The 110,970-nt window shown below is 37.9% G+C and overlaps 4 protein-coding genes and 1 long non-coding RNA gene across 8 annotated transcripts; 2 read left to right on the top strand and 3 right to left on the bottom strand.

The window, feature by feature from the left end:
• Nucleotides 1–9,938: 9,938 nt before the first annotated feature.
• On the top strand, nucleotides 9,939–27,478 carry RNF8 (ring finger protein 8). 2 transcript variants are annotated; one of them, XM_070949929.1, is made up of 8 exons: nucleotides 9,939–10,061; nucleotides 14,146–14,274; nucleotides 17,614–18,348; nucleotides 19,657–19,719; nucleotides 21,706–21,795; nucleotides 22,106–22,213; nucleotides 25,166–25,370; nucleotides 27,270–27,478. In XM_070949929.1, the coding sequence occupies exons 1-8, from the start codon at nucleotides 9,939–9,941 to the stop codon at nucleotides 27,476–27,478; spliced, it is 1,662 nt and encodes a 553-aa protein (XP_070806030.1). The 2 variants fall into 2 exon arrangements, with proteins under 2 accessions (XP_070806030.1, XP_070806038.1); XM_070949937.1 differs by having other exon boundaries at nucleotides 25,166–25,377; nucleotides 27,270–27,406.
• Nucleotides 19,066–32,947, bottom strand: LOC139321275 (uncharacterized). Its single transcript, XR_011600764.1, has 3 exons — nucleotides 32,866–32,947; nucleotides 27,358–27,528; nucleotides 19,066–19,357 (listed from the first exon to the last, which is right to left on the bottom strand). It is a non-coding gene; the product is annotated as an uncharacterized lncRNA (long non-coding RNA).
• Nucleotides 32,948–33,081: 134 nt separating this feature from the next.
• Nucleotides 33,082–77,873, top strand: CMTR1 (cap methyltransferase 1). Of its 3 annotated transcripts, none has more exons than XM_070932459.1 (24): nucleotides 33,082–33,255; nucleotides 35,637–35,774; nucleotides 38,096–38,250; nucleotides 41,295–41,453; nucleotides 41,776–41,868; nucleotides 44,570–44,641; nucleotides 55,399–55,493; nucleotides 55,575–55,647; nucleotides 55,851–56,049; nucleotides 56,328–56,446; nucleotides 57,817–57,913; nucleotides 58,690–58,822; nucleotides 59,456–59,635; nucleotides 61,493–61,549; nucleotides 62,440–62,497; nucleotides 63,935–64,003; nucleotides 64,568–64,699; nucleotides 65,218–65,340; nucleotides 66,646–66,737; nucleotides 67,080–67,148; nucleotides 67,913–67,960; nucleotides 69,020–69,132; nucleotides 69,807–69,915; nucleotides 75,361–77,873. In XM_070932459.1, the coding sequence occupies exons 2-24, from the start codon at nucleotides 35,642–35,644 to the stop codon at nucleotides 75,494–75,496; spliced, it is 2,514 nt and encodes an 837-aa protein (XP_070788560.1). In that variant the 5' UTR covers nucleotides 33,082–33,255; nucleotides 35,637–35,641; the 3' UTR covers nucleotides 75,497–77,873. The 3 variants fall into 3 exon arrangements, with proteins under 3 accessions (XP_070788560.1, XP_070788559.1, XP_070788561.1); XM_070932458.1 differs by having other exon boundaries at nucleotides 33,082–33,309; XM_070932460.1 differs by lacking the exons at nucleotides 33,082–33,255; nucleotides 35,637–35,774; nucleotides 38,096–38,250; ... (1 more) ...; nucleotides 41,776–41,868; nucleotides 44,570–44,641 and adding an exon at nucleotides 50,627–51,007.
• LOC139308700 (uncharacterized) lies at nucleotides 48,716–50,209 on the bottom strand. The gene is made up of 2 exons (XM_070932461.1): nucleotides 49,706–50,209; nucleotides 48,716–49,607 (listed from the first exon to the last, which is right to left on the bottom strand). Exons 1-2 carry the CDS (start codon nucleotides 49,888–49,890, stop codon nucleotides 49,025–49,027), a joined length of 768 nt encoding a protein of 255 aa, XP_070788562.1. The 5' UTR covers nucleotides 49,891–50,209; the 3' UTR covers nucleotides 48,716–49,024.
• A 1,168-nt stretch (nucleotides 77,874–79,041) lies between the features above and the next one.
• CCDC167 (coiled-coil domain containing 167) lies at nucleotides 79,042–102,513 on the bottom strand. Its single transcript, XM_070932462.1, has 4 exons — nucleotides 102,323–102,513; nucleotides 89,177–89,271; nucleotides 86,270–86,322; nucleotides 79,042–80,066 (listed from the first exon to the last, which is right to left on the bottom strand). Exons 1-4 carry the CDS (start codon nucleotides 102,392–102,394, stop codon nucleotides 79,963–79,965), a joined length of 324 nt encoding a protein of 107 aa, XP_070788563.1. The 5' UTR covers nucleotides 102,395–102,513; the 3' UTR covers nucleotides 79,042–79,962.
• Nucleotides 102,514–110,970: the final 8,457 nt, after the last annotated feature.

The raw sequence follows: 110,970 nt of genomic DNA, 5'->3' as shown, positions 1-110,970 counted from the left end.
CGAATTAACATAATTGTGAAGGAACCGCTGGGCTAAGCTGGCTCAAGTAGCACTTCCTGTTCAGAAGATATATTATTCAACAAAGTTTATACAGACGATAGGGTAAAGAAGTAAAGATTCACAAATGATTTAAAAGCTGGACCAGAAAATTTATTTTAGTGTATGCTCCAGCCCTTTTCCATTCTGATTTTTATTCTCTTTAGTTTTAGAAGGAATTTTCAAAAATGTGTTATAATCAAAAAGCCAGGCAGCGCCCGCAGGACTCGAACTGCTAGAAACTAGCAGTTAGTTGAATAACAATTACTCGGATTGCGAAGGAACCGCTAGGCTAAAGCTGGCTCAAGTACTACTTCCTGTTCAGAAGATATAAGAGACGACTCAACAAGATTGTAAACTTAATAAAGAGGTAGAGAGTCACAAATGACATAAAAGAAGGACCGGAAATTTTATTTTCAAAGTGTGTGTTTCAGTCCTTTCCCATTCTGATTTTTAAATTCTTTCTGGTTTTAGGAGGGCATTTTCAAAAATGTGTTGTTATAATAAAAAAAAAAAACCAGACAGCACCCTCAGGACTCAAACTACTAGGAACTAGTAGTTGAATGACAATTACTCAGATTGTGAAGGAACCGCTAGGCTAAACTGGCTCGATTGTTGATTCCTATTCAGAAAATATAACAGATGATTTAATAAGGATTGTAAACTAATAAAGATGTAGAGATTCATGAATGATGTAAAAGCTGGACTGGAAATTTTATTTTTAGAGTGTATGTTGCAGCCCTTTTCCATTCTGATATTTATTCTTTTTCTGGTTTTAGGAGATATTTTCAAAAATGTATTACAATAAAAAGCCAGACAGCACCCGCAGGATTTGATCTGCTAAGAATTAGCAATAGATAAAAAATTACCCACATTGCAAAGAAACCTCTAGGCTAAGCTGACTCAGGTGACAATTTCAAAAGATATAAGAGATACTTAGCAAGTATTGTACAGACTATAGGATAAATATTTTCAGATGCTGTAAAATCTTGATTGGAATATTTTTTTAAAGTATATTTTTTCGTTGGTTTTAGGTTTCAGGGGATATTTTCAAAATTATATTTTGATTAAGATGAGACCAAAAAGCCAGACAGCGCCCATGGGACTCGAACTACTAAGATAGCAGTTGAACAACAATCAGTAGGCTGTGAAGGAACCACTAGGCTAAGCTGGCTCAAGTGGTAATTCCTGTTCAGGAGATATAAGAGACAACTAAACAAGATTGTGAAAGCAATGGAATACAGATTCTCAGATGATGTAAGAGACTGAGTGGAAATTTTATTTTTTTAGAATGTACAATCCAGTCTTTTTCTATGTTTTTTCCCTCCATCTTCAGTTTCAGGAGATACTTTCAAAAATATTTTCTAATCAAATTGAGCTGATGAAAAATATATGTTGAAAGTTTCTTTCCACATATAAATAACAAGAAAAAAGGCAAGAAAACAGTCGGTCCACTAAAGAGGGAGGATGGCAAGGAAGCAACAGGCACTAGAGAGAAAGCACAGCTGCTTAATTAATTCTTTGCATCAGTCTTCACGCAAAAAAACCCTATAACCCAACCGACCAAAAAAATAACTGTAAAAGACAGACTAGAAATGAAAATTAAAATAAGCAAGAGAATAGTAAGAGAATACAAAGCTGATCTTGATTAATATAAATCACTGGGACCTGATGAATTACTTCCCAGAGTTCTGAAGGAGCTGGCAGATGTTATCTCAGAATAGAATAGAATAGAATAGAATAGAATAGAATAGAATAGAATAGAATAGAATAGAATAGAATAGAATAGAATAGAATAGAATAGAATAGAATAGAATAGAATAGAATAGAACAGAACAGAATAGAATAGAATAGAATTCTTTATTGGCCAAGTGTGATTGGACACACAAGGAATTTGTCGTGGTGCATACCCCAAGTTTGTTAAATTGCTGGCTTGCCCTGCCCCTCCGCACCACTATTTATTGCCAATAAATAGTGGTGGGCGAGCCAGCAATTTAACAAATGCTTCGGTGTTTTTTTGTAATTTTACTGGCCCGCAGAGCTTCAGCATAGGCTAATTAGCCCTTGATTAGATCGGCTCCCAACTCTCAGCTGATTTGCACTCAGCTGTTTTGCTCAGGACTCTGCTGCTTGCTGGAGCAGATTTTTTTCCCCCTAGCTATGCTGAAAAACGAAACAGAAAGTAAAGCAGGCTGTTGGCTTTGCTGTTGTTGCAACAGTGGAAAATTAGGCAGGCAGATTTCATTTCTTTTTCCTCACCAAAAAAGGTAGGTGCAAACAATGGGAAATTTAGGGAAAAAGAGGAGAGTTCAAGATTTTAAAACACAAAAGAAAAAAAGCTCTATTTAACTAGGGAATTGTAATAATTGAGATACTATTAATTGTATATTGTGTTGAAAGCAGAAATGGTTAAGTTGTGGTTTGGAGGAATATATGGGGGAAATTATTTGGTTTATTATTATTGGTAAATATAATTGATTTGTAAGAAATTGGATTGCGTGGAAATAATTGGAATATTCATGTTCATATTAATATACAAAAAAGGTAGTTATATAACTAAATGATTTATATTAAAATGTTGAATTTATATTATACAACTGTAATATTACATAATTAATCAATGTGAGGATGGATATAAAAATAGATGACAATGGGAAGGGGTATAATATAGAATAGAAGGGAAAAATTGAATTTGATTAAGATTAGAGATGAGGATGAAGGGTAATATTGGTTTTTTACAAAAATAGATGAGGAATAAATATGGCAAAAAGGAAATATAGAAATTGTAAATTGAATTGAAATGACTAAACACTGTTTAAATTTGTGAACCGGCCAAATACTCTGTTCAAAGAAAATACATTGTATGTTTGTATGTGTGTTTCGAATTATTATGTATTCATATTTGTTCTCTTTTATTCTTTAAAGTTTAACAATTCATTCTTTATCTTAATATCTTTATATTTGTTTGGGGTTGGCTTTCTTCCATCTTTTTTATTGTACAGCAATCTTTCTCCTCAAACCTACCACCTCTCTCTTTTCTTCCCTTCTTACTTTCTCTTCCTCACCCTCTTCTTCTCCTCCCTACTTCCCCTTCCTTTCTCCTTCTCCTCCTCTCTTCCTTCTCTCTTACCCTCACTCCTACTCTAATTTCCCTTCCCTTCCTTCATCCCTCTCTATTGCTGTATCCTTTTATGCATATGGACTACTCAGAGGGCTGAAAAAGTTATTTCTGACTGGTCCTCGCACTTTTTACCAGTCCTCGAACTTACGACTGTCCTCACATTTTACGTTTTTGCCCTATCTTGTCACCATGGTGAAGAGAAGCAGTTGTGAAATGAGTGACACGGTTGTTAAGAATGCTACAATGGGCATAAATGATGACCAGTCATAAGTGCGAAGACCGGTCAAAAGTGCGAGGACCTGTCAGAAATCACTTTTTTCAGCTCTCTGGGTAGTCCTTTTGTGCACATGGACTACTCAGAGGGCTGAAAAATTTATTTTTGACTGGTCCTCGCACTTTTGACCAGATCTCAAATTTACGACTATCCTCACATTTTACGTATTTTGCCCTATCTTATCACCATGGTGAAAAGAAGCAGTTGTGAAATGAGTGACACGGGCATAAATGTGAGGATGATTATAAGTGTGAGGACCAGTCAAAAGTGCGAGGACCTGTCAGAAATGACTTTTTTCAGCCCTCTGAGTAGTCCCTATACACATAGCCATGGCCACCCGGTCACATGACCAGCTAGCCATGCCCACCCAGTCACATGACCTCCAAGCCATGCCCACAAAATAAGCCACGCCCACAGAACCGGTAGTAAAATTTAGAACCCACCCCTGGTTGGGGGTCACCACAACATGAGGAACTGTATTAAAGGGTCGCGGCATTAGGAAGGCTGAGAACCACTGCACTAGGCTAAACTGGCTCGATTGTTGATTCCTGTTCAGAAAATATAACAGATGACTTAACAAGGATTGTAAACTAATAAAGATGTAGAGATTCACGAATGATGTAAAAGCTGGACTGGAAATTTTATTTTTAGAGTGTACGTTGCAGCCCTTTTCCATTCTGATTTTTATTCTCTTTAGTTTTAGAAGGAATTTTCAAAAATGTGTTATAATCAAAAAGCCAGGCAGCGCCCGCAGGACTTGAACTGCTAGGAACTAGCAGTTGAATAACAATTACTCAGTTTGCGAAGGAACCACTAGGCTAAAGCTGGCTCAAGTACTACTTCCTGTTCAGAAGATATAAGAGGCGACTCAACAAGATTGTAAACTTAATAAAGAGGTAGAGAGTCACAAATGACGTAAAAGAAGGACCAGAAATTTTATTTTCAAAGCATGTGTTCCAGTCCTTTTCCATTCTGATTTTTAAATTCTTTCTGGTTTTAGGAGGCATTTTCAAAAATGTGTTGTAATAAAAAAAAACAGACAGCACCCTCAGGACTCAAACTACTAGGAACTAGCAGTTGAATGACAATTAGTCAGATTGCGAAGGAACCGCTAGGCTAAACTGGCTCGATTGTTGATTCCTATTCAGAAAATATAACAGATGATTTAATAAGGATTGTAAACTAATAAAGATGTAGAGATTCATGAATGATGTAAAAGCTGGACTGGAAATTTTATTTTTAGAGTGTATGTTGCAGCCCTTTTCCATTCTGATATTTATTCTTTTTCTGGTTTTAGAAGATATTTTCAAAAATGTATTACAATAAAAAGCCAGACAGCACCCGCAGGATTTGATCTGCTAAGAATTAGCAATAGATAAAAAATTACTCACATTGCAAAGAAACCTCTAGGCTAAGCTGACTCAGGTGACAATTTCAAAAGATATAAGAGATACTTAGCAAGTATTGTACAGACTATAGGATAAATATTTTCAGATGCTGTAAAATCTTGATTGGAATATTTTTTTAAAGTATATTTTTTCGCTGGTTTTAGGTTTCAGGGGATATTTTCAAAAATATATTTTGATTAAGATGAGACCAAAAAGCCAGACAGCACCCATGGGACTCAAACTACCAAGATAGCAGTTGAACAACAATCAGTAGGCTGTGAAGGAACCACTAGGCTAAGCTGGCTCAAGTGGTAATTCCTGTTCAGGAGATATAAGAGACAACTAAACAAGATTGTGAAAGCAATGGAATACAGATTCTCAGATGATGTAAGAGACTGAGTGGAAATTTTATTTTTTTTAGAATGTACATTCCAGTCTTTTTCTATGCTTTTTCCCTCCATCTTCAGTTTCAGGAGGTATTTTCAAAAATATTTTCTAATCAAATTGAGCTGATGAAAAATATATGTTGAAAGTTTCTTTCCACATATAAATAACAAGAAAAAAGGCAAGAAAACAGTCGGTCCACTAAAGAGGGAAGATGGCAAGGAAGCAACAGGCACTAGAGAGAAAGCACAGCTGCTTAATTAATTCTTTGCACCAGTCTTCACGCAAAAAAACCCTATAACCCAACCGACCAAAAAAATAACTGTAAAAGACAGACTAGAAATGAAAATTAAAATAAGCAAGAGAATAGTAAGAGAATACAAAACTAATCTTGATTAATATAAATCACTGGGACCTGATGGATTACTTCCCAGAGTTCTGAAGGAGCTGGCAGATGTTATCTCAGAATAGAATAGAATAGAATAGAATAGAATAGAATAGAATAGAATAGAATAGAATAGAATAGAATAGAATAGAATTCTTTATTGGCCAAGTGTGATTGGACACACAAGGAATTTGTCTTGGTGCATACACTCTCGGTGTATATAAAAGAAATGATACATTCGTCAAGAATCATAAGGTACAACACTTAATGATAGTCATAGGGAAACAGTCAATATAAATCTTAAGGATACCAGCAAAAAGGTTACAGTCATAAGTGGGACGAGATGGGTGATGGGAACGATGAGAAGATTAATAGTAGTGCAGACTTAGCAACTAATTTGACAGTGTTGAAGGAATTATTTGTTTAGCAGAGTTATAGCATTCTGTTCTTGTGTCTAGTTTTTCTGGTGTGCAGTATTCTATAGCGTCATTTTGAGAGTAGGAGTTGAAACAGTTTATGTCCAGGATGCGAGAGGTCTGTAAATATTTTCACAGCTCTCTTTTTGACTCGTGCAGTATACAGGTCCTCAATGGAAGGCAGGTTGGTAATAATTGTTTTTTCTGCAGTTCTAATTATTCTCTAAAGCTTTTGTCTGTCTTGTTGGGTTGCAGAACTAAACCAGACAGTTATAGAGGTGCAGATGACAGACTCAATAATTCCTCTGTAGAATTGTATCAGCAGCTCCTTGGGCAGTTTGAGCTTTCTGAGTTGGCGCAGAAAGAGCATTCTTTGTTGTGCTTTTTTGATGACGTTTTTGATGTTGGGTGGTCGTGAGATATGGTAGAACCTAGAAATTTGAAGGTCTCTACTGTTGATACTGTGTTGTCTAGTATTGTAAGAGGTGGTAGTATGGGAGGGTTTCTCCTAAAGTCCACCACCATTTCTAAAGTTTTGAGTGTGTTCAGTTCCAGATTGTTCTGGTCACACTACGAGGTTAGTTGTTCAACCTCCCGTCTGCATGCAGATTCATCATTGTCTCGAATGAGACCGATCACTGTTGTGTCATCTGTGAACTTAAGTAATTTAACAGATGGATCATTTGAGATGCAATCATTGGTATAGAGAGAGAAGTGGAGAGAGCACACAGCCTTGTGGGGCCTCTGTGCTAACTGTACAGGTAACTGATGTGATTCTGCTTAGCTTCACCTGCTGCTTCCCGTCTGTTAGGAAGCTTATGATCCATTTACAAGTGTGTTCAGGTACCGCTAGCTGGTTTAGCTTAGTTAGAAGAATGTCTGGAATGATGATGTTGAATGCTGAACTGAAGTCTACAAAGAGGACCCTTGCGTAGGTCTTTGGAGATTCAAGATGTTGTAGGATATAATGCAGAGCCATATTAACAGCATCATCTGTTCATCTATTTGCTCGGTATGCAAATTACAGGGGGTCTAACAGCAGATCCGTGATGGTTTTCAAGTGAGACTGCACAAGCCTTTCAAAGGTTTTCATAACTACAGATGTTAGAGCAACTGGTCTGTTGTCATTCAGTTCCTTGATGGTGGGCTTCTTCGGCACTGGGATGATAGTAGAGCATTTGAAGCAAGAAGGAACATAGCACATCTCTAGTGATTTATTGAAGATACGGGTGAAGATGGGGGCCAATTGGTCAGCACAGACTTTTAAGCAAGAAGGAGTTATCTTGTCTGGGCCTGGAGCTTTTCCTGGCTTTTGTCTATGAAATAGGCCATGCACTTCCTTTTCTGTGATCACTAGGGTTTGTGAACCCAATGAGATGGGGTCAGTTGTAGGAGGTTTGGCTGTTGTTGGTGTGTATGAGATGGGGGTTGTGGAGATAGGTGGCTGTAGTTTCCTTTCAAACCTGCAGTAAAACACGTTCAGGTCATCTGCCAGTTGTTGATTTCCTTCAGCCTGGGAAGGTGGTTTGCCATAACCAGTGATATTTTTAAGAGTTTTCCACGTTAGCTGGTTCATTTGTTGAGAACTGATTCTTTAGCTTTTCAGAGTAGCTTCTTTTTGCCATTGTACCATATCTTTAAAAAATCCTGAGCACCAGGGAACTACCAGAAAATTGGAAAAGAGCTGATATGGTTCTCATCTTTAAAAAAGGAGAAAAAACAGACCTAGGAAACTACAGATCAATCAACCCAGCAAAGCTGGCTGAGAAACTCTGGGAGTTGAAGTCCACAAGTCTTAAAGTTGCCACGTTTGGAGACCCCTGAATCAGCCTAACATCTATACTTGGGAAGATGCTGGAAAAAATAATAAAAAAACCCCAGATCTGTTAACATCTAGAAACAAAGTTATAACTAGTCGGCAGCACAGTTTGTTAAAAACAGATCATGCCAAACCAATCTTATTTCATTTTTTGATAAAGCCACTAAATTACTGTGCATGCCAAGACAGCTAGTTTTTTCCCTCATGCAATCAGTTTGCTGAATATCTAATTGTCACAGTACTGTCTTATGTCCATAGATATTTACCCATGTAGTACTGCTGTATTACTATTATCCTTGTCATTTTTCTACTACCTTCTCCTCTTGTATCTTATGATTATATTACCTTGCTATTTGTATGTATACTGAGAGCTCATGCACCGGAGGCAAATTTTTTTTGTGTTCAATCACACTTGACCAATAAAGTATTCTATTTTGCTCTGTTCTATTCCAGTGGTTCTCAACCTTTTCTTTACCATGAGCCCCCTTTAAATACCTTTTGTAACCATGGTCCATGGCCACGGACCCCAAGACTTAACTCAAGATTTAAATTATAACATTTCTTCAAGCCTTTGTGGACCCCCTGTGATGACATCATGGCCCCCCAGAGGCCTGCGGATCACAGATTGAGAACCACTCCACTCCACCCTATTCCTATTCTGTGGTGACGCAGTGGTTAGAATGCAGTATTGCAGGCTAATTCTGCTGACTACCAGCACTTCAGCAGTTTGAGTCAAGGTTGACTCAGCCATCCATCCTTCCATGGTTGGTAAAATGAGGATTGTTGGGGACAATATGCTAACTCGATAAACCAGAGTTCTTCAACCTTTCCAGCTTTGCGGACAAGTGTATGCACATGCAGCTCAATTTGATGTAGCATGAACACACCCATTGTCTTTTACACAAATAAGTGGTTCTTTTAAAATTACCAGCTGCTAGTTACAGTATGGTAGGTGTGCAAAGAATTTGAGAATCCCGATCAGAGTCAGGGTGTCCCTTCATGGAAAGGAGTTGGTGTAAGGAATCTGCTCCTGAAAGGTAGCTTCAAATGTGGTACAGAAATCATACATTTTTATAGAAGCAGTGGATCTTTAATGAAAGTGTGGTATTTGAGTGTGTTCCTGTCATGTGATGTTTATTCTGGTGAATGTGGGATTCCTCTGAGAAATCAGGTTTAATTAACTCTTTGTGTTTACAGACCTTCTTTGGTGTGTGTATTAAGTCTGGGTAACTTATTTGGCGGTTCAAGGAAGTTTGAGTAAAATAATTTCTCCTGTTTGCTATAAAACTTTCCATATAGGCATAGTATTTCAAAATAAGGAAGAGAAATCTATTTCAAAAATATTGCTTTTATGCAGACATGTTTAACTGATATCAAACATTCAACTTCGTGACTTTGCTATCTAAAATAAAGAAAGCCCCAAACGAAAAAAAAACAACCTAATCTGTTGAGTGCTTTTGAAATTTAATGAGCACAAGGTGCTTAGTCGGTTAAAATTAATTTAAACTATTAAGTGAACTTCATCTTATAATGAAATTGTAAAATAAATTACTGAGGGAATTTGGGTATGCTTGGAACAGGGTGGTCTGGATTAAATAAACTTCTTTTCACACCCGCTGAATTCCGAATCTGTTTTCATACGTGCCTGGAGGACAAAGAGATTTCTTTCAGACATTGCCCTAATTCTACTTGTTAACTTCAGCAGAAAAGCAAATAAAAGTCAATAATTCTTAAATCCCCTCAAGGTGATAAAAGTAAAAAAGCTTGCGATCGTTTGCAAAGCGCTATTGCGCCCAAAGACCAGCAGTTGTGGCAAAATTGCCCCCTTGCCATTGAGCGCTGCGTAAAATCGCAGCGCCCAATCAGCCCTGCAAGGGTCAATTGGGTTTGTGATACGGCTGACGAATCAGCTAAACGCAACAACTGCGCCCGCGGCTCCCTCCGGCTATCGATTAGTCGGGCCTGCTAACTTTTGACGCTTTGGGTACCATCTTTGTGGGGGGCGGCTGAAGGCGGCGAGACGTTGATCTCTTTGCCCGACGTTAGGAGGAGCAGGGTCCGTTCGGCTCAAATCGAGCGATTGCTTCTGCCTGTAAGTGGCGCGGGCCATGAAAGATGGCGGAGTGTTTTGGCGGCGACGACCGGATTTCTCGTCCCTCAGGATGGCTGGGGCAAGCTTGGTGCCTCAGGCGAGTTGGCATGAATGAAGAGTGGCTGCTGCTGGAGGATGGGAGCGAGGTGAGAGGGCCAAAGGCCTTTTCTCTCGACCAGGGCTTGAGGGTCGAGGGAGGGACGGCGAAAAGAGGGAGACAGAGCCCCTCCCGCGCCCCCTGGCGGCTGCTTAGGAATTACATTCGTGGGGTGCCTCTGTGCTCCCAGGAACCTGCCAGCCTTTTTTTTTTTTTTTTAAATTATTATTTAAGTGGTCCGCGTTGAGGATCACTGCGTGGAAACCCATCTTGCTGCGTTAAGGGAATGGCATTCTGGAACTGCTAGCCAGGATCTTGGGGTGGTGGTGGGTGGTGGGGGAAGAACCCCTGTGCCAGAGTAACCTGTTTTTTTAAGACAGTGGCTACTTCGGTGCAAGAGTATTGAAGGGATGCTGCAAATAAGTGGCTTTGAAACTTGGCAACTTTAAGATGAGTGGACTTCAACTTCCAGAATATCCCAAGCCAGCATGCGTGGGAGTTGAAGTTCACAACTTGAAGTTATCAAGTTTCAAAAAAAACAACGCCTCCTCGACTTCAGCAAACCTTTGGTAAAGTCTTTGATAAATTACAGTGACCACGGGCTCTTCATTATGAAGGACAGCTCTCTTTTTATTTCGGAGAGCTGTCCTTTTACATTTATTTAATTAATTCCCTTCTTGGTCTTGATCTTGGATTTTCTCTTCTAAAGCAAAGTGTGAAGCATAAAACATTACTTTTTTTTTTTTATCCTCATGGAACAGCTTTCAGATTTGCCACCTCCCCACCCCACCCCCTTTTTTTTTAGGTTTGCCCTTTTAGTTTTTGCAAGAAAATATGTCCCATGACTCATAATGTATCCTTGTGGGCGGGATGATAGAAATGGGGGCTGGATGGTACTGCTGTCCGATGGATTTACATCCCAAGGGTCTTCGCAAATGGTTCTGCCTCATCTCTGAGGGGAAATAGTGCTGCCCTGTATCTTTATAAATGACCTAGAACTGTGATGGCAAACCTATGGCATATGAGCCATTGCCCCTGCTCAGTTGTGTCACGCATGCGTGCACACCTCCCGCTGCCCAACTGGTCTTCAGGTCTCGGGTGCATGCAGGGGGCATGCGCGCATGCACAGGGCACATGCGGGGATGCGTGTGCATGCTCGGTGGTGCATGCAGGGAGATGCACGCATATGTGCAGGGGCCATGCACGCATGCACGGTGGGTGGGGTGCATGTGCAGGGCCACATGTACATTGCATTTGGGGGGTTCAGACACGTGTGTGCTTTGGGCACTCAGTCTGGAAAAGGTTAGCCATCACTGACCGAAAAGATGGGATGGTGTGGTTGTTTATTGCATGCATATTACACAAAGATAGGAAGATTTGATAATACAGGTAGTTCACAACTTACACAATTCATTTAGTGACTGTTCAAAGTTACAACGGCATGGAAAAAGTGACTTATGACCATTTTTCACCCTTGATGACCATTGCAGCATCCCCATGATCACATGATCAAAATTTGGATGCTTGGCAACTGGAATGTATCTATGATGGTTGTAGTGTTCTGGGATCATGTGATCACTTTCTGCACCTTCTGATGAGCAAAGTCAATGGGGAAGCTGCCAGGTTCATTTAATAACTCTGGGAAGAAAGGTTGTAAAATGGAGCAAAGCTCAATAACTATCTTGCTTAGCAATGGAAATTTTGAGCTCAGTTGTGGTCATAATTTGAGGACTACCTGTATCTTCCAGGACAAAATCAGAATTTGAAATAGAATAGAATAGAATAGAATTCTTTATTGGCCAAGTGTGATTGGACACACAAGGAATTTGTCTTGGTGCATACGCTCTCGGAGTACATAAAAGAAATGATACATTCGTCAAGAATCATAAGGTACAACACTTAATGATAGTCATAGGGAAACAGTCAATATAAATCTTAAGGATACCATCAACAAGGTTACAATCATACAGTCATAAATGGGAGGAGATGGGTGATAGGAACGACGAGAAGATTAATAGTAATGCAGACTTAGTAACTAGTTTGACAGTGTTGAGGGAATTATTTGTTTAGCAGAGTGACGGTGTTTGGGAAAAAAATGTTCTTGTGTCTAGTTGTTCTGGTGTGCAGTGCTCTATAGTGTTGTTTTGAGGGTAGAGTTGAAACAGTTTATGTCCAGGATGCGAGGAGTCTGTAAATATTTTCACAGCCCTCTTTTTGACTGGTGCAGTATACAAGTCCTCAATGGAAGGCAGGTTGGTAGTATGATACTGATGATACGGAAAGGTTTCATATTTAGCATATGGTAAGATAAATGCATAAGTATAGGAATATGGGATCCTAATCTGATCTTTCTTCTAGTGATATACCCATCATCAATGGAACTGAGTCCATCCACGTTACCCGTGATCACCATCATCTCTTTCCTTCCACCTTTCCCAGCATTAGAATCTTCTCCAGGAAGTTAGGCTTTCATATTTATGAGAGACTTTAAGCACAAACACAAACAAAGCTCACTTGAACATAGCCAGCTTTCTAAGCCCTGTTTCTTGATCAGAGATTCATGGATTTTCTTTTTTTAAATATCAGGATCCATGACTTGAAAAAAAAAAAAGGAAAACCTTGCTGAATTTGTATCCGTATATGTGGCTAACTATTTATTGTAAAGGGGCTCAGTGGTTAAGACGCTGAGCTTGTCGATCAAAAGGTCGGCAGTTCAGCGGTTTGAATCCTTAGTACTGCATAATGGGGTGAGCTCCCATTACTTGTCCCAGCTTCTGCCAATCTAGCAGTTTGAAAGCACGTAAAAAATGCAAGTAGAAAAATAGGGACTACCTTTGGTGGGAAGGTAACAATGTTCTGTGTGCCTTTGGTGTTTAGTCATGCCGGCCACATGACCATGGCATGGTCTTCAGGCAGCACTGGCTCTTGGCTTTGAAACGATGAGTACCTTAGACCTTAGAGTCGGGAACAACTAGCACATATCTGCAAGGGGAACTTTTACCTTTTTATTTATTGTAAAACACCTCTCTCTCTAAATACACAGATGTTGCTTCATGTATGGACAGCAAGTATTACTTTTCAAGTTATGTTAATAAATAGTGCAGTACTTTTTGGCTGCTTCAGGTATGAGAACTACAGGAAATTTATATGGTAGTGTAAATTGGATGAGCAATACATACACCTTGTGGGATACCTCAACTCCATTTTTCATAACCCAAAGAATTCCCGTATCAATAAATTATGCATGTTTTATTAATTACTTATTTATTAAATTTATTTGCTGCCCATGTTTCAAACAACTCTGGTCCGCTTACAGCTTAATAAACATTAAAAATATAAAATATAAAATGACAGAATAGATGAAATAAAATCATTAACGCAAGACGGAAAAGGAAGGAGCTGGATATACGGGGGGGGGGGGGGGGGAGGGAGGTTGGATTAACTTTTAATTAGTCAACTGCCTCCAATGTAAACTTCCCATTGGGACCCCAGACAGAATCAGATTGTATGGCTCTTATGAAAATTAGGAGGGTGGGAGCCAATCTTACCTCAGGGGATAAGATATTCCAAAGGGCAGGAGCCACAGCGAGAAGTGTATATAAATAAGTATATAAATAAGTATATAAATAATACCTGTTTTGGTGTTCCATTTAGCTAAATTAAGGTTTCTTTTTGATGTATGTACATAATTATCTTTTAAAGTTCTAAACTATCGTGTTTCCCTGAAAATAAGACCCTGTCATATATTTTTTTGAGCCCTGAAATAAGCACTTGGCCTTATTGCCATGCGTTCAAAAGCCTGGTTGGGTTTATTATCAGAGGATGTCTTATTTTGGGGGAAACAGGGTATGATTATAATTAAAGTAAAAATGATTTGTAAAAGTGAGATTTTTAAAAAAAATTGTTTTGGTAAATATATTTGTTGCTCGGCAAAAGGACTGAAATATTGGATTCTGCTCACTTTGGTGATATAATCGCATTACTAACCATGACCCCTGTAACCTGTGAAGGGTGATGTATTTTTAAATGAAGTGAAAATGTCCCATATCTTTCAAAAAGAAAAGTCCCCTTCTGGCTTATAATAATTCATTAGATTAAAAGTTAAAAAACACTTTGTCTATTTCTTTGTTTAGGTAACTATAGGTCGAGGAGGTGGTGTCACTTATCAGCTGACATCAAAATCCTGTCCACTGATGATCTCTCGGAATCACTGCATTTTCAAGCAAAATGCCAATGGCCAGTGGACCGTGATGGATAACAAGGTAAATTAATCAGAAGAAGTGAAAGATGCAGAATGTGGAAACCAGTTTGAAAAAATGACCTGGAAAGGCCTAAGTTTTAATGATAGAAATATATCTTTATTTTGTAGGTGATTTTTGAAAATTAAGCAGTTTTTGGAACCTAGCCTGCTATAATAAAAAAAAAAAATCAACAGATTCAGGAACTTTGTTTGTGAAAATGTCATCCAGAATGCAAGATTATTATGTTTTACAGTATACTTTAAATTTATCAACTGGATTGGGGATTGGCAAGATGATAAGGACATTTTAAATTTCATCAACGTTAACTAGTATGGTCAATGATAACAGACTGTGGCAACTGCAGTCTGTTAACTTCTGAAGGACTGTTCATAGCTCACTTCTTAGCTGAAGAATTGATGAAGATATTTAATGGACAATAACTAAAGGTTGATGTTAATGGGAGGCCCCTTATCACTTAATTTCTTTCCTTGGTTGGATCATACTCCCAACTGACACATGATTAATTTCATGTTCAGGAGACCCCTATTGTCTTAAAGATTTTTGGGAACAATGCAGAGGAATTGGGAAGGTCTAATGCACAAGAGATCATTCCTACCTTATGTCATGTATTATCTAGTGTAATTCTTTAAATAATCCTGAGTAAATCAGCAGTTTTTCCCACCTCAGAGCTTGGGCATTCTGGTATGGATACTTTCCCCTTTCCCCCCACACTAAAAGCAGAGATAGAAAGACAAGATGTTGGTTCCTGTGGAAGAAGATAGCTCTCTTTTCCAGTTCAAACCCTGCCTTGCCCCAGATACCACAAATGGCTCAGTGCTCTGCCAGCTATTTGCGTGGCCAGGATCATCACAATAGCATATTTTCTGCTGATTACTTTTCTTTTCTTTTCTTTTGCTTGGTATTCACCTTGCTTTTGGGAAGTCTCTAATCCCCAGTAGCTTCATTTCCTCAGATTCCCAAGGAAAAGGAAATGGGGCTTCTAATTGGGCTGCGGTTCAAATGGAGCTGACTTACCCATTAAAAGTACTCCTCTCTTACCAATGGTCATTGGGACCAGAATTTTGTTGTTAAGCAACACGGTTGTAAGGCACAGTGCCACATGACTGTGCCAACTTCTGATGGCAGTTCTGGCAGCTCCAGTTACTGATGTTAGGTGAATCCTGCATGGCTACAGCATCCAATGGTCACCGGTATTTGTGCCCTACTAGCTTCCCCATTGACTTTGCTTGTTGGAAATGGGAATGAAGGTCGCAAATGGTGATCATGTTGCATTGCAGAGGATGCTGCAATGTTGTAACTGCAGTCCAGTCGCCCAGTGCCCAAATCATGACCATATGACTGGAGATGCTGCAGTGATTGCAGCTATGAGGATCCGTTGTAAGTATCCCTTGTCCTGCACTGTCATAACTTCAAGTGATTGCTGAACTAGTGGATGTTAAATAACTACCTGTATTAATGCCATAGGAGAAACAAAAGAAGCATAAAATGTGGGCCAATCAGAAAGAAATATGAATTGTTCATTGATGAGGGAGGAAGAGGACTAGTAGCCAATCTCTGAATCCACCATTCTCTTCTGGAAAATAGATTTTATCCTAGTTCTCATGAAATTCTGTAGGCTCTTAGGTCTCCTAGTCTTATACCAGGTCTTGTATTAATGATCTTCTTTGGGCCTAGTTAATTCTGTCCCTTGAGCCTTCCCTTTTCCAAAGTATTCAAGAAACTTCTTGAGGTTAAGATGCTTCAAAGGCTCTAAGAAGTGGCTTCTCTCTGACTAACAAACCCAATATGTTCTTTGAGGCAACCTTAGATCTGTGTTATGATTTAGGGTAAATCAGAAATGTGGTTTGTTGTGATACAGGTAGCCCTCGTTTAGAGATCACCTTGTTTTGCAACCATTTGCAGTTACGAGTACCTGTATATGAATCTGGTCTTTAGGAGATTCCACCCCCCCAAATTATTGTGTTCCATACCATATTTTTTTCCATGTAAGAGAACATATTTAAAATCATCAACAATAAAAATCATCTATGCATCGTTTGAAAGAATATTACACTAAATGTTATGCTGAAGCCAATAAAATAAAAACATACCAATGGGATGAAGTGTTTTGATTCACTAATAAATTTTGGCCACTTCCTGTGGAGTTTTACTGTATACTATTTTGTATTATAAGTTGCCTGGGCACTTTGATATCTACAACAGGTATTCTATAATCTTTTTAAAGATTTATAATATACAGAATGATTTTTTAAAAAGAAATTATGTTGTCATCCATTAAATTAAATCAGCCAACAGCTATATAGCTATAGTCTTTTCCAGATAATGGAAGTAATTTGACAGCCAGTCTACTGTAGAGGTGACTTTAGGAACAATTAATCAATTACAATTTGCTTTGCTGGGCTTCTGCTTTTCATTAAGTACTACTTCAACCCAAGTAATTAATGTTTTGCTGCGTTCACTTCACACTGCCTAGAATATTTGTTGGCTGGTAGATTTTTGCTTAGCTCCAGATATTATATAACAAGCATTTGTAAGCACTAGACTGTTTTTGAAACTGTCTTCCAGAAATTTGCCAGAAAAAAAATTAATTATCTCGGAGCTAATGTTCGGTTATTTTGTAATGGTTATAAAACAATATTCTGTATTTAGAAAGCAATCTCTGTAACTGTGATGTTATAGTAGACAGAAGTCACTTCTACATATTTGAAGCACCCTATCAGACTTGTAAATTAACTGTATTTTGTCTTGCAGTGAAGATGCCTACATGATAACACTGCATTCCTCTGAAGCTGCACTCATTGGGAGTGGGAGTGATCCAGTATGATTTGCTTGACCAAGTAGTTAAGATTCCTAAGAAGTTAAAAGCAATAGCTGTTAAAACAGCTTGCATTACATAATCAGAACTTGATGCTAGAATTTTTTTGAGATTTCTATCTTGGTAGCAGATTTCTGTTTAGGCACTTTCGCTTCTAGTAGAGGTGTACGGTATGGACAACTTGCCTCAGCCAACTCGTTGCCAACTTGCCACAGCCAACTGACCATGGCTTACTTGCCGTGGCCAACTTACCAAGTTGGCTGTGGCAAATTGTCATAAACCCATACAAGAGGCTGGTAAAGAGTATTATATTGATCTGGTTATTAATTAGCTAATTAGAAGCCAGGCTAAATAAATTATTAAATAAATAAAGACATTCCTTAATGGCTATATTAAATCTGCTTATCCATTGGATCACTTTTAGTTTGGATCACTTTTTTCCCCCAATTTTTTTCCTGTGTTTTCCCCCATAAAGTCTCCATAGTTCTTTTTTAAAAAAAATGTTTTTTTTTAAATTTCTACAGAGCCTAAATGGTGTCTGGCTGAACTGTGAACGCATTGACCCTTCAAGGGCCTATATTTTACAAGAGGGGGACTTTATCCAATTAGGTGTGCCTTTAAAACACAAAGAAACTGCTGAGTACGAATATACACTGATAAAGGAAGAAAGGAAGATAATTAGCCCATTTTTGGCGCTGAAAAATGACCAGGTGACAGAGAAAGTAAAGGACAGAAGTAAACGTAAAATTAGCTTGGAGGAATCGGAGACATCTGGAGCCGAAGGGCCTTCCCATTCTAGATCCAAGAGAGATCGAGTATCCTCTGATAATGACTCTTTGGGAAAATCTCAGGAAGGCAGCATCGATCTGTCTAAACCACCAACGGAAAACACGGAAACCATAGTACTACTGTCGTCAAAGCCAAGCAAAAAGGAGAAGAAGAAAAACCACTGTAACTCTGTTCAGCCTGATCAAGTGTTTCTCATCTCCAAGGAACAAAAAACACCAAGTCTGGAACAGTCTTGGAACAGTTTGGAACAAGTAATAAAAACTCTGGAAGACATGACAAAGCTCAAAGCCAAAGTGCAGGAGAAGCAGACAGCAGTCTTGACTGTAAAACAAAAGCCCAAATTTGCTCCAAAAGAGATTCAGGTATTGGAGCAGGAGCTGCAACAACTGCAAGAACAGTTATGTACCGAGCAGCAGCAGCAGCAGCAACAAGTCGAACAGCTAGAGAAATCTTTCTGTAATGAACTACAGGTAGGTATAACCATGATAAGCTTTCATTTATCTTTTAAAATAGGCAAGCTTTTAGGATGAACCTAAACTAGGGTGGGGAGCACTGCAATGTCCTTGGAAATACCAATATTTGGGGTAAAGTAGTAGTCTAATAAAAGTAACATTTGTAAACTTCTGAAAAAGGGAACTTTTTGGTAAGTTTAGTTACATAATTTTTAACTTTTTAAGCCTATTTTATGCATAACCTGCTGTCTTTTGTAGTGCAGTACCAGCACTTCATTCAAAGAAAGAATACATCCTTTGGCTTCCTAAAAAATGATCATCCCTAAACATGAATGACCAGAGGGAGGGAAAGGTCAGCTTTTTTAATATTGGCAAATCTTTTCAGATTTTTAGTCACCATCACCCAATTTCAGTGATCCTCTCCTTTCTCCACAGAACTTGAAAATGTGAAAGGTTTCCTCTCTCCATAGGTTTTTCAAATTTCAGTCTTGGGTAATATGACGATTCTAGGGAATTCTAGTATGTTTATTTTTAAAAATTAGAATTTGAAGCACTAATATGTGCCCCTGTGGGAAATGATGTAGTTCCCTGGGGTGTTTTTCAAGAATAAAACAGCATTTTTATTCTTTATCCTTTATTCTTGTTTAAAATATAGTTTTCAATTACAAAGAACTCTCCTTTAAGATAAAAGAGTAATTTCATTTGACGAAAAATAAATATTAAATAAATATTTAATATTCATAGAATATATATTCTGATTACCGGCTCTACTTCTTCAGACCTGTTATTCTTTGGGGAAGATATTTTGTAACATATTTTAAGTTGCATATTTTCAATAAACAACACTTTAAAAACACTTTTGGAAAAGGTAACGAAAAATTCAATAGCAGTTACTAGGTTCAAGTGTTTTCAGCTGAAGGTGGTTTTTTTTCTTCTGGTATGATAACAACCATTGATGTTTTGCTGCTTTATCTGTTTCTTTAAATTTGTTGTTTGGTGGGTGGAAGAGAGAGGGTTAGGGTTAGCCCTAGAAGAGAACAAAAGAGGATTTTAAACATTCAACAATAGAAGCATTCATATTAAAAGTACAGTATAGTGTTTAGCAGGATATACTTTTGATTGGCAAAAGTGAAGATGATTTTTCAGGATTTATTTTTATTTTTATTTTATTTTAAAATTTTAGTTTTCACAACCAGTAATTGTCCTCTGTTGCATTTTCTTTTAAGTGTACGGAGAAAAAAATTTGTACATGATATCCAGCAAACTGACATTGATTTTTTAAATATTTTTTTTCTGCTTGTGATTCATATCCGGTTATTTATGTAGAGAGCAAATGAAGAACATGGAGAAGAAAGACTGAAGGACCAACTTGCTCAGGTTCTACTACAGGTAATTTTAGAGATATTTATCTTTTTAATTGATTAAACGAGAAAGCTTAGTTATTAGATTCATAGAAATCTCTTCATTTCCCCATGGATTTTGCTCTGCTCTATTTTATGTTCTGTTTATCCCCTCTGTGTTCACTCAGGATTTTACTTTTTTGGGGGCCAGCTCCATCTTTTCCCGAGGCCAATCTAACTGACTTTGGCATTCCTATGTTATTTGTATCCTTAAAATATATTTTTGCCCTGTTTACATAAAAATATTCATATATCTCCACCACATGATTATAGGCTGTACTTTGTTGGTCAAAAATTGAGAACACAGTTAAAAACCTTTGTTTTGCCACAAATTCAGTTCTGAAGCTATGGTCACTTATAGTTTCTCCAGGGAGGGACTGCAGCATGTTGCTCTGTAGTTGTAGTTGCTTCGTCCACCTGATGTCCAGACCAATTATCTTGCCCTACTAAAGAAGCTAGTTCCTGATAGCTGTAATTCTGTGTTGACAGTTTTAATATTACTGTATTTCATAGGCCTGACTGTCAACAAGTTGTCAATTTTGCATTGTTTTGACAAACTACTTGATACTTGTCCAGAATTCATCCTGTTTTGTTTTTTATATTTGTTTCTTTTCATCTCCGTTTTGCCTCCTGTTGGTTTCTTAACAAGTTTGTGTTTTTCCTGAAGTTTATATAATTCAGAGATAACGGAGATGTGACCACTAAAAAACTGCTAGGACAATAGTTGTGTATCTTGGTGTAGTGGAAGTCATTATAGTGTTGGCTTCTCCTATGAGATAAAGGTAGCCAACTTCTTGTTTTGCGGGAATTGTTCATGCTGACCATTAATATTTTATTTATTCATCCTTTAACAACATTTTACACTCTCCTTCAGCCATCAAGTCCCAATAAATGCCAGAACAGTGCCATGTTATTAAAATAAAAAATAAGAGTTCTTAAATAAAGAATATGTATGTATTTTTGTTTGTATGTACATGTGGTGCTAATGATGGTCACGTGCTTTGCTTGCTGCTTTTTCCTTTTCTCTTTTAGAGATTGTTTTCAGTGGTGATTTGAGAGGGTGGGAGGGCTTTAGTCCAAGCTGATGAAGCAGCAGCAGCAGCAGCAGCAGGAGACAGCAATGAAGACAATTTACTTACATACCAAATGTATATACAGATAGTCCTTGACTTATGACCTCAGTTGAGCCCAACATTTATGTTGCTAAGCGAGACATTTGTTCAGTGAATGTTGTCCCACTCTACAACTTTTCTTGCCACAGTTGTTAAGTGAATCACTGCAGTTGTTAAGTTAACACGGCTGTTAAATGAATCTGGCTTCCCCATTGACTTTGCTTGTCAGAAGATCGCAAAAGGGGATCACATGACCCCAGGACACTGCAACCGTCATAAATATGAATCAGTTGCCAAGCATCTGAATTTTTATCACGTGACCATGGGGATGCTGCACTGGTCAAAAGTGTGGAAAAAAACGGTCCAAAGTCACTTTTTTCAGTGCTGTTGTAAATGAACAGTCACTAAAGGAATTGTCGTAAATCGAGGACTACCTATATTTCTTTAATATACTGTATATATGTATCTGCATTATAGATACCCATACAGCAGCATCTGCAGGGATGGAGGCAAAGAGGGCAGAATGATGAAAGCAATGCCGTGATCCAGCCCTTTTGTGTGTGTCTTGTGACATTACATGCATATACAAGAGGGGTGGAGTTTGCAACACAACACCGCAATACTGTTTTCATCATTTTGTCTGGTGCGTATTTTTAAAGTTATTAGCTCTGTGTTATCATAGATTTCTACTTTTTTTAGTGTTTTATAGTTTGATAATCATGTATAGGCAAATATTTGTACGTTTTATGGAACACATTCAGAAGAATTGAATTTCCGTGGCAACCAGCTTCAGAGATATTAATTTGAATGCAGCATATCAAATTATTTTGCCGAAACTGTTTTTGTTTGCTTTTAATTTTTAGCATCAGGCCCTGATGGAAGAACTGAATCGTAATAAGAAAGATTTTGAAGAAATAATTAAAGCCAAGGATAGGGAATTGAAAGAAACCAAGGTATGAATAATAGACCTATGAACGTATGGAAAATGGACAGTGCAGACATTCTACAATCCTCTTTTAAGTGTCTATAAAATTTCTTCAGGAAGCTCCTGTCTTCCTTTCCACCGATACAGTGTGAACTGCCCTCATTTTTTCCTTTTTATGTTTAAATATGGTTGTGGATTGAAAAGCAGTATTTTAACTAATCATATAGGCAAAATTTATATTTCTGAGTACACAATACTTCATTGTAAGAAGCATGTTGTCCATTTCCTAGCTTCAGCAATTGCATTCCTAGTGTTTTTGTGTTCTGTCTTGGCCATAGGAGGAAAAGGAGAAAGCAAGAGCACAAAAAGAGGAGGCACTGAGCCAGATGAACGATGTATTGGAGAATGAGCTGCAGTGTACAATTTGCTCTGAACACTTTATTGAGGTAAAATAAATACTATTGTTTTGTTCAAAAGAGAAAATTTTAGAGCAAAGTGCAAGTTTGTTCTTCATGTTTTCATGAAAACTGTGGGGGAAGATTAAAGTTTAAAGCTTCCCTGTGAGGAAAGCTTAAATAAGATACAAAAGATCTTATAAAAAAGATTTTTTTAAAATGTAGACTAGAACTACTGGAGCATATCAGATCAATTTATTTAGCAACAGTCAAATAAAAAGTCAATTGAGGCAAACATGAGAATATCAGAAATGGATAAAGTTTTTCTGAGATGGCTCCCTTTGCTTTGCCCCATTTTTCCAGGTTAGACACATGGATACTTGTGAGTGTGTGTTTTCAGGTGCTGGCATGCAAATTGTTGGATCTCCATGTCCCCATTGCTATACCCTGTTGTAATCATACTTACTGTATAATCCTTTTAGATGACTTTCTTTTGGGTTTTTATTGACTAGGCTGAGATCAGACAGGTCTCAAAAGGGTAATAGCCTCCATTTGAAGACCTCCAGTAAAGCAGAACTCACCACTTAGTTTGGGATCACTTCCAAAGGCTTATCAGGAACTACCTCCTAATGTCTAGCTTGAATTTACTTCCTTGGATTGGATGCCACTAGAGATGGGCCTGCTTTTGAGACCAGTCCTTGGCAGAAGTCATTGGACAGATCTCCTCACCGATATGCTTTTTGTGTGATGCAACTCATAGGGGTCAACTCTGAACTGGCTCCCAAGATTCTCCTATCATTCAGGCCCCAAAATTATATACTGTATTAATATGTTAAGTTTTAAATAATAAAATTTAAGAATTGGAAAGAACCTTAGAAATAATTTAGTCCATCCCCTTGCCCAGTACACAAACTACTACATGTCTCTGACAGATAACCATTCAGGCTCTGTCCCAACCTTTCTAGTAAGGTCTACCATCAAGGCGATTCTTTTTGATGTTCAACAAAAATGTACTCTTTTCTAAACTGAAACCCACTTTTTCTTGTCCTATTTTCTGGAACAATTCTGCCTTGACAGACAGCTACAGTATTATGTCCCACACATTCTTCTCTTTATAAACCAGAACTTGAAAAAAAAATCCAAAATAATTAATACTGAGGAGAAAACAGATTTTTCCCAGACGTGGGGATAAGATGATTAGCTGAGCCCAGGTGGGTTGGTTATTGGCCGCCTTGGATGCCATATATTATGTTTCTTTTATTTTTGATTATTGTTTTTACCTTGTTGGTTACATATTGTTTTAATTTGTTAATCACCCAGAGTCATGTTTGTGAGGGGAATGGCTATTTATTTATTCAGTTTATATAGCCACCCATCTGACTTCTATATGACTCGAAGCAGCTTAAAGTAAAGCAACTAAAACAATAAAATAAAATGCACAATATAAAAGCAAATAAATAAAAACACATACCTGTAGCAGCAAGGCCTAATCTAAGATATTATCCACACAACTAGGAGATGGGCTTTACCCACCTCAAGGGTCCCAGGCCTGGGCACAAAACCAAGTTTTCAAGGCCTTACAAGAAATCTACAAGGATGGGGCTAATCTGATCTCAAGGAGGAAGGATGTTCCAAAGGGCAGATGTCACAGCAGAGAAGGCTCTGCTTCTGGGCCCAGCCAGTTAATCATATGCCTTTCCTGCCAGCTCTGGTAGGACAGGTAGAAACAATTAGGGAGAGATGGTTCCACAAGTAATCTGACCCTAAGCAATGAGGGGCTTTAAAGGTGACAACCAGCATCTTCAATAGCATCTGGAAGCATACTAGAAGCCAATGCAGCTCGTAGAGCGGTGGTATCACATGTGCCGAATGACTGGAACCAGCAACTGCCCACGTTGCTGCATTTTGCATGAACTGAAGTTGAAGTTGAAGCACCCAAATACTCTTCAAGGGCAGCTCCATTGTAAAGTGAATTGCAATAGTCCCATCTGAAGGTTACAGGAGTAAGAGTGTCTGTGATTAGGGTCCCCTAGTCAAGGAACAGGAGCAACTAACACACAACCGTAAGCTGTGCAAAGATCGTCCTAGCCATGGCTGCCATCTGTTCTTTGAGCAGGAGCCGTGAGTCCAGGAGGACCCCAGATTGCACAGTGGATCTATGTCTGGGCAATGCCACCCATCCAAACCCAAAGACGGAAGATCCTTGAAGCCAGAAGGTCCAAAAACATAGTCTTACTTGGTCTTGCTTGGATTGAAGTAAAGACTGTTGTGCCCAATCCAGGTCCTCAGTGCTTCTAGAATCTCTTAGAAAGTAAATTAACTAAATCAGAAGTGATTTAATGCTATATAACACTGTTTTTATATATTTATATTTTTTTATTTGAAGTTTTGCTTTTTCTTCAAATGATACAAAATATAACGCTAATATAAATGTAGATAGTATAGGTAGTCCTCAACTTAAAACCACAACTGAGCCCAAAATTTATGTTGTTAAGTGAGAAATTTGTGAAGTGAGTCTTGTCCCATTTTATGACTTTCTTTGCCACATTTGTTAAGTGAATCACTGTAGTTAAATTAGCAACATGGTTGTTAAGTGAATCTTGTTTCCCCATTGACTTTGCTTGTCAGAAGGTCGCAAAAGTGATCACATGTCCCCAGGGCACTGCAACCGTCATAAATGTGAGTCAGTTGTCAAGGATCCGGATGTAAATCACATGACCACCGGGATGCTGCCATGGTCATAAGTGTGAAAAATGGTCCTAAGTCACATTTTTCAATGCTATTATAACTTTGAACAGTCTAAATGAATTGTTGAGGACCACCTGTACTATGGAAGAACAAAATCTCTTATACTGCACAGTGGAAAATACAGAATAACCTTGGAAAGTGCTGGTTTTATATTTCTCTTTTATACAATTAATTCTTCCCTGAGATAAACTGTGATGATCAAAAGAAGCACCTTCTATAAAGTGACACTTTTCTTGTGTTCTTGTTTTTTTATAGGCTGTCACTCTGAATTGTGCACATAGTTTCTGCTCCTATTGCATTGATGAATGGATGAAACGTAAGGTGGAGTGTCCGATATGTAGAGGGACAATACTATCCAAGACCCGGTCACTGGTTCTGGACAACTGTATTGACAGGATGGTGGAAAACTTGGATGCTGAGACAAAGCGTCGTCGCCTGTCCCTTATCCAAGAGAGAAAAGGTGAGAGGTGGGTCCTCCATTCCTAGCAGATGAAACTTCTTTGTCAGTAGCTTATTTTAGGGAGTAATTTAGAATTGCATCGATAGCAAGCTAAACATACTTCTATAACTTAAATTTATTCATGGTGATATCTCTTATCTGCATTTCTACTAGTTTTAAGATTGAATTGCTCAAATTTGAAAAGAGAACAATACAGCAAATTTGCCAGATATTTTCCAAGTTGTACAGTTGCATAGCTTCCCAGAATGTTTAAGAAAAGTGTGAAATAGATTAACCGCCTATTTAATCCACATTGTTTAATACGGTGTGTATGTTTCTATCTCTCTTTCTTCCATTATGGAAATATAACATGGTCTTCCATTACAAGGACTGACCAGATACAGCTCTGCTTTGCTTCAATAAGCTTGGACTTCAAAGTAAACCAGGTCCTTGGGATCAGCTGATTGAAGTATCATGTTGCAAGTACAGAAATGGTGTCTGTTGAAGAATCTGGTTTGCAGCTAAAATTTAGTGGTCTCTATATATTGTTCCACTTTTTTGGGATATACAGTGATGAGATAATGGGTAGGCACATTTTTGTAATAACTGATCTTTTTCCTTAATAGTCACTTGGAACAGTTGTGCTATTAAGTAGGATACACACACACATATATGTAGGGCAGTGGACCCCAACCTAGTGTCTGAAGACCATTCACTCTGTGAAATTACTAAAGATGGTCCCTGATGTAGGTGCTAAGATAAACAGTATATTGCTTGAAATGTTTAAAATCTTTGAGACCCCCAAATTTGACAATAGTTGACTTTTATGAAACAAAGATGGTTCTAATTTTCCTGCCTGGTACATTAATACCAGGGTTTTCAAACTTTATCCCTGTTCATTACACACACAAAAAAAAACCTTCAAAAAATTCTTGATCAAACATGATCAGTTTAGGGCAGCAACACTTGCACAAATGCCGTAGAACCATAAATACTGTTACATTCATTAGGGCATAAAATGTTATCAGCCATAGGTAATAAAATAGTCTTGGTAATAAAAGAGCCTTGGTAGTACGGTGGTTTAAAGCACCCTGTTATTAACACAGCTGCCTGCAATTACTGCAGGTTCGAATCTTACCAGGCTCAAGGTTGACTCAGCCTTCCATCCTTTCTAAGGTAGGTTAAATGAGGACCCAGTTTGTGGGGGCAATAAGCTGACTTTGTATAAATATACAAAAGTATGAAGGCTATTGCTTAACGCATTGTAAGCCGCCCTGAGTCTCCGGAGAAGGGCGGCATATAAATAAAATAAAAATAAAATAAAATTAGAGTAAACCCATATGTATCTGCAGAGAAACATGAAACCTGTGTATATCTGAATAAGTTTACTCGTGAAATTAATGGATTTCTACTCTTAGAAATCTATAACTGACTTGAAATCATGGTAGGCCCCACCTTATCTTACACATTTATCTACCTATTATCAGTGGTTCTCAATCTCTGGTCCGCAGACCCCTGGGGTGGGGCATATCGTCACAAGGGGTCCGAAAAGACTTGAAGAAATGTAATGAGTTAAATCTTGAGTTAAGTCTTGGAGGCCTATAGCAATAGTCCGTGGCCACAAAAGGTATTTAAAGGGGGTCTTTTGTGAAGAAAATGTTAAGAACCCCTGACCTGTGACTATCTATGGAAGTTCTCCAGTTGGTATCTCCACAACATTGATTTAAAACAACTGATGGTGAAATGGCCTTGTGCAAACCTTCACTAGATATTTTTGTATGTAACCTTGTGACAGAGATTTATTTGAAATAAGTTTATTAAAATTATAGATAACTTTTGTATATTAAGGTATCTGTATCAGCCTAAGTTATACAAACTTTGTGTAGACTAATTACTGTATTTTTATGTGTTTAATTGCAGGAAAGCAGATTGTTCCATCAAGCCCACCATCAGACAGTGAGAGCAGTAGTCTTACCTCTTCTTCAGACAGTGAGAGCAGTAGTCTTACCTCAACATTAGATAGTGAGAGCAGTAGCCTTCCATCTATGCATTCCCTTAGTAGCACTTTCACAAGCAGCTCTGAAAGTGATGATTATGATGGTGACTCCGATAGTCCCCATGTGATATGAAAATCTGCTCTGCATATGTGCAGCTTTTTGGAATTTCCTCAAGATGGTTTCTGTGGGGAGAAAGGGTATTTGGAACAAAGAAGATATCGAATTTTAAATTGTGGATTAAAGGAGCTTTGCAGGATCCTGTTCTTTTCTTCATTGCATATATGGGTATCTTTACCCCCCAAAAGTCCAAATTTTCAATTATATGACTCATTTGTCACACTGGACTCATGGTGATTAAACCTCGTCTGTTCTTGCTATGAAAATTAGGGCTATGCAAACCTATTTGAAAGATGCCTCACAGCATAAAGCAATGTGTAATGAAAAAGTCTTGTTTGAATCAATCAAGCTGCTAATGTATTTTCCTCCAAATTCATGCTCTTTCTTTTCTACAGTCAAGTGAAAAGAGCAGGAACAGCTTCCAGAGCAAATGCATGAACTTGGCAAAACATAGCTGTTTATTGATTAGAAGAGTAGTACTTCATTCATGCTTCTGTATGTTATGAAGCAGATTTTTTTCAAAGGTTTTCATAACTTGAATGAAAATTGTGGGTGAGAATGCACAAGCTTGAATATCACAAGCTTGAATTTTCTCTCAGTAACTTTAACAATGATAGTTGGTCAACTGAAGTGTATACTATGATATATCATTTGTGACAACAGTTTATATATATATATATCTAATGGTTCATAAGAAGAATAAGAATGGTAGCCTCAGTTATAACTTTAAAACATGTTGAAGATACTTGTTAAAGTTTGCAGGAACTGTACTGTGTTTTCCATAAAAGGATCTAAATTGTTTTCCTCAATTTCTGTTGCCAGAATAGAATGAAATTAATCCAAAATTTTGTGGGAGGGGGAAGTAACTACTCAGGATATCTTGAGACTAAAGTGAAGAAAATCACCTGAAAAAGCAGCGTGAAGAAGGTGCATTTCTGAACAAATGGAAGATCGCACAATACCAGTATTCTAGAATTTTATTGTCATAAGTGTACAACACCCACGTTCCAGGCTTTGCATTCAAACCATCAAGCAGTTGACTATGCCTTCTTTTTTGTTTTGGTATTACTTGAAGACATTGTTTTATCTATTTATTAAGGTGCAAGATATAAAAAAGAAATAATCTTTTATTTCTTTGTTTATGAATTTTTGTACAGTCAATTCAGTCTACCTATTTTGGCTTTAACAAGAATGATTAATTATACACTTTAATAACTGGACTTTGCAAATGCAAATGTTAAATATTATTACAAGTAATTGTACGCAGCCTTAATAGTTGTCAATACATTACTGCAGCAAAACTCATATGTGACAAGGTCCTATTCAGACTACTCAACCCAGAATTTATTGGTGAAGTTATAGCCATGTGAAAAAAGTTAAGTATACCCCCATTGAAATGTTTGACTTTTTCAACATATTTCAACATTTGATATTCATTTTAACAATATTGGTAAAGTAGGTATACTTGTACTATTATCACCTCAAATACCTAAAACTAGAATTATGTGTACCAGATCTGGTGCAAAAGATGAGAATATTGTTAGAGAAGATTTGGGAGGAACCTGTCTTATTCAAACCTGAGACATTTGGTTTGCTTTACTCTTAGTTGCTGAAGTGTGTGGTATCACGGGCCTATATCAAAAGATATCTCCAGAGCCTTCAGAAAGAAGATAATTGTCTATGATTCTGGGAAGAGATTTAGAAAGCTTGCCAAAAATTGGATATTAATCATTCCACTGTATAGAAGATCATCTACAAATGGAGAAGATTTCAAACAACTGCCAATTTATCCAGACCAGGCTGTCCCATCAAGTTCAGCCCAAGAGCAGAACACAAGTTGCTGAAGGAAGTTTCTAAGAACCTCAAAATTTCATAATGTAACCTGTAAGTAGCAGTTGTTACTGCTGATATCAAAATGCACAAGCTGCACAAATTAGATCTATATGGAAGATGCGTCGAGAGGAAACCTTTGCTGTTCAGAAAGAACATCAGGGCAAGACTAAAGTTTGCTCATGAACATCTAGGCAAAGACCAGGACTTCTGGAACAATGTCCTCTGGACAGAAGAGACAAAGATAGTTATTTGGCCATAGTACCAGAAAACATGTTTAGTGAAAACCTAATGTATCACCAGAAGAACCTGATTCCAACTGTAAAGCATGATGGTGGAACTTAGGTTAAAGTTAGGGTATGATTTGCTGCATCAGGGCCTGGGTAGTTCACCCTCATAGAATCTACTATGAATTCTTCATTGCATCAGTACATTACATTACATTAAGGATAATGTAATGCTTGAAGCTTAAACCTCAACTAAAAGTGAACCTTGCAACACGACAATGAGCATGTCAAGGAATAGCTGAGGGAAAAATTGAGGGTTCTGGGATGGTCAAGTCAAAAGCTGGACCTGAGGTGCTGTGGGGCAATTTGGAATGGCTGTGCATGCAAGAAATGCCTCAAACATTACACAGCTGAAAAAAATCTGAATGGAGGAGTGGGAAGAAAATTCCTCCGAGATGATGTCAGAGCTGCTGGGCAGTTATAAGAAATACACATTTGAGGATGTTTCTGCAAATGGGGGGCAGAACCAGCTATCAGAACCAAAGGAGTGCTTACTTTTTCCACAGACGGAAGTTTTAATTTTTTGCGGAATAAATAAATAGTCAAATTTTCATAGTTTTTTTGTTCAAGTACATCACCTGTACTGTTTGAAGATAAAATATCAATGTCAACATACAGTAGTATTTAAAAGTTAATCTTTTTTGAATTTTCAATAATTCTGCATAAATATTACCTAAAATTTAATAGAAACAACCTAGTTAAAATATATATGCTCAAAGGTGCTTTTTCAAGAGGCAATTGGACTTTTTGTTTTTACTTGAAGATGTTTTGCTTCTCACCCAAGGAGCTTTTTTAGTCCAATTATTTTTATGATATATTAGTTCTTGGTCAGCTATCAGAAGAGTGTTCTGTGAACAAATTTTTAGAAAAAGTTCCATCTATCAAACTTGAGAAGGATGCTATTTATTTTTATCATCATGCTCGATCCAAGAGGGGGGGGTCTATCCTGAACAACTTTGCTATTAAAGTCAGTGTTCTATACTTTTTCTCTTGAGTTTTTCTATCCAACCATAATGTCACAAAGTAGGTAAGATAAGAATTCCTTTCTTAATGCAAATACTGAAGATAGAAAAAACTGCTGTTCAAAGGACTTTTTCAATTTAAAATATCTCATAATGCTCAACCAGATGTATTTTGTTACTGATGCTGCATTACCATTCAGTTCTCAGCCCCAGAAAGCAGGGTAGATGGCTGCATGCATGTTTAATGAAAAAGGGTACAATGCAAATAGAGTGATAAATAATAAACAAATGGAGTAAGGAAATACCACAGGAAAAGACAGATGAAAATCCATGTGACAGCTTCAGTAGTACATTGAATTCTGACTGAAGTAGATCTATGTGAATATTCTAAAATGACGACAAAATCATAAATGAAGTATCTTTAAACACTTGAAAAACAATTATTTTCTCACTGACCTCTATCCGAATTTAAAATACTTTGTATTTATGATTCAACTTTACTTAATATCTTTGCTTATATGAACTATGTTATATTCTGCAAACTTTAGTTGCTTCATAGCACTTTAAAATGTTTTTTTTAAAAAAATTATTATTATGGTTCAGAAAATCTTAATCCAGAGCAGTTTAGAGTTCACTTTAAAAGTAGAAGAAATAGCTTATAGCCACAAAAAGGTGTACTGCTATCAAAATCAATAAGAGAAAAGCAACAAAGGAAAAATGAAAAACAACCACTTAAAATGTCCTGATGTTTGAAAGTGTAAAATGCTTTCAAAATAATGTAAGAACTGTTTCCAAGGCTGGGGGCTACACTTAGTGTTTTGTTGGGGCAAGGATTGCAGGGCAAGGGTAAGCAGGTCGGGCTATATCACAGTGATTTTTTTTTTCACTGATTTTTTGGCAACTCAAGAAATGATTGCTAAATTCTGGTAGTATAGATTAAAAGGGGTCCTTAGTGGCCTAGGTACTGACTGGAAGGACCTACTATAAATGTATTGAGCAAGGTGGTTCTTTATTAAAAGACCACTGAAATGGAAAAACTCCTCTTTGCTGTTATGTGTCTCAGCTCTAAAGGTAGGAGTATTGTAATTTAAGAAGGGCTTTTAGTGAAAACTGTTTTGAAGCAGACAGCTTGATAGACGAGCAGGGGATCCTCAAGAGACAAGCTGGAAAGGGCTCCAAAGAGCAAAAATGGCACCTAGAACTGGATTTGGAAGCAGACTGAGAATAAACCAACGAAGATGTAAAATTGTTAAAAGTATGGTCCTAGTGAACTATCCCATCAACATCCTCATGTCTTTCGCTTTGTTTTGAACCAGCTGTAGCTTCCAAAGTTTCTTTGGTGTCCTCACATACAACCCACTAAGACAATCTAATTCAGATGCTATCAGACAGAACAGATCACTGTCATTGTACCTCTTGTTGCCTTGAAACTCAAGCACCCTGAATTTATGTGACCTATTCCCTGAATTTGGGAGAGAAAAACTTTTACTTTTGCAAAGGGGCTTTATTGACCACTCAAAAATATGAATTGCCAAGTAATTCAGATAAAGCAAGAAGCATTTATTAAAGGGGATTTCAAATAGTTATATAGGGGACAGAAACAAATGATACTTACAAACAGTGTATGTGCTACTTTAGAAAGCAAGTGATCAGACATTGATTACATGTGAGAACTGAACAGAGAAAACAGTGATTCTAGACAAAATTTCACAAGTAGTAAATTTATATAAGTGATGTTACTTCCCTGCAAGGTGTATATGTTTCTTAAAACTTTTAAGTTTATTCGAGGGCTTCCAGAATTTGCTCCCTCTGTTTAGTTGCTGAAAAGGCTAATGTAAAAGAAAGAAATTGCTTTGGCTCAAAGGACAAAACAATTATTTCCTGAACTTCAAAAGGAGATATGAATGCCATGCTAAAATGCTAATATCACCTTTATTAAAAAGCTAATATGCCTAAACTTCCAAGTAATAATATGATGGGTACCTACAATTTCAGTTTCATTAAAGACGATCATACCCTCTGAATGTTATGGGAGTGGATACACAATTTTTTTCCCAAGGCGATGGATGATGGGTTTTTAAAAAACACCCCGATGTTAGTATTTAATTCAAATTACTTGAATTATTTATCTATTATAATGTAAAACCCACACAGTGATTCCCATCCATGTAGTTACGTCTAAAATCCCTAAGTTTACAATTAATACCTCACTCGGTTTCATAAAACGGAGAGAGAGAATTAGCAGCTGTTGGAAAACAGAGGGGGAAAAAAAAGCCCTAACTTGCCTCATCCGTAGGCTACAGAAATTGACCGACAGCAGTACCTTACGAAATAAAGTTATTAGTTCCGCCTGCCAACTCGGCTGCCTTCGGGAACTGGAATAAAGCTCGGGCCGTTCGTTGCTCAGTTCTATCCGCCCGCCGGTAGGGGCGCCACTCCCAGGCGCACATCCCCCAGCCTCCCTTTCCCCCCCCACCCGTCCTTGCTTTGCGTCATCAGTTCGCGCCTGCTCAGAGGAAGAACCCGCCCCAGAGAGAAGCTGCCGGGAAACGAAAGTGAATTGTGGCGGAGTATATAGAGTTGGGGGGGGGGAGCGCGGCTGCCGTTCCTCCTGCCAAGCCCAGCCGCACCTGTGGACAGCTCCGAGCCCTGTTCTTCCCTTCTCTCCTCTTTGTTCCGGCCCGAGGCAAAGCCCCCTTCCTCCCCACCCCTTGTGAGTGTAGCAGGCAAAGGGGTCCGGGGAGGGAAAGCGAGCGAGCCGAGGAAGGTGAGGGCTGGCGGTGCATGGCCGGCTCCTCTGGTCGCCCTTCTTGCTCTCTCTCCCAGGGCGCTGGTCGGTTCGTTCCCGCCACACAAGAGGATCCTACGCCGCTCGCTCCCTCTTCCCTGCGTGCTTCTATGCCCGTTATAAGCATGGCGATGACCTTTTCCCACCGCAGTCTTCCCGCATGTCGTTGGCCGGTCCCCCCCTCCCGGTCTCTCACTCCTCCTTAGCTTGCCTTCATTGCTTCGCCTTTCTCCTCGCCTCCACCTGAGCTTTTGGGGCCTCTCCTGTTAAATTAGCCTGGGATCTAAACCTACTTCCCAAGGAAATTGGTTATTTTGGACCCAGCGGTGCTTGTTTTTGAGGCTCACCTGCTTTCAAGATTGCCCAGTTTGCCTGAGAGACTTAAAAACTTATTTTCAACCACCTTTTGCTCCCCAAGTTTCACCATGGGGGTCCCCTATTCCATTTCTGCTCTGTGTATAAAGTGCTGTTGCTTTGTTTATTCTTTTATGGCTGTGTCTTCTTCAGTAAAGGCATTCCTTCCCTCTCTTCTTGCAAAATTTTGTTAAGTATTTTCTATCCCTCAGGAACTGATAACCCCAATTAAAATTCTGTCTTTATAATTCTGAGTCCCTTATACTTTAAAAAATGCCTGTCCATCCAATTCATACTTCTTTTCTGTTTCTATTGGGAGGTTAGGCGTGGCATTGAGGCCAAACAACATCAGAATAAAGTTTTGATATTATATTCCATTATTCTGGAAAATATAGCAATGTATTCTAACAATTTTTTATATGTCCCAAAGTTAATAAAAGTCAGTGCTCTCTTGTTCATTTTTTTTCCTGTTATATTGTACTGGAATAAGGCCTTTTGAATGAAATGGGACTTGAATTTGTTATATAAAACTGGACTACAGAGGAGTTAAATATTGAGCCATTCTCTGAATTGACCAGAGTATATTCTGTAATAGGCAGCTGTTCATCTGATTCTCACAGGAATGGCATTTTTTTCTTTTAAGAGTCTATGTAATTTATTTCTGTGTGGATGAATATGATGGAATTCACATTTGTTAATAAGAAAATACAATGCAGCCAATTTCACCTCACCTTCATTAAAGAATTATATAATGTAGGAGATACTATACTTTTTCTAGATATTGTTATCAAAAGAATAACAATGTAAGAATTCTTCACTTAATTGAAAGTATCCAGCTGCAAGCAGGCAGCTGTATGTTCCATGCCAAAAAGTTTTTGGATACCTCTAGTGGCATTAATGTGTCTTTGTGTTAATGAAATCAGCATTTTTAATTTTTGTAGCTTTTTTAATGCTTCAACTTTTTTTTAGAAACAATAGTTTTTTTATGGTACATGTTGTTAATACATAAATACCAGCTAAACTGGTTGTATGTTTATTATCCCTCTTATTTTTCTGGTTTTAAATATATGACCTGTCCCTAACCTTTACAAATCTTGATTCAGCAGTCAATTCCATTGTATAAATGGGGCTCACATAAAAATATTTATGATTCTAGTCTCAAATATACTGTTTTTATTTTATTTTTAATTACAATACAATATAATCAGAGAAAGAAACAAAAATAGAAAAATTAGTTTGAAAGCTGGATTCAATATTAAAGTAAAACAGTATTTAAATAATTGACAGCTATATCCGTATGATTCAATTTATAAATTTTGTATTTGATATGAACTCACTTCTTGGATTATAATCCAAAACATGTTTCCAAACCTAGCTGAATTTTACATCAAATTCAGTTAGTTTTGATATCATTTTTCTGGCAAATTATGAAATATTTATGCTTTCCAATAAAAAGCATAGTGTAATGCATTTTAGAGGTTTAACGTGTAGATGTTGAATTCAGTATATTTTGTACGAAAGTAAGTTTTAATCATTTAGTAAAAAAATGAAAATATTTATGATTTAGAAAGAAACAAAAAATTGGTGGCATCTGACTAATTATGCTTAATATTTTAATGTTTTACCTTGTTAAAATACTCAGGAGAAATAACATTTTATTGAAATAAGTAAAATATTTTTTTTAAAAATAACCAATGCTCTAAAAGAAAACAAAAATGTTTTGGAAGGTAATTGTGGGGCCTATTCAGACATATTTTCTTTGAAAACAGACAGCATAACTTTATTTCTCCTTTCCTACTCTTTTTCTTTTAAATGAATAGTATTTAAAATGTACAGAGGCACTCCAATTTTTTATGTAAGATATTTACAAAAAGATTGGAAACTAGGATATTGCTTTACAATTATGTGATGTATATGAATTTGTTGTAAAATATACTCTTATTTTCATACAGTAAAAATGAAAAGAAGAACAGATCCTGAATATGGCAGCCCACAGAAAAGGCAGAAAAAAAGGATAGAAGAGTTGGGTTTGACTCTTAGTTCCACATCAGATGATGAAACCCAACTTAATATTAACCATGCAACTCAAGGTACTTATTGAAGCAATCTTTACATAAATTCCTGAAGCTTTCAGTCATCTTGGAGAACATTGTATGATGGAAAATGCAACTATGATAATTTTAAAACTCCCATACTCAAACATTTATCTCTAACTTTGTTGCATTGAATTTATAGCAATCTCCCCACTGTTCTTAGTTGAATTGTTATTAATGAGAACACTGTAACAAAAATAATATGAGGTATCAGAATTGTGAATCAGAAGGTAGTGGAATATTTTAGCCCAGCCCAGCGAGGCCTTGGTATATGTAGTTTGAGTAGTCAAAGAACATTCAACATCCAGTCACAGCTAGAATAACTGCACAAATGAGAGAAGGAAGCCTGTCAGGTTCCAAAAATCAACACATGTTGAGCTGCTTCTAAGCAGTGTTCTTTGTTGTTCCTTGGTTATATACAGAAATCTTGCCAAACTAAAGTATACTACTTGTACCATTAAACATACACTCTGAGAATTCCTAGGGAAGAGCTGTGTTAATTCTTTTTCCCCACATGAAGTATTTAAACTTCACTGTCTTGCTCCTCTGGAATCAACTCCCTTCAAACTAAAATAGCATAAAATGAAGTGTTTTTAGCTTGTGCAACCTAAGGATATTGACAGATATATGGAAAAATGAGGCCAGCTACGTATTCTTTGGATCCTTGTGCAGTCTGAATTTAGTAATCAGTTAAGACAGTGCTGTCTGTATACACTGTAATCTATAAGAATAGATTGTAAAAAATAAATGATAAATATATAAGTCAGGAGTAATATTATCTTATTGGCTTTGAAGGAGATGGAAGCAAATCCTGTGGGTTTGAAAAACTAGTTTGATATCTGATTTGTAATTTTAAGCCAGACTCGGAATGAATAGTTGCTTATAAATGTCAAGCTGTCTGGAAAGAATTTATCCTTTTATTTATCTTCATTCCAATTTGACTTTTGAGATGGATTTGGGAATCGAAGCTATTTTGGTGGATAATATTGCTGTTACTGTATCACTCTTTGCTCCAAAGAACCCAATGCTATGCACAAGAGAACAATTAAAAAGAATCGCTATACAACTAAAACCCTCGTGTCTGTTTGATTGTTTATAACCTTCAATTGGGTGAAACAGTGCATCCCAGGGCAACAATTTTGAAACGGTGTACCTCAAATGGGCTAACTTACAGAAATCCAAAATCCAGGATGTGTGATTCCCATGGGATTGAAATTTGGCAAAATATATTGGCTTCACTGCTGCTGCATGGCTGTACTGCTGTGGTCAGTTACAGTCATGTACTTGTCTTATCCAACACTTTCTGCCAACTTTCTACAAGGAAAGTCAATGGAAAAGCTGGCAGGAAGTCAGCAGACATTCCAGCTCCTGTTGCTTTTTTGCCTTTGGTCATTCTGATTCTGTTTAGATAAGGAAATATACAATAACCTAACATGTCATGAGTTGTCTAAACAATAATATAAAATTATTAATATAATTATTTATATTATTAATATAAAGTAACTAAGTCCCAAAGACATTAAAAATACAGACATCTAAAGCAAAGTTCATTTTTAAGTGATCAGCTGAAATGGTAGTTCTTTTGTCCTACATCTGTCTGTTTTTAGTTGTTGAAAACAGCCTGAAGTTAGGAGTTGTCACCAGGACAGCCTTTCTGCCCATCACATATTAACTGATCTTAATATTTAGACTAGGAACAGGTATGTTGTTATGTGCTATATGGATTGGATGATTTTGAGGAGAAAACATTTTAAGGTATTTAAATTATTAAAAAGCATTTAGATTAATAGACATCAACACCTTAAGCTGGGATGCTTGGAAATTGATAAGTTCTCTTGACATATCAGTGGTTTCCCATACTGTTTGTTATTGTACCTCTCTTCGCTTTTGGGATTATAGTAGTTTATTATAATGGACTGCAGCTACACTACAGAAATTAGCTGTTATGTGATCTTGTTTCAAAAGGAGACTAGCTAAAGGGTCCCTTTCTCACATTCTCTCTATTCAAAAAGATCATTCCTATTTGATTATTTTCAATCTTCGTGTGTTTGGAAACAGAGAAAAGATGTATCCTAAGATGTGCATGTTCCAGATTCCATAGCTCTGCATTATGGCACCTAGTGTGAATGCAGTTGGTATCAACTTCAGAATGTGACATTTTGGAAATCTAAAATTTCAGAGAACTGCTGCCCAATAATGGGACAGTATTGAACTAGATAGTCCAATTTGATAAAAGGTAACCTATGTTCGTAGATCATGACTAATATATGTTGTGGTGCTGATTTATGAAGCTTCTATTTCTTCTGTTTGATTTTCAGATTCTTCCACCACAAGCAGCAGTGAATCTGATAGTGAGAACAGTGGGAGGCGGCCTTCTCTTGGCACTTTCAGCAATAATTTCAGTGCAGATTCCCTTGTGGAGGGCACATCATCCCGCTACTCTATGTACAACAGTGTGTCCCAGAAGCTCATGGTGGGTCAGAATACCTCTTGCTGTGTAGGATCTGTCAGCTTGGTCCTAAGAGTACAATTAGAGTTTATCATTCTTCATTTGTTAGGGTATCTCTTTATCCATTGATTCCTGATTTTCAACACTACTAAGACACCTCTTTATATTCTTGGAGTGTCACAATAATGTAATAGCCTCTTAGTGGAGCTTCCTTAATCTTCTATCATTTAGTTACAGTTGCTGGTCTTTCTCTGATTTTCTTTATCTCCAACCATCATAGAGTCTGTTACTGGCAACCCATCAGGGTTAAAATAGTTTAAGATGCTATTATTCAGAATCTGGTAGTTATCCTTTTCTGTTTACCTCCAGGAACTAGTAGTTTGATATGAGGGCATTTGTTTTCACTTTCAAGCATTTTGAGACTCAGTGCAATCCCTGTGGAATAAACTTCTAGCTCCATTTTACAGGTAGTCTTCAATTGAGCCCAAAATTTATGTTGCTAAGTGAGAAATTTGTTAAGTGAGTTTTGCCCTGTTTTATGACTTTTCTTGCCACATTTATTAAGTGAATTACTGCAGTTGTTAAATTAGTAACATGGTTGTTAAGTGAATTTGACTTCCCCATTGACTTTGCTTGTCAGAAGGTCATAAAAGGAGATCACAGGATCCAGGGACACTGCAAGTATCATAAATGTGAGTCAGTTGTCAAGCATCCGAATGTAAATCACATGACCATGGGAATGGTGCAACAGTCATAACTCTGAAAAATGATCATAAATCACTTTTTCAGTGCTGTTGTAACTTCAAATAGTCATTAAGTGAACTGTTGTAAGTGGAGAATACCTGTACTTGAAGAACAATCGGAATATCTAGGGAAATCAGAATTTTCTTTTTTAGTTCAATACACTGAACTGTCTTCCCTTTCATATTTTTTTCTGCCCTAATTTTCAAATAAATTGATTTGTTGCTTAATTTGTTGAGGTGGTTTGGCATATAGTATTTAAATTATTTTTTGAAAATTCTATTTTTTAGCTATTGTAGATCATATTGTTTGTGTTTTACACAGACTGTATGTCACCCTTTAAAAGGATGGCTTATAACCAAAATATGTACATTAAAAAAAGTTTTAAAAAGCAAAGCATAATTGAAGGCCTAGGTGCACAATTACTTTGGATAGGATTTTCAGTAGCTCTTAGGAGAAAATTAAGTGATCATATTGAACATCTCTGTGCTACATACATTATCAGTATGTATTTAATTCTATATATTTATTAGTATTCTAGGGGATATGGATTAGACATGAACTGAGTTTACCCATATGATTTTAATATTTTAATGAATAGACTCTTGTCTTTTACAAACTAAATTATCACAGAACAATCTGACTGATAGAAGTACAGATGCATTCCTAATTCAGTGAATCTTTAAAGATAAATGAAATTCCTTATTTAGGACCTTTGGCAATGTATTTCCTATAAACATGCATGTCTGTATGTAATACATTTTTATATACGTATGTATCTGGTGCCTGAAAATATGTGTATACGTGACCTTTTTGAAATATAAAATATTTCCTTTTAGGCAAGCACTAAAAACCTTAATGAAGTGCAAAACAAGTCTGTTTTATGAGAAAGTCAGATATGATCTTTCAAACATTACATAAAGTAATATTTTTGTACAAAATGTAATATACTTTCTAACAAACATTTTAGTATGTTAGGCAGAATCACGGATTACTTCTGTGTTGGTAATTGGTGGAAAATGAGCCTTGAACTTCCTAAAAGCCATAGTTACTTTGCATCTTCGATATAATCACTGTGTTTAAGAAGCTATGGTTTAGTTACTAATGGGGAACAGCTTTATTTGGATGCTTTATGCAAATTGGGATTTGTTCAGTCATGGTTGCTTAAACAAACCAGAATGAGTCTTTGAAGGTGAGCAAAGAAATAATAATTTTCTTTTATTTTTTTTCCTCCTGGTAGTCAGTTAGTATCAAAGTGTTTTCATTAACTGTAAATGACAGTTTTACTTGTCTTTGTGAATATTTTCTCTTTATGGTATAATTTGTCTATAGGGATTTTATGGATTGAGCTTTTTTTTAATGTGGAAAAGTATTTATGCCAGTTGCTTTGTTTTTTTGTTTTGTTTTTACCACTGTGACTTAGGGTGTAATATTCTTCTGATAAAGGGATAGAAGTGCTGCAGTGTTTATGTTGGGATTGTTTTTTGGAAAAGTAAAGTCTTATTTTTCTTTATGGAAGCATGGATGTATTTTTTCAGTGTGTATATTTTTTTGTGTTTTAATATTTTTATGCAATTGTATTTTTATTTAAACATTTTTTAAAGATCAGAATTTGACTGTTACAGTCCAAGAAATGAAAAGTTTTAATATGGGAAGAAAACATATTTTTAATTGAAACTAAGATTGGGCAGTAGGCAATAAAATAGAATGCAATAAATTCACCTGAAGTGGAAAGTCACCCTACTTGTATCTTTCTGGATTGTAGCATTATCTGTTTTAATTATTTCTTGATGACTTTTTGAAATAGATTTAAAAGGATTTTTTTAGTTTGTAAAACACTCATTTGTGAGTGTGCTTTTGTAGGGCGGTAGCCGAGTCTGTGTATTTTTTAGGGTTTTAGAAGATAGTTCTGGATTTTATATAGGATGTGGGTCTTTATGTTCCCTTACAGAAAATGGGCATTTTGTTCTTTATGTGTGATTTGGCATATGGAAGTCATATTGTTATCTCTCTGGATAGAAACGTTATGTTCAAGAAGAAACTTGGCACTGAAGGAAGACAACTGAATATAGTTAAATGAAGATGCCTCGCAAGTATAGTAACAAATAACTGTTCTCTGCAGGTTGCTTATTTGTAATAGTTTTATTTCATCATTTGTTTTTTTTCTGCTTCATTTTCTATATATAATTTTCCTCTTGGTTAAGTGAATATGTTTGAAAGGAGAATCTGGAAATCTTCTGTAAAAATATATTTTTAATCAGGCAGACCAGTGCTCTTTGCTGAAAAGTAATGGAAGGATATAAAATAACTTTTCTATTACCTTGTAGGCTAAGATGGGCTTTCGAGAAGGTGAAGGTCTTGGCAAATATGGCCAGGGAAGGCAAGAGATTGTGGAAGCCTCACAACAAAAAGGAAGGCGTGGATTGGGACTCATTCTGAAAGGATTTGATGGAGAGATGAACATCAACTGGCAAGATGAGCCAGAGGTAATTACATTTCCTTTAAATTTCCTGATATTCTGTTCTCAGAATATCCTAGTGTGAAGAGATCTGATAGATATTTTCCTTTGTGCTACTGACTCGGGTAAAGTTCATTATAAAAATCCTCATTTGAGGATTTACTGCCTGAAATCAGACACTGATTTCTATTCTTGGATGAGAAGAATGTTTTGATACCTATAGTAATAGTAAGAAATTACTCAGGTTCTCTCCAAGCATTCAAGTAAAAATTGGATTGAGGTTGGTTTTCTGATCTATGGGTGTCATTGAGCCAGATTTATTATACTTATCATCTTTCTCTTGTGCACAGGCTAGTGCTTATGAGCAGGTGGACTGGTGCCCAGAATGTACCACAGAAATTCCAGATGCTGAAGAAATGAAAGATTGGATGACGATAGGAAAGGTATTCAGATTGCACAACAAAGGAAATAATCAATGCCAAATCTTTATAACTGGTGTCTACTGAAAAACAAAGCAAAAATATTGTAGATAAAGAGATCTATTATTTTTTATTAGTTCTAAATTCTAAAGAAAGTTCTAAGAAAGAGAAAATATGTTAATGCATTATGAAGATTGTTAAGCAGGGTCTGCAAAATTGCTAGAACACTTATACACAAATGCTAAAATATTTATGTTTTGATTCAATGGTTTTTTTTTAAACTACTGAAAGATCACTCAGGAAATAAATATAATTGAACTGCTGAAAAGCATAGCCCTGGGAATAAAAGAGTGATAGACAAATGAATAATTTTTATTAATTTTGATCAATGATAACATCTCATGAATGTAAATTTCTTTACTTGCTTAGGTAAACAAAAAAATAATATTTAAATGCTGAATTGGTTAAGAGTGAAAAAGTGCTAGTTAAAATCAGAAAAGTGGCCAAGTATGCTAAAAGATACATCAGGTGGAAAATTATAGTAATAGTCTTAAACTTCACCTAATGAGTCAAAGTTTTATTAAATACTTGAAACTATGAAAGCATATTAAAATAATAACTTTAATCTTTAAATATAAGTAGAATATCTTGATCTTTTTAACTTTTTCAATACAGTTACTGATGAGACCTACATATCACATTTTAGTACATGATTTTAATGAAAACCTATTTAAATGAATTTCCACTGAAGGCTTCCCTCATATTTTAATTCTGTTCTTTCAGGGTGTCATAGTCATGGTTCCATTTTTATTTTTTACATCTAGCTTATGTTTGCCAAGTGAATTTTGTAGCCATAGGACTGAGAATCCATAAGGCCTGGAAAGCAGTTATAATTCTTTAACATTATTTTATGAAAAGTACTTGTAAACAAAATTGTTTTATTTTCTTATGTGCCAAAGAAGCCTTGTTGATATTTTTTTGTGGCTGGGATACATATTCATGCTTTGTGCTTGGGAGGCTCTTCTCAGCTCGTACTCCCTGTAAAATAAGCAGGTTGATGCACTTGAGTGTGTGACTGGCTGGCCTTGTTTGTCAGTTTCAAATTATATAATAGTGCCTCTTCACTCCTCTGATTACTGTATTTGTGAAAGCTTGAATAACGTGACAAGCTGTTTAAACAGAGCAATAGGAAATCACATTTGCTCCAGTGATATTCTCATTTATAGAATGCCATTTGTCTGTCTGGCATAGACCACTGCTCTTCAATATTTACATGTTCTAAAAAGTGGCAGTGTAGCGCAGAGTGTAAGTAATAGCAGAGAGATGAATAGTTTTTTCCCCTCTATTGGATATTGGCATATTGTTAAATGATGTGCTGTCTACTGCTGAGATACTATATTCTTAGGGGAGTTTATATAAGCTTGCTTTCTCCATGTTGCTCAGACTAAAAATATGCCATGCCTGCTACTTACAGTGAATGGATCTGTCATTGTTCATGTACTGAAAAATACAGTTAAGGCAGACTCCTTGTTCCCATATCTGTAAGTACCAAATTTCCTATTATAAGGAAATAAATGATGATGATGATGATGATGATGAAGAAGATGATAATGAAAATGATGTATTAAAATTATATGCTGCCCAACTCCCCAAAAGTCTTGGAGATATAGATATAGACTATTAGCATTGTCTCTGTAAAGAGATTTTTCTATAAAATAGAACTATAGGTTTGAATTTCAGCCGTCTGCATTGATCTTGGTATAAAATGAATATTTTAGCCTTGTGCATGTTAGATTAATTTCAATTTCATGTAAAGTCTTAATAAATTGCCCATTGCTCTCAGAATTCCGTGGAGAGAATTTTGTGACCATATCAGGGAAGGGGCTTTGCAGGAATGCTTCTATTCCAGTTCAGCTGCCATAAGTCATTCTGTTGTTGTGAAATACTAATAGGAGATGAAAATCTAAAAATCTACTTTAAGAGTCAGCTTCATACATGGACATTTTCAGTTAGCAAAGATAATTTTGCAGATTCCCCTCTCCCTGCCCCACAAAGCTTTATTTTTTTTTTGTATCCATTTATATGTGATAAGCAAAAGTTTGGTCTCCCCATGGTGGTTTTTATAGTAAGGTAGTTTATGTAGATTTAGCATCTCTGTCTGATCAGGTGCTCTAAAACGAAGAACGATGTGGCCAATGCACTGATGGTGATGAGGTTGTGAAACTACATCAGGGTGAGGCAGGGCTTCCTTTCCTCATGCTGAATGGCTGAACATTTCTTATTTGCAAGCACTCCAAACTCCCCAGTGTCTAAAATGTCTACATTGTCTTAATGGGTTTTACATTGTTTGTAAATTGTTCTTCCTTCACTGTTTTGGTTCAGTCTTAAATTTTATTAACCATACCATATCTTTAAAAAAAAAAGGCGATGATCTTATTAGGGCTGCGTAATGATTCAGATGGGAAATGATGATTCATGCAAGTTGCACCAGTCATCGATTCATTAAAAAGAGGGGGGGGGGGTCTTTTCACTTGGGCTTAGGCTGCTGCTGCTGCCAGCAATCCTGGGAAGAGAAACGTTTGATATAAGAGGTACCATCAAATACCATGTGCAGGTCCTCCAGGGTTATGAATCATATTTTCTTCTTTTGAGTTGGGAGTGTTACACAGTCTTGGACAAATGCATTACACGTATTGATTCATTTCCCCCATGTTTTGTTTTATAGAAGAAACTGGTGATTGATGATGAAACGGAATTCTGTGGAAAAGAACTCATACACAGCATGCTCCAGTGCAAGGTGAATTTTATCTTCTGGAACCACAACAGGCCTGTCAGTAGAAGGAGAAATACCAGTGCAGTGCAAAGGCAGAACAATCTGGGCTGACGGTTTTGAGACATTTAGAAAAGAGTAGCTTCCAGTAACATGGAGGCTTAAGGAGCTCCCCTATTTGTTTCCTCTCCCCCTTCTCTACTGAGTTAATAATCAGACCGAACTTTGGATGAGTTGCTTTAGATGAACAATCTTAAAGTTGTGTATGTTTCAGCGTAGTTACCGTCCTGAAAATGGAGTAATTATGCCTAACAAACAGAATACATGAATAGTCTTATCCTCTTTGAATGAAGCTAGTTTGACGACTACAAAGAATGCATCCCAAAATCTCTTGAGGATGGCACTCTGATAATATTGAAGTGGGTGCTCCCAAGGAAGAGTTTGTTGTTAGGTGATTGTGAAATTGCAATCTATGTACAATATTATTGAGTCCAATCATGGAAAAACAAATGCAAACCACCAGTATTTCCTTGATGAGGGTGTGACATTGTCCAGATGAGGGTTGTATCAGTCGGATCTGATGCTGGCTGAGTCATAATTTTTGACCACTCCCCTTGCTCCGCCCCTTTCATGCCCAGTTTAGACTCAGTCGGCCTGAGAGAAACATCTCCTACAGATCTGGCTATACAGCCCAGGTCTGTTCAATATCACAGAATTGTAAGTCTTTTTGACCACCTTTTATTTTCTCTAGTTTAAAATTGTTACTTCCCCTTTAAATTTTTTTCCCCCCTTCTATTGTAGCCTGCCGGTTTTGCCTTACTAGAGCGTCCTAAGCTGCAGGCTTTGCTTCGCTCCTGGCGGCGGCCATTTTGAAAGCCCCATTTTAAAAGGGAACTTTTTTCCTTTTTCTTTTCCTGTCTTTTTTGGGGGGGATTTTTTTGATCTATCCCACCAATGATTGTTTAAGGGGCCCTAGACCACAATACCACCAACAATAATAGCGATTCCCTAATTTTAAGGGAAATCGCCAAATCGGGCCGCCGCCCACGCTACAGCGATCCCAAAACCGCTGATCAGCTGTAGAGCGGTTAATTGAAGCGCCGCGGCAATTTTAAAAGGAAAATTTTTGCCGCTTGCCACCAACGAGTCTGCAAGTTTGGGGGGGGGGCAGCAAGCTTCTTCTTGCCTCCCCCTGTGGCATTTCCAGCCAGTATTTTTCTCATCGTGGCTGTGGGGGCGCTGAGGAGGTCCGTTTCTAGGCTTGCCTAGACAGATACCTCCGGAGCAGAGTTTCCTCCTGCTCAAGTGTGACCTGGCAGCCATCGTGCTTAACGCCAGAGTCGTTGCCATCTCAAATTTCAACCACGTGGCGAAACTGAAACCAAAAGCTATTTCTCCAGTCGACATCGTGGTCGCAGTGAGTATACTAAAGATGGCGGATCGCTCTTCCCATGGGGAGGAAAATACTATGTACACTGGGAAGAAATCAACTTCCAAACGTAAGCACCTTTCTAAACCTGAGGAGAAGGATTTAACAAAGAGGCATAAATCTCTAGAAAAGCAAGTTAGTGAGGTGCCTGCAACTGAGCCTGGTAAGGGGACCCCCCCCCATCGACCCCCCCTCCTCCCATTTCAACTGTTAGCCAGGCCTGGTCTTCGGAGGGAGAGGGTAATGTTCTTCAACAAGACCAAAGCAATTTGCAAAACCCCTTTGCAAGTCAATTAATGACCCCTGCAACTCCTGTATTTGGTGGCCATGCAGCTGCAGCTGCTTCAACAGGTGAATCCTCTATGCCTGTGCTAACCCCCGAAGATCCTTTAAAAAATGTGCCAGAAGGATTGAGAATTCTGATTGAACAGGCCATTGCTTCTAGAATGGCAGCCAATATTCATGGTCACCACTCTGGCTCTGCTATTTCAGAGCGATCTGCCCGTATTAGAATTTCTCCTGCAGTCAGTCTTACTGGCTCTCATTCTCCTGCAGCCTCCACAGTTAGTGAAGCCTTTGTGTTTGAGGAAGAGAGACATTCTGACCTATCAGATGATGAGGGGATAATCCAAGATCAACCTGCCTTTACAGGATTATTTCCCCCCAATAAATTCAAGTCTTTATTGCATAAGGCTCGCTTAACAGCCGCCTTAAAGGAAGATGAATACTTTCAAGAGATGCAGGAGGCTCAAAAGGGTGGACTACAGGGACCTTTTTCTGAGCCCCCCCCTGAACTTTGTTATGTACCAACTCCACAACTGTTCATAGATGTGGTAAAGAAACAGTGGGCTGGGCCTGCAACCATGGCATCTGCACATGGTTCAGATAAGAAATATTATGCTGTTGCTCCAAAGTTTGCTCAACTCTTGCAAGTTCCACCTGTAGACAGTCCTGTAGCGGCCCTTTCCTCTTCTTCTTCATACGTAACTGGGGATACTTCTGAAGGTCTAAGGCCAGAAGACAAAAAGTTAGAATTTCTGTTTAAAAAGAACCATCAGGCCTCGGCATGGGCAATTCAATCAGCTTCATCAGCCTCATTTTTTAATAGATCTACCATCCTTTGGCTTCAACAGTTACAGGCAAGGGTACCCCCCAGTGAGGTTCGCCTTCATCAGGATATTAATAAAATCATTGCTGCCACTCAATTTTCGGCTGATGCAACCTTGAATTCAGCCAAATTTGCATCCAGAGCCTTAGCCTCTACAGTTTCAGCTGCAGGATGCTCTGGCTTCGCCAATGGCCTGCTGACCTTAAGGCCAAATGGCGCTTGGCTGCAGCTCCATATTCTGCAAACAAACTATTTGGGGAATCACTTGACCCTCTTCTTGTAGAGACACGGGACAAGCGAAAAATTTTGCCCTCAACATACAAACGGGCTGAAGGAAGACCCTCTCCATATTACAGAAGGCCTTCCTTTCGTTCCTACCCCCAGGGAGGCCCCTCCAGGCAGGAATATCTTCAGGGATCCTATCGATCCTCGGACCGTCAATATTTTCGGGACAGGAGCAGACAATTCCAGCCCAAACGGTCCTTTCGGGGTTCTGGTTTCCGCCAGTCCCGCAGTCGTAAGTGACTCACTACCAAATCCTCCAGTAGGGGGTCGCCTGTCCCTCTTTGCGGACAGGTGGGAAAGGTCATCTTCAGACCTTTGGGTTCTTTCAGTTGTGAAATTCGGCCTCCCCCTGGAATTTCTCTCCAGGCCTCCAACCCGCTTTCTTCAATGTCCAACTTCCAAAAGCGAATCCAGACGTCAATTAATGAACCAAGCAGTTCAGCACCTACTACAGATTCACGCCATAGAGGAGGTCCCCCACGATCAATGGAAACAGGGGTATTATTCCATCCTGTTCGTAGTTCCAAAGCGGTCAGGGGGGTGGAGAGCCATTCTGGACTTAAAAAATCTCAACTCATACATAGTGTATCGCAGATTCAAAATGTGTTCACTAACCTCTATTCTTCAAGGGATTCGTCCCAACGATTTTCTAGTTTCCATAGACCTCATGGAGGCTTATCTTCACATTCCCATCCTGCCAAAGCATCGACAGTATCTCCGATTCAGCTATGCAGGAAAGCATTTTCAATACCGGGCTCTTCCCTTCGGACTGGCATCTGCACCAAGGGTCTTCACAAAGGTCCTGGCGGTGGTGGCGGCTCACCTGAGACAACAACCGGTAAGAATCCAGGCTTACCTGGACGATATTCTGATTCAGGCTCACTCTCAAGAGCAAGCCTTACACGACCTACACCTCACGATTCAAACCCTGAACGACCATGGGTTCTTGGTCAACTACAAAAAAAGTCAGTTAGTGCCAGTCACCAGGATCACACATCTTGGCGCCATCATAGACGCAGCCCAGGGGACCGTCTACCTAACCTTGGAACGACGGTCAGACATCAGGGACCTAGTAGCTCTCATTCGCAGAACTCCATCAGTTCCATTGGCCACTCTATCCAAGCTCTTAGGCAAGATGGTCTCCTGCGTCCAGATCGTCCCATGGGCACACCTTCACGCTCGCCACTTGCAGTGGTTCCTGCTTCCTTTTCAAAAGAAACGCCAAGCTCACACCATGTCAACAGTCAAAGTTCCACTCTCAGTCAGGGGATCGCTAGGTTGGTGGACATCGCCTTCTCTCGACAAGGGGTGTCTCTTCATGAATCACGACCGACTTGTACTCACTACAGACGCCAGCCTTCACGGATGGGGGGCTCATCTTGCATCACACGTGGCTCAGGGCCGTTGGTCTGCATCAGACCTCGCCAACTCTATCAACTGGCTGGAGCTGAAGGCCATTCGTCTCGCTCTCACGCACTTTCACCGGTTCGTGCAACACCGTCATGTTCTGGTGTTGACAGACAATATAGCGGCGAAGGCACATGTCAACCGTCAAGGGGGCACCCACTCAAAGCGCCTCATGGAGGAATCATTTCGCCTGGGCAAGTGGGCAGAACAACACCTCCTCTCCATCAGAGCGGACCACATTGCGGGGTCGGAAAACACACAGGCGGATTTCCTGAGCAGGACAGAGGTGGACAACAGCGAGTGGCAGATTCATCCCGACATATTTCATCAGATTTGCAACAGGTTCGGCATCCCAGCCATAGATCTCTTCGCCACACACCTGAACAATCAGCTTCCTCGCTTCTTCTCGAGGTTCCCGACGCCAGGGGCGGAAGGGGTCAACGCTCTCCGTCTCACCTGGCCGCCGGGTCTTCACTATGCCTTTCCACCGCTGCCTCTGATTCCGGCCCTGATTCGGAAGGTCATCGCCGACAGAGCAGAAATTATCCTCGTGGCTCCCCACTGGCCACGCCGTCCGTGGTTCGCAGACCTGGTCAGTCTCTCCACATTTCACCCTTGGAGAATTCCACCAGACGAGATTGTCCTGCGTCAGGGGAACCTTCTTCATCCGGACCCTCAGTGGCTCCAACTGACTGCATGGCGCTTGAAGGGGCCCGTCTAAGGCAGGACAATTATTCAGATAGGGTGATTCACATTGTTCAAGCCTGCAGACGTAAATCCACAGTCAGACTCTACAATATCTCCTGGCTCGCCTTTTATAGGTGGTGCCGCTCCCGGCAGATAGATCCTGTTTCAGCCTCACCTGCCCAGATCTTGGAGTTCCTCAGAGATGGGTTTGACCGTGGTCTGGCCCATAGTACCCTTCGGAGACATGTGGCGGCTCTGTCTACGGCCTTGTCCAGTCCATCCGGCCGACCACTCACTCAGCACCCTGTGATAAAAAAGTTCCTGCGAGGAGCCAGGCTCTTGCGGCCCTCCTCGATTCATAGATACCCTACTTGGGATTTGCCCAAGGTCCTTAACGCTTTAACTGAGACTCCCTTTGAACCCCTCCGCACGGTTCACCTTCGCTTTCTCACCCTTAAGGTGGTTTTCCTTATAGCCATAACTTCAGCCCGTCGCATTTCGGAGCTGGCAGCCCTCTCAGTTAGGGAGGATCTCTGTGTTTTCCGGCCGGACACAGTTATTTTGAGATTGGACCCTTCCTTTATTCCCAAGGTTAATTCCCCCTTTCACAGGGCCCAAGAGGTTATTTTGCCCAATTTCTGTCCCCGGCCCTCTCATGCCTTGGAACGAAGGTGGCATACCTTAGATGTACAGAGGGCCCTAAAGATTTATATCAAAAGGACTGCTCCCTTCAGGAAGTCAGAGGCTTTGTTTGTTTCCTTTTTGCCAGGATCCCTAGGGCTCAAAGTCTCTTCTGCCACAATTGGTAGATGGATCAGGGCTTGCATCGCCTCGGCATATCAGGCCCAGGCGATTCCTGTTCCCAATAGCATTACTGCCCACTCCACTAGGAGTGCTGCTACCTCAGCAGCTTGGGCGACTCAGGCCTCCCTTGAGGAGGTATGTAGGGCAGCCACCTGGTCTACCCCCTCGCCATTTATTCGTCATTACAAGATAGATACCTTTGCTTCTGCTGAAGCGTCATTTGGCAGGAGGGTTTTGCAGCAGGTGCATCGTGCGAGGGTCTCTCCAGGCCCTTCGACATCCCGCCCTTGAGACAGCCAAATCTTTGGTATGTCCCTCATCTGGACAATGTCACACCCTCATCAAGGAAATTGGGCATTGGTCTTACCTTAAATGCCAGATTTCTTGAGTGGGGTGACATTGTCCAGCCCCTCCCTCTGTCTCAGTGCCTGTACAGTTTATTGTTCTTGTTCAGTAGTTTTTTTCCAGTTGTCCCGTTGGACCGATTTACTTCCTCCTGATAACGGTGGTTCCTGTTGGAGATACTTCTGGTGGCCTTCCTTCGTCAAAACTGAGCATGAAAGGGGCGGAGCAAGGGGAGTGGTCAAAAATTATGACTCAGCCAGCATCAGATCCGACTGATACAACCCTCATCTGGACAATGTCACCCCACTCAAGAAATCTGGCATTTAAGGTAAGACCAATGCCCATTTTATATGATGCACTGATATTGTCTGATACTGATTTGATTTATATGAATACCTGATATTCACTTGATATTCCTCCTTTTGTGGTGGAAGCCAATTCCCCAATTATTTTCAGAAGCTTCAGATTGACTCCTTGCCTTGATATCAGAGACAGACTCTTACAGGGATCCTGCACTGAACAAGAACCCACATTCAAAAGAATGGGAGAAAAAGCACAACAGTGGGTCTCTTAGAGTAGTGGTCCGCAACCCGTTCAGAACCGGGCCATATGAGTGAAGCTCTATTTGTTCAAGCGGAAATAGAGCTGTGTGTGTGTGCATGCCTACCGCTTGCGTGTAACCATTCCCTCCCCCCTCCCCTGCTGGGCCCCCAAGCCAGAAAGTTTGGGGACCGCTGTCCTAGAGAGGGTGGCAGCAAGAAAAAGAGAACCATATTCAAGCAATTGAATAGTAGTTGAGTTCTTGCCTGGCAAACAAATATCTGACTCAGTCAGAAGATCTTGGATGTCCTTTCCTACATTCTCTGGATAGTATGTAGGAAGTTAACAAAATGTTTCTCAGATTGCTTGTGATACAGGCTGGTTATTGGAGCTCAGCCCTAGACAAGAGAGCCATTGTGGAAAATTGTGCTATCCAGAGTGGGGAACTGTGAATTGATGCATCTGATGATTGCTCCAGATACAGATCTATAATCCAAAAACTGATTTCCTCTTTATCAATTTCTGGTCATTCAGTGAGAAGACCATTCCTAATCATTCGGGCTACAATAAGCTGTGCTCTAGAATATACTCTAACAAATCCGAATTGAGGCATACCATTCCAGTTAGCATTTGGCCTTCTGTCCCACCCATGAGAATTGGACATAAGAATATTTTAACTCATACAAGTCCTTCTCTATCCAGTGGATGCAACGATTGGGTAGAGTTTCCCTTTAGAAAATATTTCCAGGGTAACATATTTTTCTTTTCATTATTTTAATAAATGTTACAAAATAGAAAGATTTCTATCAGATAATTTTGCTGGATCAGAGCTTCAACTGCCAGGATGAAACTTGGTCATGTATATGGTCCTTTGGTCCATCCAGGAAAAGGGAATATATTGTTTTTTCACATCCTCAAGTAGCAAGTCTCCTGTATGTGAGAGGAGAAGCGGAATGTTGCACTTAGCCATAAATTCCTGTTCTTCTCTAATTATGGTAGGCTGTATTTAGTTTCACTTGTAAAGCATTTTAATTCAGGAGTAGAGGGATACGCTTGCAATCATGCCTATAATCTTACCAGGTTTCAGACCAGATTGACTGGAAAAGTGGTTTGGTTAGAAGGTGTATGTGTAGAATGTGTAGCTTCTAGCTGATATTCTACTTTTATGGGGGGGGGGGAATGGGGATTCTCTTCCTGGTAATTTTCACACGAGATAGCCTTATTAATTTACAGAAACCAGAAATTCACATGCAAGTATATTTTTTTCATCAGAAATTTCCCTGGCATGCAAATGCACATTCCATGTCTTCTTCCCAGTAGCTCCGTTCCTGTTTTTTCATCTTATTTTCTTCATTTGGTCTGCATATGCACTGTTTTCATGACCTGATCTTCATCTCCTGGTTGCCAGCTACATACCCTAAAGCACACCTGTGGTGTATGCTTGACTCCAGCTCCTCAGAAAGCCCTGTGCATAGGTGGTATTGTATGTCCCCAGACCTACAATGTCAAGTGCTCTGGCATTCTTCCTTGTTTTTGAAACTGGACCATGAAAATTTGCTTCCAGTCCTATTCCTCCATATGAACACCATGCAGCCTGACTGACAAAATATAACAAAGAGAACCAAATATGATCACCTGATGCATCTTGCAGTTGTGATTGCTAATATGGCGATCTGCCTAGAGTGGCTAGGTGTTTTGGTGTCCCACTGCCCATTGTGCCCTCTAGGCACATTGCCATATTAGCAATCACAACTGCTAGCTGCATCAGGTAATCATAGAGCAGGGATACCACTCAGATGTTATCATGCGGAAACCTGTGGGGACCACTCAAGCACCATTCATAGTAAAGTTGCACAAACTCTGCTGACCCGGAATGTGGGCTTCCATGATATATCCAGTGCCAAGCAGACTGACCATCTTTCCCTACACTACTTCTGTGATTGCACAATAAATTTTGTCCCCAGAGCAACTATCCCAAAGATTATATGTACTTTCTGAGCTAGAGCTAGTGGATCTCTGTGAATCCATTGAGAAAAATGAGCAGAATAGGATTATCTGTCATTTTACCTCCCCAGTAGAGGTCCCTGTCCTATTTTTGAAGAATAAATTTGCAAGGGAGAGCTTCATCTTTGTAATGACTATACCTAAATCACATAACTCTGCAACCAACGTTCTCTTCTGCTGATCTTGGATCTCCTATAATAATTATTCTCTGTCATTGTCATCACCATACTGGAGCTTCATGGAGTGTACTGTGTGATCTAGATCAAGAAAGGGGATTATCACCTTGCAGACCAGTTTTAGCCATTTCAAATACTTGGTCATGCCATTCAGACTCTGTAAATCCTGATGGTCTTCCAGCTTTTCATGAAATCTTCAGTTAGCGATTATTTGCTTGGACAACATCTTGATCTACTCCAGGGTACCACAGGAATATATGCCAAATTTATCCTGCAATGTCTCCAAAAGTATTGCCTGTACTCCCAAGTTGGAAAGTGCACATTTGATCTTGCCAAGACAACTCCTGGGCTATTTCATTTTCACCTGAAGGCCTGGGCATAGATCCTATCAAGGTTCGAGTAAACCAAGTAATAAAGTAACAAAGCTCTCAAGTGACGAAGAAGATGTGCAGTGATTCCTAGATTTTGCAAACTTCTCTTACAAGTTTATTTCTGCTTTCTCGCATATTATTACTTCCTTCTCTGGGCCACTGTGAAACAAAGAGCCATTCCCATGAAGTTTTCCAATAACTGGAGATGTTGTATCCGTACTCTTTCAGCACCCAGACCCCAGTATAAAAGTAGTATAAAGCACTGTAGTGCCTGTCCCTAACATTGCTCTTGCAGGGCACAAACCAAATCAATCACCTCTGCTCTGCTCCTTTTACTTAGGGAGGTTAACTGCAGATGAAATCAATGACACCATATTGGAAGAGCTGCTCATTCTCAACGGTGCTTTCAAGGTTTGGGAGCAACATCTGAAGGCACACAGTATATCCAGTATATATATGACCCAGCCACCAGAACCTGGAGCAACTATGCATAGCCTGACAACTCTGTTATTGCCAGGCTTGATGGTCTGCCTTATTCTCATGCTTTAACTTCTTGATCTATGTGTCCCAGCCCCATGCAAACGGGAAGATGCCTTGTCCAGGCTCTCAAATGATGGAGCAGATGCCCTTCACAGCCACAATTTTGCAGCTAGAAAACTGCAGCTAGAAAGCCACTTTGAAGTCACCTCCTTGACAGCACATATTTGAAACCTGCAGGGAAGAAACCATTTCACTCAGGCTCAGCTTTAGCACACCAGTGTAACCCGGACCAGTTCAAGATACCTCTATTTAAATCTGAGGATGGCTTCTTGCATTATCATTGTCACCTTTATTTGCCTTTGGTGGAATTACGAGAGGAAATGCTACACCTGGCACACACAACAGTGGTGGCAGGACATTTTGGATTTATAAGACCCTTGGTCTAATCATCCAGGTTATTTGGTAGTTGTGTACCAAGATTGAGGTGTACATGTCCTGCCATTTTGTAGGCTTCCAGTGTCAAGCAGTGTCATCTCTGAAAGTTGATGAGATCTGGTTATGGAAGCAAAACCTGCTGCTTTGAGGTTGCACATGAAAATTGGCAGCATGATACGTTGGGCCATTTTTGTTCCTGGTACTCTCCTCACTAGCAAGGATCCCCTTCCATTCACATACCAGACCCACTCTGTCTTTCATAGCTCCCCCGCCACTCCCACTCAGCCCTGGTCTTCCTTGCCTATTTGTGTACCCTCTTTGTGCTCTGCTCCTTTCTGTTATTGTAGCCAATTTCAATAAAAGTATTTTTAGCAATTCTCTGGAGTTGAATTCAATGGTGGGATTCAGCCAGTTCGCACCACTTCGGGAGAACCGGTTGTTAATTTTCTGAGCAGTTTGGTGAACTGGTTGTTGGAAGAAATCATTCGGGCAGAGAACCGGTTGTTAAATTATTTGAATCCTACCACTGGTTGAATTTTTTTGGCCTTGTCTACTTAATGAAGCTTACATTCTGATAAAAGAACGAATGTTCCATTGCTAATTGTTCCCCCTAATTGGGTTCTGTAAAGTAAAATCAAGTTCTAAGTATGGAACAGCAAAATGTTCTGTTTAGGTGCCCTTCCCCGATTAGATTTTCTAATTTCTTTCTGCAGACTGTTTTTGATGTGCTGGATGGAGAGGAGATGCGCCGAGCTCGTACAAGATCCAATCCCTATGAGATGATCCGCGGAGCTTTCTTCCTAAATAGGTCAGAGAATACACTACACATTGCAACATATCTGGTCAGTTAAGGGCAAACTCTTAACAAGTGCCCATCTTACACTTACAGAGCTGCAATGAAGATGGCAAACATAGATTATGTCTTCGACCACATGTTTACAAACCCAAAGGATTCTCGTGGGGTGAGGGTTTTCATTTATTTGTGTATCTCTGGTACCTTCTCTGAATGGGAAAAGTGAGTAGGAAAATCCTTAGAGCTTTATTGAAATGGAGGTTGATTAAGCACCTCAAAAGCTAAGCAATTTAACAGATTGATATCAGCGACTATTTACTTGGGAGATTGATTTAGTTGCGGTGATTGAATTTTTATCCTTTCTGTTTGCAGAAACCACTAATTAAAGAGAGTTCTGCTGAACTGCTATATTTTGCTGATGTATGTGCTGGCCCTGGTGGTTTCTCAGAATATATCCTCTGGAGGAAGAAGTGGCATGCAAAAGGTTTTGGGATGACCTTAAAAGGACCAAACGATTTCAAATTGGAGGATTTCTATGCTGCATCTAGTGAGCTTTTCGAGCCTTACTATGGTAAGCACACAAAATTGTTTTCATTTTTTTTAAAAAACCATTCGCAATGGATGCATGGTTTTCTGCAAGAACATTAATTATCTAAGAATAGGAAAAACTGGCAGTATTGGGATAAGAAAAATGCCTTTCCTTTTACTAAACAACTTTCTAAAATACTTCCTGTTGAAAGTTAGGTAATTATTTTTTTAAAAACAGGAGGTTTTTAAAAAAACAATTCTTCGGTAAGTACGGTATTAATATATGTGATTCAAAATCAAAATCCTTGTTTTCCCACTTAGGTGAAGGGGGTGTTGAGGGAGATGGCGACATCACCCGTCCTGAGAACATATCTGCCTTTCAGCAGTTTGTGCTGGACAACACAGATCAGAAGGGGGTGCATTTCTTAATGGCCGATGGGGTATGTTTTTTTTCTCTCTTTTATCCTGTGGGCATTATCTGCAGCTTACCTTTCATAGCATGCTGTGACATGCAGTCAAATTAGGAAAATAATCATAATACTAGCTTTCCTTTGCAGCTACTTCATGGATCATTCTGTTTTATCTTGGAACTGGATTAATGAACTGTGGAAATGAAATATATATATATATATACATATGTTCCCTGAATGTCACCAAATTATACGTTACAAATGTCCTTGAGAAACTTAAACTTCAATGTAACTATATAGCTGATCTTGTTGCGTGTAAATACCGAGCCTCTATTTGCAGCTAATAAAACATATTTTTATGTCCTAAGTGAAGCAAAACTCTTAGAGAGTTTTTTTGGTCAAGAGAATGACCTTTTGTGAAAGGTCCAAGATGTAGTTGACAAATTTTATCTAGCTGCTATAATTATAAAATACCTTTGAATTGAACTTGATTCCTGGGATTATATGGACTTAACTATGCATAGTCAATCTATCCCAGAGGGTTATGCCTTTATTTAATAACGCAGCAAACTCTGGAGTCAAGAGCCTATGAAACTCAATGAAAGGTCAATTATCATTTTCCTATTAATGTCCAAGTTCCAAAGGGCTCTCTAGAGGTAATAGGAATCTGAACTCCATCCTTTTCCTTTCCCTAAATGCCTCACGTGTATAAGACCTGAGTGCTGCTGCCCTCTGTCAGAATAACCTTGGCCATTGAGCTAGACATTATCGAAAACCGATAGCAGTGGTTCCTTAAAAATTATTATAAAATAACCCTCAATCTACATACAGGCATGTTCAGTGAGTATTGCCAATAGGATTATACAGAAAAATGAGGTAAAAGGGAGAACACGATCCTTTATGTCAGCATGCCAGCAATTGGGCTGTGCAAACAAGGAAAGCCCCCTCTAGGATGCAGGCAGCATGCAAAACCACACCTCCTCTGGTGGAATCGGTCCCTGGTGCCCAAAAGGTTGAGGGCCACTGCTTTAGACAGATGATGCCTATCAGTTTATAACCAGAGGGAAGATACTTCACTACTGATTTTACTTTCTCTTCTGTTCTCTCCCTCCACCCCAAATCTACATATCTCAGTTGTAATTTGGTGCTATAATAAATGAAGGGAGCAGAAAGGCAACAAGCATATTCTACTGTGGTTGGTGTTGGTAAGAGAGAGATGAGAAAGTGGCAGCAATGTTTTGCTCAATCAGCCAAGGCGAAACTTGGCACTCCAGAGAAGGACAGATTAGTTCTGACGGTGGATTGGTTGGAAGATAGCGCTAACACCTGAAGAGCCATTATTTTTTAATCATATAGATGGTGATATTAAACAATTATGCATTTAACTTTGTGTGTTTCAGGGCTTCTCAGTAGAAGGGCAGGAAAACATCCAAGAGATTTTAAGCAAACAGCTGACGCTTTGTCAGTTCCTCACAGGACTCTCTGTTATACGGACAGGTGCTGTTGCATTTTGCCTTACCTCTATATTTTATCCTCCTCTGATTTTGGAGTTAGATATTCTCCAGTCTGTTTTGTCTTTTTCTATTTATGAAGCATTTCCCTTGAAAATATTTGTTCAAACTTTGGACTATAAGTGACAAGGTGTTCCAATTTGGGCTGTTTTTGTTTTTTTATTTTATTTTTTTGTCATTGTGAATTGCTGTTTCTAAAATGCATTTAGATATATGTAGATATTCTTGTAACAGGATAATAGAGGCCTTCATAGTAATAGTGTTACATGGATGTAATGTGGTGTCTCCATAACTACTAATGCCACTGCATGCTGGACAACTTGTAGCTTCTGAATGTGTTCAAGGGTAGCCCCATGTACAGTGCATTGCAATAATCCAAATGAGAGCTGAATAAGATATGTCTGAACAGGGTTGCATGAAACAAGAAAGGGCACAGGCATAAAATGGATTTATGTAATCCTGGCCATGACTATTACCAGATCATCAAGATCTTCCCAGTTCAGTTTTTCAAGAAGTCTGTGGGTAAAGCTTTACTGCTATGATAAATTATGTAGCAGATGGTTATCTAATAAAGCCTGAGACAGAATGAGAAAACACACACTTGGTTCTTTGATGAGCACAAACTCATTAAGAAGCTACAGCCAAAGCATTCTGCCTTGGTTTCGTTTAGGTTTCAGAAAGATAAACTCAATTTCTTGATGGAAAGATAGAATATAAAATAGTATGTGTTTTTCCCTTTTAATTGTTTTTTTTTCCCTCCAGGAGGGCATTTTCTCTGCAAAACCTTTGACTTATTCACACCATTCAGTATTGGCCTTGTGTATTTGTTGTATTGCTGCTTTGAACGTGTATCAATCTTCAAACCTGTGACCAGCCGTCCTGCCAATTCGGAAAGGTGAGAAGTGAGAAATGTGAAGGCAATTAATCTGCTTGAATGAGGAAACAGTGATAAAAGATTTGATGTAGTTGCAATCTTGATATGTGTTTTATGTCTGGTTTTGGCTGTGAATTTTCCATTCTTGGAATCAGAGAAGGAGAAAGAACTATACAAGATAGTTGGGGGGAAGCAAGGGGCACTGGATAAGTATTTTTTTTTTTATTTGCCACCAGACTCTGTTTGATCTTTTCTTTTTGCTTTTTTAACATATATATTAGTAATCATTTAGGAAATGTTTGAATTGGCTACAATAGCTTAATATTGGTCACATTAAAGTATGAATAGGACAAAGCTACTATAATCTACAATTAATCAGAGCTCACTGTTAGTTCATGCAGGTTTTTTTCTATCACTGGCAAATAGTTTGGAAAAATAGCAACGACAGAGAAAGCATTAGATGATTCTGGATCCATTGTCGTTCAAAAACTCTAGACTGCAGGAAATATTGTACCATTCTAATAGCATGATCTATGTTTCTTCAGAAGCATATACACATGAGTTTCCCTTCTAATCTAGCAAAAGGTATTAGTCATTGTGTAAAAAACTCAAACCCACAAAAAACAAGGAAAAAAGTATTTTGTGCCTCTACAGGTATGTGATATGCCGTGGTTTAAAAGCTGGAATTGAAGAAGTGAGAGACTATCTTTTCACAGTGAACATGAAAATGAACCAGCTACGCAACTCTGACCAAGATGTTAATCTTGTTGTTCCTTTGGAAGTAATCAGAGGCGATCATGATTTCTATGACTACATGATCCGCTCAAATGAAAGGTGAGTTAATACAAAAAACAAAAAACAAACCCAAAAACTTTCTGCAGGAAAAAATAAAGGATTTGCCTTTGGATAGTTGCACTCTTTTTGCTAGTGATTTTACCAAGTTATTTTTACTATCTGAAAATATCTTTTTAAATTTAATAGTTTGCATAAGAACATATTTTATAAGATACTTTTTTCATCCATGTGTTTATCGTTAAAATACTGAAATGCAGAGAGGGGAAAAGCAAATAATAAAATGCAAAGGAAGTTAGAAAAGAAATATGATATGAAGAAGACTCTCTCTCTGAATTTAAAAACATGGAACACTTTTTAATTACAGGTAATCCCCGGGTTACAAACATTCACTTAGCAAACGTTCAAAATTATGCAATAAGCGCCCCCTAGTGTTTACGAACAAATCCCCAAATTACGAATGTTGCAACACCACAGCAGTTGTTTGCCCTTATGAACGACCGCAGAGGCTCTACAACATTCGCCCTGCCTATTCAACCTACACCCCCCCCCCCAGGTCTTTACAGGCACTGTGCTATTGATCTTGCGTGAACTCGCAGTTTAAGCCTCTATTCTCTATTCTCCGTGAATTGAGGCCTGGACATTTGCCGTTTGCTGTTTCCTTGTCGAAGCCTGCAGGGAGATTGCATCTCTGTAGGCTTCGCCAGTCCTTTGGAAAAAGCGAAAGAAGGGAATGACCAGGTTCAAGGTATGAGATTCACTCCTATGAATCCCCGGGTTACAAATGGAATAGGTAGGCTCCATTACATTTGTAACCTGTACATATTCTCCCATCCCCTTCTATTTGTATCTCTAATCGCTGGCCACAGATTAGATAGTAAAACTTCACACCAAGCATTAGTAGATGTTGTTAGTTTTTATTGGAGCCCTAACCATATTCCAGGTATCCAGATCTGCCTTGCTTTGTGATATATTGCATATAAGGAAGCCACTCCTGCTTGAATTAGTTAAACTTCTATTGTGGATATATACTCCCAATTGCAGCATTTTCTCCAATTTTAGTCTTCCATTCTGATATCATAGGCAAGTTATCTCTTTTCCAAGACTCATTTTTTCTTAAACCAAAGAAGCTAAATCATTATGTATGTTTGACAAAAGGCAAGTGGTGAAATAGAATATTATATCTAATTCCTTACCTACTGAGGCCTGGCTACCCCAAGGATTTGGGAGGCTGATTGTGTCTCCTATTCTACAGTGAGTTAGTGCACACTTGAAAACTATTTGAAAGAAATGCTTCAAACACCCCTCTGCACTCATGAGAATATACACTTCGTTTTTCTAGTCTTCTATGTTAAAGTAGCCATGTCTTCTTTCATGTTTTGTGACAGCCCAAAGAGAGGTTCTGCTTTAATGAATAACAGAGAGGTGCTACTATTTTGCTGCCTGAAGCATTAGTTTCAGATCTTTGGAGGTGTAGGCATCCCTGTTGGGCAAATGAAACAAACAAGATATTAAAAAGTTATGATGTTTATGTAGTTATTTACCAAGTGCATCTAAATGATATTAAAGTAACCACTGTTTTGAGGACTCCTAATGTTTGGAAATTGAAAATTGAAAAATTTGACACACACATTTAAAATGTGCGGTGGTAATATAGATAAGGGATCCAGTAATCACTGGATTTCACCCAATGAAAAATATCATGAGCAAAAATTGTAAATGAAATACTCTTCAATTTCTAACAGTATCAGTGCAATGCGATTCATTATAATGTGGTACAAATCTACATGTTTTATTTTTGTTCTGCCTCTTATTTTTTTAATCCATATTTTGATTCATAAGACTTTCATTTAACAAGTTCCTCTGAATGCTCTAGAATAGACCTGCTTTCTCTTGCAGATTCTGTGCTGTTCAGATTAAAGCCCTGGCCAAAATTCATGCCTTTGTTCAAGACACGTAAGTAGATTTGGTATTTTCAAAAGTGTTCTACAAAACTATACTTAAGAATTTTACTGGAAATTAATGTGTAGATTCTCTGAGATGCATAATTAGTCTCATGAATATAATTTTCATTTATAGTGGTAAGGTACAAATTTAGCCATGGTATGATTACAATGGGACTGATTTAGAGTAAATTTAGTAGGATTTTATTGTCTTTCAAGTCACTGGGCCCTACCTAGTGTGTTGTCACTAAATTTGTCCTATTGATTTTCCTTCGGTAGAAGCAGTGTTTTTTATGGCCCAAATCTGTAATATGGTAGGTTGGCTTTTTCTTATTTGAGCTACTATAGATTGAGTTTTTTTTCAAACGCAAGAATGCCATACTAGTAGGGAAACAAGTTTATATGTGAGGCAGCATTGGGTTTCAAAAACTACAGGTAGTCCTCAAATTACGACCATAATGAAGTCTGCCCATCATGGTTGTAAGTCATGATGGTTGTAAAATGTGGCTGTGTTGTCAAGTGTTTGTAGTTCAGTCATGTAACTCTGTGTGTGTGTGTGTGTGTGTGTGTGTGTGTGTGTGTGTGTGTGTTTGTGTGTTTGTGTGTTTGTGTGTCTGTGTCTCTGGTCGGTCTGTCTGTCTGCTGGAAGTTTGAATCTGGGTTATAAGTAGCCCCAACACAGATCTGTTATTACTTTGAGTGGTTGCTAAGTGAACCGTTGTAAATTGAGGACACCTGTATTGTTTTTTTATGTATTATCTATTCATAAGATCACCCAATTCAAGCAATGTGACTCAGTGACTAGATGAATGGATAGTAATAAGTTATCATTGAGTAGATGGGATAAAAAGAACCTCAAGTATCTTTTTGGGGGAAGATTTAGACACTTATATATTCTTTTAGGACTTTGAATGAACCACGTCAAGCTGATATCCGAAAAGAATGCCTCCGACTTTGGGGGGTGAGTAAGACACAGAAGCAAAATATTACAACCATTGTATTTTGTGGTTCTCAACTTTCTTAATATAAGAACTAGGTTTCTGCAGTCTGAATAAGAACATCATATATTCTCTGTCAGAAAGGATTCTTTTGTCTTTAGAAGATCAAAAGGTATGCTCAGGATGACCCTTCGCAACCAGTTGATGTCAGTTTTTAATAACATTGCAGGTACAAATTGACCTAGTCTGGCATTATTTATGATTTTCTTAAACTAGTTGTACTGTCTTCTTTATCCAGCTGACACAATCCTCTTTAATATGTCTGAAACACAGCTGGAAGTTACTATTTTACAGGTGAAGTCTCAGCCTTTTAGAAGTTAGTCTTCTTTTCACTCCTGTCACTGCAGGGAAGACTTGGGAAGTTAAAATGATAGCATTTCATCTCTGAATTGAAAATCCTGCTTCCTCCTCAGATGGCAGCTTGTTCTGCTAGTTTCTGTGAGAGTAAGAGTTCTGTTAATAAAAAGCACTCATTGTTGAGGAAGAAAAACTGCTGACTGGCCCAGTTGACTGGAAGGATGAAGGACAGAGTTGGAAATATATTCCTTGTTTTTAGGAAAAAGAAAACAAGAGTAAAATTATCTAAATTATCCCATGATTATAATCACAACAAAACGTTTGACATCCTGAATGATGCAGGTATTATGGTAACAGTGTTGTCATACAATTAAAACTTGTCGTGGATGTATAAAAATGTAATTATAAGTGAGGAATCATAATACAGTGTTTTCTTGGCTAATTATCCCAAAGTAAAAAAAAAATATTGATATTGTTATGATATCTCCAAATAGAGATTGCTAGCTGAGAACTTGCAAGGATCTCTGCAACATTTTAGGTTTGAAATCTTTCATATAAGGGTATTTTTTTTCAAATATAATAAATATTCATTGAAATTACAGAGTAGATAATGCAGTAGAATTAAATATAGTTTATTGCTAATAGCTGAAGGGAACTAATAGTTTCATTGCAGGTTGGTTTCTCTGCATGGATCTTGGATTTGGGGGATTTTTATTGCAGCCTGTTTTATAGGCTAATAATGTATTGCATGAAAAGTATTTTACTGATTTGAAAAGGAACTTTCATTCTCATTCACGTTTAAATGAACTGCCTAATTCTTTTGGATAATTTGCAGGCATGGACAAAGGCCACACGGGTAGTTTATTATAACAGGAAATCCCCACTGTCCTTTGTGTGGGATTCATGAGGAAGGAGGATTGAGAAGATAAAAATATATATGGAAAAATAATATTTTGATTCAACAATAGCTTCTACAAGAATAAAATTGTCTGTTTTTTTCTTTATAGTAAAATGCCGTGTTTTTTTTCTTACATAATACAAAAAAATCAGAGAAATGTAGGCAATTTATAATTTTAAACTAATTAAATTTTTAATCTTTCTAGATTCCAGACCAAGCCCGAATTGCTCCATCCTCTTCTGATCCCTTGTCCAAATTCTATGAACTAACTCAGGTAAGAATTTTTTCCCCATTTTCTGTGTCGAGATATTCAGATGACATTCATGCCCTCTTTGGTGCCATTCATAGAAAGCAAAGATTAAAAAAAATACCTGGCCAGACTTAATGTCAGCTGTTCTTTGGTTAACATTCTTGTAAAGCTGCTGGCTTGAAATGCACTGTGAAGGGCTTTCACTTAGACACTATGGTTAGATTCAATTGGCTGAGCCTTTTCTAAAACTATAGGAAAAGGGATATATAAAGATGGAACTTAAGCTTCATGGAAGTTACTTTATGCTAAGATAGGTAGGCTGATAAGCATTTATCATGCTGATAGGCTCTGAAGGTAGCACATTCTGCTATCTCAGTACATAAAGCATTGTAATGTATTTTAATGCTAGTCATAGATTTAGCCCTTTACTTTCCTCAACTTAGTCTCTTTCAGAGACTCTCATTATGCTTGGTCAGCTTGCTCAGTAGATGTGACTGATGAAAGTTACAGATCAGATCTCTGGAGGTCACCATATTGAAATAAATTGTGGAATTCTCTTTCATTCTGTCTCTTTCAATTTTGCTTTAGGGTACTAACGTAGAGATCTTTAGTTATAAATCAACTCCTCTCAACTCAAAAACTTTGCACAAAATTCGACCGGTGCTGGATTACAGATGCATGGTATCGGGAAATGAGCAGAAGTTCCTTCTGTCATTAGGGGTATGTGATAATTAAACATATTGGTTAATATCAGTAGGTGAAATAATATATTTTAAGTAACGTGGAATTTGTTTAGATTAGGTACATTTTTCTTTCTGGTTGTCCAGGCGGTTGCCAGGAGTCAACACTGACTCGAAGACACACAAAAGAAACAAAATGTTACCAAGATGATAATTTGACTGGTGGATTCTCCTTGTCATTTGAAGATAAATGAAAACTTTGTTTCATAACTAAATATGAAATATCAAGTATCTCTGCTTATTTGGTTATAATAATTAATATTTCTTATGTGAAATTAAGTCACATTTTTGGGAATAGTTAGAGAGTCTTGTTAAGGAAACTGAATGTTTATTGTCTTTCCTAATAACATCTTTTTCATATCCTTCTTAAGACATCATCCTAGTTTGGATGCACATTTCTCTCACCCGTTATACTACAAACTGCTTGAGAGCATGTGGTTTCTTTGGTGTGCTGCTTCTGCCTCTAATCCGACTACCTCCTTTTTTGCTTATATGCAGAAGTCTCAGATATACACTTGGCTTGGTCGCCAGTTGGACCGCTGGACCAAACTGGAATTGAAGATAGAACTGCCACGGGATACACTTCTTTGTGTGGAAATTGTTCCTGAGCTGAAAGGAGAGGTTGGTGACCTTCAGAGATGTTTTCTTTTGAAATGTTTTTGCCCTGTTTCCTTCCTTGAACAGTGTGATGGATGAAAAGAGAGAGGAGAGAGAACAACTTAGTCCCTAACCAATCTTTCTGCTGGCCACATTTATAACCACTGTGCAGCTCCCAGTAAATTGTCCCTCAGGATATCTAGCCCTTGACAGGAAAAAAAAATCCTTATGTTTGGCTAGGAATTTCTCAGCCTCAGCAACTTTTAAGATGCATAGACTGCTGGGAACTAAGGGAGCTGAAATCCACGTATCTTAAAAGTTGCTGAGGTGAGAAACACTGGCCAAAAGCAGAAGTGGACTAATTGTGGCCACAATAGCAAAAAAGTAAAGTGTTTCAGCTATTTTGATGTAGGAAAACAACATAAAGCCTGTAGTATAATCCCTAAAATAAGCATCACATGGTTGAAAAACAGAGGTAGTCTCAGAGAAAAGCTCTGCGTTGTATCTTATCTCTGGGCCAAAGAGATGAGGCGGTTGAAGTGTTGACCCAGTGGCTGGAGGCTGAACAGATTCAGATCACATACTTCCAAGACAGAGTGGTTTTGCATTTACAGGCATAATTCCAGAGAAATAACTTCATTGGCTCTAAGCGTGTCTGCAAATCCAAAGACATACCATAAAATAAAACATCAATAAAAGGGGGGAAAAAACCCAAGAATATATAAAAGCCAGTCAGAAGATCAAATTACTTTTGACCTCAAGGTTCATAAAAGAGAAGGTAGTGGGGAGAAATTGATTAAATTTCCTTTTGATTAAATAAACCTTTTGATTAAAAAATGTGCTATTTAATCTCATTTATATAAACTCAGATTGAATGCAAGTAGATCTCACTTAGCAACTGGCTCATACAGCAACTGTTAGCAGTTATGACTGTGATGGAAAAATAACTTTATGACCAATCCTTGCATTTATGAATTTTGCAGGTCTGTAAAGAAAAACAAACAAACCCCAAAGTAAGATTAAGCATTGTTAAGGTTTCACTTAATGACTGAATTTCTGATCTCAATTTACTGCAATCTGTTCTGAGTATCTTCCAGCTGAACTAAAGTCTCTCCATCCCTCTGCCTGAAAATCTGCATATTGGTCCAAATCGAAACAGACTAAATTTTAGATTCAGCCACCCACAGTTGCTTAAAAAAGTGAGATGAGTGGCATATAAATTTAATAAATAAACTGTGGTCACTCATAAGGACTACCACTATATGCAGATATGCACATTTTTTGCAAGGAGTAGCACTTTGAGATGTTACTAATTCCCTTTCTTTCTAGGGCAAAGCCCAGCGAAAAATCCACGCCATCCACATCCTGGATGCTTTGGTGCTGAATGGCAGTGATGTTAAAGAGCAGCATTTCAATCAGCGGTAAGTAGCGTTTGGGTAGACCATTGCATAAATATTTTTGTGGGATAGTGGGGCTCCTTTTAACTTTTCATCTGCACTGTTCAAGACAGTTCTTCAGATCAATATTAGAAACCTTTGTGTTTTCTTTTTGTCCACTTTATCAAAGGAGACATGCTTGTTGGAAAGATGACTAGGTAACAACTAATCACCTTTTCTTCAGAAGAGGCTTGAATTATTAAATCCAATCATTTTTTTATGTTTGTTTTGGGAATATCTGCTCAGCAGACACTGCAGAAAATTCTCATATAAGTTTTCTTAATGTCCAGTACCGTACCATGTATAAATCTCTCTTTCTGATTGCAGAATTCAGCTGGCAGAAAAGTTTGTGAAAGCTGTCTCTAAACCTAGCCGCCCAGATATGAGCCCCATCAGGTGAACAAGTCCTCTTGGATTCTTCTTGTAGTGGTTAAAACATCAGGCTTGAAACTGGATGAGTTCTAGTCCCACCTTAGACACAAAGTCAGCTGCGTGACCTTGGATCAGTCCCTCTCTCTTGGCCCCAGGAAGCAGGCAGTAAAAACTATTTTTGAAAAATCTTTGCCAAGGAGACTACAGGAATGTGTCAAGGCACTTGCAGTCCCCACTGACTCCAAAGCATCTCCCCCAAAAGCAAGCCCATTTGTGATTTTTATTTAGCATATACTGTATAACACTTGCTGGAACAGACTTTCAAAAAGCTAGCCTTAATTTTCTCTATACGAATAATTCTGCATTTTTCTGTTTAGCAACAATTTATGGCAAGGTTAACTTGCTCAGCAGAATGGTTTGACTTTGCTATCTGGAATTACCAAGTGGATTGGTGTTGTTGCAGTCCAGAAATGTTTAAATCTATAAATTCAATTCTGTAATGATCCCGAGAGTGAACAAATATTTAAAAACTATGTGCAGTTACTCTTTGTTGTTTATTATATATTGTTTTTTAGTCTTCTTCAATCTTTTCTCTTTAATCACGAAGGCTGCGGTTTCTCCTTTTTTGTGTGGGGGTCATCATATGCTTAAAGGGCAAGGTATTAAAAATATTCAGCAAAAGTTCCATAGCTTGTTCCCAACTCTGTCTAGAAGGGGACTATAGGAAACCTAGATACAGTCAGAGGTTGGCGCTTACATATCCAAGCTTACTGGTTTTATTCCCACAGAGTGAAGGAAGTGTACAGGCTAGAGGATATGGAAAAGATCTTTCTGAGGTAAGTCCTCAGAATTTTTTTAAAACGTAATTTAATTTGCAGATTGAAAACATAGAATTCTGTTACTGTTTGGGAAAGCAGTATTATTATGTTCAGATTGACCAGCCTGTAGAAAAAAGAAAAGGTATAGAGTATATATTGGAAGGAAAATCATTTATGCCTTATTGCCAAATCAATAGGGTTAAAAAAACAACAACCACAGTGTGGTATGATGATGTCACTTTTGCCTAAAACAAGAGTGGAATAGATATTTACCTATTGGAAAAATGTCTTTTTTAAAAAAATCAGTTTAATCTGGATGCAGTCATACTTAGGGCTAAAAAACCATTCATCAACATTCCTCATCACTTTACCTCTTGTAAGATATGAATTTCGTTTATGGCAGAGATTCATGGAAGAATTTGACCTTAGTTTCCCTCACAGTTTTTATTCTTATTATACTTTATAATATTCTGAGCCCCTCAGCACACTCATTCAAAGCCTTTGCAGGCATTCCGCCAATCTCTGATGAATGTAACAGCCTCAAGGTTCTACTTACATCTGGAAATGGACAAGAAAGTTATTTCCTCAAAATTCACACTTCAAATTATGGATGGATGCTGGGATTTCTATTGGCTCTGCAGTTCTTGAGGCTTCAGAATACATAGCGAGCAGCCATGTTTTATCATAGGGTTTCACGTTGAACTTGGAAGGTGCATCGTAATGTTAGGGACAAGACTCCAATTCTTGGAGGAGATAGAATTCTACCTTAAAAAAAATGGGTACCAAGCTTCATCCAAAAATTGTGGACCCAACCACCTTATGATTTCTTCATCTTTACAGCATCTGTCTGAGATAAATCACTACTTGTGATAGAGAGCTAAGGTGTTGAACTGATTTGGCCAATACTGAATTTGTATTGAACAAAATTTAAACTAGATCTCTTTGTCCAAGTCCTGTTTTACCTGCTACCAAATCATATTGACTGTCAGAGCTTATGAGATTCTTATAGTTTATGCAAAGATGCTGATTGTTTCTCATTCTTATTCTTTCTCTCTCTTCACATGTTTGTTAACTTAGGTTAGAAATGAAGGTTATCAAGAGCTCAGGTGGAATCCCACGGCTATCCTACACTGGTCGTGATGACAGGCATTTTGTACCTTTTGGATTGTACATCGTTCGGACTGTCAGTGGTAAATCAATTTCTACTCATGCAAAGTCTGATATAATAGTCAAGCCTGAGGCCTGGAATTTGAGCACTGTGGATCAATATCATTGTGTGTGTGTGTGTGTAAGGGGGGGGGATGATGTTGAGAAAATTAAGGACACTTTTTATTATTTTTGCTTTGTAGAATGAGAAAAAACAAACACGGATTTCCTTCTTGATTTGTTGCCCCCTTATTATATTTTAATGTCTTTTCTTCCTACCTCGGGTGGTAGAAAGTGCATAGAAAATGTTAGAGGCCGAGGGAGAGCTTCTTGGATTCTTCTGTTTATTTTCTTGAAAAGAACTTTAAAATGCTGAAAGATGTTTGCTGTAACTAGCTTCTTCATATGCTATTTGTGTTCCTTACCAGCCATCATTAGTAACTGGCACAAAATCACCTCATAACCTTTTAGTTCAAAGCAGGGTTGCTTATGAATTTTAAAAAATAAAGTACTGTATTGTGATTATTGTATGGTTGCTGTTCTACAGAAATTACCTATTTTTCTATTTTGATGTTCTTATGCTGCATTAGCCAAACAATAGTTTATATGTTAAGTAGTTTGCTGAGAATGGTACAAAGGAACATTACAATTAGAAATTTTGATGTGTTTCTTTCTCCTCTTTTGTTTTTTGATTCCGTCTTCTTGGTTTTCTTCAAAGACCCCTGGACAATGGCATTCAGCAAAACCTCTAACAAAAAGTTTTTCTACAATAAGGCAACAAAGAAGTCCACGTACGACCTGCCTCCAGAATCTGTAGCACCATTTCAGTGAGTATTGAATTTGCAAATAGTAGCAATTCATCCAGGAGGAAAAAGCTAGATGCAGAATCACATTAGAACTTTTTATTTATTTATTTCTCCTTCTGTTCTGTAAAGTTTGTACTAATTTCTAAAAACAAGGAAAGCAAATAAAAACATATGAGACAATTTTGAATCAATATGCTTTCTAAGACATTGCATTCCTTACTGACCAAATTTGTTTAGTCTGGTAAGCTCTGGTAAGATATTTTAGATTCCGGCACAGATGCGTACTTGGATTCTGATTCTTGTCAGCTTTCATCCTTTTACGACAGGAAATTCTTTTCTTCTCTATGACTGTACCATAATATTACGAATATAAAATTAAATTAAAATGGAATTCACATGGGGACTGAGGTAATTTATTTCTCACAAACACTGTACACATTAAATATAATATAGATCACTTTATGTAACAGAGTTTTCTTAGGCACCTTCAGAATAGTATTATAGCCATGCTAACGTTTGTTTAGCTTCTTCAAAGAATGATGAGTCTTAGGTTCTTATTGAAATTGGTGAAACTTTACAAAGTAGAAATATTAGCATTTAAAGAGTGGGAAACCAGAAATTGGTTTCCAAGTGTAGGAATAGTCTAAGAGAAGACATTTGTATCAACACTTCTGACAGTGCTTGGGAATTCTGGATGCTTATAATATCTTTAAATAGCTAATTAAAAATATTTGAGTTACATAAGCAAAAGTAGAGACATGCATTATTAATTCATTATTCCAAGCAAAAGGATTTTTCTGTGCTGGGTCCAGCAGATTAACCTGCTGTCAAAGAGAGTGAGTTGTGAATTTGAAATCCTTAGACTTTAAGAGAGAAGTAAGAAGACAGTTCATTATTGCTCATTTCTAATTTCTTAATTGAGCTGTAGCAAATCTCTTTGGTTTATAGGTCCAGATGCTAGTTTGTTATATATTATACCACCTTTTGCATTTGTTATTTGCGTTTGCATCAACTGCATCAACTCTTTATTTCATTTATAAATAAACAAACTCCATTTGAATTTGTAATTTATAATGGGCTTACATTATATTTTAATTCATAGCTCTTTCCTTACTTATTTCCTATGCTTTTACAATGATTCTTCCTTTTATCAGAACCATCTTGGATGTCTGAGCTTTTTTTGTAGTTGTAAATGACTTTCTGCATCTGATGACACATTAAAGATATTTTGTAGGCAACATTCTGAAGTACAGATTGCTTTACAGCTTGCACATAAATACATTTTGCAGATTGCCTTGTTCAGTCTGTATTTTGGAAATTAATATGGGCTGTCTCCCTGCTTAATTAAACCTAATTCATCATTTCATTGGGAGAATTTTTTTTTTAAGAAAAATCCCTTCCCCTGATCAGTACTTCAGAGGAACTCACTCAGGACACAATTCTATTAGTCAAGGAAGAAACAAAGATGTGAACATTCCAACAACCAATCTAATCCTTAAATTTGTGGAGTTTCTGTAGCCTTCAGTCAGCTTCACAATCTTTCTGTTTTGTATTTTTGAAAAAAATATATCTTGTTTTGATTTACTTGCCTCAGATTCTTTTGAGATAACAGTCTTTGATCTTGTGAACTTCCTTTAAATTTGCAGCTGCTTTCTGTAAGAAATGTGCTCAACCATTCATTGTTTTTATGCCATAAAGGAAGGCTGGATTTTCTTTTTCCTGTCAGCTAGAGATGTACAGATTTATTTCTCAGAGATGCTTAATCTCTCATTCATAACTTTATGATGAAACTTTCTCTGATTTTCTATATTATCTTTCTTCCATTTTCTCACTCTGTAACTTCAGGGTTTTCTCTGACTCTCAAGTGAATTTCTGTAAGAACTTAAGAACAACTTTTTTTCTCAATTTTCTCAAAATAGTTTAAACAATTTTACTAGCACCTAATTTGTAAGTTTTCTCATCTATTCCTTACCAATCTTTGTCATTCTACCCACTTTGTGTCCATGCCCGGGACAGGAAATCTTTAAGTTGATATTTGCACTTTTGAAATTTTGAGAACATGGTGAGGGCGCGCTTCTAAAATTGCTATTAGTTTGGGTGGGAGTGGAGATAGGTTGCCATCATAGTTATGGATATTCACAAAACTTTCATTTATTTGCCATCTTGTTTCCTGCTATCACTTCTAGGTTTCCTTCATGCTTTCTGCTATGTAGAAAGTGTGCATATGGGCAAAGAGAACAGTGAGCTGCAGCCATCCCCCTTTTTATTTGCAGATTCTGATGTACTTTTTCCAAGAAACATGATCCTAAAGATCAATGCTTATCTTTGCAGCATTGCAGCTTCCCATTTTTTAAATTAAAAGAATAATGGGGGGAAAACCATTTAAAGGAGTAACTGGATGGATGGAGGGGTAGCATAGTAAATATTTTATTCTTTAGTTTCTCCTTTTAATGATGGTGAAATATAATTCTCACATGCAAGACTGCCAAGATTTGTGATTTTCCTGATTTGTTTCTAGTTTTCCTCCTCTTTCAGTGATGGGTTTTGACAGATACTATGAATCCTTTGAGCTTCTTTTCTTTGCTCTCTAAGCACAGTAAATAATGTTTTGTACAAACTTTCTTCTTTCTTTTATTATCACACCGAATACTTTTCCTGACAGTACTTCACTAGGAGACGGAAGCTTCTTCAGCCCTGGTATTTTTAGATTTATTCTGAGTGTGGTTTTAGTATGGATGCATTGCATTACCATGCGAGCTTTAGTGTGTTTATAAATAGACACTGATATATGTTCTTGACACAATGTTTCGAGTCCAATAATCAATTTCTTAAAATACTGTAACTAAATAGACTGTGAATATTAAATGCCAGTAATTGTTGGGCCTGGCTGTTACATTTCTTGCTGTGAGGTGCTTGGTTTTTATCAATTTGTCAGCAGCCTCAAATCAAGAAGAGAATCTGAGCTCTGGAATACTTATTCAGTAAGAAGGTTTCAAATAAGGAACAGGTGTACCTACATGAGCACACAACTTTTTTAAGTATATATAAAAAGTTCTGTATTTACACAGTTTCTTTTATCTAGAAAATTGCTATAGTTCCTACTGCATTTATTTTGTCAGATCTTTCTATGTAAATCATTTTTATATATTCTTGGGAGTTTACTTCATTTCCCTTGCCAGATGCTTTAAAATTCTCAATTTCTATTTTGGGCTGTCATCCCATCCATCTATGTTCTGACATGATATACAAATAAAACAGTTTTTGGTATTTTATCTTCTGTGTATAGGTTTGGGTGCCTTTGGAGTAGCAGTCCTTCTGATTCTGCAGAATATTTGATTAAAGTTAGACATTTAATTAAGGCATTGGAGTAAAGACAAAAAATTCTCATCTTTGATCAGATACTGACTTCTAATGCTCTGAGTCTACAAATCCAGCTTAAAATAGACATTTCCACTTCGCAGTTCTTGGCAATTTCCTCTCCCTCCCTTGCTAACTATGGACTTTCATGGGGAAATGTAAAGCTAATGCCACAAAATAAAGTAATTAAGTCAATGTAATTGTGTGAAACAATAGAAGGTAAGTGTCAACATCCAGCTCGAGAATCCAAATAAAACTCCCATGTTTATTCTGTTTCTGAAAATCTTACTGTTTATTGAATACACTGCATAGTAATGTCAAAGCAAAACTAACTCTGAAGTTCCCAGACACCAGTTCATAGAATTAAAGGATAATTTCCCCAGCCAAACCCCCAAGTTCTCATGTAGTCCATGTAAACAAGTTCATTTTGTTATGGGAACTCTGTGCTTCAACTCCACCCATCATGATGTCCTTGAAAAGGTTTAAGGCACTAACGGTCTTCAGCGGAATCATAAAGGTTTCACTTTCGTAACTAATCCATTCTAAAGTAACACCTCCCCCCTTCCCCATTCTAGTGGCAAGTTGAAACGAAGAGGCACATAGCTCTTCGTAGCTCAAACTTTCACTCTTGACATGCTGACCCCCCCCCCCCCTAACAAAAAGAAGAATGGATATGGAAATGTATAAAAACAAACATATAGACATTGATTAGGATTTTAATTACCTAATCTTTTCCCTTACCGGAGTCATTCAGGGTATCTAGAATGGAGAGGCTGGAAAGGTCCTGCTGTAGGTAATGCAACCTAACATAGTTCCTAGCCATACTGGTTCATCTCCCTGCCGTGGTTTTTAGAGTTGGTTGCTGTGTCCATAAAGGCTAAAGAGGTGAGGGTTTCATAAATTCCCCAGAGTACTGTTTCCTTTATTTTACAGGCTATTCTCTGCCGTATATTTGTATGTATTCAGGTTTTTTTTAAAGAATAAAAATAATATGAATAATCCATAATTCTGTCTCTCCCACCCTTCTTTCTTTTCCTTTACTGTCCATTATAGCCACTTAGGAACACATTGATTAAGTTTAGGGATTGTTTTGGTCTTAATAATATAAATTTAGCAGACTAACCAAATGTCAGAATAAGAACTAATTTAATTTGTGAAGTTATACCCAGAATTTCATATTTTTTCAGATTTAAAAATGGCTAGATATGAAAGATCCTTGGTGCTCTCTGAGCTTGCTTGTTTTCTTGCAGACGTTTCGTTACCCAAACTAGGTAACATCATCAGTCACTAGCATTGATGAGGTTGCCTAGTTTGGATAATGAGACAACTGCAAGAAAACAAGCAAGCTCAGCACCAAAGGCCCCTCAGGTTAAGCCTGAGCTACAAATATTCTCCTTTATTAGTATGGCTAGATACCATTAAGCATATATAATTTGTTTCTTTTTGAAAATAAATGTACACCATGCCAAAGGCGTGGTGATATCAGTGTGATATAGATGTTAAATTCTTTTGGATCAGAACATCGGGATTCAGATGAGCATTTTTATATTTCAGGCCCCCTGCTGCCTCATACTTAGCATTATAATTTGCTTGTCGTGATAGGTTTTGCTGTGCTTATGATAACAATAGTTCTGTAAGTGAGCCAACTCTAATAATAGTCATTAAATAATTATGCTTATATTTTCCTTAAAGATTTTGTCCCTGGGCCTTCAAGATTGGGTCTCTCTGATTTAACCTGATACAGTCCATGATTACTTGGCTCAGGCACATACATTTGCCCTGATACTTTTGAGAAACTAGAAATGTTCATGATTGGGGGTCTTTATACCTGCAATCAGGTTGCAGGTATAAAGATTAGGACCAGGGAGTCTGTTAGATTAGGACCAGGGAGACCCATAGCTATGAAGGTTCCAATGTTGACCGCATGCCATTCATTATCTTTCAGCCCAACCCGTTGTTTATAGTTGTTTCTAGGAAAAATTGGATGATGCCTTATACCACCCTATAAAGGCTGGAAAGGATGGCTATAAATCTACCAATGAAATAAATGCCTTGTATTCATCAGTTCAGCCAAATATTTACACTGTTTTATATCTTTTTTGCATGCAGCATTTGTTACTTTGGTCGCCTCTTCTGGGAATGGGATGATGGTATCAAAATGCACGACTCTCAGAAAAAAGAAGATTCAGAGAAACTATCGAAAGAAACTGTTCTATCCTTCATCAGACGACATTTCATTCTGTGATTACTCTCTTGTCACATCTTAGAGTATGGGGAATGACCCAGGTGTGGAATAGTCAGCAAGGAGCCATGGAGAAAAACACTTTTCAAAGTGGTTCGATTGGATGATAAGGACTCAATCCAAGAGAAATGGGAGAAAGCTTTGGATTGGAAACCGTACAGTATATAAGTACCTGCTTCCTGGCCACGTTAAGACTGGAGCAGTGCACGTTCTTCTGAATGGATCATCACTGGATCTTCTAGGGCTTCCTCCCTCCCCCGGACATCTGGGCTCTACTAGTAGGCAACAAAAGAAGAGGATGCACTGAACACGTGGCATTTTGTAAAATGGAAGGCCAGACAACTTTCGACAAAGCTATTTAAAGGAGGACAGAAAAATGAATATACTTTTAGTAATCTTTCTTGTTCCTTTCTCTGTGATTCCACTGGGAAGCGTACTTGGTTTTTGTAATTTGGCTTGTGAATGCAGCCTAGAGATTTTTGAGAGTTCAGGTCTTAGCAGGAAGGAACCAGACAGGTAGAGTTTTTGAATTAGTAATTTAGGTACACTTGCTGTCAACATAACTTGCGACTCTCATCAGAGTTGGATTTTCATGCTTCTATGCAAGTAAATATATTATGCTTTTTCTCCCTCTCCACTTTCAAATATGGCAATGCAAGTATTTTCCTCTCTGAATTCTATACCCAGTACTTTCCCTTCAGAAAGTAAAGGAGATTTGCAATTTAGAGAATTGGCTTTAGAGGAACTATATAAATTAGATCCTGTGAAAGAGCTGCATACTTCTAAAGAGAGCATCTTCTTTTGGCTTCAGAAATTTAAAACTGAACCTTTGCACACATTGGCAGGAAGATACTGACTTTGTAATTGAGTAAGTGGTGCCTATGTTGTGTTTTAAAGAAATATGACTGTCTTGTAAGTGAAGGCATTAGCCAGGTCTCAGCTCCCAAAGAAAATGGTCAAAAACGGATTTGATGTGGGAAAGCAGAAGTTTCTATATAGATTTTATCTCCATTAAAGTTGACTAGCACAGGAGAACTTTTAAATTCTACACACTGTAGAAATGAGCAAAATATTTGAATTCAAGATGTTTTGTGATTGAAAGAATTATTCTAAGTTTAGAATGGTTATTCTTACTGGAACTGTTTAAGTCTCAAAACAATTTTGCTTCAAGTTTGAAATAGCTTTATGCTTATAATGGGATGTTTCAGAACATTTAGAATGTTTGAAACCACTGTTTTGAACTCACAATATTTTGAATTCAGAAATGTTTGCACACTGCCAGTAAATCTTAATCTTAGCTAAAATAAATACCGGTAGTTCTAGCTTTCAGAGCCACTTCAAGTATAGTATAGCTAATACTTCACTTTAGCAATAGCAGTTATGTAGTTTAATTGCCATCATCTCATCTCATCTTATTTCTAGATTCCTCTATTGAAAATATATTGGGAAGAATGGAAGTTTAAAGCTCTCCTTTTCTTTCAAAGCTGAAGTATACAAAAGCACTTAATATTGGAGATTCAGTTCTGAGATTTGCTAAATCTCTTTTGCGAGTTCGAAAACAAAGATTTACCTTTTAAGATTCTTTTGGCAAGAATGGACCGTGTTTCAAAACAAATTTCTTTTCCATACAATACAATTTTTTGTCTGAGCAGACTAGAGGGTAAAACAACAAATTGAGTGTTTATTTGCAATAGAAGTGACAGCGATTAAATAATCTGACATCTACAGTTCATAGCCTTGGCTTTAAAATAATTTGATGAGAAACTGTCACTTTTTCCGACTATCCTGATGCAACCAATAGGTCAGAGTCATTTTGCTTTAAATACAACAGATGTTATCAAATTTTCAGATTATATTTCTAGTTAAGCTCATCGCAAGTTAGAATATTTCAGAAGGAAGATTTCATTGCAAGATTGATTTTAGTTTCTGTTATTAAAGAGTGATTGGTGGTAGATAAGCTTGTATATGGAGTCAGTGGTACACAAATTATCTGCCTTCCCTTTATTTACTTTGGCTGTAACTAGAGGCCCCGTTTTGTGACCTTCTCCTAGGGAAACTATTTAAGTGTTTTAAAAATATTAAGAGTGTGTGCCTAGAAACCTTAAAACAAAATTTATACCAGTCCTGAAAAATGACTTCATGTTGATTCAGAGCCCAAATGTCCAGAGTACAGAGAAAATTAGAAAGATTTGATCAATTGATAGTTCAACTTGTTCTTGTTTGTTCTCTTACTGGTCTGTGAAGCGTTGAGGTGAGGGGAAGGAGGTAAAAATGTCTTGCTGAAAGAAATGTTTACAGCGTGTGTTCTCTGAACTCATGTATCAGTTGTGATTTCTTGTCCGTTCTTTGCATTGCCAATACAATCCTTATAATTTAAAAATGTGTTTTCTTTTTGGTGTAAACATTCTAGCTCTTTATGATACATCCTGGGCTGAGGAAGATCAAGTTCTGGCACCACTTGACTCTGGAGTGATTTTAGGTCTGTCACTGTTCCAGCCCAACCTGCTTCATAGGGTGGATCTGGGGGTAACATTTGGAGGAAATAGAAAAACTATTTGAAAAGCTTAAATTTGGGGCAAAAAATATGTGTTTCTCTTACAGAGCCAAAACCCCATCAGAAAACTGGCAGCTTCCGTGTCACATTACTAGACTATATCCAATATGTAGGAGTCAAATTTTAGGAAATGCAGCTGATAGAAGACTGTATAGAAAAAGGGCTGTTCTGACAGAATTTGTATTTTGTGAAATATGCCATTTTAAAATATGCAATATATAAATACGTCAACATAGTTTTCCTACCTAACTTTATAATTTGTTAAGTGATTGCAGAAAAGACAGATGTTCAGTGAATTGTCCCAAGGGGGGGGGATTGTTTTCTTACAAAATTGAATTTATTTTTGTGCACATTGGAGTATACAGTTAATACATATATAGATTTGAAATAAATGCCCACTCTACTATGAGCAAAGCAGCTCTCCTCAAAGCTTTGAATTACCACGTCCTTTGGAAGCCTCATATGGCTCCTTCAAAAGTTATCTGAAGGTCTGCTTATGTATAGCCACTTGGGCATGCATGCAGTGATTGAAGAGTAGGGCAGCTTCTTTAGCACTTCAAGCAGGGGTACTTTGCTAGTGTTAACCGACTTTCTGAAATAGTTCTTTTGCTTTGTGCAACTGATATTTAGGCAAAATTGGATTTTATCTTCAAAACCCTTGATTACATTGTTGGGGAGGCTGCTTGAAGAGTGATAGTCACTTTTGATGAGTTGATGACTCCTTAAGGCTGTAGTATCTTTTTTAGGTTTAAGCAGAAGACTGAAAAATAGGCTGCTTTATAGAGAAGGGCTCAGATTATGTCAGGTCTGAAGCACATTTTGCAAGTCATTTCTAAAATGTGCAGAGTCCTAATATTTAAATTATGTTAAAGAAAAAGGATTTAAAACTGACACACAGGCAATTTATTTATTTGCAAGGAAGTGAGAGCAGAATTAGTTTTCTTACTGAAAACAGCAAAGTTCAAAGGTGACTTATATACTTTTTTGGGCAGAGGGATGTAATTGAATCACATATACAAAAGGAGGGAGCCATGGTTATATTGCCAAAGTAGAAAACAAAAGGAATGAGGCTTGAGCGCATATTTGAAGCAGAAACTAAAAGGAGCCAGGAGTGTATTTCCAAAGCAAAACAAAGCAGCTTGACAGCATTAGAATGCCTTCTTCCTTCAACGGAGGTGCTAATAGGTACTGCTAATAGGTACTGAACTTGAGGCATTGTTGCAGTCAGGAAAATGTCAAGCCAATTAACTCTAGCATGGTGAAAAACTTAAAAGTCAGGAAAGGAAGGAGAATTACAAAGCAACGAATTGACAAGGGAGACCTGACCAGGGAAAGTGAAAAGCAAAAGGGAAGCACATTTATTTTTAAATTTCTGCATTTTATTTCAGTTCAAAATGCAAATATTAATAATCACTTGGACTGACATTTTTCTCCAAGAAGGCAAAACTATACAGTAACTTCTTCCCTTAAAAAATTAATAGAGTTTGATAAAAGTAGTCAACTGGCTCACAAATACAATTAGTCAGCTGGCTTACAAAACGATCTATGAATTAAAAACATTTTTAACATGATTAAAAGGACTTAATGAAAGACATAGAAGCCTCTATAAAGATATATTGCCTGCCATTAAAAAAAAAATGCAGTGGCCCCAGCTCAGTCTCTGAAGGCTATTCTACAATCAAGGTGCAACTAACCTGCTCTCATAATCCCGTTCCCTAGCCATCAGCTGGAAGGTCCAACTAAGCCCGCCTTTTGTCCTTGGTTAATTTTCTACTGAAGTTCTTTGGGAGGACTACACTAAGATGGTCCAAGTTGCAGAGCACATTGGTATGGAAAGCTGATCCTTGGCACAATTTGGGAAGGGAGGTAGACTCATCACGATCTACAGTAGTCACTAGATTTCAGCACCTAAACGTTACATGGTCCAGCAGGTGTAAATAACAAACACTAGGAGTATGATGGCTGCTGAAAGCGCGACAGTCTTCCGATTCTCATGACGAAGCGTTTTGAGCTCTTTTTCTGGAAAGACAAAAACAAAAACCCACATTGTAAAGACATTATAGACTTCTCAAAATAAAACGTAATTTGTTTTAAATATTAAGGTTCTCTGTCTTTAGCCTTTTGCAGTATTATTAAACCAGATAACATTAGAATTTTAGGTGTTTCTTAAGCACCGTATAGCAGAACAGTAAAAGAGGCATGATTTTGGGGGGAAGAGTGGGAAGAGAGAAATTACCTCATCAGCTGGTTGTAGAATTTGGAGAAGAAAGGCCATTTTAACATTTCTTAAGTAACAAGCTTCACTTCTCTTTGGAGTATCATTAATGTTCTATTCTTTTTCTGTAGTATAATTTCCTATTATAGTTTTCTTTTTCTGTCATGTATTTTGCACATGGGTAAATTTTCCATGGCACTTGACTCATAACCTGAATAGGGCTCAGCATGAAATCTAAGTCTTATTCTAAATATTGTGAGCTTTTAGTTTACTTTGTATGTACTGTGTGTCTGACGAGTAACTTACATATCGCTCTCAAAAGATGAACAAGGTTAATCAACTGTATTTCATGAAAAGAAATCTCAAGATGTTCAAAGTATCTTTATATAATTAAAAGCTGGAATACTGACAAAACTTGTGGATTCTGCTTAATGCTTTTAAGATTAAGTAGAGAACAGATTTTTTTTTAAAAAAAGAACATAAAATGTAGTATTTTAATTTAAGCCATTACATGATTTAAAGAAGACGACTGATGGTAGGATTACCCCGATTTACAGAGAATATGTCTTTATATAATATTCACAGGGTTGAAATTTCAAATGGTTAAAAATGTATTTTTAGGGCAACAACATAGGGAATGGGAGTAGAATAAATATAACAAATGATTAAGGTGCCCCTCCCCTCAAATTTAAAGCATTTAAACCAGGGGTGGGTTCTACTTACTTTTACTACCGGTTCGCAGCGGGGTTGCGCGCACAGAAGCATTTTGATGACGTCAGGGCCGGTGGGCGGAGCCTCCCGCTGGTTTTACTACCGGTTCTATAGAACCGGGGGCGAACCGGGGGCAACCCACTACTGATTTAAACCTTTGAGTCAAGAGTTTTAAGGTTACCAATAGAATAGCATGTTTAACAATTAAACATGATTTTTGATCTGACCTCATTCATACGTAAACATTTTACCTACTTATGTGCCACAAAGGATCTTGAGTAGAAAAAAAAAAGTTGCTTCAAAAGGAATTATTGTAGGGAGGCGGTTGACTGAATTGTGCAGGCTGATCTATATAATCTAGGTTATGAGGACTTGCCACAGGGGAAAAAGAAACCCCATTTTATAGTAATGGTGCTAGATTCCATTCTGTATACTTGGAGCTCCTCAGAGGAAGGGTGACATACAAATGTAATAAAAAAGCTACTTTAAAATGAAGTCAAAGGCTATTCAACTGCTGCACTATACCATTTCATATATCTATTTTCTGCTGCTATACAGCAATCAAGCCCATTCAGAGCCCATTTCAGTGCTTTTGTAATTTCTGGGAGAGGTCAGAGTTTGGGGACGGCTTATTTGACAACAGAATCATTGTTACTGACTGTAGTGGCAGCAAAGGTCAGTGCGGTTCAACCTGGGACTGCCAGAGGAGTATGATTTTAATGGGAAGTCTTGGGTGTTAATATAACAGCTCAGGCAGATGTCCCTTTATATTTGCCAGCTCCCTAAGGGAGGTAGCTTTAGTGAGAGGAGCTCAGTGCATTAAAACATGGGCAAAAGGTCTCTAGCCCTTGGCTGAATGACAGCTCCAGATTTATTAGGGGATGCTTTCTCCTTGTTCTCCGAAGCTTTTGAATGCTGACTCTTTCGCAATGTAATAATGATTGTGGGTATGAAAATACTGCAAATTAATTGTTAGGAAAAAAAATCCAATCTCAAACCATACCTAGATGATATTGCAGCAAGGAGGTTATTAATTTTCTTAGGGTTTTTAAGAACAAGTCTTCATACATTATATGCTTACTATTCATCAAGTAGCTTCAGCAAGGACCAGGGCTATTTGCCTTCCTAAGTACTAAGTTCCACAGATGAGCAAAAACAGACCCATAAAACAAGCAGTGCAAAGAAAGTAAATAACTGCATAGGAAAGATTAAATATTTATTTTGGAAATGTACAGAAATCCAAGGAAGCTTTTATATAGATTATGGGGGCATGAATAAAATACAAAGATGACAAAATTGTACTGTACATAGATATAAAGAACCATGAATATACAGAAGGATAGTATAGAAAGATTTCAAATAGTAGTTGAACTACTAGAAAATCTTGGAAGTAAAGTTAATTGGGCACTAGAAAATATTGCTAATGACCAGCAATATTGTTTAAAATCTTACACAAGATGAGTCAGTTAAAATGCCCCAGATTTTGTAATTCAGATTGTTAATAACTACTGAATTTTCATGGACGCTAGACATTTACAAATATGGGTGCTACTTCAGATTCTAAGATGTAATCTTATGTATTAAAAAATATTTTCAAATAAAGAATATGAAAATACTGAAAATTCCAATATCCCAGCAGGTGGCAGTGCAACCTAAATAGTCAAGGACAGATAGTAGGAAAACACAGTTATGCATTGGGACCTTTCCATACAGCAAAGAAAAGCAAGAATTAAGGCAGTATTTATTCTGTCAAAGGTAGTAGCCTAGTGCTGCATCTATGGAGGAGCAAAAAAAAAAAAAAAAAAAAGGTAGGTCTGGAAATGAATTTGCTGCCTCTGACCTTTTTTTTTAAAAAAAAAAAACAGGACAAACTCATTTTTCTTTGCCTAATCTTCAATACTTGGTCCCTGGAAAAATGCTGTTGCTCAATTAGCAATGTCTTTTACAATTAAATTTGCTGATTTACAAAGATAAACACCTAACCAATACTGTCTGTGTGTTCGTGTATGTATACACCCACACAAATCAAAAAACATTTAACCTTTTGAGTATTCTTTCCAGCTGTAGGCAATGTTAACTAGTCTGTGCCCTTCTGAAATGCAAAAAATAAAAATAAAAAAATAAAAAAATCCCTGGCATGATTCCCTGCGAATGCCTTTGAACTGAATTCTGGACTCTAATGCTGTTCTTTGATAATTTCCTGCTACAGAGAGACACTTTGGAAGGAGGGAGATATTTTGATTCTTCACAGCAACTACTGACTGTGAATTCCTTTCCAGGAGTTCTGAGACTTTTCTGTTTCTTCCCAATTAGGCTGTATTGACTTTATCTTTGTACCGCTTGCTGCTGTCGCAGCCAATTACTCAACTCTGTCTCCAGTCACCTCTTGATCCTAAGATATTGTGTTCCTTTCTAGGGCAGGAGATTTTAAAATATAGTCTTGATACAAACTAAAATTTTAGTTTAGCCAGGAGCTGGGAACCCACAGCCCTCCAGATGCAACTGAAGTAGAGCTCTCAGCAATGCCACCCAGTGTGCCAATGATGAGGAATGCACTAAATTACATTTACTCATCTGGGGAGCCACAACTTGTAAAAGATAACGAATTCCTTTTTATCTGGAGTCTCCACAAATGAAAACATGAACACAATTTTGGAAGAGTCGTGCTCTTATTTTATCAGGAGGCTACTCTGGTTATGCTTTTTAATGTTTCATGCAAAACCTAACGTAAGTGCAAGCATCTTCTCACCACAGGTTATCCAGTATTGTGAAGACTCATCCTTGCTTCTATTTATAGTTCTTTATGCTGGACAAATCAAAGCTGATAGAAGTGTATCCTGTACAAACATCTCCCCAAAAGGATCACTAAACAACCATTTCCCTTTGTTGGACAAAAGGAGTGCCAAGATATGATAAGACTATTTTGTACTCCCTTTAGTATAAAGAAGACCCAATGCAGATTTTTTTTTTGCAGTGAACTTAATTTAGCTTCTGAAGATAGTCTATAGCCTGTTTTCTCAAGATAGGCTAATGCCCTTAACTTGTAGAGAGATTTATTTGTAAAATCAACAATTCTCTTCACTTGCATTTTTAGAGCACATATACTTATTTCTGATATGGAACTAAAATCACTTCACTACAGAAGAGGTCAAGTGCATCTGGTGGCACACATTATTTCAGATATTGAAGTGTCAAATTACATTTCTCCTACACAAGTACTCAGAAATGCATTTTAAGTCTGCCCTGGAGCAGTGTAAAAAAAGAACGAACCAAATAAACGAGACAGATAAAAAGCACCTGTTTTGAATATCATAACGCTTAATATCCAAGTATCATTTAATTTCAGTAGCTTAGTCATTTTCAAATCTATAGTAGGAGGGTTTATACCTGTTCAGACAGCTGTAAGAAGTATTGGGAAGTATTGTAAAGTGCTTGGCCCATTTTGTTTATGTAGCCCTTTGTCAGATACATAGGTGGAGATGAGGGGTCTTTTCCCTACTATAGCTGGTGTGCCAGTTCTTTCTGGAGCACGAGGCGCAGGCAGGCAATATCTGGAGGCTATTATCACCTCTGCAGTTTAATGCTGCCTGGAGCTGCTTTTGAAGGCCACCTGGAAGCTGTAATTGATGCAAAATGCAAGTCCCACATGCTGCTGGATGACAGCCTTCAGTGCTGCATATAAAAGCATTGAGGTTTTGTGGGCACTACAATGGCTCCAATATGCTTCAAAGTGTTGGTTTTAGCCCTGCCGATTTTTCTGGCTTAGCACCTGCAGGCCCTTCAGATACATTTGTTTTAAGCTGGGATATTGAGGGCCCTCTTCCCTCCCCCCAGCATGAGATGTGGAAGGGCAAGAGCATGGTGTTTTTCAGTATTATGTTCCATTCCTATGAAACACTCTATCCGCAGCAATACTGATGGCATTCTCCCTGATTATATTTAGAAGCACAGTCAAAACAGTGTCTATATGGAGATGTTTTATTAAGTAATTTTAAGTGATATTACTGAGGATTTTCAAACAAATGGTGATCATTTGTTGCAATACTGGGACAGATTTTGTATCTTGCTTTTAGTAATTATAAATTGTCTGTGTATTCTTGTAAGCCTTTGAAAGTCCATAGAGACTCACTAGTATACAAATATTGCATGTAAACAAATAAGAACAGATGATCTCCAAATTCTGCTACTGGGGCATAAAACATAGTGTTTTCTCTTTAAAGAAATCCAAATAATAAAGAAATCGCTGCACATCTCAATCTAAGTAGTCCCGAGAAGTCAATCTTCTAGAATAGGAGACATGCATTTTATTTATATTTATTTAAATATTCTTTAATTGTTTTGTACATTGCCCTGAACAGAAAGACAATCAAATTTAAAATGTAATAAAGCCATTTTTAAACAACTCCATTGATGCTCTTGACTTTTAACATTTATAATGGCTCACTGTAAATAAAACAGACTTACACTCTGACTAGATTAAAATGAGCTTGAGTTTCTTGGCAAGGGAGCCTCATAAGTGGAGCAATGCTGTAGAAAAGGTCCTAGATTGTGGGTGTCAAACTCGATCGTGTCACGTGACGTATTGTGATGTATCGTGACTTTTTGCCTTTGCGGAGCCAGGGTGGGGGTGGCCTGTGCATGATGCATTCGGCTTGCGGGCTGCCAGTTTGACAGGCCTGTCCTAGTTCAAGAATCTCCTCTTAATGATGAGACACACAGCACGGCCAGTGAACATCAGAGGTTACGTAGGTATTTCAGTTACAGCAACTTATAACAGCTGTTTTCTGCTAGAACAGGCAGAAAGCACAAGCTGTCTTCTCGCTTCTTCACTGACTTGTGCTATATATGCTGACAAACCTCCTTATCTGTCTCTGCACCTACAAATTAAATGGAGGGACCTCTTGAACTTTCCAAATGTGTAAAAAAACCCACCATTTTAATGGTCTCTTCTGCACCTTTCTGGATTGTAGTTTTTATTTACTTGCAGTTCTTTTTTGAAAATTTAACTACACAGAAGTGTAGACATATGATCACTGTAACAATGGGTGAGATTTCTAATGTATCAAGGAATTTCTAAACTTTTAAAAACACATTTATAATACCACTATTAAAAAACCTCTGTTTCCATCTCAGGCAACTTTGAATGATTTTTTTTTTTTAGTTTCAGAGGAAATTACCATAATTACTTCCCAAACGTGGTATTCTCCAGCAATTCTTGGCTGGGAATTCTAGTGGGTGACATCCAAGCTATCTGAAGGACACCATAACAGGAAAACTAACTGCATATATGTCTTACCATAAATTTCGGCCTTGGTTTCTAGCATGTTTTTCTCTTTTTCCAGTGATTCTCTGCAAGGAAGTGGGAAAGACAGATACTTAGTAAAAAATAAAGGTTTCTAGCTCACAAAGATCTAGTTAGCTTCTGTAACGGCAGATGAGATGACAACCTAGTTATGTTTTCAGTTTGCTGGAAGGTGGTCATATGACTAAGTGTTCCTCTGAATATACTTGCATTTTGCTATGTTAATTTTTATTGCACACATTTTTTTTTATTAAAAATTAGTCTTATGCTTCCTTCTCTGTTTTGGATTTGACATAACTGAATTTGTTTGCCAGTTCCAAGTAAGGTCTCTAGTATAGTTAGGAAAGGCAGTAAGCACAATACAGTTTGTCCCTAGAGAATAAAACAAGAGCCAGAGTGAAAATGGTGCCAAACTAGATTACAGAGTGAATTAAGGGCGAAGTGCAGGATAAAGTTATATTGGAAAAGCAAAAGCAGGGCTCTTAGAAGTGTAGCTGAAGAAACAAAGCAGACAAATTCAGACAATTCTAGAATTACTGTGTGTCTAATATATATAAAAATCTTGAGATGAAGAGTAATTTGAGAATTAGAAGGAAATGGAACCCCAATTTTGTAGTCCATACACTTTCTAAAGTGGGTGTCATAGGAGGATTAAATTATTTGTGATGGTCCTGTACTGTTTTCATCAATATCAACAAATGCCCCTGAATAAAACTGCTGAGGAACATAAACAGAGGAAGATTAATTCTGTAACTTTCCCACAATCAGGAAAGTGGAGAGCAGAATAAAGCCTTTAGTCCAATCCCACAGAATAGTTCATCATGGTGCAGCTACCTTTCAATGTTTGCTACTGCCAAAAGTCATCATTTGTCCTGAGATTTGAATGATAATGGGCAATTTCATTATGTCACATCCTTTAATGTTAATGCTTTGTGGAGAGAAAGTCCACAGTGCCAGCAGCTGTTTCCTTGCCCTGATATAAGAAATGACACCAGAAAGTGACTCTAAGGTGACAAGATGTTACTGGCAAAATAAAAAGCAGGGAATAACTACGAACAGAATAGCTTCTGCTTGGACTGACAGGACTTTAAATCTCTAAAATTACTGAGGACCAATTAATTTACTTTTATAGCTTTTCTTCTTTAAAAGTAGCAGCCCCACTTTATTCTATGCTAGCACAAACTTCAATGAAGCATTTGTTCAGTTTGGGGTACTTTACGGCAGATATATTGTAAACAAATTGGCATAGGTTCGGAGGAAGGTAACAGACATGGTGGAAAATTATGCCTAAATAGAAAAGGAGTAATTGGGCTTGTTTATTTAGGTGAATAGAACCACCAATAAGCAATCTCTAGACATCTTATAAGGGTGAAAGGAGAATTGTTTTCTGCTGATTTAGAAGGTAAAATTATGTCTAGTGGGCTTAAGGTATAGGAAGGTTAATTTGGGGGGATGTCAGGGGAAATTTTCATACAAGTAAAAGGTTTTTGAAAAGGAACAATATCTGTCAGGGAAGTTCTATTTTGGATTATTTCCCTTTAATGCTATAGTTTATGTAACATAATCAAGTTTTATTATACTTGGAGGAAATAAAGTACTGCAAAATTTGAAATTCTAGGCAGCTGAGGGGCAGAAGCCACTTTAAATGGCTTCCAAGTATTAATGGGAAGAAAACATCTCAGCAGCAGAAAGATGGTTTTGAAAGGGAACTGTGAGGGAAAGAGTAGCATGGTTGAAAGTGCTCCTCTGCACTCTAAAGTAGCCCTCTCCTGACCTTCCCAAAGCTGAGTTCAGCTAATTTTTCCCTCCCTCCTCACACCCCTCAGGAGAAAAAGATGTGAGAATTATTATGTCCTGGTTTTGCCAGAAAGGCAAGTGAAGGAGCTTTGCTGATGGGCTAACTGGCAAAAGCCCATTCACAGGCATTCATTAACTATATCTCAACCAGCTAGCTGGCCACATTCAGATCTTCTGACAGGCATAATACGGTAGCAAACAGCTGGCTAGTTTACTAATACCCCAGCTTTTTCAAGAATAGGTTGATAACCCCTAATCAACCAGATCACTCCCATCTTGCCCCACCCATACCCTCAGTACAGATAAAGGAAAGTTAACTTACAGACTACATGGGTCAGAGGGACAACAGAAGGGAAGATGCAATGGGATAAGGAACTGGGAAGCAACAATTGGGTAACTTCAGCAACAACAAGCGCTAACCAGGGCTGATATCCAGCTGCATAGGACCAACAGCCACAATAAGAAGCTTGATCCCTGCTTAGAGCTCAGTCTGGCAGTGCAGCTTGATGCTCAGCAGCAACTCTGCTCACAGTTGGGCCCCAAGCTTGGCAACAACTTTGCTCTGCAGCTTGATATACCCAAGAAACAACCAAACTGAAGCTGCACAAAATCCCCAAGGTGTGCAAGAAATTTTAGAGGGAGACAAAGATTATATCCCATTTTAACCTATGAGAAGTTCAAAGACCAAAAAGGCCAAGTACACTAAGGTCCAGTTATCAGCTCATTAGAACTTGGAGGGCAAAGTGAACAGTATACACCCAGAGCAGAAACCATGCATTGGAAACACATGGAATATTGCACAGCGTTGTGTAAAGTTTGTATCCAACCTGTGAAGTGTCCAATCATAACAAAATCAATCTCCACATAAACATTTAAATGAGCTATCAGAAATTCAAAGTATAAAGCAACATCTCCCAATAAGGAGAATTCAATGAAGTATTTCTGCCTCTTCCTCTATATTCAATATACTCCTTTTAAAAAGAAATGAGCAGCTCATTTTTATCACTGCTTGATCCAGAATAGCACACAATAATCAAACCAACATACTGCAAGAGCCACGGATATATGCAGTTAGAAGAGACCCAAGACAGGGTCTACTAGTACCTTCGTGCAGATGTTAATTCTTCTTTGCGTAGCTTAAAATCCACCTCTTCCAAAGCTTGCCTGCAAAGCGTCAACTTGTCTTCTAGGCTCTCTACCTGAAATACATTAGGCAAGCAGGAATGACAAGATATTTCATTGATGCCCATTCTATTAAGCAGCAGCACTTGACCAGAGAGTGCATATCTTGCATTTTAGCTGGAGGATCTGCTGCAATTAAATTTCTCACGACCTTTAAATTTTTTGAGCAAAACAGACAAAGCCTCTGGATTCAAACTATCATTCTTACCAATAAGGCATAATCTTATTATTGAGTGAGTCCATAACCTTCTGTTCCACCACCTCTATGTCAAACTGCACTTCCAATATTTATTATTAAGTTAATCTGTTCGTGTGGGGTAATTTTATTAAAAATTCTGTGAAACATTCCAGAGACATATCTGATTTCCACAGATGGGAAAATGTTACAGAAACAAACAAAAATAGTGGTTACAGGTAGTCCTTGACTTACAGCCATTCATTTAATTACTGTTTGAAGTTACAACAGTTCTCAAAAAAGAGATGTACCACCATTCTTTGCACTTACGACCGTCACAGCATCCCCACAATCATGTGATCAAAATTTGTGGGCTTGGCAACCAGCATGTATTTGACAGTTGTAGCATCCTGTAGTCACGTGATCCTCATTTGTGACCTTCCCAGGTCTGACAAACAAAGACAACGAGGGAAGCCAGATTTGCTTAATGAGCCTCCGCTCTTTCATTGCTTATTGCTCGGCTGCCATGAAACGGGGGAAGGAGGGAGCTATTGGGATTCTTGGGGGGGGGGGTAAGAGAGCTGGAGAAGACGACGGGGAAAACTTTGCTTCAGCGTCTTCTTTGAAGTTGATAATGGCTCAAGATCAACGGTCGTGGCCAGAGCTGGAGGATGGCTCCACCAGACGTGGCACCCACATGACCCCTGGGGAAATTGTGGATTGGATGATGGACGCCAGACAGATGGGGGGGGTGCTTTATGTAATTTTCGTGCCTTTGCTTCAGACCTTGCTTTTCTTTGACTGCATTCAGTTTGTATCCAGTAAAAGATACCTTTCTCTATGAAAATGGGGTTGGGGTTTTTCTTTCTTGGGTAATGAAAGGAGGCTGTCCTGACAGATCACAAGATTCACTTAACAGCAGTGATCCGCTTAACCATGGCAAAAAGGTTATAAAATTGGGCATGACTCATTTAACAACCACTTCACTTAGCAACAAGAAATTCTGGTCTCAAATGGTCATAATGTAGCAGTATTTAAATAAGTTAAATTGGTTTTCTAGTGGAACTCCATGACTGCAAAGTCAGATTGGAATCAATCCAGCATCAATGTTAAGATTTCAACCCCTGAAATTAAACATTCCAAGAGTCACTGAATCCAGGCATAGGCTTTCAGAACTAAAATTAAATTTGGGCCAAATTTCAAATAGAATTAAGCTGGAGTTAAACTGCCCAGTTCTTCAGCTTTAGTTTTACATACAAGCAACTCAACAAATTTCTTCTGACTAAATTATCAGGTAGTTCGAGTAGTAGATGCCGCTCAAATACCTGTTTAGTCCAATTCCTCATGAATCATAACTTATTTGACCAATGACAAGGGTTTTACAGAAATTGTGAGTCAAAGAGTATAGAAAGAGTATAGGCATAGAAATTAATTAAGAAAGATCACACATTACTAGTCCTGAGCATTACTTGAGTACTAGTATTGAGTCTGGTATCACAGTATTAAAGCATAAAATAATGCATAGCTGATACGGATTCACATCTGGATCTCCATCAGTTTTTCACTTCTGCTCTCCAGATGTTTGGGGATTAAAACACTCAGAACAATTTGTGCATTCAGCTTCTCAGTCAGTCCACAATTTTTGCAGCAAAATAAATACTTCTGCTTCTTGAAGCTGATAACATGCATATTTTCCTACAAGGGAAAAATTATTGAGAAAACTCCCATGTTTTTGTTGTTAATATAAATGTTACAACATATATGTATGGAATATATGGAATCATATTCATTAAATAACATCCAGATGGACCAACCTGTGAATGTTGATATACTTTTCTGTTCAACTGCTTGGACTTTTTTCCCATTGAAATAAGACATCACCTGTACTACCTTTATTGCTTTTTTACATCTTCAGGCAGCCATGTCTTCAAAATAAAAAGCTGACATTGGAAGAGGCCCAGGGACTTGCCCCAGGTGGAGCAGGCAAATTAACTTGGGCAATTCTAAGTCTCAAGTGGATACTTTTAACTGCTGTGATCATCTTGTATTCAGCTGGAGTTGTGGCAGGAAGCAACTGCTGGCTGCTTAAGATAGTCATCTAATTAGTCTGCTAATTTATTTTTCAGTAAAGTGGAAAGACAAGAGAGGGAGAGGAACAGCTGAAGCAGGCTGCATAGGCAATCAAGGTTTTGAAGAGGGAAAGAACGTTTCAGAACAGAAGTCACGCCAAAGAGAAAAGGGCTCTAGGGATTCTCACCGGTTTGGAGCCCAAGGTAAACCACTGTTGTTGTAATTCTTGGTACAAAGGATATGGTCTTTGCTGGCAAAAAGAATATCGACTTTCAAACTACTGTCCATCTAGCCATGCAGAGTGCACACACTCAGACAACTGTTTTGCTCTTTCCCTTTTTTAAAAATTTAGTTCTGCGCTATAGTCTGAATACAGAATGGGGTATTTCTCCAGAAACTAGTCCTTCCTCTGCAGAATTAAAAAGTGCACTTGGCATGATGAGAAGATAATAAAAATGGCTGACAAATTCATGCCAGCTTCCTTTCCAATTCTCCCTTCCATTGCATATGGTGGGTGTGTCACCCATGCACCCAGAAGTCAAGGGAAAGTGTGATTCACCTGGTCAGTCTCTCCCATTAGCCTGATGAGATACATGGAATTGGGAGAACTGCCAGATATTTCTTACCATAGCACATATCCCTTCCACAAGTAATATTTGGAAATCAATTCTACTGATTCCTGGTTAATCACTTTATGGGTTAATTCTGGGCTAATTAGCAATTCTCACACTCTGCTGTGGGAAAGAAAGCAAGGTTAGCCTCAGGCAAGGGACAGGAGAGAAAAACAGAGGTGGGGGACTAATTTATGCCAAGAAAAGCAGGCTGCTATGGAAAAAAAATACAGTCTTTCCTTGTACATCTAACAGATGATGACAAAACACATCAGTTGAAATGCTATTATGTAAAATACTGGTGTTTAGCAACAATAATGGTAGGAGCAGAAATCTTCGAGATGCTACTAGCCTTTGCTTTTGCTGCAGAAGGCAAATAGACTACAAAGAATAATTATTCAGGATAATACCAAAGGTTCAGTTAGTCCAGTATCCTTCTTGCCCAAATGATCAAATACTTATGGAAAGCACACAAACATAAGGGAAAGAACTACTCCTGCTGTTCTTGCTGCTTAGCAACCCGAATTGAGTGCCATCATATCTAATAGATCTTTAAAGACCCTTTCTGCACAAATTTGACCATGCTGCCACAAATTTTCCTGTTCTGAGAGCAGATGTTGTTCCCAGATACATGCTATTTCTGTGGCTATTATGAGAATTCATATGGATTTAATTTAATATGTACTTAATTCCCATCATCTGTAAGAGCTACTTAGGAGGAGGTATGAGATCCAAAGAAAAGATGAAGAATTTTTTCTTAAATTGGCACCCTCCGGTAGACTACAAGTCTAATGATCCCCAGACACACAGTTCTTCTCTCAGAGTTCAAGGTCCTACCAATGTTACTGTCGTCTTCAGATGCATGTTTTGCTGAACCCCTCATGCCCCCAGAAGTGCCCAAGCTTAGTCATGAGGTATGGACATATTCTGATTAGCAAATCCCTTCTCATTTTATCAGTTTTTTTTCTCCAGAATACTACTAATAAGGATTATTTACTGCTTACTCCTTCTTATCCTATTATGTAGTTTTTTTCCCTTCAGAATAAATGCAGCAGCGCCATGAACTTTTTTGAAATAAGTATTCAGACATGTGTTCAGATACAATGACCACTTCTGGAATTTGGATTCCCTTGAGGGATCTTGAGACAATTGCCCCAAAAGATAAGTTGGATCCACAAAGGAGAAAAAATTCACAGCACTAAGAGACGTACAATATACACTTAATGCTGATATTAATTTATACTATCTCTGGTAAAAAGACCAAGAATCAGACATCACAACTGAGGAATGACATTTGAATGTGTGCTCAAATATTTTGAGATTCCAAAATAAACAACTTTTCTAATGAATTAATAAAAAGCACAGTTCCTTACACAAAGGAGCAGCTATTCCAAAACTTTGTCAAGTAAATGAAGTGATATTTAAGGGAATTTTATCACTGGCACTTTGTGTTCTCTTAAGTATATTTGCCCATGTCCTTTGCTGGCAGCTTCCCCTCATGTTCCCGTTGTTAACAAATCTATCACAAGGTATGAATTGTTTGGATGTTGGAAAGGCACAAGATAAAAGTGAGAAGGAATAACAACACTTGTCACACTTTTATATCTCAGTTAAACCTGTATGACCACCCCCCTCCCCCATCACTAGGCCAGACCACTGCAATGTGCTCTACCTGGGAATACCTTGGCTATGAAAGCCAGCTGGTGACTTTGTAGCAGTCACCCTCTCTCAGCCCAATCCACTTCACAAGATTGTTATTGTGGGGAAAATAGAAAGAGGAAAGTGTGTTGGATGTGTTTGCGAGCTTCAGTTATTTTTAAAAATAAAGGTGGGATACAAATAAATAAATAAAAATAAATAATAGTACATTTGAAGAATTCTTGGAAGCTGCAACTGGTGCGGAATGCAGCTGCCCACGTGCTGGTATAACAGGATAACAGAGTTGGAAGGGACCTTGGAGGTCTTCTAGTCCAACCCCCTGCTCAGGCAGGAAACACTATACCATTTCAAACAAATGGTTGTCCAATTTCTTCTTAAAAACTTCCAGTGTTGGAGCACCCACAACTTCTGGAGGCAAGTCGTTCCACTGATTAATTGTTCTGTTAGGAAATTTTTCCTTAGTTCTAGATTGCTTCTCTCCTTGATTAGTTTCCACCCATTGCTTTTTGTCCTACCTTCAGGGGCTTTAAAGAATAGGTTGAGTCCCTCTTTTTAATGGCAACCCCTTAGATAATGGAACACTGCTAGCATGTCACCCCTAGTCCTTCTTTTCATTAAACTAGACATACCCAATTCCAGCAACCATTTTATATAAGTTTTAGCCCCTGGTCCCCTAATCCTCTTTGTTGTTCTTCTCTGCACTCTTTCTAGACTCTCAACATCTTTTTTACATAGTGGAGACCAAAACTGGATGCAGTATTCCAAGTGTAGTCTTACCAAGGCATTATAGAGTGGTAGTAACACTTCATGTAATCTTGATTCTATCCCTCTGTTAATGCAGGTTAGGACTGTGTTGGCTTTTTTGCAGCTGCAGCACATTGCTGGCTCATATTTAAGTGATTGTCCACTAGGACTCCAAGATCCGTCTCACAATTACTACTACTAAACCAGTTACCACCTATAGGATTCCTGGGCATTTGCTTTTCCTTGCCTAAATGTAGAACCTTGCTTTCTTCACCATTGAATTGAATGGTGTATGAGAGCCATTACAGCCATGTAACACAATAGGCTTTTGGGAACAATTTGAATTGTTGACCTAAATAGATTGGCTCCAAAGTATAGGCAAACCTTGCTTATCTCATGCAGAAACCATCTTAAGTTACATGGGTGCTGAAAAATAGCTTTGCATCCAATGTGTCCATTTGCAAACTTTCCTTAGACATGTGATCATCGTTACAGTCACTATGTATTGTCCTGTGCCTGACCCATTATTTTTTCCTCTTGCAGAGCAGAGACTGGAGAGGAAGAGACTGTAAGAGAAAGCAGGTACACAACTGTCATCCCTTGTTCTATAATCTCTCTGCTCTTGGGGATAGGTGGAAGGAAAAAAAACTGGGTCAGGCACAGGAGGATTGCTTGTTTCCTATTCCTCCCTTTCTGCAGACTAGAGAGACTGGAGAAGAAGGAATTATAGGTTAGTAAGCAGGCACACAATGGGGAATACACCAGCTGTTTGCACGGACTGCCCAAGCCAGTGCATTCTCCACTGTATGTCTGCTTACTCTTTTGTAATCCCTTCTTCTCCAATGAATGTAAATACAAAGATTAATCCCATACTAATCATTCCAGTGCCAGGGTGAACATTCGAAAGGTTTAGGAAAATGGAGAAATGATTTCCCACCTAGTGATCACTTTCATTACCAATAGAACTGCTAGTCCCAATCATGGTCACTAAATGAGGACTTAACTTTCCAGGCAAAACCAATCTATTCACTTCATTTGTGGTTAGAATGCTGAGGATACCCAAACTATGAGTAGAGAGCTAGAAATGATGATATTCTCTGTTGGTCCCACTGATGTTGGCAATGCTGGGTTGGCACTATCAAGTAACTGTATAATTACTATTGGGATTTTATTCTTACTTCTGTTATGCTGTGCTGTTTTAACCATTTGTTTTGATGTCTTTTATGAATGTGTATTTTCATTGGTTATAGGATTTTGGTAGTACATTAAATAAACAAATGATCACTATCTATAAACAAAGCCTGATATCAAGAATTTGCTTTCATATAAAATTAAGACAATTAAAGGATTTGTCCAAAGCCAGTAGGGGAAAAAAAACAGGGTTGGGGGTTGACACCCCTGGTGTAGAGGTTAAAACATTAGGCTAGAAACTGAGAGACAGTGAATTCTAGTTCCATTTTAGGTAGAAAGCTAACTGAGTGATCTTGGACCAGTCATTCTGTCACAACCCTGGGAAAGAGGCAATGGCAAACCATGTGCAAAATCTTACCCAGAAAACTGCAGGGACTTGTTCAGGCAGTCACCAGGAGTCAAGAAGAGCAACAAAGATGATTAGGGACTGGAGGCTAAAACATTATGAAGAACAGTTGCAGGAACTGGGTATGTCTAGTTTAATGAAAATAAGGACTAGGGTGAAATGATAGCAGTGTTCCGATATCTCAGGGGCTGCCACAAAGAAGGAGGAGTCGAGCTATTCTCCAAAGCACCTGAAGGCAGGACAAGAAGCAATGGGTGGAAACTAAGGAGAAATTTCCTGACAGTTAGAACAATTAATCAATGGAACAACTTGCCTCCAGAAGTTGTGAATGCTCCAACACTGGAAGTTTTTAAGATGTTGGATAACCATTTGTCTGAAGTGGTGTAGGGTTTCCTGCCTAGGCAGGGGGTTGGACTAGAAGACCTCCAAGGTCCCTTCCAACTCTGTTATTCTGAATGCAAAATAAAAAAACAAAACAAAACAAAAATCCCCTCCAACATATACCTCTGTGACTTATACACCAATACACCAGATATACAATGTATTATTAAATCAGTTCCTTGAAAAAGGAGGATTATTTTTACTGAAAACATAGCTTTGCCTTTCTTGTGGAATTCATACTTGTGAAACTTAAGCATATATAAAAGAAGTTATCTGTCCAGGATAGTGAAGATTTAGTTCTCTATAATGTCATTCATTTATAAGAAAAGCATTAATGTATTTCATTCAAATGTATTACTTTTTGCTAGGACTATAGCACAACTGAACTAACTTAAAATATCAAATCCTGTAATGACAATCACATACATTTAATGCTCTAAAGAAAAATACCTTGGGAAAGAATTGGGGATTTATAATTTCCTTATTGAAGGACAGCAATTTTAGATTGGATCAATGATAGGCCAGACGTTCCATAGGACACAATGCATGTTAATTTGACTATGTACATCAAAGGTGGTAATCACACAATAATTACATGACTTATAAATTAATATGTTTACTCTCTTCTAAATACTGGAGAGTTGAAACAAGCAATAATATACCAGAATTTACTTATATTTGTGTTTGAGCAGGAAATAATTGTGGATATCCTAGTCATTTTTATTTCTCTCTGACCATAAAAAAGTTTTCCCCTAGGGACACTGGTGCTGTTTAAATTGAGGTTGGTGCAGCATGAACAAGTTTGATAGAATCATACACCTCCTGTTTTTTTCCTCTCACTATTTCACTCTTTCCCTCTGTTGCTATTAGAAGGAGCAGAAATAAAAACAACCACCATTGAAGTGGAGCATTTAGAGATTCCTCCTGTTCACGACCTTTTTTTGGTAAAGGTCATTGGAAGGGGCAGTCCACCCTCTAGTACTTACTACTTACAACCTTCTAGTAAGTAGTACATACAATACAGGGGAGTTGACTGTCTAGCCCAGTCCTCCTCCTGGCAGGTAATTTAACTTCAAACAACAACAGTTATGTTTGGAGTTAAATTTAGTCCACTCAAGTTTAAATGGTTGATCAATTCCATTGGGGAGTTTATTTGAGATGCTTATTTAACCCTCTCTTATCCATGTCATGTGAATAATGTCACAAGACTTCAATATCCAGTTGACTTTATGACTGCAGTGAAGTATTTTTCATATTGATAGTATCTTACAGTATAGCCATAAAAATCAGTGTTAACATTTGAAATAAACATATTCTCATGTATATAGGGAAATTGTGGCAAAAGTTGAGAATGTCAACTATTACTATTTATGTAGACGTTCAACACACAGAGAGTTTATTTAGAGTACAAAAGAAGATACAACTATCCTAAGAAGGCAACAATTTAAAATTCAGCAAAAGGGCAAGGGGGGGGGGAGGAGGAAACAAAAACAAAAGTAAAAGCAGGGAGAAAAATGGGTCCCTGCTACAAATTCAGATTTTTAATTTTATGTATATTTTAAACCTTTTTTTGCTTTCCCTTTACTTGTTTAATTGAAACCATCTGCGGAGAAATGTGTGCTGTACTTCTGTACTCAAAAGAGCCCTTGGTAGGTCTAGTAACAATAGGGAAAATTGCTAAATGTTATTCTCAGAAGTAGAAAATACAATAATATATTTTGAGTCAAAATGCTATATTGCCAACATGTAACAGCCCATTTTCAATTGTATTATTCATATTTTTGCTTCACTGTCTTTTCACTGAAATTCATTTCACTGTATTTAGTAATACCTTTCTCCAAAGTATAGCTAATGAGCAAATAGGGATCATAACTTTTCAAAAAAAAATCTTAAAATTTTGTCTAAATAACAGCATAATTTGAATTAATGATGCCAAATTGGCACCACTGACATTGACTGTACCACCGATTCCCATCAGGAGGGCTAATATACAGTATATGGTGGTTTGGGTTTTATAAAAGCTGATGTCCACTACAACTGGACAACATTACTCAGGAAAAAAGTAATGTATTTTTTTAGGTCAGTGCAAACATACACTGGTATTAAAGAGTGAGTGGGAGTCCCTTGAAAGCAGAAGAATCTCTCTGATGTAGACATCAAATGATACCTTGATGAATACATTAGTTGAAGAATAATTTATGGGTGAATAAATTATTACTGCATCCCCACAATTCATGAAAAAGATGCAGCTCTTTTAATGAGTTGTAGAAAGGTGTTTCATTTGTGCTTCTGCATATTCCAAAACTCCTCTTCTGAATTTAATCAGGTACTACATAGCCCCATTAGATTGATTCCAGGAATGATGTGGCTACAACTTTCACAATTCCATTACATTGGAAGACTTTTTTGAAGGTTTCATCTGCCATCGTCCCTAACCACTGAATGTGGTGTCTAGGAATGATGAAAGCTGCAGTTCAAACATACTGAGAACATTAGACTGGAAAAGGTTGGCTGTTGGTTAGGCTGCTGTTTAAAAAGTATTTTTTTTATATATATTTCAAACCAACATTCTAATTCAATGAAGCTATCAAGCTTGCTATTAGGGGGAATGATGATTCTGGGATTGCTGTGAGATATAATTTTCTGGATGCATGAACTAAAAATTACTCTGATAGTTCACTGGGAATTGATTAGACATGTTCAGATTCTTAAAAGCTTTTTGTTTATACAGATTCCACTCTTAATATTTATGATGTGTTTAATAAATTGTTCATATAGACATCCTTTTCACCAGTATGTGCAAACTGCTCTAGGAATTAGAATTCATACTACCTTATTGTATCGGCAGGATATTGGGGATGGAAACATTTCATTAAAAAACAGTTTGTACAATGATTTAAACAAGATTTCTATGCAACAAAGGAAAACGTTTGCTGGTATTATTGACAACTAAAGCTACTGCAAAACAGGCTGTGTCACTTTCATTAGTGAAGCTTGAAACCTTACATTCTCATTCCAGGATTTCCCATTTGTGAACATTTGGTAGCTCTGCTCAGATCAGCAAGTTCTTTTGATTAAATCAACATATAACTGCCTCTCATTGAGGCAAGTTTTTAAAAGCTCAAAAGAAATGCAGCAGCCAAGTGAAGGTTTTACAACACAGGGCAGGAATGCCAGTGAGTTGACTCCTGAAACTGTAAATGTCAGTAGTGGGAATGGTTGCTGGAAGTGTGGAAAAAGCAAAATCATCTGATTTAAAAAACCTTTTTTACACTCTGAATTCTAAGCCAAGGTTGGAGGAAGAAATGGTGATCAAAACAAACATAGCAAGGAAAAAAGTTAACAGTGTGCACAGAGAGCCCCACATATTTTGTCACAAGGGAGTTGATTTAGATATTGACTCTACCTCCACACAACAAATAATGCACAGGAATCCACATTTTATTTCCACCCTTGTCTCAGGCATGCATAGACATTTAACCTTTGAGTATACAAAGGAAATATAGAAATAAAAGCAAACGGTTTAAGTAGCTGAGGAAGAATGCCGAGGAAGCTCTTGTCAATTCTCTTCAATCTGCCCCCATATAAAGTTCTATAATCAAATAATCTTCCCAGACCAAACAAAAAATAATAAAATTGCACACTCATAACAAAAAAATACATGCATGGGTTCTAACCTAAACTTTATTTTTCAAAACTGGATAAAATATAAATTTATACAAAAATGGTAACTAATGAAATAATTTTACAAGCCATGCTAATTCCCATAGGCTAACATATTTAATTCCTATGATGAAATGGACTATAATGCTCCTTATGGAATAGAAATAAACAACTAGGAGATCAGATAGAAAGGACCTAGTTATTTTTTTGACGGTTTTCAGAAAGGCTTAGCATGGGAGAAATTTTAAAAAAAGATACCTCTCCCCTGCTACAATCTGAAACCAAATAGTTTATTCTGATACCCATGTTACTTCAAATATCAATTACGGTCCTCTTCAGGTTCATCACCTGTAGCGTACAAGAATTCATTTGCCGTTTTTACAAAGTGGGTTGCTCAGTATGTCCAATAAGTAACACTGCATCATTATCAGAACTAAACTGGACTTCTTGATTCTAACCCAAAATGGTTGCTAATTCCTACTCTGCAATTTTTACCAAGGAAGTGTTTAATCCCCCTTCTTTAACACCATCAATTAAAGTAATACAGTAATGCAGGAAAAAAACTTCAGGAGGTCATAAACTAGTAAGTAAGGATGTCATATCTTCTGTAATGTTGTGTTTAAACAAAAAATAAGCCCCATTAAGTTTACATCGAAGCCACTGCACTGAATTATAATCTCCACTTTATAGTGACCACAATATGTAGAAATTATATGGTCCTCTAAATATTGTTCAATTACAAGCATGACAAATGGTTATCCTGGTTCCGGATAAGGTGAGCCAAAATCCAGTCACGGGGAAACCACAGATTAGGCAATCTAAATTCATAAAATTGATTAATTAATTGCCTATTCCTGTTGGGATAGATAAATGGAATCCGTGTTTTATCTTCCAAGTATCTGTGCCTACTTGTTTTATTCTTCATTCATATTATGGCTTTAAACTGTTTTGTGTTGCAAACTTTTTCAGAAACTGTTTTGAATGTGTTAATTTAAAAAGGAATTATCTATTTCAAAACAAAGGTCATCAGTATGACCCAATACTCCATCAGTTTTTCAAATGGTAGATGAAATAGGAAGTTATTAGACGCTACCCTATACTAATTCTGCTTTATTGCATATGGCTATGCTAGAATAAATGGAAATGGGACTGTGTGTTTTAGGAAAGCCAGGAACCAATGGCTTACTTTCCTTGGCACGGGTTGCAGTGTGACCGCGTTAAGTGTGTTTTGCTGGCTGAGTCCAGAAGGAGGAGTCTTGCATTAGTCTTTTTGTTTTTTAGTTTAATCCACCCTTCCCAAAGGGTGTGTGTGTGTGTGTGTGTGTGTAAATTCCGTTATTCTTCAATCTGCTCATCTATAAAGAGACTATAAGAACAGAATAATACAGTTGGAAGGGACCTTGGAGGTCTTCTAGTCCAACCCCCTGCCTATGCCATTTCAGACAAATGCTTGTCCAATCTCTTCTTAAAAAGGAAGTTTTATTTCCTTTATTTTATTTCCTATAAAAAGAGAGAGAGAGAGAGAGAGGGAGAGAGGGAGAGAGGAGAGAACTACTGCTGTAAATTTGACATATCAAGCTGAGTTATCAAGAAAATTGTTCAATTCCAGCTGGGAGAAATTGGACATCTGTCCAAATTGGGTCCGTTACCTGACTAGGTGGCTCAGTGGCTAAAGACACTTGAGCTTGTTGATCAGAAAGGTCGGCAGTTCGAGTCCCTAGTACATGCCGGGTTTCCTGCGTGAGCAAAGGGTTGGACTAGATGACCTCCGAGGCCCCTTCCAACTCTTTGTTACTGTTACATCCAAAGGGTCAAATTTTACTGGCAAGAGTTTTATACTCCAGGCTTTTTCTTTCTTTAAAAAGTAGGGAAGATTAAAATCTGGGGGGGGGAGGGGGAGGCAAATCACATAAATTTATTTTCATTGTTATTCGAATACTTGATATTTGAGTCATGACAGACATTTGAGTTCAGCTCTGAGGAAAGATTTGGGTAATGTTGTGGCAGGCTTCCTCAGCTTACACACCTATACAGCCAATACCCCCGCAGCTACTTCTCACAGGGCCTCTCTCTTCCCCCGACCTTTGTTGTCCTTTCAGGCCTTTAGGTACACGATTCCCCTCCTCTCGTTGACCCCTTCATAAGGCCTCAGCCAGGTCCTCCATCTTTGCTCCCTGCCTCCCCGGGGTCGTCTTCTAGTTGCCAAGGCAACGTGCCGCCCTCCTCACCTGCTGAGCTATGCTCAAACCCTCTGCTTTCTCAAACATTTTCCTCCCTCCGCGCGGTCCGAGTTGGCTCATGTGGACGACGGCGACCCTCCTGTCTTGGTCGGATCTTTTCAGACGCCAGGGGCTGACGTAGGATCCCGTCGGGTGAGGGAAGGCCGAGGCTTGACAACTGCAGCGGCCATCTTTGTCACGGGCGGCGCTGCCCTCTCTTCTGCGCGGGCCCCCCGTTGTGTTCGAAGGGGCGTGGCCAACGCGCCGGCTTTCTAGCTGTCCTACAGAAGCGTCAAGGTTTCAGAAAGGCGATTGTGACGCTGCGGGGTGTATAATCGTTGAGGTTATATAGCCGGTTTTTCTGTTTGTTTGTTTGTTTTTGCATTGAAGTCGCTTGCAAATAAAATCATTACAAAGCCCATCGGTGTGTGTGTATACATATTTTTTAAAAAATCATTTTTGTTATTATTTAGCTGGCGTCTCCTTCTGATTCCCCCCCCACCCCACTCCGAGTCCCTTTGGTGGCTCTTAAAATTAGAAAGCTTTTAAAAGTCTCTCGTGAGAAACTCTTTTTGCCAGGCTATACTTATGAAGCGCTACTGAATTATTGTGGTCGGCTGTCCTTTGAATTGTGAAATACGGGATAATCGTTAGGATACATTATACGTTTTTATATAGCCTGCAAAACATTTTTTTTCAAATGTGATTAGATCGTCAGAAACATATTCCTTTGAGTTGCTCCCAAATATATATATATTTTAAAACAAGGAAGAAATGATGTTAAAAATGGGGCAATATGACCAGAAGATGCAGTAAAATGAAAAAATGTCTTAATCAAATGTATTAAAGGTAAATGACATTTAGAACGGTTACCCACTAATAAGACCAAAAATGATAACAGAATCTCATTCTATTACCCATTTAAGGCAAAAATCTGGATAGGATCTGAATAAAATAAAATAAATAAATAAATAATAAATAACTTTATTGTCATTGTACGTGTATACACAGTATACCCATACAACGAAATTCACTTAACACCCAAAGACCAGGTCCAACACACATAACAATCCCCAAACACACTCCCACCCACCACAATTCCCCACCCCTATACCACCCAAGCATCCACACAACAGACCAAGTAATACTGTCCAACAGCTCACTGATGGTGGCCCTTTAGTTCATTGTTGATAATAGCTCTGGGATAAAAACTATTCAGAAAATGTGTTGTCCGAGTTTTAATTGTTTTGTATCTTCTGCCAGAAGGCAACAGCCCAAAAAGATTGTAAGCAGGATGGGAAGAGTCTCTGAGAATGTTATGCAACTTTCTCAAACAGCGAGATTCGAAGATGTCGTCCAGGACTGGTAGTTGGAGTCCGATAATATTCTGGGCAGTTTTAATGATTCTCTACAGAGCTTTTTTTGTCCGCTACATACCATGCAAGAATGCCGTATGTCAGGATGCTCAATGGTGCTGCGATAGTAGGACAGAAGTAGATGCCGAGATAGAAAGACACACTTCCTAGCCAGCCAAACTGCCCAAATGCCCTTAGGATTTAGGGTCTTCCATATGAGGTTTAGTTCTTGGTTAACTATAATGTGGTGAATTGCTGTCTTGATCTGTTTTTGGAAATTACAGGTAATCCTCGATTTATAACAGTGCATTTAGTGACAGCTCAAAGTTACAGCAGCCCTGAAAAAAATGACATAATCATTGCAGCATCCCCATGGTCATGTGGTCAAAATTCAGATGTTTGGCAACCGACTCATATTTCTGACGGTTGCAGAGTCCTGGGATCATGTGGTCACCTTTTGGAACATTCTGACAAGCAAAGTCAATGGGGAAATCAGATTCACTTTCTAGTGGTGTTACTAACTTACTAACTTCATAACTACGGTGATTCACTTAACAACTGTGGCAAGAAAGGTTGTAAAATGGGGCAAAAACCATTTAACAATTATCTCACTTAGCAACAGAAATTTTGGACTCATTTGTGGTTGTAAATCGAGGACTACCTGTGCTTAACAATTCTTTCATGGGCATTTCAATAATTTTTTTGATCTCATCTGTTGTCTTCTACATCTCTCGGCCTCTAGTGTAAGCATCTTTTCTAGTCCTCCATCTATTCTTTATTCTTATTCTCTATCTCTTGTTCCTTTTGCTCTTTCTTAATGGCTTGGTTTGACTAGGGTTACCCCTGGCAACTTTTTTGTCCTCATGTCCACCATCTGACAGGCATAGCCTTAAAATCAAATACTGTATTGTTCACATTTTTGTGTAATCTTCATGGCATCTCTTTCTGAACAGTTCTCTCCATGGCACAGGGCTTTACTAGTACAGTGAGTGTTAACCACAAGTTAAGAAGCTCCAGTCTATGACTTTGATTAGTACTTCTGACTGGTTCTGCTGTTGCCTGAAATTGACAAGACCGTAATCCAGGGGTGAAATGCTCCCGGTTTGGACTGGATTGCCCGATCCGGTAGTGATGGAGGCGAGTGGTTCGGAGAACCCGTAGCAAAAATCCCTGCCCCCCCCCATTGCCCAGCTGAGCCGCACAATCATCAGAGGCTTTTTTTTTTTTTACTTTTAAAAGCATTTTTTCTACAACTTCGGCCGAAAAAATGCTTTTAAAAGTTAAAAAAAAAAAGGCTCTGATGATCGTGCGGCTCGTCAAAGGCATTTAAAAGAAAAAACGGGTTTTTTTCTTTTAAATGCTCTGATGATCCAAGCTGAGTTTCCTGATCGGCAGAGGCTTTCAGGGAACTCAGCTTGGATCATCAGAGCATTTAAAAGAAAAAAAGGGTTTTTTTCTTTTAAATGCTCTGACGATCCAAGCTGAGGTCCCTGATCGGCAGAGGCTTTTAAAAAAAGCCTCTGCCGATCAGGAAACTCAGCTTGGATCATCAGAGCCTTTTGAAAGCATTTTTTTTACAACCTCTTAGCCGAAGAGGTTGTAGAAAAAATGGTTTTAAAAGTAAAAAAAAAAAAAAAAAGGCCACGCCCACATTACTCCCCCACCAAGCCACACCCACAGAACTGGTAGTAACAAATTTTAGATTTCACCCCTGCCGTAATCGCTTACAAACTGAAAATTCTAGCACATTCCTGCAACTGAAAAAAACAACAGTCTGATGCTGGAAAAAGCAATTCCATATTTTTCACTATAATTTTTTTTATATATATCAAACAAATTATCAGTGTATCTCCTTTCTCTCTCCAATTTGTCTCCTTTCTAATTGTGCAACAGGTAACCTGTGCATCTTCGGCTATTTGGTCACCCAGATATGTTATCACTGGGAAAATCATTTTTGTAATTCTGATGTTTGTTGTCATGGAAATAGATGTGGGATTGGGGAGACCTACCATTACAAACCAAGGGAGAAGATAATTTAAGACCCCACTGAAAGACCCTTTCTCTCAAAGGTTCCCCAGTAAAATATTCTTATGATATGTTGTTATCAGTCAGGCTGAATCACCTGACAACCTCTAGTCTATGCAGCTGAGAAGATCTTAGCCTTTCTAAAGGTCTGATATCCTGCCAACCTAGGAAACTAGAAAGGGAAGTACTCTGGATTTTGCTGGCCAACACCTAGCAATCCAGGATTTAACAAACGTTCTATTAATCTTGAAACATTAGGAGTCTTGTATGTATGGAAGATTTAATTCTTGCATTAAGCAACTGAAGAGAAATCTTGGTTTGCAAGGTAATCTTTAGATTAGGTTCCTAACTTGCATAGATGACCATACTTCAGTTAAAACTGGACTTTGATTGTAAAACTAGGTTCTGCTTTGCGACACATGGCCCAAAATTTACTTAAACTGGTCAATATTGTCCTTAACATTAGTAGGGAATGCTGCATATGGCCACAGTAAGATTGAAGTTGGTAACCAAGTCCACATTTCTCTTATCAGAATGTATTATGTAAAAGCCTTGATTCAGCAAAACCATGTATGAAAGAGAATCGATATCTAAGTCTATCTGGGGACAACCATGGCTTATGGATGATGACAACTTGAATATAAGAGAAGTACATGGTAAAGAGCATGGATTAACAAATTCATGAAACAAACAAACGAACATTATTAACTAAGAGAAACTAAGAGAAAGGGGAAGCCTATAATAGAACTGAATGAAAGTTGTCTGATGTTGTGGCATAATTGATGAATATATATTGGAAAGTTAATGTGTAGATTTAATTAAGATAAAGATGACCAAATATATGTCAGAAGATATGAATTGATATTGAATATGAAAATAGGATTCATAGGTTGATGATATATGCAGTCCAGTTTCTAGCGATAAGGAAAGAAATAAGGATGAATTATGGACAAATAATGTGATTTGAATGAGTGGAACAAAAATAGGTGATATGAATGAGTGGGAACAAAATGAGAGAATACAAAAGTGATTGGGCTATTTGGAGATTTAAGAATACATCAGAATTATGATTTTCATGAATAGCTGCTTAGAAAAAGGTATATTTAAGTATGTCAATTCATTTACACATGGAAAAGGAATAATTCAAAAACTGTAATTGTGATAATCAGTGAAGATTATGTGGGAAATGAGAAGTTCTGCATGGGAGAGCTAGACCATTATTTGATGGTATAAGGAGTGGATCTTGAAAATAAGTGGAATGGTGATTTGTAGACAATGATGTTATGCAGTGTTTCTCAACCGGCCATGGGTAGTGTTGGTAACAATATCATGGCTTGCACAAAGTAGTTTCTGGAACTCTGCAAGTTGAAGTCCACACATCTTCATATTACCAAAGTTGAGAAACATTGTGTTAATGTAAATGAGATTTAGCTGTATTTCCTTGTCTTTTTTCATATCCCATGCACATAATTTTTTTTAAGGTTTATAATTTCTTCTTTTTTATGGACATGGGAAAGCTAAATTAGATTCAGAGGAGAGTTGCTAGAATGTTAAGGGGTTTAGAGATCAAACCGTATGAACAATGTTTAAAAGAACTGGGCATGTTTATTTTGCAAAGGAGCTGTCAAGGACTGAACATATTGCCTAGACTAGTAGTGGATTCCTCCTTGCTAAAGTTTTTCATGTAGGACAATGTTTGTTGACTTTCTATGCTGAGCAGAGGGTTGGTTTAGGTGATTTACAAAGCTGAGTTTATTCTCTTCCTTATTCTGAATCCATTTTTGCAAATTTATTATTTATTTATTATTTATTTATTAATCAAATTTCTATACCGCCCTACTCCCGAAGGACTCAGGGCGGTGAACAGCCAAGATAAAATACAGATAATACAAATATTAAAAAATCCCTTAAAATTATTAAATATTTCGGCCGAAACACAGATTAAAACACCCAATTTATAAAATCACAAATTAAAAAATTTAAAAAATTTAAAAGATGGGAGTTAGGCCAGGCCAGCTTGCTGAAATAGAAAAGTTTTGAGAGCACGGCGAAATGTGAAATTTAGCTCTTGTAAACATTTTTCAGAGAAAACTTCAGAAGTTCTGGCACATCCTTTAGTTTTAATGTATTCCATTTGGCAGGCATAGTCACATGTTGAAAGGCCTTGCTACAGTCAATGAAGCAAAGATAGAAATCCTCCCTGTATTCTCTTGCTTTCTTCATTATCCATCTTGTTTTAACTGTCTGATCTCCTGTAAGTTTGGCTTTTCTGAAATCTGCTAGCTGAAACTTTGCTCTTCATAAATAGCTATAGTCTGTAAAATATTATTCATTCATTTAGAAAATATAAATGGCCACCCATTTTATATACATGACTGTAGGCAGCTAACAATTAAAACAAAAGAGGAACAAAGTAAAACCCAAGCAATGATTTAAAAAATGACACAAGAGGGCATAAAATAGTTGAGAATAACCAAACACTGTACAATCAATACAATCAGACAATGAACTCAGCCACATTATCTGGGACTCAGGCTTGATGGGAAAGTCAAAATTTTAATGCCTTGCAAAAGGCCAGCAGGATTATATAGATTGGGAGAAACCAGGCTTAATAGCAACAACTGTGAGAGGGATCTTGGAGTCTTAGTGGATAACTAATTAAATATGAGCCAACAGTGTGAAGCGGCAACCAAAAAAGCCAATGCAATCCTAAATTGCATTAACATAGAGATTCAATCAATATCACGTGAGGTACTAATACCACTCTATAAAGCCTTAGTAAGATCACACCTAGAATACTGCATCCAATTTTGGTCACCACACTATAAAAAAGATGTTGAGATTCTAGAAAGAGTGTAGAGAAGAGCAACAAAGATGATTAGGGAATTGGAGGCTAAGGCATATGAAGAATAGTTACAAGAACTGGGCATGGCTAGTCTAGTGAAGAGAGTGATCTGGGGAGACATTATAGCAGTGTTCCAATATTTGAGGGACTGTCACAGAGAGGAGCGGGTCGATCTATTTTCCAAAGCACCTGAAGGCCAGACAAGGAATAATGGATGGAAACTGATCAAGGAGAGATTCAACCTAGAAATAAAGATAAATTTTCTGACAGTGAGAACAATCAACCAATGGAACAGCTTGCCTTCAGAAGTTGTGGGAGCTTCATCACTGGAAGCTTTCAAGAAGAGACTGGATTGCCATCTGTCAGAAATGGTGTAGGGTCTCTTGCTTGGGTGGGGGGATTGGAGTATATGACCTACAAGGTCCCTTCCAATTCTGTTATTCTGATCAGGATAAGTCTGATTTTAAGGGGGATGATATTCCAAATGGTATTCTGATAATATTCTCCCAGGGCAGAAAGGGCTCTCCTGCTGGTTCTTGTTGGATGACACTGTCTTGTGAATAGGAACTGGAACATGCCTCTCCTGCTGGATGACCAGGAGACACCACTAAAATCAGACATTCTCATAAGTAATTTCTCACAATTCAAAATTTGCTTGGATGAACAATTAATGTAATGGTTTGGTAATTTACACTTTCTCTTGCATTTGCCTTCTTTTGTATAGGTATTTTGTATAATCTTTTGTATTAGAGGCCATAAACCTCTTTCATATTTGTTGACATACAGCTGTTAGTACTTTAACTGCCTTTTTTTCCTGTTTGAAGTCTTCAATTTGTATTTTAACTGCTTTCCTGTGTGATGGCAGGTATATTGTTTTTTATTCTAAATGTTTGACTGGAGTTGATTCAGGAATATATTTTATTCCACAAATGTATCTGTCATTTTGTAAAAGGTTTCTGTGTACTCTCAGACCTCTTCTGTGAAAACTCTTTGAGTATTTCTATCTTAATTATACATTTTTCCGAGGACTTCCGGCAGTGACGACATCGTGAGCGGGGTGATCTCCAATTAATTCAAAACTCCAGACCGATATCTTTAGTAAACATAGATTACAAAGTTTTTGCCATAATTATAGCGGAAAGACTAAAAAAAGTACTGAACAACTATATCCATCCGTGCCAAAATGGATTCCTGCGGGCCGCCAAATTAAAAATAATATGAGGGTGATAACAAATGCACTTGAATACTACAAAGCCCATTCAGATAGGCAAGCTGCGCTGGTTTTCCTTGATGCCCAAAAAGCATTCGATAATTTAAATTGGGAATTCCTAAAAGAGCAACTAAAAAGTATGCAATTTGGATCAAATTTGGAAAATATTATAGGAGAAATTTATACAAAACAGTCAGCAAAGGTAATTCTAAATGACGATATTATGAATCAATTTGATATAATAAAAGGGGTCAGACAAGGCTGCCCACTTTCCCCGCTATTGTATATTCTATCTCTGGAAAACTTGCTAAAAAAAATTAGGGAAGACCAAGAAATCAAAGGGTTAAAAGTAAGGCATGAAGAATACAAGACTCAGGCTTTTGCCGATGATCTTGTACTCATAGCAGAAGAACCGTTAGAAGTAGTACCTAAATTGCTTAAGAAAATAGAAGACTATGGAGAGGTGGCTGGACTAAAGATAAATAGAAATAAATCAAAATTATTAGTTAAAAACTTGACGAAAGTACAAGAGACAGAATTGGAGAATAGCATACAAATCCAAGCAACAAATAAAATAAAGTATTTAGGGATCTGGCAGTCACCAAGAACCTCCTCCATAAGAGAACATAACTATGATAAATTAATAATACAGATAAAAAAAGACTTGGACAATTGGAAAAACCTACATATTTCATTTATGGGAAGAATCTCCACCATTAAAATGAATACCTTACCAAAATTGTTGTACCTGTTCCAAGTTGCTCCAATAAAATTAGAGAATTTTTTTTTTGAAAGTCTAAATAAGATGATTTCTAAATTTATATGGCAGGGGAAACGACCACAAATAAAATTAAAACTACTCCAGGACTCAATAGATAGAGGAGGAACAGCACTCCCAGATTGGGAACTTTATCACCAAGCGGCGGGACTTGTATGGGTCAAAGACTGGATGGAATTGAATAATAGCAGAATATTATCCATTGAAGGTCATGATCTACAAATGGGCTGGCACTCTTTTTTATGGGACGAAAGGTATAAATCACATACTTATTTTAAAAGACACACAATTAGGAATGCTTTATTACTAATTTGGCTAAAAACTAAAAAATAACAGTATACAAAAATCCCAATTTGGCTTTCACCCTCAGAAGCGTTAAAACACCCTAACCTTACAGAACCCAAAAATATAATTAGATATAAAGATTTAATTGATCAACAAGGA

The sequence above is a fragment of the Pituophis catenifer genome, unplaced genomic scaffold (assembly GCF_029215685.1).
Source record: "Pituophis catenifer annectens isolate HBS135680 unplaced genomic scaffold, rPitCat1.0.hap2 SCAF_1, whole genome shotgun sequence".
NCBI classification, from domain to species: domain Eukaryota; kingdom Metazoa; phylum Chordata; class Lepidosauria; order Squamata; family Colubridae; genus Pituophis; species Pituophis catenifer.
The sequence above is the reverse complement of the archived record's forward strand: the minus strand, read 5'-3'. Positions and strand labels throughout refer to the sequence as shown.

Coding starts and splice junctions, on each gene's coding strand:
- RNF8 (XM_070949929.1), top strand. CDS start 9,939: ATGGCGGAGTGTTTTGGCGGCGACGACCGGATTTCTCGTCCCTCAGGA. Junction 18,349..19,656: donor CTTTCTGTAATGAACTACAG/GTAGGTATAACC, acceptor TTATTTATGTAG/AGAGCAAATGAAGAACATGG. Junction 21,796..22,105: donor GGGAATTGAAAGAAACCAAG/GTATGAATAATA, acceptor TCTTGGCCATAG/GAGGAAAAGGAGAAAGCAAG.
- CMTR1 (XM_070932459.1), top strand. CDS start 35,642: ATGAAAAGAAGAACAGATCCTGAATATGGCAGCCCACAGAAAAGGCAG. Junction 38,251..41,294: donor GTGTGTCCCAGAAGCTCATG/GTGGGTCAGAAT, acceptor ATTACCTTGTAG/GCTAAGATGGGCTTTCGAGA. Junction 61,550..62,439: donor CATGCCTTTGTTCAAGACAC/GTAAGTAGATTT, acceptor ATATTCTTTTAG/GACTTTGAATGAACCACGTC.
- LOC139308700 (XM_070932461.1), bottom strand. CDS start 49,890: ATGAATCGAGGAGGGCCGCAAGAGCCTGGCTCCTCGCAGGAACTTTTT. Junction 49,608..49,705: donor GAACTCCAAGATCTGGGCAG/GTGAGGCTGAAA, acceptor TTACGTCTGCAG/GCTTGAACAATGTGAATCAC.
- CCDC167 (XM_070932462.1), bottom strand. CDS start 102,394: ATGAGCCAACTCGGACCGCGCGGAGGGAGGAAAATGTTTGAGAAAGCA. Junction 89,272..102,322: donor GTTTGAGCATAGCTCAGCAG/GTGAGGAGGGCG, acceptor AATGTATTTCAG/GTAGAGAGCCTAGAAGACAA. Junction 80,067..86,269: donor AACCAAGGCCGAAATTTATG/GTAAGACATATA, acceptor TTGTCTTTCCAG/AAAAAGAGCTCAAAACGCTT.